A 136045-nucleotide genomic window follows, 5' to 3' on the forward strand; every position below is an offset into this window, starting at 1 on the left:
CCTGTGTGTTTGAAGTTCACGATCGACCCCAGGACCGATGTGATGGGGCCGAAGTACAGAGATAGCAGAGGTTCCACTCTTACCGGTCACTAATTAACTATGTTCCTCAAGTGTTTACTCTTGATACCTGTAGATGGGATGATGTAGACTGCATTGAATATTTTAGGTAAATTGATTTCTTTATTTTGAATAGAAACAGAACTGAATTGTATACTAAAACTTAAAACCTATAATATGAAAATTCATAAAGGCAGAAATAGGTTGCCTGATTCATCTCTTCCAACTCAACTTACTCAAAGAAGTAGCCTGAAGGTATGGATATTGGCCATATCTGAAGAAAGTCATATGTATCCTCCATTTCTGGCTTTCAAGTGGACAATGATTGAAGGATTTACTTAACGTCTTTGGTACTTCTTGAGTACAGCTACTAACTATCTTTAATGATACTGTGTTATGGCCGCTGTAATGATATAGTAAAAAGCTTAAATGGGATAAAAACCGCCTATTTAGGACAAAGCTAATTGAGTATCCCTGTGCTTTTAATAATACAACTGGGCTTTCAGGTAAGATTATCTGCTATTACTATCTTCTAGTTTATTAAGCTAATAGTTTAACATATTAGAGATAGGGATCTGGGGGTTTGTAGATAGTACCATGAGGTCATTTACTGTCCAGGCTACAATCAGCAAAGCTTCTACTCAGGTTTTAAAAAAGCACATAGTACTAAGTTCTAAAGTATCGTGACATGTGATGGACTATTGAGCAGCTTAGCTGGACTGTTTTTGGCCCTAGTAGAGGATTGGATTTTGTGAGAACACTTGGGTGTGGCTGACCAGCTACGGAAAATGATGGAATCAGGTGATAAGACACTGTATATATATGGTAATGCTGCTTATTTACCAGCATTTGGAATAATGGGTCCACCCTGCAGAGAGGGTATGATACCAGCTGAGGAAGCAGTTAATATTGTCATATCAAGATGTAAAATTGTAGTAAAATGAAGATTTGCACATATAGTTAACTACTAGTCCTTTTCTGCATTTAAACGTAGTTTGAAACTTCACCTTTCCCTTGTTGTTACCTATTATATGGTAGTGGTTTTGTTTACAAACTGTCATACTTGTCTCCATGGAAAAAATCAGACTTTAAAAAGTTTAAAATGGATCTACCATTAGTGGAAGAGTATTTGTATTTAAAGGACTAAGACAAGTTTGAGGAAACTTATATTGAAAACTAGGAAGAAGGAAAACCAGATTTCAACAAATCAAGAATAGTTGCAGTATTATACTGCACCTGTATAAGAGTCTTATAAAAATATAAAATTTCCTCCTACTTCTCCTCTATCCTATCCATTCATCTTGCAATAGAGATAACTTAATCCGTAACCTCCAATCCTACTTCTAAATCTCTTTAAACTAGTAGCTCCTCCTCTACTATTCACTCTTTATTTCCTCTTTGTGCTAGTAGACCATCAGCAATTTTATTCAACATTTTTGTTAATCCAATATTTTCTGCTGCAATCTCTTTATCTAAATGCTTTCCTCGATCTCTAATTCTCCTTCTCTTTTTCTTCAAACCTTCTACTCTTTTTTCTTTTACCTTCTTCTTAAATAGAATAACAGTTAAACCCTCGGGCTCCACCTCTTCGATATTGAAATCACCAGAACTGCTTATAATCGGTGCACTACTGGTGCCTGAATCTTGAAATGAAGCTAAAACTTTCTCGAAACTCCGCTTACTAGAAAGCATAGATATCATATTGTGGTGATAGTTTTCACTACAAACCTTTTCCATCTCAGCAAATTCTGAGCTTGCTATAGTCAATTTTGCTGATTAACAGTCATCACCATTCAAAAAAAAACAAAAAAATTTAGATATTAGTATCATGATTCATAAAAAATGTATTATAGCAAGTAGTTTAATCTAATATTACTTGAATACAAATACACATACCGAGTCTACTTGCTGCTTCCACTGTTCCATTAACTACTCATACTCGCCATCTTATTGAGCAGTTCTTGTTCCACGGGAATGGGATGCCATCGAAATCACATAGTCATCTAATATCTTCTGTGTCATTTGATATGGGTTTTTTACAGGCCTTCCAAGTTGCTGACTTGCGAGTCTGACCACCTTTTTCCAAAACTTCCTACATCTTCCAGGAACTGAATATTCTGGTGCATACAGGAGACAAAGAAGAATAACAGCAAACTTTTCATCTTTCGTTTAACGAACCCGCTTATCCTGATCTCAAATACCAGTTGGCTGAGTCTCAGAAAGATTGGGAGTGTTGGGTGGTACAAAGATACTTCCTGCATTCTGGCCTGTATTCTATGATATTGTAGGATGATGAGATGGTATCAACAAGCGATGATCTGATGTAAACAAACCACTTTAAGAAATTTTCTTAATCAAGAACATTTCTTAACTCTACTTTTGCTACTTGCTACACTACACTACACCCTCTTCTTATTAGTGTGGTCATAATCCCTGCCGTTGCCATGGAGATAGTAAAAGTGTCGTAATTAAGAAATAATAGCAGAACCTCCCTATTCCGGCGGTCCTTCTTATTCTGGCCTTTCTAGAGCAGTACTGTACTTGTACGAGTACGAGTAAGGTAAGTGCAGCGGTGGACTCCGGCTCTCGTTTCGTTTCCTTTCGTTTCCTTTCGTTCGTCCCACCATAGCACCTTGCAACGATATTGTGTATCATGGTTGGGGAATTCTTTAACCGGAGCATCTCAGACCTGAAAAGATGCACGAGCCCAAACCGCTGGGGCTCCTCAACGACAACTTTTTCAATACTCACCTTTCTATCCTTCGATAGACAATAAGCTGGAGATCTGGAGATAGAAAGGTGTTTTTGAAGATATCAACTTTTGAACGAGATACGGTAAAGTTATTGGAGGGTTAGGGTTAGGTGTACTCGTTCAGTACTTGGGACACAAATGTTGCATACAGTTATTTAGCCGATAAAATTGCGGGTTTATTCTGCCAAGAAACGAGAATTTATTGATAGTTGTCTGCCTGGAACACCAATTAACATGTATTACTAGGCAAAGTGAACGTCGTTACCCGAATAGCCCCTCTATGGTTTAAGGATTCCTCCACCATAACCTAAATTTACTTGTACTGTGCTAGTAATCGAGGCTGGTGTCCCTTCTCCACACCAAAGTAAAATAATATCACACCCACAGCAACTCACCGCAAGGCACGATATCAAACCTGGTGACACCAATGTCTCACCCTGCCAGTCTCGAGTACTGTAACTCCTCCTCCACCACTCCTTCTTGTAAGCACCGGTGTGCGTGCGTGGGAGAGAGAGGATGGGAACTTGATGTATTTCCTAGCTACGAACGTTGCTACTTAAGTAAATACATGAATGCCAAGCCGTGACGCCCACTGTGCTCTTCAACCCTAATGCCCGTGAGGTAACCCCAGTACCCCTTACTAACACTTCTGGCGGCTACACTGGGCTCCGGGAATGGGGACATAGTTGATCCCATCTTTTTTTCCGCCCTACCTACTCAAGTACTTACACCTACCTAGTTTAGCCAATCGTCGCACAGCACAATCACCGGTACTTGAATGCTGGCCGGCAGACCCGACTCGGATCGCAACTCTCGACCATTCGGAGGGGCAGGATAAGCTCGGACTGTTACTGGATGGTGACTTTTTTTTCTTTTTTCCCCTCCTCTCTTGGGAGGGGTCTACTTTCTATGATGGGTGGAGAGGAAGGAAAGGCTTGAGGTATCATGGATTGGATTGGGGTGGAGTTCACTGGACTGAATTGGACCATACGCTGTCACGCTGCGCATAATGGACCAGGTTTTGACGACATTTGGATTGGGAGGCATACTGCAATGCCTTACCGAGAAAAGAAAACGAAGGGAAGGGGAGGGAAGTATTGATATCGCTGTGATTGAGCGAGCAAGTCAATATGAACGAGGCTTTAAGATTTTACTTCTTTTTTTTTTCTTCTTTTCTTCTTTTTTCTGCCATCAAGCTTTATCACGAAAATACTCCCTTGCTTGCTTGCTTGCTCGCTATCATAACTACAATTTCCATCTATCGTCAACATCCCGGTGGACAAACAGGGCAGGTGGATCTCGTTCCTCGTTTCTTTTCTTTCTCTCGTTCTATACTCGCGTGTGGTAAGACGGCAGGTCCATTCCATAGAAATTTATTTAATAAGTCCCAGGGACCCGCGAGGAAGTAAGCAACAAGATCTTATCTACGGGCACGGTGGTAGGGAAGTTTTGAGATCCCAAACGGAAATAAAGGCCGGCGAGTCCATCATACTAAAAAAAATTCCATTCTGAATTGGGATAACTTGCTCTAGTCCCCGTCCTTTTTTCCCTCTCACTCTTACTCTGCTGTGCTTCTATCCTCCCCTTCACCTTCAGACTCGGTTTACAGAAGAGAGTGTGTGAGAGGGAGAGGGTGAAGAAGAGATCTGATTTAAACTCGATCTCCCAAAATGACTTGGATCGATCGGACAAACAGACGGGTGGCCGACAGTTCATTCGGTCGATACTTTCGACTAGAACATTCTGGTCACAGGAAGGAGCGAAAGGGCTCACGATTCTTTACGGAGATTCGTGCTGGTCTTGCTACGTGAGTGTCAATTAGCCAACCTACGATCAAACCGAAACTTTAAATTTGAGCACTCGGTTTTTGTCTTCGCCGCCGCATAGTTGCTGATGGTTCCCGAGTCTAGTTTCTTTGCAATGGCGTTCGTCTCTCTCCCACCCTGCGTTTTCCCGCTCGCTCACATGCTCTTCACCGGAATTTACCCCCCCTCTCACTAGACCTTGTTCTCCCTTGCTAACCCTGTTGTTCAATTGGTCATAGCTATATAATTGCTGTAAGAATTTTCTCCTCCCTTTCCTTTCCGCTCCCAAATTCGCAATTGAGCGGGCTCGGAACACTAGGCTAATATCACTTGGGCAAAAACACAGGTAAATGCGAATATCACATCGCAATCCGGCGGAACCTGTGTCTGCACACCAACGCAAGAGGACCCGGTATGCGACAAGAGCGAAGAATACATGCTATGCGTGGGCATTGTGCAACGAGATCTGGTAACCGCAACTGCCGCCATCGCCGCCCTGACATCCTTCTTCATGGGACTCGGAGCGAACATCCCCATCGCATGCGCGCCCGGTATGGGACTTAACGCCTACTTTGCATACCAAGTCGTTGGATACCATGGCTCGGGGCCGGTGCCCTACAGGCTCGCTGTGACGGCGGTCTTCGTGGAGGGGTTCATATTTGTTGCCCTATCGATATTGGGAATGCGGCAGTGGCTCGCCAGGGCCATCCCTGCTTCCATCAAACTCGCTACCGGTGCTGGTATCGGACTTTACCTTGCGCTTATCGGGTTGACCTATTCCGCTGGCATCGGCGCGATCACCGGCGCTGTGTCGACTCCGTTGGATTTGGCCGGGTGTAAGCCCGAGTTTAGGGATGAAGTTACTGGGGTTTGCGAAGGGTATAAGCTGAGGAATCCGACGCTTTGGATTGGCATCTTTTGCGGTGGGATTGTCACCGCTTTTTTGATGATGTATCGGTGGGTGTTGTGACCCTTTGGTGGTTGAGGTGGTGGTGATGTTGGGGTGGTGGTGGCGGTTGCTGATTGGCTTGTAGGGTCAAGGGTGCCATCATTGCCGGCATCGCCCTTGTGTCGATTATCTCGTGGCCAAGACCTACGGAAGTTACTTATTTCCCTTACAATTCTGAGGGAAATCAGAGGTTCGACTTTTTCAAAAATGTGGTTGCTTTCCACAAGGTATTCCATTATCCTCACCCTTGAGACCCTCTTTACTCACGAAGAATAGATCCAAAAGGTTCTTGTTGCGCAAGAATGGGACTTGTCCGGCGCCGGCGGTCAATTTGGCTTAGGTGAGTGACGTCCAACAAATGGAACATGTCTCACCAACTAATCTCTGGGAAAACTCCCAGCACTCGTAACCTTCCTCTACGTCGATATCCTCGACTGCACCGGAACCCTCTACTCAATGGCACGCTTCGCCGGCTTCATAGACGAGCGCACCCAAGGTACCTACCCTCCTCCCCGAACCCTAATACCGTCAAACTAATGCTCTCCGCTGGGCAAGACTTTGAGGGCTCAGCCATGGCCTACATCGTCGACGCCATGGGCATCTCCCTCGGCTCGCTCTTCGGATCCCCACCTGTGACCGCATACATAGAGTCCGGTGCCGGTATCTCCGAAGGCGGAATAACCGGGATAACAGCCATGGTGACGGGAGTCTGCTTCTTCATCTCCGTCTTTTTTGCCCCCATATTCGCCAGCATCCCTCCCTGGGCCACCGGCTCCACACTCATCATCGTGGGTAGCATGATGATGAAGGCGGCCGCAGACATAAACTGGTCCTACCCCGGCGACGGAATACCAGCGTTCGTAACAATCATGGTGATGCCGTTCACCTACTCCATCGCCTACGGCCTCATCGCCGGCATCATCACGTACATCATCCTCAATACGGGAGCCTGGTTCATCGAAATCGCGTCCGGCGGGCGCATCGTGCCCTACGGCAAGGAGCTCAAGGACCACTGGACCTGGCGCATACCCGGGGGCTTCTTCCCCGCGTGGGTTGTGCGCATCGCGCACGGCGATAGGAAGTTTTGGAAGAGAGAGGCGTATGATGGACAGAGTGGTGGTGCTAGTGGCGCTAGTACCCCGCAAGAGAAAGTCGGTAGGGAGCCAAGAGGTGCCGCAAGCGAAGACTTGGGAGTGGAGATGGGAAGTGCTGGCAGCCGGGTTGCAGTTGGGAAGGATGAGAAGTTTGTTAAGGATGGGTAAATTAACATCGAGGTGGGGAAGGGGCAGTTTCATAATATGATATAATGTGCATATGTTTCGGGTTTGGTTTGGCTTGGTTTGGGTTCTCTTTCTTTTTTTTTTTTCCCCTTGAATCGGAAGGTTTTGCTTCTAGGGCGGCTTTGTAACCCTTGGTGAATGGTTAGAAGGAGAATCGCTTCCGCTGTTCCGGATTTCGCACACTTCTATCTATAGCGCAAAAGACGAAGGTTTTAGTACGAGAACCTAACGATAAACAGGAAAGGCGATAAATCCTGACTGTGACCCGGCCGACAATCCCCTAAAGATGATACTATGTCACGATATTACCGACAGGGGATTTTCCAGGTTGTTTTGCCATTTATCCTCTGCACCGCCGGGGTTAGCAACGTTATCAAGTTACCGCTACGGTAGTCCAATCGCTGGAAAACCTGCTCTACTCGAGCACAGTTCGAAGGGATAAGACCCGTCAGTCTATACTCTTGCCGCGACACTGTATTACCCGACTAAACTAGAAACATCGCCAGAGCAACCAAACAAAGCACGCTCCAATATCACAGACGAGTGAGAGAACCTCTTCGGAAACCCTCCCCCCCCCCCCCTAAAAGCACCGTAAAAACTTTAACCCACAGAAACAGCGCCCTTCGGCAAAACCGCCACCAAAACCTACCTACAGCCACAGGCACGGAACACCGACACCCGTAGATAAATAAAATAACGGGGAATCGCGTCTACCGCAGTCCCTGCCGGCGACGGTTGCCTCCATTCCCGTCACCATAGAGCGTACCATTCAGAGTGTACGTTGAGTCCGGGGATAAATCCCCCCCTACCCTGCGATATCGTCGTTGTTCGGTGCAGGACCGTCACACAATCTCACCCGCCGTTGGGCCTTGGCTGACCTGGAGGATAATTTTTCTCTCTTTTGGGTCGGTTTGGTGCGGATGCGTAGATGGGTGGGCGTCGTCATATTGCGGGTGAAAAATGTTTGTATGATGGGGTAGATATCATAAGTGGTTTTGCGCGCTGCAGATGAGGGTGCTAGCTGTGTGCCCGGGGTTGGGTGCGATCATGAGATGTCACTGAGGTGGGATTCTCGTGGACGATTATCATATGAATTAAGCGGAGCGTGCTAGCGTTGAATATTTCCTATAATAATAATTATTATCAATTTTGTTTCCTTCCTTCCTTTTCCCCTTCCTCATTCTCTGACATTCCACAAGCAACTCAGCTGGAAGACCCGGCCCATGAACGCCATTATATTTCCCAAACCGCCATACATCCTCCTTCTAGCGTAAAAGAAAAGGTGTGTGTGGAGGGGGGGGGAGAATTGTAGGGTGCTCATTGAGTTTCTTCTCTCATGGAATATATATGCCCAAGTGCATATTAGAAACGACCGCGAGGACAATCAACCGGTAATTGAACAACACAGCACCCCCTGTTTGGCCCTCGTGTCTTCACATATCTTTGGAGATGGCTGTCAGAAAGTGAGATGGATCGAAGGTAATCTTATCGTTTTTGTTTTTTTCCGCTAGGTGGAATTGCCTGCTGCGTTCTTGTATCATAATGGCGCTGCATTTCCACTCGCATCACGAATATACGGTGGTAGGTCGATATGGAAGGAGGGTCCAGGAGCGGATCACTCTCTTCCAGTGTGAAGCTTCTCACTCTTTTCTCCGCCCGCTCGTACACGATTCGTTCGCGGAATCTCCCGAGAGGGCTCTACTCTCGCTCTCCAGCACAGCCCACGAGGAGTCCCCGGGCCAGATGCCCAAGGCGGATCGTTCGATGCTCAGCAGTTTACCAAGTACCAATATATAGTACGGTACTGGACTCCAATTCGCAGACCACGATCACCTTCGTGAATCCCGACATAGAAGGCAAGGGAGTCGAGTGATGGCCCGATGACAACCACGACCTCCCACACAGTTTATGATACCTTAGCCATGATGTCAGACCACCAGGAACGAGGACCTCAAGAAATAATCATACTCCTAAATCACTACCGTAACTTTCATCAACTCATCACACAGCATTGTGTCTTTCTCCTCCCCCCCCCCACCCCGTTCAACACGCCACTCACAACCGACTTGGGAAATACTATCGTACAGGTACTCGAGTACGAGTACAGTACTGTGTGAACATGGATCTCATAATCAAAATCAAAATCAAAAAAAAAAGTGTCAGGGATGAATTAACGCCTCCTTACATCAGCTAAAAGACTACCGTAAGCCCATCAAATTACCGCACTCTACTGTACACAAAAGTCCAACCGTTATTACGGTAGCAGTTGCCACATCGTTCGTTAGATGGGATGGAAGTTCATGTTCTCTTTTCGGGGACAAGCTGACCTGTATTATTCCGACGAAGTAGATTACCGAAAGGGGGAGGGGGAGGATTTTCCCTTACTTTCTTTCCTCCTCTTCATATTCCTTTTTCGCATGACCTCAGGGCTGTATCGCCCCTTTCCCGTGCTTGCGGCTCCTTGATAGGTTGTTGCGCGTGGAGTGTAATATCATACTCGTACTGTACGAGCACAATGCTTTCATCATAGGGGGTGAAGGAGAGGATCATGGAATACCGTATCGTATGCAGGTGGCGACGCCGCATCAGACGGAGGAGGAAAAAGAACCCGTGGATGGTATAAACTAATTTACCATCTACTTCTATATCCTCCTTTCCCATCCCCCTATTCTGGTTTCTACAAGTATCCTCATCGCTAAATATATAAGGGAACCCAGGCGATGCGGTGTATCCTCTCAGAAGCACAATCCCATTAGAAAAAAACCCCACAACCCGGTCAAATCCGAGTGACACCCCATGTTCCCTTCCTTCACCCCTTCCTCCCTACTTGCGTACCCTTACGGGACCGGCAACACTTCCATCACGGGGAATAGTCTCTCAACCTCCAAAAGCAGCACCATGAACCCTCTTACGTCCTCAAAAAGGGGGCGACCCCCATAATCCTGATGCAAGTAGCAATACCGGTAGACCACTAATAGCATCCTCCAATAGTCTATCAATGCGTTGTCCACTTTACCCCCCTTGTCGGTTCGAGTGAGTCTTTGTGAACACTGAACTGGCAGCCCCCCCTGCGTGTGTACGAGTAAGTACGAGGTACGAGTACACTTAGTGCCGATGAAGGAATACCGGTATCGTGCTCGAGTACCGGTATGGGCTAGCCTTAAGGTTAAGGGTGGCTTGAAACTCTTCAGGAACTGCGGTTGTGGCGTGGGTATTTTTGGTGAAACGGCTTGGCGAGGTACTGCTATTTGCAAGGTGCATCCAGGACGAGTAAGTACCCCTTGGGCTCTGTGGAGCGGGCAATTTGGAGCTGAAAAAGTAGGAATTGATTACCCGAGATCAGTCAATCGATCACCGTATTACTTGTACTTGCGGCTCAATTGTCACGTTAGAGTATGGCCCCCATAGAACACCGGGTGAAGGAGGTGAAGGAGCAATGGATGTGGATGGGGATTGTGCACTACCGACGGCTTACGGTTCTCATCGATGCCATGTGATTTCCCGGCTGCTTCTTGCAGGAGTATCTCCCGTTTCCCCAGCATGGATCCCGCCGCGTTTGAGGATGCATAGAACCGCGGTCGTAAAATTTGCAAGAGAACAGTGCGCATAGTTACCGGTATTATATTGAGTGTCTGAATGTCATAGCTTTTATGGTTCAAGAGAGAGAGAAAGGATATCGCACCCGCGCGCTGTTAGCACGTACAGTAGCTCGAGTGCCGGTACGCACAGTATGGGACACTTGTGGGGCTTCGAGCCTTCCGACGACTGGTTAGCTTGACTGACATCTCGAACACGTCGCAGACCTCTTTACTCGGGTAGAGGGGGGGAGGGGTGAAAATCTCGAATCGACCGAAGAAAAGGCCATAATCCGGGGGGAGAGTGCTGTAATGCGCAAATGAAGCTTTTTGGAAACCTTCGCTGTTCTTCTATTCCATTTCGTTTAAATAGATGGAACGGTTCTCGTGAGCGCGCGTTTCCCGATACTCTTTGAAAGACAAGGAAGGAGCCTGCAGCTTTTTAAGGCTAGATAGGGTAGGGCAGAGGTAGATATTCTTTTCTTGTCGATAAGGGGACGGGGGCGTCTCTCCGCACTCGCGCTGTCTCGGATCAAAAGCCTTTTAACGCTTGTAGGGTAGATGGCGAAATGGGAAGGTCTGGATTGACGCGATTGGCAGCCCGAGTCCAAGAATAACGGATTGACCTATGACAAGAACTGAGATGGATTGATCTTGTGCTCAGAGAGAGTTTTCCAGTTCACACCAGTGCAACATTGCTCTTCCCCCTGCCCCCTACAGCAGGAAGTGTGGCAAGTGTGATACTGGTACAAGCAAGTCAGTAGGCAGGTCAACAGGTGCGCGAGATCACAAGTGGTACCGGTATGGTAGTAGCCGTGTCTCTCCACGAAAATGTCACGAAATGTCACGAAGTAAGAGGGAAAGCGGATTTGGGCGCGATGGATCAACTTACAGGTGCTCGCCGGAATCGTGGGCAAGTTAGGTACTGTATTCGAGTAATAATAATTTCAGATACCGGTTATTCTCGCTTCTTTTTGCAGTATACCCACCCCGGAGTCCCCTTTTATCCCTTATCCTTCCTTGCCTGGCCTGGACCTGGTTTGGGATTAATGGGGGAGAAGGCGCAAACCGGTATATCATCCCTGATACCGTATTGTACTCGTACTAGTACTTGTACGGGTATGGGTATCATACGGCGTATGATGGTTAGGTACGAGTACTATACTCGTACAGCAGCTGTTTCTTGACTGCAACTTTGCTTTTGCTTGCTAAGAGAGCGTTGGAAAAAGCGCGAGCTCTGAGTGGGCCAATTGCTCCTAATGTCACTCACGCCTTTGTGGCGCTGGTCGAAAGAGGAAATGAGTTCGAGTGGGAGGGAACTCGGATTGGACTGGACAACGCATCGTCCTTTTGGTCCTTCGGTATGGCACACAAGTATGGTAGGTAGCTGCTGAGCGTTAATCATATGCCCAACCCAACTTTGGTTCATTGGACCGGGAGAGCTCAAGTTAGCTGCCACAGACCAGGCGCCTCAGAGGCTCGTAACTGTGCAGTCGCTGTACGAGTACTGGTATGTACAGTACGGGGGTATTATACGGCAGTAGCAGCTTGGTACTGCATGTACGAACATATTGTAGTACCACACGGAAGCTCTAGCCAGCCAAAGAGATTTTGAAGACTTCAAGTGTCAGGAGAGGGCAAAGTCTGGAGAGTTAAGAAAAGAAAAACTTGCATGATCAGGTCGAGGTTGGATATGATACTATAGATTTATGGTTGGCCATCAAGTTAGATCTCTCGATGTAGCTTTTAGATTACCGGTAGTACGTCAGACTTGCCCCTCACTGCGAGAGTTCGAAGTTTGAAAACACTCGTGTTTGCTTGAAGCTTTCATACAGTACCTGTATCTTCACACCTCCCCTCCCCTCCAGAATGGTAATAATAATAGATAATTTTGATATATGTATCAGACAGTGTACCGGTAACGAGTTGTATTTCGCGTTATATTTCGCGAGAGACGGGCTACTATATCACCAAACGGAGTCCTTTGTTACCAGTTGCCCGCTTCCTTCTCTGCCCATTTTTTCCTTCTCGTTCTGTGCGCAACAGGGTACAAAAACACCCCTCCCCCCCACCACCACACCCCTCCACTCCCCTCATTCCTCACCCCCCCCCAGATCTAACTTACAGGTTATCGTGAATCCTCCACCTCTTTCGCGCGCAATACCATCGACTATTCTCTCCCTCCCTCCCTCTCCCTCTCTCTAATCGGATTTCTCCCTTACCCTTCGGACGATTATACGTACCCCCTCACCCTAACCTCACGGAACTACAAATACTGCTACCTTATTGCATTAGGCACCTGCATTTCTTTATTCTTTGGGTTTGCCGCCGGCATATTATAATATTTGTGGTTTGTGTGCCCTTACTCCTTTGCTCGTCGCTCTTGCTCCTTCAAGTCTCCACTTTTTTTCTTTTTTCTCCTTCTTTCCGCGCTGTCACTTGACATTCAAGAGGTGGGAGAAGGAGGACGTACACGCACAAAAAAAAGAAAGAAAGAGAAGGAGAAATGGAGGGAAAAGTCATTAGTCTCGAATAGCAAACTTACCGAGAAATTTTTCTTGTCTGGGACAGAAAGTCGCCGGGTTGTACCATACCCCATTTCATTCCGCTTGCTGAGTCACGTACCATTCTCGCGTCACGTACCCAGCGCCTCAACCCCCTTTTAGCATCCTTATCGCCAGAATTCCTCGACTCAACGCCCTCAGTCACGCGTTTTCCACGCGATTCTAGATTCAGACACCCTTCGCCTTTGATTCTCTGAAATTTTTGGCGCGGAAAAGTCATGTTTTCGACGCGTTTGCCCCCGTTAAAGATCCACAGAGATGCGCTCGGACCCTCGTCAGAACCCGGCTCGGCATCGACCCCAACCTTCCCCCCCTCGTCAGCTTCCTCTAACCCCTTACAACTCACCAACGGCAACTTGCAGCCCATAATGTTCCGCCCTCCCATTGTCGGTCCTTCAACATCCCCTTCTAAAAAGAAGCTTCACTCCAGACAGAACCAGGCCCTCAATAATCCAAAGCACTCGAGTCGCATCCCCTTACCCAAGCGTGTTCTCCAGAATACCTTTGACAGGATATCGATGCCTCCACCGGAACCCGACGCGTTCCCCACTGATTCCCCATTGAAAAAACCTCCAATCTCTGTATTCAATACTTCGTTCGCCCCGATGCCTGCTGCCCAGATGAGAAAAACCCAGGCTGCCTTCTTCACCAGTTTCTCGTCCTCCAAGGCGAGTTTCGGAAAGGAGAACGTGTCGCCTGAACCTAGATCTTCCGACGACGACAATCATGGTGGGAAGCCATTGACGGGTCTGAAGGCGGCCCCCCGACGGGCCTTGATGGAGGCAGCACCTATTAAGGAGAAGAAAGTTCTGCGGGAGAAGAGCATTTCACAAAACGCGTCTTCTTCGCCAGAAAAAGATGTGCCACTTGCCTGGGAACCTCCAGTTATCGTGGATGATGGAAGAAAACCGCCATACAGCTACGCTACACTCATCGGCATGGCCATCCTTCGAGCTCCGTCGCAAAGATTAACTCTCGCCCAGATATATAAATGGATCGCGGACACATTCCTATACTACCGAACATCGAATAATGGCTGGCAGAATAGCATCAGACACAATCTATCGCTCAACAAGGCATTCGTCAAGCAGGAGCGTCCTAAGGATGACCCCGGAAAGGGAAATTATTGGGTTGTTGGAAGTGGCTTCGAGCATCAGTTTATGAAGAACAAAAATTCACGCAAGTCCGGATCACACTCAAAGAAGGGTTCGGCTGCGTCCAAGGCCTTGATGCTGGAAGAGATGGAAAATTTGTCACACCCCGAACCTATTATCGAGATACATGTTGAGCATGCCGATTCCACCGAGCACGCTGGTAGTACAGATACAATTGAGGACAAGGAAGCGGCATTGGAAGAATTATTGACGTTGTCGTCCGATGCAACTAGGAGTGCTAGTCCTGAGCCACGACAAATGCCAGACGATGACGACGATGTGTTTCGACCATCTTCTCCCCACGGCAATGCTACAACACGATCATCTCCACCACCCCCTATCATGTGCTCTTCACCACCCGTCACCCGCAGCCAAGTCCAGCCACATCGTGATTCAACCCCCCCGTCCATGTTCCCGTCTACAAGCCGGAAGCGGAAAGCACCTCCCATGGGAGATAGTGGCTACTTTTCATCACTTGAATCATCGGTTGTACGGCCAACCATTGAGGAAGATAGGCCTAGGATCAAGCGGGGCCGGGCTGAGGAGGACATCGCCCGAATCAGGCATTCTTCACACGAAAGCCCCATCCGTAGGAATACAATTGGAGGGGGAATGAGTTTCCTAACCTCATCACCCATTCGGAACTACGACAATAACCCAATGCTCCCACCTCTTACCCCGGCGACCATGCTTCGTCCACGTAACCCACCAATGTCGGTTAGTCCGGCAACCAGTCTCCGAATCCACCGCGACCGTGTTAGGCAGCTCGTGAAGTCCCCGTCCCGGGACATTGGCGTCCTGGAGGACAATCCCTGGGGTGCCGCCTTCGCAGAGCTCACGTCCGGCAGCTCCGGCATGGAGAACGACAGCAGCGCACCGGACGATATCGAGACCATCGTTTCGAGAGCGTGCTTCGGATCTCCCGACAAGCGAGCGGACAAGAGGCGGGAGGTGCGGAGGAGTTATGATGGCGGATTACGCTCTGCGGACCTCCTCGGCGAGGGCTTCCTCGAGCCCCCGGACGTCTTCGGCGTGGACGTTTTCGGCGTCATGAAGAGTGGCTATGAGAAGTTTACTACTGATGGGTTCGGATCACCGTCGACGCCTGGGAGACCGGACCTGGGGAGGAGTCATACTACGGACTTTTGATAACATTATAACCTTTCCCGGTTGAAAAGTAGTTGGTATGTGTTTACGACCGAAACGACGGAATGTCTTCTGTTTGCAGCGGGTATTTTTGGGGCAAAAAAAAAAAGTAACATGGAGCGATTTCTTTTGTGTCCTTTTTTTCACTTCTCTTAACTTTTTATTATCCTTATTACTATTCCCTCTTCCTATTATTTCCATCTATTTTATCTGCTCTTATTCTTCCCCATTCATTCTACCCCCATTTTATCCCATTTCATCTTATGACGACCCTGACGACGCCATGACCAACAACGGGAGGCTAAGATAAGGCATCATCATCATCACATATCCATTCAGGCGTGCGTCTTCCTATTCTTTTCCTTTCTTCCCTCTCCCCTTCCTCTCCCATTTCTCCCTAAGGAAGGGGGAAAGAGAGTCCTGTAATCTTTTTCTCTTTTCCATTTTCATTCTCGTTATCTCCTGTTTCGTGGTTTATCAAATCCCGGGGTTCTTCGGTCTGGTGGGGGTGTTTTTCTCTTTCTGCTTCTCCTATCAATCTGTCTTTGTCTACCTGTCTGTGTCTGCCTGTATTTCTTTGTTGGGTTTTGTGATACTCGTTCCAACAATTGTTCTGTCCATTTGTCTGTCTGGGTGGCCCTCTGTTTATACCATTACCATTGTTCTGTCCTTATTTCACAGGCGAATACCCCTTCACCCTCTTTCTCTCTTCCCACTTGTGATTACTGCAGCCTCTTAACTGAACCTGTAATTTTCCTGCCCGTCGTGCGCCTTCTATGTGATTTATTTATTCCATCTTTCTACCCATCTGCGGAAAGATCATGCATGGAGGTTTTTTTTTTGGTTGTTTTGTTTTCTTGTTTTTATTTTTATTTATTTATTTGGTTGGCTTGGACCGGAACGGTTGGTATGGGGGGGTATGGTACGGTATGGGAAAGTGCATAGCGGGATTCGTGGTTTTTATTTTATCCATTTACCAAAGGTTTGTGTAGTGTCGTATTTATTTATTTATTTATTCCATCCATCCATCTCTTGCATGAATCGGCGGTAGCGGTAGCGAGTGATCGTGTATAACCCTTATACCTACCTACCCGACTCACTCGGCACTATCTACTACACTCGAAATTAAAATAATAACCACCAGTATGATAAGTAAGTATAGTTTGCAACCCAGCTGCCTGCCTACCATTCATCACGAACGAACGAACTCTTTCACCACTCCATTCCAATTCCACCCATCCATTCCAATTCCAGCAAGTATCATAGCCGGGTTAGGAATTTCCCTTCGTTCACTCACTCACTCGCTCGCTCGCTCGTTCATTGCGCACGTATCGGTTGATTGGAGGGAATTGGGAATCATTATGCGGTTGTGTTTTTGTTTTATTCTGTTTGAAATTGTGGGGTGATTTTTTGGGACTTGAATTTGAATCGGAATTGGAATTGAAATTGGAATGGGGTAGGTGGGTAGGGTGGGATTTGGATTGTGCGTTTTTTTTTTTTTTTTTTTTTTTAGGTGGAATTCCCGAGAGTTATGCGCAGTATGTGCTTTCGGGTGAAAAGAAATGTTGGTTGGTATGGAGGTGTGAATGTGAATATATATATATCTTTTTTTTTTTTTTTTTTTTTTTGGAAGGGAGGGAAAAAAAAAAAAAATAGAAGATGGTTTTGAGATCATGATCATTTCGAGACCAGCAATGTACCCAGCCTATCCTATCTTATCCTAAGAAAGGGTTACAAAAAGAGATATATATATAAAGAAAAAGGCTATAATACACAATACATTCCCCCCGCCATCCCCTCTCTCTAATCCCCAGAGGCACACCCCCGACACCCACAACTGACACACTCCACCACCTGCTCCTTCCCCAACCTAGCCTTCGGCACGCGACAAATGCACGTAGCATTAAAGTTATTTTCCTTGGCCTGTATGCAGCGCAGACAGCACAACTTCTCGTACCCCTGTTTCTTCCACTTGGCGATGAGGTTCGCGTCGCCGTAGCCGTTCTTCAGCAGCCAGTTGTAGAGGTCCTTATTTATGGCCTCCTTGTCGTAGTAGAGGTCGTATATGTAGCGTGAGCGCTGGTGCGAGATCTGGAAGATGGCCCAGGTGCTCTCGTTTTTGCGTTTGCCCTCGTGGGGGGCGTTTTCCGCTGATTATGTTAGCTGAGGCGGTAGATGGGGAAGGGGGGAGGGGGTTTACCATCTTTCATTTTGTTGGCGAATTCTAGTAGGGTGTCTTCGATGTCGTCGAAACCCTCTGGGGGTGGTTTACGGTTTCGACTGGTGCGGATTGGGGGCATGATTCTTTGGTTCCGGGTATTTTTTATTTTTATTTTTAGAGTAGATGAAGGTGGGTAACTGTGTCGGTTGAGTGGGAGCTCAACGGAGGAAGAGGTGGTAGTGGTGGTGGTGGCGGCAAGTTGCCCGTTGATGTGTTGACAGCGAGGTGGTTGAGTTGCAGTGAGGTTGGATGGAGGAGGCGAGGCGTCGGAGTTTAGAGCCTCAAGCTCTTTTTTTTTTGCTTTTTGCCTGAGTAGTGAACCTTGCGGTTTACAGTGCAATATGACGCAGGTTCTTGGACCGGTATCGTACTATGATACCCGTACTATATTCGCAACGGGGATATTTGAAAGTTTACAGGGAGAGTTTGCTTTCTTCGTGTTCGAAACATGAAGATCTATAGCAGGAGAAGAAGAGAGGGAAAAAAAAAGAGGACAAAAGAGGAAAAGAAGCAATTTTTTCTTAACCGCGAAATATGACGGACTAAACAGCTAGAAACCCTAAGAGAGTCATAGACATCCTCTAAGGGCTGATAACCTTTTTGGCCCTCTCCCTTAGAGCCTTCACCAACTCATCAATGGCCTCCATATCATCCGCCCGATACTCGTGCCTCCCCTTCTCCAGTATCTCCTCCGGTAACAAGTCAACAGCGGCCTTCAACGACTCCTCTTCATTTCTAATCTGACTGCTAAGCGCATAAACCGCCTTGGTCCTAACCCTCTCCTCCGGATCTCTAAGCACTAGATCAACAATCTTTGCCACACCCCCATGCTTGAGCATGACGGCCTGAGACTTTGGGTTGTTCTGGACGGCGGTCCCGATGCACCAGGCCGCCATGAAGCGGAGCTGCTGCTCTGGTACCGATAACTGCGCGATCAAGGGAGGCCAGAGGTTGAGGTTCTCGAGATTGTTGGCGTTGTCCAAGTTCTCGACAAGCATTTCGAGGTTGTCGAAAGCGATTTCTTTATTTTCGAGGGTGACTTCGGGGTCCTGGATTGCTTCCAGCGCCTCGCGCATGAGGACGCTGTCGTCTTTGACATTTGCGCCGAAGAGTTGGGCTAAGAGCGCTGGGTCCTGGTTTTTATCATAGTTAGCGTATGAATTTTGTGAGGGTATGGGAAAAATCGGAAGTACCAGTTTGGCTCTTCTGTTTTCTGCGTTCGGGTCGTCGGAAGGAACCGAATTCTCGATTCCCCACGAAAGGAGCTTAGCCATGTCCGACATGGTGAAGGCGGTGTGGAGAAGTAGACTGGAGTGGTTCGAATATTGGGTATTTCAGGGTTTAGTGGGGTTGTTGAGTGGAAGGCGCTTGTGGATGAGGGTTGGGATATCAAGAAAAGCTGTTATCCCAGTCCAGTGACGACGCAAATTAAAAGCCACTAGAAGCCAGTGGACCTCCAAAGAATATTTTCGAAAGCGTATTTACGGTGTTTGAATTTGTAACGGGCTCTATATCCCAGTGGTACTATAGTGCTAAGTTCCTGGGCCTGGGTAGTTAGCAGCCCGAGCCACCCGAGTTTGTGTTTTCTTTGGTACGATAATATTATTATGATAACCCCGCCAGCTTGGTTGTTTCCCTCCCTTGCCCCCACCAGGACGATTCGGGAGAGCCAACTAAACCCTAACCCATGATCATATAATATCACTCGGATAGTACCCTTTTGGAGTGGGAGAAATCCAGAGTTGGCCGAGCATAAAGTATCGTATAAGATGGATTTGATTAACTCCATCCGCAGCCCTAGTGCCGGAGAAACGGAGTTAACCCATTATCATACATAATATTATTTGGTCGCTATCACCTTGCCTGCGCAGTGAAGGCGCTGACAGCGTAGGGAACGAAAAGGAAAAACGAATGGTTTGGCGCCAACTGATGCCCGTGCTTTAGGAGCCAAAGACGGGACAGTTCTGAGATCGGAGCGTACTAAAAGATATTGTGCCAGTGGGAAGCCAGTACTTATTACGGTGGATTCGAGGATGGATGTGAGTTTATCCTCCTCGGAAATGCGAGAATATCATGTTGGCTCTTCCTAGAAAGATCCATATTTTTGTGGAAGCGTGGCTGCCTAACCTTGCTCCAGAAAGTACTTGGGCAGGTGTCTTGAGTTTGTTTGTTTTTTTGTTTTTTTTGGCTTGAGGTGTGGTGGTTATGTGCGATGCTTGGAATTCCAGGTGCGTTGTACGATTCGGATCCGGTGACTTTCCCACATGCTGAGGCAGTAAACAAGTAATAAAAGGACCTTGTTGTGCGATAACACACTACTATATGCTGCAATGGAGTATATCATGTCCCGAGCTTTCCCAATTAGAAAGGGGCCTGCACCCTCGGGGCCAGCTGGAAAAGGAGCATAAGACCGGAACCCGTTTTCTCCTCAAGGGGCCAGTGCTGCAATGCTATCACAGTGATAGCTTTCTCCAGCGAGCTTAGGGTACATGTATCACATACTTTTTTTTCGCAACCCACTAGCTGCGCGGGCACTTTTACCTTTACCCTAGCACTCGCCTGTTGGGCCAACCAGGAGCTGTCGTGAGTAGGGATATGGGATCCTCGTGAGCTATTTCAAGGGGGGCGTTTCTCAGGCAAAACTTCACCGACGTGACAAAAGTGCCATTTGACAGGCTTTAGCTGCTAGATATAGAAATATTCCTGCAGAGAGTGATGATCGATCCCTGGTTCTAGAGGTATGCAGGGTGAAGTGTCTAGGTTTCTGTTTATAACATCCAGGATGAGCAGGATGGCGGCGAGTCAGTAGTGCCATGTGGAACCAGAGGGTGGGGATAGGCTGCTTGTCTGATAGGGAGGGGTATCATAAACAAGAAAAGCTCCCCGTTCAGGGGGCTGGGGTCGTGGATTTTGGGAGTTTGGAAGAGAAAGGCTGGTCTTGGATAGGGTCAGTTCCTGCGCTTGCCTCCGAATAAAGGTTTTTGTGATTTGGGGTGATCCTGCGTGAGGGAAAGTGTCGAAAGGGTCCAGGTCAGGACTTGGATGGACCCGGTGTCCTATAGCTTAAGGTGAGAACGGGTGGTCATGGTGGGGAAGGTAAGAAGGGTGAGTTTATCATCCTTGTTAACACTGTGGGCTGCTCACGAATCGCAAAAAGAGATCCCTTAATTACTGGTCTTGGAAGCCACAGAGTCTGTAAAAATTGTGTATCTGAGTTGCGGCTTGCGCGCGAGCGGGGTTTCAATGATGGTGTGAATAGGGGCGAAGAACTCACCCTTCTCACCTCGCGAAAAGCAAATCGCTGGTCTGCTTATTTGTAATACCCAATTCTGTTTAAGCTATGGCTGTCTAGTCAAACATTGCCCTCAAAGTTTTTCTCCCTGGCTTCCACGACACGACTATTTTAACCGTTTTTAGCGGGGTTGTTCCCTCCCCCTCTTTTTCCGTCAACGATTAACATACTGTTGCGGCCTATGATGATCATGCACTATCACTCGGTATATGTCATATTCTGAACCTCGTCATTCGGAGTACGTGTGCTTCGGGTTTAGAAGCCAAACGGCCACGATAAAGCGGAAGGAAGATAGACTTTGCAATGATCCTGGAGCTCTTGGCTTCTCGGGAGAAAAGGCAGTCGTCGTAACTCCACCCTCCGTTGCGAACCTCCAAACAAAGGAAATGGAGGCAGAACCCCTAACCCGCAGTAGGCCTCTTGATTGACATCACGGACTCCTGGTATAGTACGGTATCGGTAGGCGGCGTCCCGTCGGGTGACTACTTTACTGCCAAGTCTTTTCTATGACAGCTCCTTTCCTCTAAAAAACGTCTAGGTTTCGTTTTCAATGGTGCTGACGTTTGGTGTCTCTTAAGCTAAGAGAGTTTGCGCGATGCCTGGTTTAACCCGTGTGTTTACTGGGTGACCAAGAGATTACCGAGCCACCGGTATTGTAGTGAGCGGTAGATATGATATAAGTCGGGCCATCATCACTGAAACATTTATGTATACGACTCCCAAGGCTCCATGTGTGACAAAACAAATCTTATGTTGGTGCCTTCGTAAGCTATGGGAACCCCAAGCCTTCGTCTTCGTCTTCAACTGGAGATGGAGGGTAAAATTACTTATCGGGAGCAGCGTGATGGTAGCCGCGTAACGAGTGCTCTTGGAAGTTACGACACAGCTAAATAGGGGGCTTTTTGGCGGGTCCTTTGACCCATCTTATAGCCGTACCATTCCCAGCTCAACCAATGTATGATGTATGACCCAATGCCAAGAGAGTTGGAACCGTTGAGGCTGGAAGGGCCGTTATTATGTCTCTTGGTATTGAGACTTGAGGAGTGTACTACGCTGGTGGTGTCGGCCGGTGTCACCGAGCATCCTTTCACATTGAAAACCTTTTAGGTCAGGTCGACGGCACTGCATTCATACTGTACAGTACAGTACATCGCTGGCCTGGCGGAATGGCGGCGCTTCGGCCATAGGATTTAAAAATAGTGGAGGTGGCGGCGGATGCTGACCAGTCAGGGTTGCGCGTCAGCACTTGGACATGGCGGTCTTGAGCCTGAAGAAGAAATTTGTATGCCCTTTCCAGCGACTCTAATTCCCTAGTCGTTATGCCAAGACATTGGTGCCAAGGATATAGGGTCTTTTTTGGGACGACAGGGGTTGCGAGCGTCGTGGGCGGTGGGTTGTGTGTGTGGCCCTTCTCCTCCTCTTTCCTTTCTCCTTTCTCTTTCCCTCTTGTCAACACTTTCATCCATCTACAAAAGCCTTCCATCCGCCCGCTTCATCTTGGAGTAGGCAGACCCCCTGTTACTTTAAAGTCCTCCCTCGAGCTTATCACGTCTTACGAATTCCTTAGCCTTTTTTATCAACTAGACCTTTCTTAACAACCGCCATGGAAGGTCAGTAAATATTCCCCCGAAATGCTCCTTTTTCTCTCAACCTCCATACCCTGGAAACGCTTGCTTTTGCCAAAGGGCCATTATTGCTAACTAACTACCTTCCCGTTCTACAGACGAAGTTGCCGCCGTATGTTTGCTCCTTGTCTGACTCTTCCCAGGAAGCTTGAAGTGGGGTTGTTGCGTTGAGGTATGGGAATGTAGCTAACGTCACAATCTAAAACTCTCAGCTCGTTATTGACAATGGGTAAGCAATTCTTTATGACCGGTAAACTCAGCCACGGTTTTATACTGATAACTCTTGATAGATCTGGTATGTGTAAAGCCGGTTTCGCCGGAGATGATGCTCCCAGAGCCGTTTTTCGTAAGTACCTTTATCTAGATATCTTGATTTGGGGACCATTTAGTGCCCCGCTATTTATTGTCGGCTCGGGATTACTGACATGTTTATAGCCTCCATTGTTGGACGTCCTCGTCATCATGGGTATGGTTTTCCCAATTTCCGGGCTTCTTGTTTTGCTTTTTTTTTTTCTGGCCCCGATGCCCCGCGATCACGGGATATCCCCACCAAAAAATTTTTGCGCGAAAATTGGGGATAATTGCTGACAAGAATTTTTGTTATGTTTCAGCATCATGATTGGTATGGGTCAAAAGGACTCCTATGTTGGAGATGAGGCTCAGTCCAAGCGTGGTATCCTGACTCTAAGATATCCCATTGAGCACGGTGTCGTGACAAACTGGGACGACATGGAGAAGATCTGGCATCACACCTTCTACAACGAGTTGAGAGTGGCGCCAGAGGAGCACCCTGTCCTTTTGACCGAAGCTCCTATCAACCCCAAGTCCAATCGCGAGAAGATGACTCAGATTGTTTTCGAAACCTTTAATGCACCTGCCTTCTACGTCTCTATCCAGGCCGTGCTTTCCCTGTATGCTTCTGGTCGTACTACTGGTATCGTTTTGGATTCCGGTGATGGTGTCACCCATGTTGTCCCCATCTATGAAGGGTTTGCGCTCCCGCACGCCATCTCTCGTGTCGACATGGCTGGACGTGATCTTACCGACCACCTGATGAAGATTCTTGCTGAGCGTGGCTATACTTTCAACACCACTGCGGAACGTGAGATTGTTCGTGACATCAAGGAGAAGCTTTGCTATGTTGCTCTTGACTTTGAGCAGGAGATCCAGACTGCCTCTCAGTCGTCTAGCTTGGAGAAGTCTTACGAGCTTCCCGACGGACAGGTTATCACCATTGGTAACGAGCGGTTCCGTGCTCCTGAGGCCCTTTTCCAGCCTTCAGTTCTCGGTCTTGAGTCTGGTGGTATCCACGTGACCACCTTCAACTCCATCATGAAGTGTGACGTCGATGTGCGTAAGGATCTCTATGGAAATATTGTCATGTCTGGTGGTACTACTATGTACCCTGGTATTGCCGACCGTATGCAGAAGGAGATTACATCCCTTGCTCCTTCCTCAATGAAGGTCAAGATCATTGCTCCACCAGAGAGAAAATACTGTAGGTTTTTTATCATCATGTATTGAAGACTACCTGTCTAATTTTTAATAGCTGTCTGGATCGGAGGATCTATCCTTGCATCCCTCTCCACCTTCCAGCAAATGTGGATCTCAAAGCAAGAGTACGACGAGAGCGGACCTTCTATCGTCCACCGCAAGTATGTTCACAATGCTTTCCTCAAACCCTTATTGTAGACCGATACGCTGACACATTCTAGGTGCTTCTAAACAAAGAAATTTCGGACCGGTCGGTTACAAATTCAAGGTTGTTGGAAGGTCAATATCTTAATACAGTTGCCAAGGAGAATGGGTGGATGGTTTTCATTTTTTTTTTTCAACTATGGAGGCTTGTTTTAAGATGGGGGTAGCAAAATGGCGGGAGTAGTCGGGAGAAAAATCGAAAAGTTGCTATGCAAAGGCTTTTCAATTTTTTGTGCATTTTTTCGAGCGGACCGCGTCCGGTTTTTTTGTTTTGCTATGATGTGAATTGCTTGTTGTAACGGAATAAAGTGCGATGTCAGTGGTGCTGTACGGAAGCCGAGCGTTGTTGGGACATTCGTGGTGTCCATCTTATTTCCTGACCCTATTCCTTTCTTCTTTTTCTGATAGTGTTTGGCCGTGTTATTCCGTATTTACGATGTTCCGTAGTTTTAAATGTTTTCAAAACAAGGTACTTCCTATTACTGCTCCACCACTTTCTCCTCCAGGGTGTAATCCACGTGTATAAGAGGTGATTTAACGTGTGCAATATCTGAGCACTATTGGTTCGTTGGTCTCAGATCTCATGGTCCCCAGGTTCAATTGTGGTCTCTGTCCAATGTGGCGCTATCGCATGCTCAATGGTGGCTGAAGGCGCAGAGTGCGCATTTACAATATCGCATACTGGTAGAATACCAGCACGGCCTATTATCAAATCTGATGGAAACACATGGCCCCCGGTCCTGATCAAAGCTGGGATACCGGTATGGAATGATTGAGCGAGTGATGCCACATGACAGTCCCACGTGGAAATAGCAATGGCTGACATAATCCTATGATCTTACATGACCTACATCATCTCGTTGCCTGCATCTTCCCTCTTACCTTCCTCGTAACTATCCTTTGTCTCGAGAGTATCGCAATTACATGGTACCTCTGTCGCTATGATATCATTCATAGACTATCGTGAGTCTTCTTTTCCTCTCCTTGTTCAGCCTGCTTTTACTTTTCTGCAATTTTCTGACCTTTTTCTTAGCTTTCATTTGGCTGGAAGGTGCCACGGGTGCGGCCAAGGACGAATGTATGCCTCAGATCTCCCCCAACTTTTTTGATCTCTCTAACATAATGGCGAAACTGTAGTGAAGCTTATTTTTACCATTTTATTGTCCTACCCGTTCGCTGGCGTACTCAAACGGTTACCTGATGCGGAGCCTGCGAAGAAGAACCTGTTTATGATTGGGTATGGGGTTCCACTGACTAGGGTTGCCGAAGAGAGGGACAGTCACTAATAGGTGGTGGATTGGACGAATAGAGTTTCGTTGTTTTACATGGTTGGGGTTTTCAATTTATGGGGTGGACTGCGGACTCTTAGTGTTAGCGCGGGCGGAGCGTATGCTATTGCGAAATTTGTTCAAGGACCGTATATGCCATGGATCGCTTTCGTGTACTTGATGGCGCACATGCTCATTTCGCATATCGAGCGGGAATTGCACGGGATTCCCGGAGTTGTGGATGTTACTGGCGCGCAAATGGTCATGGTCATGAAGGTTGGTTGACCGGGACCTGGAGAATTTTGGAGGAGTGCATGGACTCACGGCATCGGTGTTCTAGTTAACGGCGTTCTGTTGGTCAGTGCATGATGGCCGATTGCCCGAGAAAGTATGAATTGTTTGTTTCTGCCAACGGCTCGCTCCGCTTAGAAATTGACCCTTGTGATTTTAGGATTTATCGGCCTTTCAGAAAGATCGAGCCCTTCCGGTGATGCCCAGTATCCTCGACTACATTGCATATGTGGTGAGTTTTGTCATTGAGCTGCTCTTTATCACTGGTATTAAATTTGCGGGTAGCTGTTTTTCCCGTCTTTGTTCGCCGGACCCGCATTCGATTTTGCGGAATATCAAAGGTGGATTGATTGCACCATGTTTGACGTTGTAAGTCCTGGCGCAACCAAGGGCAGCACAAAGCGGAAGAGAAAAATCCCAAAGAGCCATCGTCCGGCGATTTGGAAAGCTATTTGTGGGTTGGGCTGGATCGCTGCTTTTATGAAGTTTTCTAGCTGGTACAAGACCGGGTTTGTTCTCGACGACGGATTTTTGCGGTATTCGGTTCTGAGAAGGTAATTGTGCTTTCTTCCAAATTACGGTGAACCAGAAACTGATTACACCCGCAGGGTTTGGTATATATACGCTTTGGGTTTCACCGAACGTCTCAAATACTATGGCGTTTGGTCCCTGACTGAGGGCGCTTGCATACTCTCCGGTTTGGGGTACAATGGCCTCGATGAGAACAAGAGGCCTCGCTGGGACCGTTTGACAAATGTTGACCCTTGGGCACTCGAGACAGCGGAGAATACAAGGGCTTACCTTGAGTCCTGGAATATGAACACGAACAAATGGTTAAAGAACTATGTGTATCTGAGAGTGACACCAAGAGGAAAGAAACCGGGATTTAGAAGCTCTTTAGTTACCTTTGGGACATCAGGTACGAAGAGTTTCTAAGAATTCATCCGAGAGGCCGAGCTAATCTATACGCAGCCATTTGGCATGGCATCTCTCCTGGGTATTACCTCACCTTCTTGACGGCATCATTTGTCCAGACGGTCGCTAAATGTATGTGTTACTTGCCCTACTAATGGTAGGCTATTCGATTGATAACGGTCTCGCATGCAGATTTCCGGCGTCACATTAGACCCTTCTTCGTGGAACCGGACGGAAAGACACCCGGTAGGTATAAGAGGGCGTATGACATCTTCGGTCTTTTAGCGACACAAATTGGGTTTTCCTACATCGTCGCGCCATTTATCATCCTGGACTTTAAGAACTCCCTCATAGTCTGGGGCCGACTTAAGGTTAGTGAAATTGCGCTTATTCGTCCCATGAATTCTTATATGACGACGATCTTATTCTATTTTATAGTTCTTTGTTCATATTGGCATCCTCCTCTCCATGCTATTCTTCAATTCGTCCGGAAAGTCTTGGCTCAGTCAGAAGTTGAAGGCGAGGGTTGGAAGGGCTGCCAGTTCTGAAGGTTTGCACAAATCGCCAAGTGCTAGCGATTTCCGTGGAGGCGCACTCGGCCTTCTAGATCCTATGAAAGAGATTGAGGATATGCAACGAGAATTATTGGCGAAGGAGGAAGAGGTGATGAATAGGAGGAACTCAATGAACACCACGAGCAAGAATAAATAACCCCTAGCTAATCTTCCCTTAGTAGAGAAGGTATCATAGCTAAAGCTGGAGGTGTATCCGAGGTGCAGCGTTGACCCCCCTCTTTTTTTTTGCTCTCCCTACTGGGCGTTCATTCGCCTGCTAAATACTTTGTTGTAAATAAAAGGAAGTTGGAGTTGGGTTGACACATTCTGCATTCGATGACGGATCGTGTTTTTTTGGCGGGAATAGAGTAGAATTAGGATTGGGCATTAGTACTACATTTTTTGAGTATAATATGTATTGTATTCTGGGTGAGAGAAATTGCAGATATAGACTTGAGCACGATGTTCCGTTGTGTTACTAGTAAGTCGGGGCCGATTTCGTAAATTAGATCATTATCTCAGTTGGAGAGTCTGATATGATACCGGTAGTTTGCTGGAATTATCCAATAATTACATTAGAGACCAATTAGGTTTGGCTGGGGGACCCCGCATTCCTCTTTATCGATCAACTAACTTTATGCGTATAAGGTAATATTTCCCCGCCCAGGGTTCCGGGTGCTCGGGTAAGTTATCGAGCTTCCTAACTGCACGTGCTCTGTTTGAGTTACAACGAGCCCATGACTGGAGTAGGATATAATAAGATTTCTCTCTCCATCTCGTCTCAACGAACCACAAACAACCTCGCAAGAATTGAGAAACGAGGAAAACTGCCACCAATATGTCAAAAGAACTCAGCTACCCAAAGACACCAGCCAACAAAGTCAACAGGTACAGCAACAGAGGTATCATATCCCCTTCTTCATCCCCTGTATATCAAGAACCAACCGACAACCACTAACATCCCCCCCAATCAACCAAAAGCCCACTACGACACAACCACAATCCACAACATAATAAACACAACCCCAGTCCTGCACGTCTCCTTCCTAACCCCCAGCGACGCCAGCGACGCAAGCTCACCCCCGCATCCGACAATCCTACCAATGCTCGGCCAAATGGGCTCCTTCACGCACCCAAGCTCCGACGAGTCCGACGCACTGGACTGCTACCTGCACGGCTACACCTCCAGCCGACTGCAAAACCTCACCCGGAGCAGCAGCAGCAGCAACAGCGGTGGCATGCCCATCTGCGTAGCGGCCACAAAACTCGACGGGCTCGTCCTCTCGCTGACGCCGAATTCGCACTCGTGCAATTACCGCTCCGCCATCCTGCACGGCACGGCCACGATGGTGGAGGACGTGGAGGAGAAGATCTACGCCATGCGCCTCATCACCGAGGGCATGCTCCCGGGGCGCTGGCAGGGGACGCGCGTGCCGCCGGACGAGACGGAGTTGAGGAGTACGGGCGTGTTGAAGGTGGTTGTTAGCAGCGCTAGCGCCAAGGTCAGGAGTGGCGGCCCCAGCGATGAGAGCAAAGATGTGGAGAGAGCGGAGGTCACGGGGAGGGTGTGGACGGGCGTGGTTCCGGTCTGGGAGATGATGGGGTGTCCTGTCCCTGCTGGGGAGGGGGTTGGTGGACAGGCGCCTGGGTATGTTGCTGAGTACGTTGAGGGGAGGAATGGGAGGGAGAAGGGGTACGCAGAGGGGGCTGCTGCTGGGAGAGTGGATGGGGGTAGTTAGGGAGGGGGTGTTGGGTATGTGATTTTTTGAGGGCGGGGTTTTGGGAACTTGCTTGGGAGGGTTGTTTTGGTCTGCTTTATATCGGTCACCATGCTTGTGGGTTCGCTGCAAGTAATTAGATGCTCTAATTTTACAGGTATCATAGGTTGAAAGTGCAATTCCTATCGAGTGATTCTGTATGAACATGCAAGTTACGACTCCATTTTGCATCTACCGTGCGACGAGGGTGCTGGGTGGGATATAGTACGGCTCGGAGTTTACCCTTCCGGTATTTCAGAAGTGCTACTTGAAGAATATTATTATTATTATAGAGTGATCATCCCCCATCACTCCAATTCTAACTTGACGAGCAAAAAGAAAAGAAAAACAAGACAAAACAAAATAGGAGAAAATTAATCCAACGCCCCCCAATTTACCGATACTTCCCCGATCCTCACAAGTATACCACAATATTGAACTCTATCTACTCCAACCCCACCCTTCCAACCAAAACCAACACCCCACCCAACAGCAGGTTAGCACCCAAGTGCCAAACAACCCACACCATGGCAAACAAATACTTTGGCGAGAACACGGTCCAAATGAACAAGTGCGTCCTTAGCACCGTGCAAGCCAACATGACGGCGCCCGTCGCAGCGCAGCAAAAGAGACTAAGGCACATCAAATGCCTTGTCAACCCCGCGCCGTCCTCGCGCTTGCGCGCGGCGATGGTGATGGCGACTGTAGCGGCGGAGCTACAGTATATGGGGCCGATCCAGTTCGATACAAAAGTTAGGAAAGCTACGATCGCTATGGAGTAGCCAGATACGCCGTTGTAGGAGTTTGATAGGTCCACCGAGGAAATGGCGTTTGCGCCGCCGTAGGCGAAGAAAGCGAAGTGGGAGAGGATTAGTGTTGAGAGGGTTAGGTCTGTGGAGGTTAGGGAGGAGGAGGAGGAGAGCAGGCGAATTGTTAGGGTTAGTAGGTAGAGGAGCGGGATGTTTAGGAGTTTGGTTTGTGTGGCTAGGAAGATTGGGAGGAGGGTTAGAAGGATTGTTGAAATTGTGTGGGTTACTGGAGGGGGAGTTATGTTAGTGGCTGTTTGGTATAATGGGGGAGGGGAGGGGAAGGGGGGCTACCATTTGGACCCTTCTTTCGGGTTTCGAAGAGGATTGTGTAGAGGATTATTGTGCCAAGAGATATGAAGGTTGTTCGAGCGAGGCTTATTAGTGACAAATCTAGTTCTTCAGTATACAACACTAAAGGTTTTAGCCAGTCCGCTATCAAGTCCGGCGTGTCCTGCGCCGCGAAGCAAAGCTTAAACGTGAGTGCTGCGCCGATGGTTGAGAATCCAAATATGAACCCAGCGGCTCGGCCAGGGATATTTCGGAACGTGTTCTTGACGATACGGCCGAACATATCGGTATACGTGAACAGCACAAGGAACCAGAGCAAATTCACTTTCTCCGACAGGAAGTCCTTGGTAATATCTGATGCCCCAGCATGTTTCTGCCCCGTTTGATTCCAGCGACGGGCAACCCTGAGCATCGGAATTATGAGGAATATGCGGAATGCATCGCTGTTGCTAGTTCGCTGGCTATTCACCTTTTGTAAGCTTTGGCCATTGTCCAGGGAGAGCGTGGGTACATACACTTTCAAGAACAAAAGGAAGAGCCACCCCGATGCTACCCAGTACCAGAAGTTGTGCTCTTCTTCAACGTAGCTACTGGCAAACATCATGACGACGTAGGTCGCCGTCGTTGCGAAAAACATCACGTTGGCGAGCCGGGACCTCTCCAGGATTGGGACAAGGCCGATTAACGAACATAGGAGCCCGAGCAAGACGAATGCTATACCTGTGGCCATCAGAGTGAGGTCGTAATCGCTCGAAGCTGATGAGAGGACGTCTTGACATTTGGCAGAGAACTTCCGGCGCATGAGCACATGCACCTGTATGAGAGATAGAGCATTATCGTACCTTCAGGAGTGAGACCAAAGCAACTTCTGGATTTTCTTTCCCTTCGGTGAAATACCGGGAGGAAACGGATTCGTTCCAGAGACAAGCCAATCCATCTACATCGTCTCTAACGTCTATGCAATCAATAGGGCCGACATTTCGGCTGTCAAAGTCTGTGTGGGCAGCCTTGACAATGGTAAGCAATTGCTTAGCATTTGCCAATGCTAGCGATATCCTATCCTCCACTTTAGTCATGTCAGTCTTTTCTTCGATCACACCGACTAGCGGGGAAAGCACTGGGATAGATTGGAAGTGTCATGAATACTTGTATTGCTGATCCAGAACTTTTATCGTGCCCCAATACTTTCCCACTAACCTGGGCATCCCCGGGGCGCCTAACGTACCATTCCACATGTGCAGAAGAGAAGGTATCAACACCCCCAAATTATTTCTCGGGACCGGGAATCCCAATAGGCCTGCCAATGAGGGAACAAAATCATTCTGCTCTACGGTTGTATAGTAATCGAACCCCTCCCTAAATTCAGCCGGGCATTTCATCCCGCTGAAGCTCTTCTTGAACTTTGGTGACATGAAAACTAGAGCTGGCGACGTTTCACCGAGCCCAGAGCCACCATGATTGCCCGCATCGTTCATTCCATGATCACCAGCCAACACGAACAGGGCGTTCTTCAAGTGCTCCCTTTCCTCAATAGCGGTGAATATCCTCCTAACTATTCCATCCATCTCTTGTTGCTTGGGGATCATATTCGGGCTTTCGGGCCCCGCTTTGTGTCCAATGTGGTCCACCCCAAGATAATGCATAATCATACCCTCCCAGTCATCCCTCTGTAGCTCATTATCGATGTGCCTCGTAACGTTGTTGTCTACTTCGGTGAAGTCTGACACGAAGAAGCTAGACGTGGGATCCGACCTGGTGAACATACCGGGGAAGAGCTTGGCCCAAGTGTCATCGCCGTACATGACCAACTTGCCCCCACGATTCACAATCTGCGCTAACCAGTTGTCCTGAGACGCCAGGGTAACGGCGGATTCAGACTCAGCAAAGTTGAGTATTACGTCCAAGAAACCAGGGACTGAGCCGGTAGTGAGCCCCTTCACGCGAGGCATAGTGATAGTCGGTGAAGTAGCGTGTGCCGTAAATGGAATTGCGGAGCCGGAAGATATCAGACTAGCCAAGCGTTACCTCCCATATCCCATGAAAGCTTAAGCAAACTTAACCTCCCGAGAGCGCGCCATACCTCTGCGTAAACCCAAAGCCCGACTCCTCCGAAAAGACAAAGTCACTGATAGTGAGACACTTTAGCTCTGGTCTCGGGATGGTGAAGCTTGGTTTAAGGCAGTATACCTCCTCAGCGCATCAACAACCATGAAAACCACCCTGTCGAACATCTTCGGCGCGCTGCTAACCCCGCCATCGAATTCCGCGAGTCCTGGCAGGAAGGGCTTATAGGGGAAGAACCCCTTCGCAAACAGTAGTAACCCAGCGGGAAGTAGTAGGTTTGTGACCACCAGAAGTAGCCATGACATCGAGGCTTTCATGGCCAGTTATTCCGTCGTAATTTTCTCGCGTTAGGCGTCTGCCAGTGCTCTAGCAGTGGGGAGGCTGACTTGAGGGTTGAACCCATTCGAGTACAAAGAAGGGAATTTGTGAACACTTGGCGCGTTAGGGTTGTTCCTGGAACGCCAAGTGTAAAGGAAAAGGGGGGTAATGTTGGATTACCATATTTGGACTGGTCTGGTTGGAGGCTCAATATTGGGAGGATTTTCCTCTGAGCATTTCTGTACTTGTATGATAAACACCAGACATCCCCGCCGCCGCTGCTGCACCAAAGATAAAACCACCTTCAACATTTACAGGATCATCGCTGCGCGAGCCGCTAATACAAGCCTCCTCGAGGATTCGCAACCCAAGAGATCTGGAATGGACTCCAAAGCTAAAGATATCTTGGATGGAATGGAGGAGGACGGCAACGAACTTACCACCCCGGATGAGGGACTAAGTGATATCCGTATCATGACTGTAAGACACCCCGGGGTTCCTGAACTCTTGTGGCGTGACTAAAGCCTTGAATCTCAGCTCCCAGGAGAAGAGGAGGGTTCCGCTTCATTTGAGATTCTCGGTGAAGACCATACACTCGGGAATGCGCTACGATACATAATTATGAAAAAGTATGTCAGAAACCTTCAACCTTTGAGCCGTCCTGGGATGGGTGTTAGCTCACGAACTGAATAGCCCCGAAGTCGAGTTCTGCGGATACTCAATCCCACATCCTTCCGAGGAAAAGATGAATATCCGTATACAAATCTATCGTACGCCCTGTCCTTGGAATCATATCGCGAAATATCTGTTGACCATCTACTGCAGCTGAGTATTGGGAACACACAAAACCTTACGATGCGTTGATGAAGGGATTGGACGACCTTGCTGACCTCTGCGACCATATTACGCACGCGTTCAAAGAGGCCAGAGATAACTTTGTAGAACCTGGGGACAACAGTGAACAAAGATGACGGAGGAGTGTCCATTTGGGCAACCAAAAGTCTCTTGTATAATTTCACGGCGCACTGGTTTAATGTACTTTTTCTTATATGTATCTTCATGTTATATTTCTATTGTAAAAGATATACATTAGCGGACGAAGCGGGGAAGCAAATCAAAGCACCCACAATACCCGCCCGGCATTGGCCATATAAAAGGTGTGTGGTTAATTGCGCCCCTGCCAAATATGTTAGCACCGCCATCAGTAAAATCCAACCGGATGCATACCTCCAAGAAGTTATTCATAAAGTTCGAAGATAACCTGGTCCTTGGGTCTTCTTCTGTCCTGAAGTACCTAACCACCCCACCATATATCGTCAGCATGTACAACCCCCGCATCGCACGGCGCACGAGCGGTGCAGCTCACTTCATAATGTGCGGGATCTGCTTCCAGTAATTCATCGTCTCCTGCAATTCCATGTTGCTCTTCGTGATGAGCACATCCACCACCGGCAACTGCTGCACATAGCGATGCCGCTCAAACTCCTGTCGAATCTTCGCACGGATAGCCGAGGCCGGAAGGTGGAGCAGGTACTGCTTTACGATCTCTGGGGCCTAGTCCGGGGTCAGCCAGGCCAATGTTGGCTATGGAGGGAGGTAGTAGTACAGCTCGCTGCCAGCTCCGATAAGATTTTATTACTCGAGAGCGGGCATCCGGCCAGCCGGTCGCTGCGGCGGGGAAGTTTCAGTTAGTTCAATTGGGATCGAGGGCACTGCGGGGGTGGGTGGAGAAAAAAAAACTGACAGACGCGGGTAGTCTTTGCGAGATTGGTGGGGTTGATAACCATCTTGAGTGGAGGGGATAGCGTTCTTAGTGGGTCGATGATGCCAGATGTGAGAAGTTGAAGATGAGGCGTCGAAGCGGGAGTTTGAGTCCAGAGCACACCACTCGAGCGAACCACTCTCCGCAGCTTGGCAACCCTTCAACTCAACTCGGACCCTTATCACAAATGGTTGAGTATGATATGATATGATACGAGCTCGACGGAACAACTGTGGCCTGCTTCGTTTTTTGCTCTACCAATCACTAGATTTTTTGTCTCTCCAATTCAACTCCTCTGCGATCACTGAGAAGTCTATTTGAAAGGGCCCTGATTGAATGTAACATCTATCATACAAAGGAAGGAATATACAAAAGAAAGACCCCGACGCACCCTCCGATGATACGAAACTGAATCTCGAAAATTGAGTGTGTAAATTCTCCATCCCCTTCAAAGTCCTCCAGCATCTCCATAACCCCGGGACTTGATTCAACTCAGCAAGCCCAGAGAACTTAAGACGAGAGCTGTATGATATCCAACCCATTATACGCCAACAAGGGACACAGACTCCCATCCCCACGATACATTCTGTACAAAGACCTCTTCCTACCAATAAAACAAGTAATGGTGCCCTCACTCCGGTAAAACCTAGTTTAAGCATTCAGCAATATGCTTGTACTGTACACACTCTGCTTTAGCTCCTGGCAAGCACTTTTTTTTTTTTTTTAAATTTCGCCCGGAATCCTCACTACCCCCAGAGCAACCTACCCCAACAGACCCCTCCTAATTATATTTACTGCTGATTGGCCCTTCCACTCCCGGTAATCGCAATTGAGAGATAAGACAGCATGCGAGCTTGCTAGTACAGGGTGTCTACACTCATGAACCAATTTCACCACCGGTCCCTACCAATATCATCCATGGTTTCTAGAAAATATGATACCCGTGCCAGTACTGTACGGGTACAGTACAGTACTCTTGTATCTCACAGCATGTAGGTCTTGCCAACCCCTCGATCCCCACAATATAGCAAAGTAGAATCTACCAAGAAATCCCCAGCTGACACTTGCAGCATGACTCGGCCTCATTCCCATGTAGAACCCAATCCCCAACACCATCAAGCCAATAACCTAGTCATATCTCGATACGGCACCTTCCATGGGATTTTCAAACGGCAATAACCGCAAGGAACTCTTCATTCGCTCCCATGTTTGTGGAGCTAGCGTTATCATAGCTGTTCGATATGTTCCCGACCCGGCATGCGCATTCTAGTCATTGATAGGTACGGTACTACAGTACCAGTATTGGTCATGTCACCCCCGGTAACCCGTATCTGGTATGCCATACCGGCCGAGACTCGATCTCCCATGCCTGACAGGTAATGTGCTCGTCGTATATACTCGTACCGGTATTCAGGGCGGTCAAGGTTTCGTGATTGGTGAGATGATAGTATACTCCTTCAAGCAAAGCTATACCGTAGGCAGTGATTGCCTTCAACGCGAAAGGAAAGTGCCAGTGGTTTCCTTGATAAGGAAATAACTTACGCTATCCTATCGGAAAAGGGCCCTTTCATCCGTCAATAGCCATGCTAAGCCTGCCCTAGAATGACTGCTTGAGCTTTGCGATTTGCTGAGGAGCACCCCGGACAATGAGTACGGTACTCGAGTACTTTGGGCACGAGTACCGTACCCGAGTCCAGCACTGAGGAAACCTGGCTCTCTAGGGCACTATTGGAAAGTGCTTGTATGATATCATGCTGTATGCAAAATTTAATGATAGACAACTTGCCCTTTTTTTTTGCTTCTCCCTTCCTCTCTACCCCAGCCAGATTAGATGGGCTGGCTATCAGATCACCGGATCATCGGATCATCGGATCACCCTTTTTTTTTTTTTTTGATAAGTTGTATGATTCCTATGATACGGTGCATAATTGTACGAGTACGGGTAACGGTATTGAAACTTCCAAACGAAACCTCTCTACCTCTCAATACCCCCCACCATGATAGCTAAAATCAACTTTCTAAGGCTCACTCGTTCAGCAGTACATCCGCGTGCCTACTCAACCAAGATAGAGCCGGTCCCACTGGCCTATCACCTCCACCCAGCGCCTGTCCCCTCGACCGCCAAGAACGATTCCCCATTGATAGTGATGCATGGGCTTTTCGGCTCGAAGCAGAATAACCACAGCATCAGTAAGTAAGGAAGAACCCCACGCCATCACTTACTGCTACCGCTACTACTACTAGCAGAATGCAAAAAGCTAATCCTCCATAGGGCGTTAGCAAGAGACTTAAACAGACCAGTTTACACACTCGTAACACACCCGAATCGATTGCAGGAATAGCAAGCAAGCAAGTTCTAACGTACTGGAAAAAACAAAAAAATAGGACCTCAGAAACCACGGCGAAAGTCCACACACCCCACAGCACAACTACGAAGCCATGGCAGGGGATGTAGAACACTTCCTGAAGGAAAATAAACTAGGCCCTAAAACCGCTCTGATCGGCCACTCAATGTCTCCCCTTCCCCTCCCAAAACCCAACCCCAAACCCACACTAACACCCCGGTAGGGGCGCCAAAACCGCCATGACCATAGCCCTCCGCAAGCCCTCCATAATCTCCTCCATAATCGCCGTCGACAACGCGCCCATCGAGGCGGCCCTTCACTCCTCCTTTGGCGGGTACGTGCGCGCGATGCGCAAAATCGAGGACTCCCACCTCGCGGAGGCGAAAGCGGCAGACGCCATCCTTGCGGAAGTGGAGCCCGATATCGCCATCCGCCAGTTCTTGCTGCGCAACCTCGTGCGTGGCGACGGTGGTCGTCTCAGCTTCCGCATCCCGGTGAGGACGCTGGCAAGGGAGCTGGATAACATGGCCACCTTCGCCTACCATCCCGATGAGGTCCGGTTCGAGAAGAGGGCGCTCTTCGTGCGCGGGACGCGGAGCCCGTATATCCCCGACGAGGCAATCCCCGTCATTGGGAGGTTTTTCCCCCTGTTCAGGTTGAAGGATATCGATGCGGGGCATTGGGGTGAGTGAGAATTGGTTTTGCGGGGCACGCATGAATGGGGGCAACAACGCTAACAATTTGTAGTGATATCCGAGAAGCCGAATGAGTTCAAGGAAGGTATGTGTCTTTTTCTCCCCGGAAATGATTGGCCTGCGGGATTTCTAGGACTAAAGTGGCGGAATCTAGCTGTCATTGAATTCTTGAACGAAGAGGAATAGCAATAACCCCCCCCCCAAAAAAAAAAAAAAGTTCCCAGGCTTGGCCCATAGTATACGGCCACGAGTCGCCGATGGTGTAAGTTATAGATCGTCGAAGGCACAATAGACCAAATTAATAAAGAAAGCGGATATCCCCAACTTCCCCGTGCAAGATATCATCATACTAACCACAGTGAACGAGAGATCTATAAAAGCAGGGTATACTAGTACAGGAAACGAGTGTCGTAAGATCATAATCATCCCGCCATCATCAATCGGGGAAAAAGGCAAAAGAAGATGAAGGGAAAAAAGTGGTCAAGAAAAGTGTAGAAAGAACAGACACATCATGGGGAAAAGCTTGTGATAAAGAAAAAAAAGGAGCCCAATACAGCAAATACCAATCGACCCAACTCCCAAGCACCTCTAGAATTCCAACCAAACAACCAATCTCCTCCCCCCCCACCAGCCTAACAACACCCAGATTTCGGTGGCGGCTCCCTCTGATTAAACGAAACCACAGGCGGAGACAACGCGGTCGTGCCCCTCTTGGCGCCCGCGCCACCATTCACCAACACTGGCGTCTCCACAATCCTGGTGACAGTGTCGACGAACGGCTCCTTGACGTTCTCCCGCGTCTTGGAGGAGACCTCGTAGAAGCTAGCGCTGTAACGGTCCGCCAGCGCGCGCCCTTCTTCGGTCCTGACAATGCGCGAGGAGGTGGACTTGTCGAGCTTGCTGCCAACGAGGCACTTGACGGCGTCCGGGGGGGCGTACTTTTCCACCTCCTTGAACCAGTAGTCCATTGTTGTGAAGGTTTCGCGGTTGGAGATGTCGTAGACCAGGAGCACGCCTTGAGCGTTGCGGTAGTAGGAGCTTGTTAGGGTCCGGAAGCGCTCTGTTCGGGTAGTGTTAGCTGTTGGGTGTGTGTGGGAGATGCAGGAGGAGGGGAAGAGACCTTGACCAGCCGTGTCAAAGAGGAAGACTCGGTGGAGCTTTCCCTTTACGGAGAGTTTCTTGACCTACATTGCATATCGTATCACCGCGTTAGTCACCCGCCTGTCCGCGTTCGGAGCGGGGGGAGGGGATGGACGAGAGATGGATGGTGTAGAAGGAGGGAGGGAGGAAAGGAGGAACCTTAAAGTCAACCCCAATTGTCGCCGTCGCGTTATCCGTATCGAAGATATCCTCGACATATCGTAATAGCAGCGCCGTCTTGCCGGAGCTGGAGGGGCCTATAAGGAGTCTGCATTGCATCGCACCCAATCACTCCCCCTCATTAACATCCTCCCATTCCATCCATTGCACAATACCGATAGGTGGGGAAGGGAGGAAGGAAGGAAGGAAAGAGGGAGATGTATCATACAGCTTAATCGTCGGATCAGCCATAACTGACTCCTCAACCCAACCCTTCGACTAGCGATGACGACAAGAAAAGAAAGGGAAAAAAATATTATCTGATCTCGCAAGAGCAAGAAACCTTTCCCTCTTTCCAAGCCACGGATGGTAGGTAATATTCCCGTATGTCTGTCTATCTTGTGTATGGTTCGACCGTCCGTTGGATGTGTTGGCTGTGGTTGTTAGACAGAACAGGTCAGAGCTCGATCGAGGCTCAAGTGACAATGTCGTGGTCGTAACCGCACCGTCCGTGAAAACTGGGAGAGGTGTACTGTACTGTACAGTAATGTGCGTGGAATGTGTGTGCGTGCGCGTGTGTGTGTGCAGCAGGCAAGAGGGGGGGGGGAGAAGGAAGGAAGGAAGGCAGGAGGGGAAATGACGAAGCAAAGGGCCGACGTCAGAACTGCGAATTACGGTTCGGTAGGAGTTGGCAACTCGGGTATTGTTTTGACCCAACCTTCAACCGCCAATGTGAGTAGGTAAGGTAAATTTAGGTACAATACTATTCGTGGGAGAGAGAGCAAACGGATTGGAGTGATGAAGGGAGGGGCGAAAGGTATGGCGGAAAAAAAAAACAATTATCGATATGGTACAAGTGTTGCGGTACCGCGGGGTAGGGCATGAATTATACACAGCGGGTCATACTTGTAGAGTTTTACAATAATATTATCGTTGGGGAGGAAGGAAGAGCTTGTTGGGGTGAGATGGTGACCGAACGAATGAGGTAGTTTGGCTGGGCAGCTGACCGACCGAAATCAATCCAGCACATATCGTACTGTACGAGCACAAGTACGAGTACTAGTACAGTAGTCATTATCTACTCTGGCATAGTCTAGGCGTGACTGACAGACAATTCAATGAGCGACTACCCACGGGCTACGCTCCTCCTCCATCAAGTATGATACATACAGCCTGGACTGTTCCCCAAGGTTGGGGTACCATACTCGTAGACTTCTCGCTTCGGGGAGGTATGATACTGCGGTTCATGGGCTTGCATAGGTATGGATACGGTAATCCGCCCCATCAAGCCTATGTCAGAGGGCGATAAGTTACTGGAGAAACATGGGGCCAAAACATAAGTTCAATAACATCTCAGTAAATTAATAACATAGCGGCGGCCTCCCGTAGACCCTGCAGCTGTCAAAACAAATTGATGGGGCAGCAACTAAATTTAATGGCTGAAGAAGGCGAAGGAGGGGGTTCTCTGACGTCTTAGTAAGCAAAAGCGGCAAGGAAATATCATATCCAATGCAGAGAAATCTAGGGAAGGGGAGTACTGTACGTACAGCCCGAGTACAGTACAGTATCATGAACTATGAAAAAGTTTCCAGCGCAAAAGCAATAACCCTCTTCCCATCCCCGGGGAAACACCGGAAATGCTAACTACATATCGGTATATCGGCAGAATGATACTTCAATGTGCACACCAGTTTATTTGGTCCTTCCACTCTCAAATGCTAGACTACCGCAAAACCTTGCCAAACTCGCTATGCAGCCAAGAATGATTCTGCGCTAAGGCATGCACATGCAGCCAAGAATATGCTAGTGGCCTGCCATGCATATAAGGATTTTTATCAGAAATGGCCGAGTAAGAACGATGAGGGCAAAGGCAAATGAGGAAATAGATTATGAGTATTTCTATTCATCTCCGGTAATGAAATCTACAAGAGGGTTCTCATCATCGGCCTCATCAATCAGATCTTCCATCTCTCCGGTCTCCTCTCCAGCAATATCTGAGCCCAGTCTCCAGTCTCCGATAGCCAATTCCTCAGCTGTAAAGCCTTTCACATGAAGTTGTGAGTCTTGTGAGCCATCAATAGGAAGAGCAAGACCAACATTCCGGAATGAATCTTGGATAATCTTTTTGCCTGAATCCTTTCCTGTAAACTCAGCCCATGCCCATCCCACACACCAAGTGGTTGATACCCTCCAGTCTCCTACAGACCACTTCTCCAAGCCATTCTGTTCTTGTGTGATGATTTCTTGCTCGGTGAAGTCATGCAAGATGTCCTTAAAGAGGTGGTTTACTGATATGTCGAGTGGCTGAACAAGGCCAGTGCAGCCTGGAGGAATGAGAGTCAGTGTTATGTTGTGTGACTTTAATTGCTGTAGAATTGCTGGTGTTTTATGAAATTCTGCAACATCAATTGTGAATAGAGAAGGCCGTCCTTCTAGAACAGGTACTAGGTAGTCATTGATGTAGGCTGAAAAGAGACTCTCGTTATTATAGGCAGTAGGATTGAATTGGACAGTTACTCTGGGATCATATTTTGTTTTCTCTCTGCCTAATCGCTGACCTTTCCCGTGAAATATGAGGACAGGAGCAATTCGGTCAATTCCATCTGCAAAAATATACAGGATTAAACTAGCCTGGCGCTTATCCCATCCTGACTGTATTTCCTTTACCCATACAGTTTTCTCCCCAGTTGAATTATAGGTTCGGCCAGACAGGTATTCAAAAGGGAGAGGTGTTTCGTCCAGATTGCAAATATTGCTCAAAAGAAATCTTCCATAGGGGTTAGAAGATAGGATGAGATCAAGATAGGGATTGGGATCTGGTTATGAGTTTCTTCGATTGAATCGAATCCAATTGAGGATGATAGAACGATATTCCTCGGGCACCTTTTGAGCTTTTCGAGTTACAAAGCGCAGACTAATCGCATGAAGTTCCGAAACCAGCCATTTGAAAAGCTGAAAATTCTGTTCCGCTCTGTCGTGCCACCTGTAGTGGTCCTAGAAACGGCTGAAAGAACTTCTTTCCCATAGACTGAGTGGAATAATTGTGTTGAGGTCCTTCTAAACCACCTACGGCGTACAGCTCCTCCTGCTCCTCTCTCTTCTAAAAACCTCTGATGCAATACTGCTGTCACAAATGTGGCTTAGCGAGGAAAGGGTTTTCACGTGACACATGGTTATGAGTCACAGGTATGTTATTGTTTCACGCATATGACCTATTCAGGTTATATGATTTGTTATGTGTAGGATTTGTAATGCTTTCGCACATGGCTCAAGTATGAGTCATGGGACATGCGCCTGACGAGTATGCCTTACGAGCGTGCCTTACGGGTAAGCCTTGCACATATGATTTATGTTTCGCACATGACCTCATTATGATGTCATGGGTTTCGTGCATATGACTCAGTCGAGTCATATAACTTGTTTATTGCGTTATGATTGGTTTATGAGTTTTGCACATGACCTTGCTATGAGGTCATGGGTTTTGAGCATGTGATCACTTTGGTCATATGACTAGTTTGTTATGATTTAGTTTCGCACATGTGACCACTTTAGGTCACATGACTAAAGGCAGGAAGAACACTATATAAGGAGGCCGATGTGGCAGAGGAAGATAGGTTCTTCACACTTTGTTCTAAGTACTTTTCCTACTTATTAGTTTAACGAATATAAAACACTTTTACGATCTTTATCTTTATTGCAACGTTATCGTTACGCCAAGGAAGACACTTTACGAAGAAGAGTTAGAGAAAGCTTACGATAGGTGTTCCCGGTAGAAGACAAGGGTCTTGTACTATCGGTAATGTAGGTAGAGGCCTAGAGCTATCGTAAGATAAAGGAAGAAGAAGACAGGAAGAGAAGTATCGTTCCCCGTCGCCAAGCATTAACTATCCAGAGAGGGATCGTTACAGCTGCCTCCATCTCCAGCCATCGGCAGGAAACAGCATTTTTCACACTCCTTTCTCCTTTTGAAGAGTGTAAAATCTTTTCTCTCTTCCGAAGCCAGCCACTAATTGTTGATTGTGGGATTTGAAAGAGGGCAGCGGCATCATCCTGAGTAGGAGCTTTTGATGATTGGATACTAGAACCCTCAGAGCTGGATTGGGCTTCAGTACTAGGTACGTCACGCTCCTGAAGGTAGCTAAGAACTTGAAGCTTTTTTGCCCGGGAATAGGATCGGCAAGGTCGGAGAATCTGGCTCGGTATTGGTACTTTGCGTTCAGCCAGTGATTTTGGCTTAGGGCCTCGACGCGGGGTGATTAAATTGGCTGATTGTGGTTCGAGTGGCATTTCTGGAGTTGTATTTTGATTCTTCTTCTTTCATTCAGTACAAAAATAACAGAGAGATTTGCAGGAGAGCTAGCTAATAGTATTGGTATCAGTACTGATATCAAACTCACGATGTGTTGTTCTCCTTTGCAGGGATAGTTTACGCTAATGCATGTCTGATCCCTAGCTTTACACGCAGAGAAATCTTGGCTGCATACCGAGTTTGGCGAGTTTTTGCGGTATTGCTTTCCGTCCTTTTTGCCATAAGGGCTTTCCTCTCTGTCTCTCCATAAACCCGCCCAATTCGAAAGAGCGCATTCCAACCCCCTCCGATCATTCTTCAATCCCGCCTCACTCGCAAGGAGATTTAGGTAGCACTGCGCATTCCCGTTCGTACCACACAATTCGAGCCTGATCCTATACAAACAAGTACGAGAGCCATCACACCCGCTTGGACTACCGATAGCAGGAAGTCGCCGCTATAGGCATTTCGTTGCAATATGGAAAGCTTAAATGCCTGAACCTCCGATCTCGAGGGGCATAGCAGAGTAACTTATTATCCGCGCACCGGCGTAGTACCGTGTCGGAGTACTGTACAGATACAGTACCGGTATACCTCCGCAGCACGACATGACCTCCACCAGACACACATCGGAAGAGAGCCTCCCATCAACAACTACAACAGCCCATCGGTAGCCAGTCCATCCGATACCCCCAATACCATTAAAACGAGAGATCATGCAAACAGCTCCAAATACCATATTACAGTACTAAAAAAAAAAAAAAAAAAAAAAAAAAGGGTCCAGACCTCCCCATCAGACCCACCGGTATCATAGGTCAGACCCCAAATCCAATGCACCCCTCACAAAATATCATACCGGTACCGGCACGAATAACATAGCACACATCACCGCAAGATCACGATCCGCAATTGCGCAACAGCAGCCCCTAACTTGACGCCTCCCTCTCCCGTTTACCGTAACCGTACGTGTGCTACGGTATCACACGGGTACCACATATCATAATAAAATTACTGATATATGATGTGTACTGTACCATATAACCGCCCGCTCAGAACTTTTGATGGATGGACGAGCGGGGAGGGCAAAAGAAAGGAAGGAATGGAGGAGCTCTGGGTGAAGGAGGCGGGGGGACGGCGATGATAATGGCCAGTCATAATTACTCGTCGTGGAACCCATCGATAGGAAATTGTATCTATGAGAGAGGAGAAAAAGAGGGCTTGTTTATAATATCATATCGTACTCGGACGTTGTCCATAGGAAATAGGAAAGGCCAATACGGCACTATAGTACTCGTACCCCCTCCCGCATCATGCAAAGGTTAGTTACGGTAGCCCGGTTAGTTGAGCAGAAAAGAAAAAAAAAAAAACGCCCCCAAATTGGTATCAGAGGTCCAAGAACCCGTAGTTATGATATTATGTCGATGATACAAGTATATGCACCAGGCACCGCCCGGACAACAATCTCGCTGGGATAAAAACTGTATGATAACTCCTTGCAATTCACAACTTTCACCCCTTCGTCGGGTGTGCTGTACAGTACAAGCACGGTGCAAACCTATGATATCATACCCAAACTTATCCCACCCAAGATCCCTTCCGGTCACCACCCGAGTTTACAGTATCACGAATCGAGAAGTCTCTCTCTCTCGCTCAACTTATTACAATCACAACTGAACCGCACTATGAAAATCCGAGCCTCGCAATAAATTTATCATACAAAGTATCATACCATATCACAAACAAACGGGAGCACCGCCGCCCAAACATGACCGCCTAAGGCTATGCCCTCCATCCAGCCCGGCCCGGCCTCACGTGGACTGCCCATCCTACCGTGCTATGATGCGTTAGGCGTCTGCGCCGTGGCTTTTCACGCCTCACCTCACCTCACCGTATTGTACGTACGAGTACGTACAGTGAGTGCAGCACAAGACCAGACTACTCGTAGAGCGTACCGTACCAAGAGAGAGATATGGAAATGTAATGTGAGCCACGGATGTGAATGGATGGGTGACGGGCAGACAGGCAGACGATTTAAGCTCCGAGTTTAAACTTCATATTTTCTGCAGGGTGAAAAGGCCCAACAAAAGGAATTAAGGCGACGGCAGGACCGGGAAAAGCAAGAAAGTGCCATGAGGCTCTCTACATACGAATGCAGTAGAGCAGGGCGCTCGGAAAGGCCTCCATGGCCTAGCCGTTGAAAGTGCTCGAGTAGACGATAGTATATTCTGTCCGTGGATCGAGTGTGGTAAAAAAGAGACACCGTGACACATACCTGCTCCGTGAAGCCGAGATATTTCTATACATATATATGGGAACAACTGACAGGGTACAACGTGAGTCACCATCACCATCATCACCACCACCATCATCACCACAAGTTCGTGCTACAAGGAAAGCGTATGGCTCAAATATGATTGTATCCCGTACACCGTGCAAAAGAACTAAACCCACACCCTCCCTTGAATTGAATTGAACCCCAATCCGTCCAGTAAGAATTTGGCCCCAGAGCGAAAGAAAGACTAAACAAGGAAAAGGAATCTGGAATTTCAAAAGTTCGCTGTTTGTGCCCGAAATTTTGATTTTTTTTGTGAATTTTTTTTAAGTTGACCGCTTTTTGTTCTGCATATTTTCACCCCACCTTCACCCCTTTACACAGACTCCAAAACGGTCTCCTTGAACTCACGCTCCACCTTCTGACCAGACTCATCCGCTGTCGACTCCCCGTGCAGATTCAGCAAGGCACCGAGATCGAATTTGGGCGACTTCAAGAGCTTGACTTTACGGATGTGAACCTGCAGAAAGTATTATTAGCATTTATGTGTATATATAGAAGCGGGTATCTGCTGCGGGTGCAGGATGTGACATGTACGAACATTCTGGAGTGGATAGATTCCGGTTGTCGCTTTCTCAATCTCACGCCCAATAACTTCCGGGATGAGCTTCTGGGTCAGCTGCGACAAAGTGCAGCTCGCGGCCTCACGCTGAATAATCTCAACCATCTTCTTGCGGATAGCACGGATCTGTGAAGTCTGGGCATATGTGGTCTTCTTGATCTGGTTTTGTCGCTTCTTGGTGAAACCAATAGCGAACAGGCGGAGAAGGTAGTCGTCGGTGGTCTTGACCGTGATGTTGGCCTCAATCAATGTTTGCCACTTGCGGACGAGCGAGCGAAGCTTGTCGGAAGTGAAGTCGAGACCGTGGAAGTTGGTTAGACAACTCTTTCCCTGGACTTCATCCACCCGGAGCTTGACCTTGCGGAAAGCGTGCTCCTCATCCTTCTGGAGATCGGCAAGAGAAACCTCGAAAATTCGGCCCTTGAGTGCGTCGTTGGCGTTCTTGAGACCGGTGGTACGGTTCACAAGGGTCTTTCCGACACTGCATATCCATGCCATCTAGTTAGCGGAAAGTCCTCATCCTCATCCCGCAAATGGGATTCGTGCAATAGCAAGCCGGGCATGAAAAGCCGAGGGCGCGGGGGGGTGTATCTCACTCTCTGATAGCGAAGGTCGAAGGTGCCTAAAAATGATGAACATTAGAGGAAAGGCCTTCCTATATAAGATACATGGGGTAGCTCACCTTAACGCTGTACCAATCCTTGCGGGTGAAGGGATCCTGGGCCTTCTTCTTAAGACCCTTCTTTCCTTTGGAAAGTCTCTTGTTCTTGCCAACAGCCATAGTGTATTATTTCAATCGTTCACTGGAGCCCAGTCAGCTCAAGCCTGAAGCGTCCACCACTAACAATAATCCCGTATGTGGATAGAATTGAAGATAGACTTCATTCTCAATCCAAAAGACCACAACGTAAAAACCGATAACTCCAACCAGGAAAAGGGAGAGAAAAAATAAGTGCGAGAATTAAAACCCACCTGTCGTCACGTAGCTTATCAGGGACTCCTTCGAGCGGGAGAGTTGGCGTGGATGTCGTGAACGGTGTTGATGGTGTTGTCTGGAAATCCAACCATTGGGCGCAAAGGTTGTGGGACTTTTTTTCTGTTTGTGTGTGTAAAGATCCCGGCCGTCACAGGGCTGTAACCCTCAACCACGAATGTTGTTTTCACAGCCACACAACCTGACTAAAATATTACTTGTAGGCAGATTGGACCACAAGCCACACACAATCCAACCCGTGCTCTAAACTGCACACCCATGATGACAACAGCACACCACCATCTATCATACCTCCCCGATTCTTGCTTCATCATTCACGTTTCACAGCAGCAAGCCCGCCCACCCAGCCATCTATCTCTCGTTCCACATTTCCCGTTGGGAGAGAAAGTCAGACATACGGCAAGCAGCTACAAGTACGGTACGGTACTCGAGCAACGGCAGTCACGCCACCACCACCATCTCCATCAGCAAGTCTCTGGCTGGAATACCGTACTGTACCCTACCGCAGCGCAAATGGGGTTATGAAAATAATAATATGAATAATAATAACACTAATGAGAACAATTCCTCCACCATCAGTTCAGAAGATATTCCTGCTTTAACAAGGTTAATAAAACACTCGAGCATGTAGAAACAAGTACTTGTACGATAACATCCGAGCGAAGAAACCACCCCCCCACCCGGGGACCAAAGAAATAATTCCAGGAACAAGAAACACGAGCAGTTAGATCTGCGGCTCTGCGGAAGCGGCTCCCATTTTTACTCGAGTACGGTATCATACTCGTATTTCATTTTTTTGACTTTTTCAGTTCCTTTCTCTCCCTCCCTCGGATCATTCCGAGACCCTTGGCAATTCAGGAGTCGAGAAAACCAAAACAGGCCAATACGGAATGCCTTATCTGAGATACCTACACCCACGGTACAGTACAAATACCGTAACCCACCGATCGGGAGTGTGAGCATCAGTCCGTCAAACTCTGGCCCATTCGTCGAGGTTGCTATCATATGCGTGTAACACCCCCCTCGACCAATCTACGCTATATCTTGATGAAAGGGAAGAAAAGAAAAGAAAAAAGTTTGTCGAATTCTCTCTCGTCCGTGGTTAAGAGAGAATCCCGTTTTTCCATTTTGCAGAATCCTTCATCCCTGGTTCTGACGTAGATACGGTATCTCTTTCCCACTCGAACTCTCGTCCAAGTTACAGTGCTCGCGGGAATTCCTAACAGCACATTTCTGCAATGCCAGTAACTGCGGGAGTTTGTTTTTTTCCATTTGCCCCGCTCCCCCCCTCCCGGATGGATGGCTTACTTGGATTCAATACAAGGCCCTGAAAAGTGGTCCAATAATCCACTGGCGGGAGTTACAGTAATGTACCGGTAAAGGCGAGACGTGGAAGAAAGAGAGAAAGAAAGAGGAAAAGGAAAAGAAAAAAACCTCAATCCAATCAACCTTCATTTCTAGGAAGGGGTAAGAAAGAAAAAAAAAGCCCTCTCGAAGTGAAAATGTGACTGGGTATCTTCCTTATATGCTGTGAAAAGGAGGTGGATGGGAACAAGGTACCGGGATAGTAGGTGGAGGAGAAGGAGGAGGGGTACGGTAGGAGAGCAAATGGATAGAGGACGTGCTATGAGGTATTGCAGTACCGGTAATGGTGTGAGACGAGTTGATATCAGCAATTCTGCTCCACCCGGTAGGTACCGTGTGTGTAACAACCCTCTCATGACGTTGAAGTTGGTCCTAAGAATTACGATATCAACCGGAATCGTGCAGTACAGCACAGTACATTTCTTCTGCTTCTACGATACTTCATGCCTATCCCCCCCCCCTCCCCCGTCCACCTATGCACTGCAGAGCGCACAGTACCAATGAATGGTAGCAGCTCGAGTCCTATACCTATATGTAAGCTAGGGGGTGAAAGGAAGAGTTCCAATCTCACCAACATATCGGTACTCTGCTATTTTTCCCTTATTTCACCCTTCACCCCCCCCTCCTACCTCTCTCTGCTCCACTATTCATGACCGGGGCAGGTTCTACATTGCCGGTTACTGCACAGCACTCGAGTATAGTACCAAGGCCAGAGCTCAGGTACGGTAGATTACTTTACATGAAGTCGACATAATCTCCCACCCGACAGGGTGTCCATGCATCCATAGCCCATGGCCACCGGCCGGTAATGCATGCGCCGTAAGAGTAAAATATTTTCGCGAGGGGAAAAGGAAGAAAAAGAGAAAATTATCGTAAACACAGCGAATGAGAAAGTGCCATGAAGGAAGGAAGAAGATACCACTTTCAACCCTTTGCAGCATTTCGTCTCATACCGGTGCTGCCCTAGTACTAGACATGCCATAATTCCCGACCAACATAATGGGCAGCTGGAACGCTTGTTAAGGGAGTGAGAGGAGAACTACAGTACAGCGTATGATACATGGCAGTAAACTCAGTATCTATTTCGCAAGTGTCGACACAACGCTGCGGCTTCTTCCTCTTCCTCTTCCTTTTGCAGTATTGAGATGTCGACTTATCTGCCATGCCGTTCGTCCAGTACCGGTACGGTACAGCAAGGTACAGCAGAGTACCTTCGACGAGTCGGGCGTGATTAGGAATGACGGGAATACTCGGACTTTTAAGAAGGAAAGACAAGAAAGAAATAATGGAGTGGAGAGTGCAGGCAAAATACCATACCGGTAGACTGCCCTTTCGTGGCATTTGATATTCTCGTTCGAACCGGGTGATTATCCCATTCCGTCACACCACCATCGCTGCACCACCGCCACCGCTAATTAGAGTACTTGCTGCAGACGCACACAAGTCGCCAAAGTATCATCCATAAATGAACTGTGGAAGCGGACGAGACGAGACGACCGAAGCACGGTAAGCACGTAGATGCGGTGGGAAAACAAAGCCCAAGACTCAATGACTCCGAGGGAGGAATGAGTGGTATGACTGTTGGGGGATTTTATTCCCTCACTCATTCTTGCTTGATTCTGGGTATCAATCATTAACTTTTGTTCGTGTTTTTCCTATTATTGTTATTAACTTATCATTATTTTGGGGGAAGCACGTATCGCACGTACGTCGTTCAGGGATCGCTGCATACTCAATAGCGGTAGGTGGGTGCATATATTCGGGAGGAAGGTAGCATAGCAACACCGGGAAGAAAGAAAGAATGGTAGTTGAAGATGCGGCGAGTGTTACAATTCGACATATCATAGGACGCCCGCTTTGCTCCTGGTTTTCGGGAGTGGAAGCATTACTGAGGCCAATTAACTTTGGCCCCCCTCAACTGTACTCGAGTATGCGTGATAGCAGATGGACGAACGGATGGATGGATGGAAGGGGGGTAAGTTACCGGTACCGGTAATGCTAAACGATTGAAATAATCGTCGTGCAATTTGTAAAAAGTGTACCATCATCATCGTGTCCCATCCACCTATCGGATCAAGAAAGGCGGGGGGTGAACATTGGATTTCCTAGATAAGTAAAAGACCTACCTCACCCATCGCCCCAGAGTATGAGCAACTCGGAGCACCACCAAAACCACCGCAACCCGAACATAAACACAAACACAAGAAAGAAAGAAACAATACCGATACTGGTAGCAATAGCACCGGGAATACTACCCACTTTCCCCATCCTATCCCGCCCCGCCCCGCGAAAAAGAAAAAAAAAATACCACCATCCTCCTCCTCCCACAAATCTATCTAAGCGGGGTACGGGGCAGTACGAGTACGGTACAGGGAACCACGATACGGCTTGCCAAAGTACCTGCAAGTACTAGCCACAGTAATAGATTGACGTGATACTGCATGGAAGCGAGACCACGAGTGAGAAGAAGAAAGTCGGTTTTTCCTGTCTGGTTAACTTACTTACTGCAGTGAGTGGGGTTGCCATTATATAGTGGTAGGGTTGGGTGCGAGCAGCTTTGGGCAAATAAAGAAGGGGGGAGGGGGGGTAATTAATTGCTTTGCAGCTCACACCCCACCTGCCTGCCCTCTCGCTTCTTGTATCGAATGGGGGGGGGGGTTCTACCGGTTGGGAGGGGGAGGGGGGGAATGGCGGGGGCGGCGATGTGGTAGTGGTGGCGGTGGGCAGTGGGACTGGTATCAACTGTCTACTCGGGTAGGTGTTGTTCTTCTGGAAACTCAACGTCGTTGAGGGATTGACATGGGAGACTTGTACCTAGACGGCATCCCTACAAAGCACAGTACTAGTATAGCATTAACTTATATTCGTTCCTACTGTACTCGAGTAGGCTAGATAGATAGCTTACCGGTGCTTTCATTTACAAGCAAACTACAGTACTATACTCCCACTCGAGTACATCAATTCGCAAGGCACGTGTAACTATCATTCCACCAGTACAGCCACTCTACAGTAGACTGCTGTACCTCCACAGAACAAACCATCACCCACCCACCTATCATAAACAAAACCATTACATCAAACGCTTCACCTCAAACCACCCCGAATAAACCAGCCAACCCAGCCCTGCGACCCAGGTGCGGCGCCCAGAAAAAACATCCATTTATACTCATGAGCTGTAAACCCACCACCACCACCACCATCATCACCATCACCACCAATCAGCTAAACAAAAAAAAAAGTTACCACCCAACTTCCAACAACTTCCACTTCGTCCCCCCCCCTCATACAAGTAATCCCCGTAGAACATCATTTATTTATTCATTCATCCACGACAACCCAACCCACACCACTGGAAGCATTCCCTACGAGTTACGGTACTCGTACTACCATAGTCTAAACCCGCTCGGCCTTCACACCACTTGCATTACCAAAAGAAAAAGAAAAGGAAAAAGAAAAAAAAGAAAAAAAGAAAAAAGAGAGAGACCCCACCATCCATCCATTACCGCACACCCGTTAAATTCCCACGAATCAAATCACCAGCGCAAAAAAGAGGAGAATGCAGCGACGGTTTACGAGTTAGTTAGAAAAGGAAAGAGAATAAAAAAGCAAACCGGAGACTACTGAGAACTAGGCGATCATATTAACCAATTAGGATATCTGCGAAGGAAAAAAAAAAAAAACATAAGGAGGACGGGGCTTATCCTTCTCTCCTTTCTTGCTACCTTCCTTCCTTCCTTCCTTATCATTATCACCATCGAGTACGATAGCGCAATCGCAAATTAAGTGTAGGAACGGGATTACAAGGAGGAAGGAGAGCGAAAGTGCGAGAGTGCTGTGTTAGCGGCGGGGGCGGGGCGGTGGTGATGGTGGTGGGATTTCATAGGGTGGATATCATGTCAAAGTTCAAGGTTCTCTCTCTCCCATCCCTCCCTCCCTCCCTTTCATCTATCCCGCAGTTAGACCTCCCGCTCCATGCGGAAGGAAGGAGGGAGGGTATGATAAAAAGGCCTGTATTGTTGTTGTGGTGGTCCTGATTAACCAATATAAATGATATCATATAGGTTGCAGATGACCGGTTGCTAACTTATGGGTTTTGGGAGGAGAGGGAGGGAAAGAAGGCGGACAGGTTGAATGCATAGATGGATGCGTCGTTATCATATCGTGGAAGGCCAGGGTGGGAGGGGGGGGGCTAGGGCTGGACCAAAACCGGGATTCATACAAATTAGGAAAAAACTCAAACTATCATACCAACACGATAATGGTTAAGTTAGTAGTCCTACAAGTATCATGCCTAGGAGATTTCGTCCTATCATACAGTTTGAGGGTTGACCTCAAACAATTGTTCCATACGGTAATAGAAACACCCTCTACTTGAGTATGCACTGCATCAGTTGAGTTGCTAAACAACCATGCCCATTGTCAAGGCGTGAAGAATCGTGGTACAGTACCGGTAGTTTCGTAGTGACGGCACCAGTGCATGGAGTGCTGATCGTAATACTATATTATAAAATAATAAAAATAAAATAAATATATAATAAAAACAGGGCAAAAAATGGTAAATTAAAGACAAGAAGATATTATAATTTTGATACAAGAATTTAAGGTTAGCTCGGTTGTCATGTTTGTTTTTATTCTTGTTCTTTTGCAAATATCCTTTTTCCCTGCGCTTTGCTTTCCATTCATTCATTCATTCAGATTGGTGGAAGGAGGGAAGGAAGAGAGGAATGAGGGAAGAAAAGAAAAGTTATGATGCATCCAGCAAAGAGCAAAGAGATATTTGTTGACAAGAAGAAAAAAAACAAAAAGGCATCTTGTTAGCCGCAATCGACCGTAGAGTGATTATCCCACCAGCCAGGTTCCTCCCATCCCACCGGAGAAGAAGAGAAGGGAATGATGGAAAAAGAAAAACTATGTAGAAAATAGAAGTAAAAATGCCAAAATTCGCGCCGTCCCATTGTTTTCATGTCAGGCGCCCGAGATGTAGTATATGCCGATAAGACGCGCCCCCCCATAAAAAAGAGTTAACACCAAAATACATGAAGATTTGTTGATGGAATGGAGGCAAAAAGGATTTGTTGAGGTTAAGTGAAGAAGAACCACCTGACTTGTCCAAGTCGCCACTATTGTGAACCTATTCGTACTTTCAAACTAAACCAAAACCAAGGAAAGAAATATTTTCGGATAGAAGAGTAAGGAATGAAAGAACTCCCTACCGCTTTCCCCCTTAGTGGCAGTGCTTTTGGTAGAACAAGAGAGTGGAAATAAAGGAAAGGAAGTCAAAACTTTAATAAAGAATAAACAAGAAAGTGTAATGAGTAGTAGAACAATGCTCCAAAAAAAAAAGGGAATGTGCCTGTAGATAGAGAAAAGAGGGAAATAGAAGCAAACAATGAGCCCGCGCGCCGTATGAAAGTTAACAGAAAAAAACCGATAATATGCACAGCCGGTTATGTGGATTTTTTTGTGGATTTTATGAATTTTTTTTTTTCTTTCTTCCTTTCGATTAGTTTCCGTCCCCTGCTCACAACTGAATGTTGAAAAACTGTTGATGCGCCGTTACCGAAAATAAACGACCGATTTTGTACAATTCGCCGAGGATCCGCCAATTGCCATGACCATCTTCCGGATCCTCCAGTTGGAGCGATCCTAGTCACCGTTTGTGGGGTGGAGGAGGAGACCCCGCCTCGTCCTCAGATTTGTAGTCTCCGAATTCCTCGAATACTGGGAAGCTAATGTAACCACCTATTGTAAAGAAGAATTAGCCAGAAGGAACGGATTAAATAAAGGGGGGATAACTTGTTCGCGTCGCTGCAATTTTTGCTGGGGTAGAGCGAGCGAGCGAGCAAGCATGTGAATTGGGGAGCGAGTGACGTACCGTCGGGGCTCTCAGGCAAACCCTTCTGCATCGAGCCGAACGGGAAATGGCAACCATCCCCGGGGGGCGTCGATAGTGGTGTCGACGAGGCAGAGCTCGAATTCGACATTGCCATTCTTGGAGATGATGGTGTAGTTCCTGTCTGCGGTTGAGGAGCTGCAACTTTTGCGAGTAATGTTGTCGCTGTCTGTGAAGGCGAAGTGCACCGATGCCTCTCACTCTGCACGGTCGATGACCCAGTTACGCCGCTGACCGAAGGAGGGGTTACCGAAGGAGGAGTGAGTGGGGAACGCCTCGAGCGTGAAGATTCGCGAGGATCTGGTAGTGAAAGGAGCATTCTTGCTGCTTTGGATGGGTAGGAAGCGAGTTTGCTGTAAGGGCTCGTTGAACGAGAAGTGTTGTCGTCCGAGGAACGTCTTCTCTTGTTTGAAGCCAGTGTGCGGATAGCTTCGAGTTATAATGGAACCGGATAGTCGGAAGGCTGGATAGGGCTTTTCGTGTATCGATATCGAGCTCGCTCTGGCTCTATTTTATCTTAGACAGGATTTTATAAAGGGTTGGTGGGAGCGGTCTAAGTTTTTGGCGATGAGAAACACGGACGGCCCCGAAGATCGTCTGAATGTATGGTATTTGTTGCGCAGAAGCTGGATGGAGAGCTGCTGATATGGAGATGGGTGGAAGATGCTGAGGGATTTTATTGAAATCCAGAAAGGCGAGAGTGTGATGGATGGGGAATATTTTGTGGGACAAGAGTAGAGTTGGGTGGTGGGTGAAGTGAGTATTAATATTTTTGTGGCCGAGCAAGAAAGTAGCGGAAGCGGCGTACGGGGGCGTGTCAGCGCTGGGTTAGAAAGAAAGGGTCAACAGGTTTGTTTAATCTAGGGAGAGAAGATGACGGAGACGAGATGGTCAATTTTCTTTGGAGGGGGGGTCTGGTCTGGTGTGGGCGGTGGGAAGCAGATACCGGTATGGTAGCTAAATATTGTAGTGGTGGGTTGACACGAAAAGCTGGTAAAGGGAGAGAGAGAGCTTGGTTGCTTGACGCTGTTTGGCCGCTTTTGCTTGCTTTGCCAGCTTGCTTTGACCTTGCTTGTGCTTTGCTTCTCGAGATACCGGTACTCGCTTCACCTGCTTAAGCGGCGCGGAGAAGGAATAGCGAAAAAAGGCAGGATATGGGAAGTAGCGGCAGGAAATCTATGTTCCTCTTGTAACCTTTCTCTATCTATGTATCATGTACGGTAGGAGGCACGAGGACTCTTCTTTTTTTTTTCTTTCTTCCCTTTCAGTCTGCTTCGTCAGGACAGGTCAATATCCAAGACCAAACGACGATGATGAGTGGGTAGATGGCGGCTGTTCTTGCGAGCTGGCTGTGAGAATGAGAAGGGAAAGAAAAGAAAAAGTGAGAGAGAGACGAGTACACTCAGACAAATAGAGAAAACTAATTGGCTGAACGATTAAAAAAAGGTATAAACGGACAGGCAGGATAGAGGAACAAGATTGACGCAGGGCAGAGCAGTAAGAAGCCCCAGGGTGAAATGAAGAGACACACTGCTTGGTGATACTATGGGTGCGGAGACACAGGAAGGGACACAAAAGTCAAAGTGTGTGTGTGTGTGGACAGGCCACTGTAAAACGGTGCGGAAACAGCGGAGCAAGAGTACTTGAGTATTTCTCTCTCTCTTTTTATTTGAAGTGGAAGTACCGGTACTTGTACACGAGAAGCTGGATCTTGCCATCTTTCTCCTCTTTTCTTTTTTCATATCCTGCTACTCTTCATGCCTCAGAAGGGATTGAGGAAAAGAAAAAAGGAAGAAGAAAAAAAAAGCACCATGTGCATCGTGTCGAACAGAGCGAACGAGGGCCGGTTCGTCGTTCGTCGATTTTGGCAGTCTTCCAATCCGGCCTGCTATGCTTGCTCTCCCCCAATGCTGGTCGGTTACTGGCTTGCTGTAGTCTTTGCTGGTGTTGCCGACCTGTTCCTTCCTGCCCCTCGCCCTCTGTGGAGAAAGAGCCCCGAGGGGCGGAGGGGAAAGAGGATCGGATTGGCGTGCCCCGACCTGTTCGCTTCAGGAATAGCTCGTTCACCCCTTGACCCTCTCTGGGGCAAATCCTTGGTAGTCCACGAGTAGTTCTGAGTGAAAAAAAAAAATCTTTCCCTTCCCCCAATTCATTTCCTGATGCCCACCATCTCGAGTTGAGGATACCGACTCGAGAAACTCAGGAGATAGACTATCGGATCGCATCACCTCTTGGAAACGAAGGGAAGGGAAAGAAAAAACAAATAACGAAGGCTCAAAATTCAAAATAATCACTCATGAATGGATCAATAGGAATTAACCCAAGTCAATTGCAATCCCTTGATCCACGCTAAATGAATGAAGGATAACGGTTGAACGCGGCTCGATACCACCAGCACATGGAGGGGTGTTCATGCTGAGATGATCATATACTCGAGCAGTCTAGAGGGTACTCGTAGTCTACTGTGGGAGGAAGAGAGATGGATGCGAAGAGCATTCGAGCACTGTAACCCCTTGCCACTGGCCGGCCACCTTTGCTCTGTCCTTGTACCTGTACGGTGCTCGAGTACGAGTATCGGTATCCCTAGCACCCCCTTGACCCGAGGAGGAGTATCTTTATTTTAAAAATTCATACCTGACCATTATTTCATTGTGTTACTCCCTTTTCGATCTCGACTCGCCCACAGAAGGGAAGTGGGGACGAGACCGACGCCCTAGCCAAGAGCGAGGCCCAGACCGTACTGTATGTAAGTTAAACGCTCCGAGATAGGAACAAGACAAGGAATAACTTAAAAAAAGAAACACCTCTTTCTATCCCCCCCCCATAAGACAAATAACACAGCCCGTACCTTCCTGGCCCTCCTGTGCCATAAAGGTGGTAGAAATGTTTTTCCAGGCCTCATGATGATTGACGCCGTCCACCGGTGGCCCGACGGGCAGCATAAATCTACTGTAGCCCACTTCACACACACCAGACATATAAACGAATAATGAGGAGTACGGTGCCCGGTACGTACGAGTACTTTGTTCAAACTTGTATACTTGAGTACTCATCATACTAGTACCAGTGCCCATACTCGAGTACCCTCAAGTCGAGAGGAAGGAAAAGGAAAAGCGGGGCCAAAACGGTTACTCTGCGGCTTTCTACTTTGTTCAGCCGCCTGACGTTTCCTCTTGTAAAAAATAAAAAAAAAGATGCAACCTTCCCCCCCTCTCCCTCTCCATGCAACCCTTTTCTTTCTAGTTGTCTGCATGTTTTGCTGTTCGTTCCGCGTGCTTGGTCCGTCGAAAGCTCGAACAAAGCGAATGGTGAAGGAGGAAGGGGGCAAGAGCACGAGGGGTGAGTTTGTTTATTCACCTTAACTAAACCATACCAGGTATAGTACCCCTCATTTTCCTTCCTCTTCCCTACAGAAGGGAAATCTAATTCCCAAACTGTCAATTGCTATTGTGAGAAAAGGAAAGAAAGGTTACTTGCACTCGTAGGGAGATGAAGTGGTCCACGAGTACGAGTACCGGTACAACGCATCTGTCATGCAACGAAAGTATCTATCCTGTTTGTTCCTGTCATCCATCGCACAGCATCTTTTGGCGGACCAATTGAGATTGAACAAACCTCTCGTAATAGCCCGCGGGTTGAGGAGAGGAGAGAGAGAAAGCGTTAACTTTTCATTTGTTCGTGTCAATCCCTTTTCCATCCATCCATTCCATTGCAGTTCATCCAGTTCACTGATAATTTTTAATTTCTGACCCGTCCATCTTCGCGCCACCAACCCATCCACCCATCAACCCCCCCTGGCAGAACGAAAGACCGACGCACAAGTCTCCAGAGTTCAAAAAGTCCAAAGAAGTTTGTGGAGGGGAAGGTCTTGAGAAAAGTGTGTGTGAGAAGTACTCGTAGTTCCGACATGGTTGCGCTTACTCGAGTACAGTACAAAATGGCAAAAGGAGGGAAAAATAATTACTTTCCTACCTTGATACCGGTATTCACTCACTCACGGACAATAAAACACTAAGCCAGGCTAGCTATACTGGTACTAGTACTTTAACTCGACAACTACCAACTGGTACGGGGAAGACTCGCTGTGACACTGCCTCACGGAGGTCACAACGTTCTTAGCACCCCCCAACCCTCCAGCGAACCGCTGGAAGGGGGGCCGGGAACCAGCCCCATGCCCAACGTAGCACAAAACCGTCTTGTCCCTCCAGCTCCGCTTTGGCGGGTGGGAAGGGAAGGGGAGGAGCGGTGGTCACACGTGGATCTGGCGGAAGGAGGGGAAAGGGGGACAACCTTTTGACAGCAAAAGACCGTTCACACCAGAAACGATATTCGAGTATTAGTCTATGGAACCAACTTTTCCTTCAGGTAGGTACAAATAACATCTACCAGAGAGTACCCAGCCAGCATGATAGCCCAGGGAAACAGATACAACGTCAGCATGGCAGGTAGGTACGATAGGCCCGACAATCAAGAGAGGGGAAGTATGATACGGAGAAAGCGTTGACTCCAGCCCTTCCTTCCTTCCTCCCTTCCCTTCCCATATATAATCCAATCAATATAAAAATCAACTCACTCATACTCGAGTATAGTATCAGCCTTAACTTATTCGGACAGCATGCGAAGGGAGGGGAAGAACCCCCTATAACCCTGCTGGGATGAGGTGAGCCCCACGTCAGGTACGGTTCGAAGTATGCTTTGCGCGGTGTTGGATTCCATTCATCACCCGGTCAAACAGGGGGTTATTGCAAAAATATCCAGGGGCGCACGGTACAATATATTATATACTTGTGTAGTGGGGGGATGAATATGATACTACAAGTACTCCCGAACATGACTCAACCGAACAGTACCCGCGTACTCTATGCACACACTCGATAAATATATGACTTTTTTTGATGAACATTTCCGTCTTGATTGACCGATTTACTGATTGATTATTGCTTCAATACCGCAGACCAAGGTGAAGTGAAGTAAACCCTTTGCTTTATTTCCACCCGAGTTTCTTATACTCTAACCAGCCAACCAGCCAACAAGATAAGACAGACAAAAGACAAGTATCATGCACCCCCACCCACCCCTACCATTCAAACAGACACTACACCACCATAAATTTACACATCATAACCCATGCAGTGGCCGTAACTTGTACTGTACCACGGTACTCCACATACCGGCAGGCAATTCACAACAACCATAAACTGCCACACGCCGGGGAAGAAACGGACGTCGTGATGACGTTATGTAATACCGATTCCGGCAAGTATATACCAGCTTTCTTTTCTTTCTCTCACGGGCACCGTAGACCACGGCTTGATGATGATGTTCAAGTCGAGCAGGTATTGAACATTCCAATCGCCGGAGGAGGAAGGAAGGAAGGAAGGAAGGAAACAAGGGACGAACGGCAAACTCCCTTCGTTTAAGTTGGCTATTATGGACTACCGAACGGTGCCGTAGTGTTCTATCTCTCTATGATACCTTGCCGTATCGTGCCGGCACGCTACGGATAACTCGTGATTTCTAGGGGTCTCTAAAAAAAGAAGGGGAAGGGAAAAATAAAAATAAAAATAAAAAAACGAATGATGATACAAGTACTGTACTGTATACCGACTGGATAAAAACATCGTAACATTATCATAACTCGCGGTGCAGGTTTTGGAACTTGCGATACGGCGGTAGGAATTGCTGAGCGGCGCGGTGAGTACAATACATGTGCTATAATGCAACCGTCTTACTCGTAGAATGTCCTTCGGAAGGGAGGCCAATGATTTTTTTCATTTCAAGATCCACTTTCATCAGGCTAAGTTAAGAGTTACTGTGTTATTATTATTATTATTATTATTGTTATTATTATTATGATATTACCGGTATTGTTCCAAGCCAAGTTACAAAGCGGTGAGTTTGTGATTCAAAGTGGCACGATCGCAATTACTTTTGATCCTGTTTTTGTTTTTTTACAGTAGACAAAAAATCTTTCACTGAATTGCGGAATCAGGAAAGAGTAACCTCTCATTCATGGACTGGCGATGCTAATCATGCTAATCATGCTAATCGAACTGAGAAGGTATCCAACAGTGACCAAGAAAAGCGCGCAACATACCGGTACTCGAGCACAGCGTGCGCCCAAGATGCCTTCGTCACAACCGCAACAGCAGCAGCAAGACCATCATAATAATGATAAAAAGAAAAAAGGAACGTGAGAACGGGACCTTTCCCCAACCTACCGCGGAAAAACACCTACGTATCGACATATTCCATCAAAATCGAGAATACCATGAGCCGTGAACCGAGATGCGGGAGAAGAATAAATCGAATTTGGAGCGGGAGGGACTTTATGCAAATGCGGAAACCGAAGTGAAAAAACAATGGGGAAAAACAATGGGGGAGAGGGGGGATCTGGAGTACCAGGTTACAGCAAGATCCGCCTTACATACGACGTCACACCGGGAATTAAGAAACCACGGGGATTTGGCGGGGCATGCGCTCCAGAGAAAAATTGAAAGAAACTGGGAGCCCTTTTGAACAGTCAGCCGGTGCCAGCAAAAGGTACTTGGGAATCCCAAGATCGTGGAAATGCTTAGGGATCGGAGGGGAAAAAACCCCTACCCGCTATGTACTCCAAGAGGGCCACATATGTATGTAAGCCTTCCTAGTGATCCACGTCGTCTGTTGTGAGTACTGTTAGTAAACGGCCTCTTGACCTTTATGAAGAGAATTCCTTCTCATTTGTTACTTACCCCACGCACGTCCTTGGACTGCGCTGAGCTCCTCCATTGTCATAACCTTACCAGTGGTAAAGTACCTACATCAGTCCGTCAGCTTCTGCTTTTGAAAATAGTCACGCGAGCTGCGTTGAGGAACGTGGTATTTGGGGAAATGTGCTTCGGCTCACTCACCCAGCATGAATTTTCGCATCGATCTCGACCCTCGAGTCCTCCGGAATCATCTCATCCGGAATCGGTATCCTCTCATGAATAGGAATTCCCTGACCTACAATTGCATCGTACTTCATGCTACAGCGGAAATCGGTCAGACCTCGAACGGCGCACGGCCGCTAACAACAGGAATGCGGGGGCAAGCGACGGGCAGTATCAGGCCAAAACTTACTTGGACATGGAAAGCATTCTGTCGATCTTCGTAATACCTAGCCAATGGAGTACCTGGCAATGGAATCGGTCAGATTTAACACATTCGGGTGGAAAAAACGATCGTGCGATGGGAGACAGGAGAAGGGGTGGAGGGTCTGGACAACTTACATCGGGCATGAGGGCTTGGAACCTCATATCCTGGGTGAAGATCAATTAGTACAAGAGTGCAGTCGGGCGACCCGCTTCTCTTCACAATGGCCATTGGAGTACCTTTACGCCGGCAATGTTCTGTCAAGTTTGTTAGCTAAGGTCAAGCCGGGGACGCAAAAAACGCATGAGAAACGCGCACCTCAGTCCTGATTAGTAGCGGATTTGTTAGCGTTGGCCACCACGAGAGGCAAAAGAACACACAGATGGATCTGGAACGTGTCGGGAAACAATAACTCACCTCTTGAAGTATTCGCTGGCTCGGTCGATTCCGCGTTTGCCTATGTTGCACCTGTGAGCTTAACTGCCGCTTCCCTCGGAAGAGCGGGCTCAAAAGCGATGTCACTTACGAGCGTTGTACACGAGGTACTATTGGAGGCACGTTAGCGGAAACGACTAGCTGTCGTGCTTGGATCTCGATTCTCATACCTTGGTAACCTCTCCAAGGGCTCTACCTTCCTTTCTGAAGTAGACCACAACACCACTGCCGCCTTTCTGCGCTTCCTTTACTGCTTCTTCGATCCCGAAGATGAGGTAAGGGCGACAAGTGCAGATATCGGAGCCGAACACATCCGATCCATTACACTCATCATGGACACGAAGGGCCAGCTTAACGTTGGGGTCGGACATCTTGGCGGGGTCACCGAAGCAGTAAACAGTCAGACCACCAATTGGAGGTAGGAAGAGCTTGATGTCGTTGCGGGTGATAAGTTCTGGGAAGGAGCCACCGGTGTTCTCAAAGAGAGAACGACGGAGAGTGCCCTCATCTGATCACGAAGAAAGTCAATGCTGTTAGCCGACGATAAATTTACAACCGGAAGTTGAGAAACGTTTGACACGGAAACAAGCTCCACCAACATATACTGCATTCAGCGTGACCCCAGCGGATGTTCGTCCCGAAAATGTCAAGTTTAAGACCGGCGAGGCCAAACAAGACGAACGGGAGAATGAAGGGCACGGTAGCGGTAGGACATGGGATAACAATTGTTCAACATACCAATTCCAAATCTCTCTGCTACACCAGGAAGATACCAGACGGGCTCGACGGCAAATTTAGTAACAGCTAGTTCACCACACTCGTTCAAGCAGATCCTTCCGTCAACCTTGAGACGACCAGCCTTTACGCTACTTTCGAGTTCGGGAAGTTTCATGTGAGCTTTTGTGATGGCAATAGTGGGACGAATCTCGACATTCTCCTTGTTTATGTAATCATTGTACAACCAAGGGGACAAATGACCCAAGGGATCCATGGCAACGATCTTCTTGGGGTCGGACCATTGAGGGAAGGGGCCAATGGTTGCGGCAGGCTCAGTGTTAGTGAAATCGGGCTTGTGATCAACCTTGAGGTCTTGAATTGCGACGGCAAGAGCGTGGTAGATACTATAGGAACCACCATGGGCGCCAATTGCTATTTGGGCAGAAGGTTAGAGAATTGGCATGGGGTAACACAGAATATAAAAAGGGCCCGCGTGACCAGAAGCAGAGGTAGTCGGTGGAAACAATAGAGAATAAACGAGCATATAAAGATTGGGTGAGGGAAAGGGAGAAAATTGAGATCATAGACCAGAATAAAAAGTTTCAAGACCTCTTGAGAGCAATCTCTCTCCCATATAGCAAAGCAAGACGGTAAAGGACTCACCATTTCTACGCCTGACAGTAGAAGCACCTCTCGAAACAACAACCGGCCCACGCTTAGTAGTATCCTTCTCCCCCCAATTCATAATAATGGGATCGATTCCGCTCTGTCCGGGATAGGTAGTAAGGATGATCCTAGAGGTAACGTTCGGCTTTCTCGCAACGGTCGGGATAACATCATTAGTGGGGGAAGCGGGAGGTTCCGTAGCCTCGGCGGCGGCTCCTCCAGTAGCAGTGGTGGCAGCAGCAGTAGTAGTGGTGATGATGGTGGCGGGCTTCTCTCTATCCTCCCCTTCTTTAACGGCGGCGGCGGCGTCATCCTTGAGCTTCTTGACGTCGGCGAGGGCGTTGACGCGGCCGTTGATAGCGTCCACGGATGCTGCGAGGATCTTGTTGTCCTGCTGGAGCTGTGTTACGGCGGATAGGATCTGGTTTAGGAGTGAATCCGCCATATTTTTATTTTTTTTGGGACGTTTTGTTGTTGCAATGTGTGTGGTCGTGGTCGTGTGCAGAGGTGGTGGTGGTGGTGGGGTAGGGAGATAGAGTTGGGTATAATTGACTGGTTGATTCTTTGATATATGGAGGGGAGGGTAGCTTTGCTGCCGGAGGTGTTGTATATAATAGGCCAAAGTAGGGATATGGGTGGAGGGGGTGAGGGTTATAGGGGTGAAGGGTGCCTGATTATCTCACTAGAGATAAAGAAGATGGGTGGAAGAAGGGGGGGGAAGGAGGAAGGAGGAGGAGGGAGGGAGAGGGAGAGAGAGAGAAGAGTTCAGTTCCTGCGTGTATGATAGCTTAAACATCTACTCTTGCACGGATGAACAAAGGAAGGGCGGGTCAAGTCCTGTGTATTTCCCGCCTACCGTGCCATATGATACTTACACACACAGTGCTCGCACTGCTAACTTCCCGCTCTTCAATCCGGTCACGAGCAGATGTGTTGTCTGGATTGCTTTGCTTGACCGATGGACAAGATCTTCCCTCTTTTTGGGAGGGGTGTCTAGCATAAAGCCGTACCGGTACAATACCGGCATTTTGCAGTAGGTACTCCCAGATACCTATCATATCCAACTTTCGCTGTGACGCCTGAAGCTATAGTTCCTGCTCCCGGTGTATGGTGCCTAACCTGCCCACTGCATCAATTTGATACCGCAAGAAGCTTATCGGCGAACCACAGTAACACACCTTCACTATTTGCTACACTAAGTTAGCCCAAGCGATCACGTGAGCCTCAACCCCTGTCCCTCACTTTATGATTCTATTTTTCCTCCTTTCTGGGAGTACCAGTACAGTATCCTTATGCGTGTTAAAAGTGTTGGTCCTTTTCTCTCCTCTTTGCCACTTTTCATGTAACCGTGACAACCATAGAGGTCTAAGCCACATCACATCACGTTTTCCCTTCCGATTGGATAGGTTTAGGCGGCAGTTTGTTGCCTCGAAACCCTCACCACCACCTGTCACCACCTCCACCACCACCACCAAGGTGAAGGACCCTTCTCTTCCACACACACAACTTCACTCTTCCATAACACCTCACCGACAACCATCACCATCAACGACGACAACAACCACATCACAACCAACAGCCCCAATTTTCACAAGTAACCAACATGGTACCCCATCCTTCGCCCCATTCATCCCACACAAGCTAACCATCCCCATCAACAACAGGGCAAACGCAAGAAGTCGTCCCGCAAGCCTACGGGCCCAAAAAAAGTATGTCACCCTACGCCATGCATAACTAACCCCCCGCCCCCTCCTACTAATGAGATGACGACCCCCAGAATGAACCCCTCGCGACCACTTTTTCGTGCCTTTTCTGCAATCACGAAAAATCCGTTACCTGCGTGCTCGACAAAAAGGCCGGCGTTGGCAGCTTGTCTTGCAAAGTCTGCGGACAGAGGTTCCAGGCGAACATTAACTGTATGTCACCATTTCTTACCTCTCTTCCTTTCTACCTACTCCTTGCGGTTTGGTTTGGTTTGGTTTGGTACATGCACCCCTCGGCATCCTCGGCGTTGTCTCGCGGTGCGGCCGCCATCGCCGGGGATGGATAACGGATGGACGCCGGCACTTCCCAGATCTCGGAGAGAACAGATAAACATTAACGTATTGGGATTGGGCGGGATAGATTTGTCAGCTGCGATAGACGTGTATAGCGAATGGGTTGACGCCTGCGATGAAATTGCGAATCCGAAGGAGAAGGCTCCCGGACGAGTTAGTGGCAGCAGTGGAACTGTGGGAAGAAGCGGCGGAGGGGGGGGAGATGGAGGGGCCGGGAGCAAGACCCAGCACAATCGCGATAAGTTTGATGACCTAGATGATGACGACGACGATGACATTGGTGGTGGGTATGGCGGGAGGGCTCAGGCGATCGTTGATGATGATGAGGAGGACTTTTAGAAGGTGCTACGGCACTATAGCCACAGGATCACTTGCGGAATGATGAATGAATGGATGGGATTTGAGTGGGTCCACGATGAGGTTGCTGTTATACTAGCCTTTCCTCTCCGTCTTTTTCTTTTCTTTTTTCTACTCTTTCTTTTCTTTTGCGAACGCGCTGGGCTGCACTCTTGATTTCTTGTATAAAAAAGGGTTGGGTTTCTGTTTCATTTTACTTTTTTTTTTTTTGCTCTTACTTTTCTTTATTGGTTCTATTACTAGTTGGTAATTGGATGGATGAGTGGATGGATATTTTTTCTTCTTCCCCCTCTATATTCCGAGGCACGTGTGACAATTGGACCACTGATGATGTGGAGGACTGGTTTTTCATACTACGAACAAGTTCCGATTACTTACAATCGGTTTTGCACAAACTTCCCTCCTTCAATTGACCAACCAGACGGTGGGCCTATGCATGGGCCTAAACAAAGGCCAACCCAACATTACATTTTCAACGCCAGAGACGATAAGGACAGAGCGAAACGTCTAAATGCAATAGAATCTATCACCGAAATCTCCCAATCCCGGAATGATATAACTGATCCCACCAGTTTGTTAGCATACTAGTATAGTCCAGATATATGTCAATGAGGGGGGGGATAAAAGGAACACACTTCTTCTCATCAAGCCCCTGATCCACAAACGCTGTCACGATCCTTAGTAAAGGGAACCTCTCGGCAAAGCTCCTGATACCTTCAGGACTAGCAATCAAGTTGAGGAACAAAATCCTCTCCTCAGGCACACCCCTAGAGATGAGCACCTCGACAGCCATAGTCGCCGACCCGCCAGTAGCAAACATGGGATCGAGCAGAAGACAGTACCTCTGGGCGATGTCCTCGGGCAGCTTGTCGTAGAAGAGGCGCGGCTTACTGGTCTCCTCGTCACGCTGGATGAGTATCTTCCCGATACGCACAGAGCGGCAGCAATCGCGGAGCCCCTGCTCCATGGCCTCGCCAGCCCGCATGATCGACACGCCACAGATCTTGCCTTCGAATTTCACGCCGGAGTAGGTGTGACCGATCGGCGTGGTGACGGAGGAGGAGATCACGGGGAGGTGATTCAAGCCTTCTTCCACTAGCAGGCGGATTATTCTATTGGAGTAGAAAATGAAGTCCCCACGTACGGTGGACTTGTCGCGGATCATCCTGTTTTTGGTGGAAGTTTCTGGGTTAGCTTGGGTTTAGCTTGACTAGAAGGGGGGCGGGTATGGGCATCGTATGAATGAATGAATGAAAGGTGGAGGTGGGGGGTACGTTAAGAGAGCGATCAATTGCGGGGTCTGCGGGAGGATATGGACATTGCTATGTTTGATAGGCTTCGAGACACTAGAATTGCAGGAATTAGCTAACTGTCTACTTGTTGCAAACATTCATCCCGCCTAGCCTAATAGGTAGGTGATGAGAGGGGGTGGGGAGGATAGTATCATACGTAGCATGCGGCTTCTCCTCCTCCTCCTTATACTTTGGCCCAATGGGTGCAGCAGGGGCTTCGGGTACAGTCGACGACATCTTGCTTTATTTATTTTGTCTGTCTCTTTGTCTTCACCCTTTCCTTGTTCTTCCTTTCCCTAGCAAACTAGCCGAGTCGCAAATATCGGTAGGGGGAAGGCGATGGAGAAAGGGGGGGGGGGAGATGAAGAAGGAGGAGGAGAGAGAAGAAGAGGTACCAGTATTATGATACTTCACCTTATGCGAGCAGCAGCTAAGGAAGGAAGGGGAAGTGGGGCTGTTTTCCCCGCAACCATTTTGGTTTAAGCTATCGTAGATAAGAGTGCCCTTCAGGGTCCTGGTCTCACTTACTTAACCTTAAACGTCCGAGGCACGTGTGGCGCCCCCTTACATCTATCAGCTATTGGCACAGTCAGCTGAAGTGAGAGGGGAAGAGAGAGAGACAAGTCACACGTATTATTGGTGTGCTGGAATGCCAGTGGCGCCGCAAGGGTACCATACACCCCGCCACGGGCGGCAAGGGAGAACACCCATCTCTTGGTAGTAAGTATCATACGATTGGGAAAGTATTGATCGATTGGGGAGTTCTTGTGCATTTACCAAGATGGAGTAAAGTACAGTAATGTACTCGTACTAGTACAAGTTACACTACCATAGTCTACTCAAGTACTTGTACAGTCGTGTCCGTAAAGTCTTCATACCCCGGCGCGGCAATGGTGTTGTCCTCCATCCCCACAACAACCACCTCTACCATGACCCCCCCACATACCCGAAGAGCTAGAGAAGATCAAAATAAGGAAATTTATGCCCTGTATAAACATACTGATATGGGGTATAATAAAATTTCTAAGGTTATGGGTATCTCTAAGGCAACTGTTCAATCAGTAGTCAAAAGAGCTGAATCAAGAGATGGAAATACCCATGATGCCTCCAGATTTGGAAGACCAACAACAATTACCCCTCAAAAAAGAAAGATAATGGAGTCCATTATCAATGCCGAGCCTCATTTAGCGTTATGCGACATTACCAAAAAAAGCAAATATTGGTCTGGAAAAGACATCTGTGGATAAGATCATATCAGAAGCTGGTTTTAAGCTTCTGATACCTAGAAAAAAACCTTTTTGGAGGAAAGGACAGAAGGAGAAGAGAAAGGAGTTTGCTAGGAGAAGGAGGAATTGGAGGGGTGCATGGAATTGGGTTGTTTTTGTGGATGAAGCCACCATTATCTATGATCCAAATCCTACTGGCAGGAAGGTCAGAGTTAGACCTGGTGAAGAGCTGGAAGAAAAAAACTTGAAGCCTAGCTTTAAGTCTGGGAGGACTAGTATTGGAGTCTATGCTGCAATCATGAAGGGTGGCAGGACTGAGTTAATTCTTGTGAGGAAGAGGGAGGAGGAAGAAAGGACCAGCAAAAGAGACAGACTTGGCCTCAATTCCCACCAATATGCAACTGAAATCCACCAGCCATACCTCATCCCTTTTATAGAAGGTCTGGATAGACCTTCTGACAACATCTACCTAGCAGCAGTCAATGCCTCCTGGCATGGTAGTGAGGAAAACAGAAAATTGCAGTCAGACTGTGGTTATTAAAAATTGCCTTGGCCACCCAACTCACCAGATCTCAATCCTATTGAGAACACTTGAACTCTGCTCAAAAGAGCCCTCAGAAATCGATTCTCCAGGTTGGATAGGAGGCCTCACAGTACTGCTGAATTATTTCAGGCAGCAAAGGAGGAATGAGATTTAATTTCCCAAGAGAAGTTGGATGGGTGGATAGATAGGATGCCTGAGAGAATACAGGCTGTACTAGATACAGATGGTGGTCATACAAAGTGGTAATAATATTTTCTTAAGGCTTATTAGTTCTATTCATATACTTTTCTTAATTGAGTTGTTTGAATTTTTTTTCAATTTTCCATGGAGAGGTGTTGTGGTTGTGTGGTTGTGCTGCCGGGGTATGAAGACTTTATGGACACGACTGTACTCGTACTACCGGTATTTGCGCTGTCTAGGACCCATGCTCAGTCGTGGGGACTTGGGTCTACTCTGAGAGCTATGAGTGACAAACTACGATATTGTGCCTAACTTATGAATTTGTATGGAGGGAAGGGGGGGGATCAGCCCGGTCACAGAATCCTCTCACACATACCTACCCTGTTGGTCCAAAAACTCCCAATATCCTGCGGCGCTGTAGAGTGCCAGTATCTTACAGTACCGGTACCGGTACTGCATTTCTATCTATATCTACTAAACCCAAGGCACAGTATGCACTTGTACTTACTTCACTTACCCGTATTGTAGGAGCCAAACGAACCCCCTCTTTCCTCACCTTTACCCTACCCTTCCCACAATTCCAATTGCCACGCAGTAAACACCGCCATCGACATCTAGAGTAACAGTAACACACACCTGTTCCTCCAGCGCGCATGGGGGATATGGCATTTTTCGATTGCCTAAGGCCTAGTCTAGATCGTGCGCCCGAAAGTACGAGCATGATATGACAGTTCCGCAGGTGGGGGTGAAGATGAAAGGAAGGGTCCAGGCCCCCCTCTTCATTCATTCAATGGATATATCACAATGTCGCCAAACAAACATGTCAGAATAGGATGGGTTAAATCTGCCATAACTTGTGATACGATACGGCACGACCGCATCGATTCCAAATCTCCGGAGATATAGTGAGTAAGTTAAGTACAAGGGAAGAATCTGATAAAAAAAATAAAAAAAATAAAAAAGTCCAAGCTTGAGTATCCATCACAATATAACTATAGTTGTAACGTGTTCACAAGGTGCTAATCACGTTATCGGTAATGATACGGTAGTTGGCAGGTAGCCTGCTCTTCTAGAGAGGAGGCGAGAGCTGAGAACTAAAGGAGGCTTCGAGGGTGTACTGAGGAACAAAGAAGTAAACGTTCAACCAAGTATATTGAAATACTGTCTGTCAAAGTCTGCCTTTTCTATCGTAGAAACAGGCGGTCTTTAAATACACAAATCTGTTCATGTCTAGCATGAATGAAACTAATCAAAGGTATCAAGCGATACACTTTGGTAAAACTTCATAAGTATCAAAGCGATACTTAAAACAAAACATAAAACAAAACCAAGTATTAAACGATACTTAAAACAAACCAAGTATCAAACGATACTTAAAACAAACCAAGTATCAAACGATACTTAAAACAAACCAAGTATCAAAGTGATACTTGAAACAAAACATAAAACAAAACCAAGTATCAAATGATACTTAAAACAAACCAAGTATCAAACGATACTTAAAACAAACCAAGTATCAAACGATACTTAAAACAAACCAATAACTGAGTACCCGTACCAGTTACATTCCCCAAAACAAAACAACTGTTTAAACAAACAAAACCTAATAATCATCAAAAGCGGATTCCGAGAAACTCATGGCTTCAGTTTCCGCAAGAAATTCCTCATCATAAGTATCACACCAGGGATAAGAGGAAACTCTAAGGAAACACTTAGACTCGAAGAAATCTAAATCACAGTAGTCACGAATACCAGATTCGTGCTGTACATCAACCCAAGCATGATCGCAATCAGGACAGTAGTCAATCCAGAGGATTTCGAAGTAGTCTTCAAGTTGGATAACATCGTGGTTCAACAACAGTCCAACAATCTGTTGTCGCTGCCTCACATTGAGCTCCACATAGTTTGACATCGTTATGGTATTCGGATGGTGATTGGTAACTAGATAAAGTTGTCAAGGGCCTGCTCCATAGTTTGATTCTCCTCATCACTGCTTTCGAATTCCGACTGAAAGTATGGTGCCCAAAATCTATCTCTAGCTTCGAGTTCTGCGTGCCATCGCTCAGTTTCTGGCATTGTAGGTGTCCAGCACATGGTGATATAATTGATTGTTGGGGGGAGGGATTCGTTTAGCATGTTGTCTTTCCACCATCAGTTCACCATATCCATAGCATGCTCTAGTCCTTCCAGTGGTTCCCAACTGTTTTCGCTCATTGGATATCCTTTCCATTTGACTAGGAACTGATCATTTCCATGCCAAATGCGGTGGTCTCTGATTTCTTCAACTTCCCATTCATCCTTCTTATCGAGGATGATAGGTGCAGGCCGAAAGTGGGTACTTCCAGGAAACTTGGAGTCGTCATTTGGATGGAATCGCTTGACAGCTGAGGCGTGAAAGACTGCAGTATTGCGGTGGTACATGCGTCCATCCATCTGGACAGTGTAGTTCTCTGTATGCTCGTCAAAGGATATGACTTTGAAGGGTCCGTGCCATCGGGGTTGGAGTTTCTTACTGCGCCCGACATTGGTAATGAACATGTTACCGTGAACCATGAGCATATCTCCTGGTGAGATGGGGACATGTTTGTGTCGTCGTTTCTGGGCAGTAGTGGTGCTTCGGAATTGGGCAGCCTTAACAGCTTGGAAGGCATCGTTCCGAATTGCTTGGTGGCGGTTTAGATGGTCATCAGAGGCAGGGACTGAGGGGTTCTTAAATAGTGTTGTAGTTAGGAGGGGGTATTGACGGCCAAAGACTGCCTTGTATGGTGACATCCGCAAGGTATCTGAAAATCCGGCGTTGATATATGCAGCGAGCTCAACAAGGGCTGGTTCCCAATTGTTTTGTTGTTTATTGATCATATTCCTAATTCCGGTCTTAACCTCGTGGATTTTTCGTTCTGCTTGGCCATTAGTCTCATGGCGTCCTGGGGCAGCCATAATGTGGTTTATTCCGAGGGAGGTCAAGGTTTGCTTCCAGAATCTGGCGGTAAAGCGGGGATCAGCATCACTGACAATAGATAAGGGGTACCCGTGGGGGGTAAACAGGTATCATTGTAGGTTATTCCAGGTGTCTTTGGAGGAGTCGGTAACCTTCATTAGTATTAACCAGGTGTATTCAGAGAATCGATCCACAGCTACCAAGACGGTGTCATATCCGGCGGACTTGTTGAATGGTCCTGCGAAATTGATGGCATAGGATTCAAATATTTCACATAGTAGTTGGAGGGTCTGAGCTTTCCCTTCAGGAAGTTGTGTTCGCTCCTTATTTGTCTGACAGAGTTCGCATTGCCTGACAAAATCACGGAAGTCCTTTCGCATTTCAGGCCAGTAAACATATTCTGAGGCATATTGGAGGTTGCGATCCGCACTATGGTGTCCTTTGTTGTGGATTTCGGTAATAACATATTCTCTAATAGTCATTCCATTGAACATATGGCCTTTTGGTATGTATAAGCAGTGTTCACCATAACGGGTGCTGGTATAGACCATTTCATTGGATATGTTGTAGGGGGTGAGGTCTCCATATCTAGAGCTATCCATGGCTTTGAAGTAAATCGGGTCATGGCGGTATCCTGCTATCATTTGGCTTTGGAAAGAGGAGGTTAATTCTTCTGTAGTTGATCTAACATCTCGTTCATCCTCGATTAGGGATCCTCTTATTGGTTCGATAGGGGCTTCCTCTTCCTCAAAGGCTTCGTAGAGTTGACGCCGAGGCTCGGGAATAGTAGGGGGTATGACCGAGATAATGGTTTCATTGTTGTATACTCGTAAGGGTCCACCATATAGTGGTCGTGAATCGTTTATGGGAGGAGAGGATGGCGGGGCTGACTGTGGGGGGTGTAAATAGGATATTGCATCCACGTAGGCTGCTGCTTGTTCGAGTTCTTCAAGACCTTGGTACCGTGTTGGTGCAGGATTAAGGATATGAGGAGATTGGGTTGACTCCTTTTCATCGATCATCTCTTCTTCTTCCTCTGCGGTGTCGAAGCTGGTGTCTTTGGAATCATCAGCAGGCATATAGTACGGTCGCTGGTATCTGTTTCCGAACTTAATTTCAGTCTGGTGAAAAGGGCAGGTGTCGTGGTAACAGTGGGACCAGTGGAGTCTGCTTTGTTCAAGATCGTGAGGAGGTGTGCTGCGGAGCGTGCAATTGTCTTTCCATTCTTGATCAATGTCCTTTCCTCGTTCTGTTCCGGCAGCACTGTACATGGTGTAAGAGAAAGAATTGGAGGGAGTGGCAGAGCTGGCGGCAGCCATCGATGGTTCTTGTTCATAGGAGGTGTCGTCAGGGCTGTCCTCGCTTTGTCTTGTGTGGTCGTGAACAAGGGGAGGGTTTGCGAGGTCTTGATTCTCATATAGGCGGGAAAGAGCATCAGCTAAATAGTTCCTTCTTCCAGGGGTGTAGATAATTTTTGCATCGTATTTGCTGATTTCACCTATCCATCTTGTTCTTCTTCTTCCAGGTATCCTTTGTGTTTTAAGATTAGTGAGAGGTTGGTGGTCGGTGACAATAGTGAATCTATTACCCATAAGGATGTGGTTGAAAGCGGCGAGAGCATCAATCACAGCAAGGGCTTCCTTGTCTGTTGTTCTATAGTTCATCTGTGAGTTAGTGAACTTCCTGCTGTGTAATGCCGCCGGCCTTGCCGTTTCATGGGAGGCCCCTTGCCCAACCCATGCTCCAACTCCAACATCAGATGCATCCATTATCAGCCATATCGGTTCTGGTTTACTATAGTCGATAGGTTGAATAACGTTGGCGTTTTTAATCAAATCCTTGATGTTGGTAAAGGCTTGGTCATGAGTGTGGGTCCAGACAAATTCTGCATTGCCGGCAAGGTCTGTGAGCGGCGCTGTCACAGTGGCGTGGTGTGGGAGGAACTGGGAAATGTAGTTGACTAGTCCTAGGAATTGCATGAGTTCCTTTTGATTCCGGGGTGTTGACCATTCCGTTAAACAGGCTATTTTTCCTGGGGCTGCGTGTATTCCTTCATCATCTATAACATGTCCTAAGATATCGAGTTTATCGGCAAACAGAATTGATTTGTTTCTGCTAGCGTAGAATTTAGCTTCCCTTAGTTTGGTACAAACCAGTCCTATATAGTAGGCATGTTCTATTTCGGTGTTCGAGAAGATGAGAATATCATCAATGTATACCCAAACAAAATGGTGGAGGTATTCGCTTAGGAGGTTTTCCATAATTCGCATAAAGGTGGCGGGCGCATTCTAATATGACCGGAAGAGCGGATTCATCAGAGCAGACCGGCTAATGAAACTTCTGAAGGGTGTTTTGAAACTGTTGTAGCGTTCGCTTTCTGGATCTAACCTTGTTTGGAAGTAGGTATCGCTTAGGTCAATCTTACTTCGGAATCTAGCCCGTCCAACTGCATTTAGGATCTGGGTTTGGTTTGGGATAGAGGAGCTATCCATAACCGTGTTATCGTTCCGTAGCTTGAGATCAATCAAGGGGCGGATTCTTTTGCCATCTGCTTTGGGTTGAACAAACATAGGAGCGGCACCTGGGGCTTCTGCTCGGTAGATGACTCCTCTTCTTTGTTGTTGGTTGATTCAATCACAAAGTGGGCTTTTGTATGCATCAGGAATAGAGTAGGTGGGTTGGTTCTTGAGATTGGAGGGGTCTCGGAGGCGGATGTGGTGGTTCACCTTTCTCATAGGCGGTAGTTCTTCGGGTATTTGATTAGGGAAAACATCAGAGTATTCATCCAATAGATTTTGGGTAGTTGCTTCACAGACTGCGGCTCGGTACTCTCCGCTTGTTGGTGTGCATGAGACTCTGACCTTCTGATCTGGGAAATCGATGGTTGATTCCCCACACCTGATTATAGCTTTGTGGCGGTTCATGAATGGCATGCCTATTAGGGCATCGTATTTGGCTAAATTTCCAATCAGCATTTCCTGGGGGGGTAGTATAACAGAACCAAGTCGAATGGTCGCACTACAGGTTTTATGGCTTGTAGATCGTGATCCTTTTACTGCCATATTGACTGGTATGGGTTGGTTGAGCTCTCGGGTTGGGAGTCCATGGACAGAGACAAAGGCATTACTGATCATATCTCTTCCGATTGCGCCAGTGTCGAATAGGACTCGAGCCCTTTTGCCATTGATCAGGATAGTACCTTCCAGAGCGGTGTGTGCTTTGAATGTAGCCGGAGGTCGAACACTGTTGCATTCCACATCGATATATCTGATATGGATCTCTTCATATTCACTGGATTGGGCGTTATTGCTTTCAACATTGTTGGCCGACGCCTCTTGCTTAATTGCCTTTCCTTTTCCTTTCTTCGTAGGACAGTTCTTTGCCATGTGTCCTGTTTTTCCACATTCAAAACATTCTCCTTTTTGCCTTCTCGATTCCTTGGAGGATTTTGTTTTCTTCTTGAAAACCCGTGGGGCATCGTCTTCAGAGTTGCTGGAGGCTTTGTGTCGTGGCTGGCTGTTCCTGCTAGAGGATGTTTGTGTTTTGTAGGCCTTGGTCTCATGGAGAATGGCGTCCTTTCGTTCTGCTCCTGCAATTATTACTGCAATATCATCACCCTCTTCCTCGAGTGGTTCCACTTCTCGCCGGAGGGTAGGGTGCATGGTGTCGTAGAATCGTCGCTTCAGGATGTATTTGGAGATACTTCCTCTCTCCATCCGGTCCTTATACATCATTAGGTCTGTAGCCACATTGGTGATTCGCTTGACATGCGTTCCGTTAACTCGCTGGAGCTGGTTGAATTTGTTATATAGGAGGTCGTTGGTTATAGAGGATTGGAATCGTCCTTTCAGGTAATCGATAACTGTAGTTCCTCTTAATCTTACATTCCCACCGAAATCCTTATAGCATTGGTGGTATGCGTCGGTTGCCTTTCCTTCACGGAATGATCCAATGATAAGTCCGGTTGTAGGGTCTTCCACATCTTTTCCTTGTAAGAGTAGGAAGTGTGAGAGTTCTGTTGCCCATCGGTCAAAGGCTTCAGGTTTAAGGTCATTTCCTTCTCCTGTGAACTTCGCTGGGAGGTGGAGTTTAAACTTAGGGGGTTCAAATGCTGCGGGTACCTCCTCTTCTTCAGGCCTTGCCCGAGATTTCCCTCCTCCAGAAGGCCCTCCTCCTGAGCTAGCCATATCTGATTCGCTACTAGATTCGGGGTCGTTTAGAGGTTCAAAGGAAGGCTTCTTTGCTGGGGTAGAAGGGAATTCTCCTGGAGGTTGTGTATCTTCCGTATTTGTTGGATCGCCCGGCTCTTTAGCAGAGCGCCGGGGTTGTTTCTTTCTTGTAAGGTCTTGCCGTGGGATTTGCTTCCCACTCCTGGTCGTCAAAGACTCTATCTTGGGTTTGAGATGAAGCCGAATATGCTGTGATTCTGCCGCTTCTCTCCACTAGCGTTCTGAGGTGGATATCGATAGGTTGATCAGGCCTAAATCGGGGGACAGGTTCTTAACCACTTGCTGAGGTTAAAAAAATGTAACGCGTTCGCAAGGTGCTAATCACGTTATCGGTAATGATACGATAGTTGGCAAGTAGCCTGCTCTTCCAGAGAGGAGGCGAGAGCTGAGAACTAAAGGAGGCTTCGAGAGTGTACTGAGGAACAAAGAAGTAACCGTTCAACCAAGTATATTGAAATACTGTCTGTCGAAGTCTTCCTTTTCTATCGTAGAAACAGGCGGTCTTTAAATACACAAATCTGTTCATGTCTAGCATGAATGAAACTAATCAAAGGTATCAAACGATACACTTTGGTAAAACTTCTTAAGTATCAAAGCGATATTTAAAACAAAACATAAAACAAAACCAAGTATCAAACGATACTTAAAACAAACCAAGTATCAAACGATACTTAAAACAAACCAAGTATCAAACGATACTTAAAACAAACCAATAACCGAGTACCCGTACCGGTTACAATAGTACTAGTAAGGGTATTCAATGTTAGAGCGATGATCCTTTAGTAACAAGTTAAGACCAGAAGGTGCATTAGCTTACAGAAGGTGATGGTCCAATAATATTATAGGAAATATAGTATCATAATTGAAGGCCCGAAAATTTATTGTAAGGAGGTAGGGGAAGGAAAAGAATAGAAAAGGTTTAGCGTACAATTTGGAGAAAAGTTTTCACACACTAAGATCTCAATCTCAAAGCAACCAAGCAGACGCAACAACAACAAGGATGATTCTTGCCAAAATGCCACGCGATTATTCCTACAATACCATTTGGACAAAAGATGAGACCGAGATTTTGATGCAATGGTTGGAGGATCCGGAAAACTTGCGAAAGATTAAAAAGAGTTCCGGAATCACAAAGAAAGCAATTGTCAGTGAGATTGCCACTCATATTCCTATGAAAGAAGCAGTTAAAGTCGGATATAAGTATGACAACCTCATGAAAGCCTATCGAGCGGCAGCCAAATTAAATAACCAGAGTGGATGGGGACTATCTGAAAGAGACTTAGATGAGGGTAGAAAGAGTTTACGAGGTTGTATAATATTCTATTTTTATATTTAAAATACATGATATTGTTATACTAAAGATAACAGGTAAACTACTTTCACAATGCCCCTATTTCTTTCGGTTAGAGAACATATTGGGTGACCGACCCAACGTGCGGCGCCAGTCACCTATGATTTGGGTATTAGTACTACGGATACAGCATCAACAATTGAGCAACTAGTTGCGGCAATGAACAACAACAATCCAGAAGTTGGAGAGGACGCTGGACTATCAACACTGGATCCAAGTGAGTTTGGAGAAGAAGGACTTGGAGGAGCAGGAGAGAATGTGAGTGGGGAGGGTATGAGTAGGGAAAGGGAAGGAGGAGTAGATGAGAGAAGGGAGGTAGAAGAGGGACAGGCATTAGTACTTGAGGAGGGACCTTTCAGATTGGAAGTGGGTGGGCGTTATCACAACAATCCGCTTAGGGAAAGTCAAGGGAGTGAGCAACCGAACACAGGAATTGAGGAAGAGGTGATTCTTGTTAGCGAGCGATCAGAAGGACAAGGGGTACAAAGAGTAGACTCACCAACTCCAGCCCGGAGTTCAGCAATTTGCGGAACAAAACAGCATCGATTTCCTGAAATGATGATTGGAGATGGTGACGAGGATGGGACATCGAAGGGTGGACAACGAAAGAAAAAAAAGGACGGATCGAATGCACTTGTGGAAGCGGTTGGAATACTTGCATCGGCAAAGGCTGAAGGCGAGGAAAAAAAGTTTGAATTTTTAAACCGACACCTCGTTTAACAAGGAGAGCTACGACAAAGAGAGATAGAGTTGGAAAGAGAGAAGCTTGAACTGGAACGGGAACGAGCTAAAGCAGAACAGCGCCAAACCGACCTGTTGATTCTACAACTCCAATCAACAATGGGTATAAGGACTGCCGGAAATAGGGAGAATCAGGAGGCATTGGAAAGGGAGAGAATGACTTATGAATAGGGTTTCTGGTTTTTTGTAACAGCTCCACTTCAAATTGTTATTTGTATATTTTTCTTGGATTATTGAATTTTTTAAAACATTTAAATGTCGTACCTTCCCATAAACTACATACTATTTACAAAGTATTCACGCATTCTGTTTCTGTTAGGCGGAGACAACCTGATAGACTTCAGAGTTGTCTAGGCTGATCGAGATTCGTTTTTATAGACGGAGATTGTCTAGGAAGGCTCGGACTTTACTCGTTTCGTTTATGACTACTAAGAGCGAAGTAAAGTAGGGTAAAGTAAAGTAAAATCATAAGAACAATATTATATTATTAAGGTCTCTTCTCCGTTGCTTGATGATGTCTAAAGCTTGGGAGGCACTTCAATATTTATATTCCGCATCTGAGTGTTTGCGGACTACATCTAACTAACATACAACTATGTACCTTTTTCCAATATAACTCGCAACGTCGGGTTTTCTTCCAAGGTGCGAACACCTGGAGACCCTGAAAATCATCACACCCTCTTTGATAATTATAATATGACTATTTGGAAGTCATGCTGTTTCCAATAGTAATTATCCGATGGTGAGAGTCTTTTTAGACAAATGGCCCAATTCTCAAGTCGAACTGTGTTGGCTCCAATCGTCTCCCTTGTCGACGAAATGATCTGTTTCGTCTGCGGGTTGCATCTGCGAAGATAGTTGTTATTACCGACTTTCTAGGTCATCTAACTTCAACTCTTCATAACTCCATACCCAACCGATAGATCTTTTCCAGAGGACTTCCTACTTACCTGCAGGAAGCCTTTCCATAGGGTTGGTAGATAATCTCTCAGTCGGTAACCCTTGGTTGCCGTGGGTAATAGGATTCTGGTTACTGTCACCGGTTTGGGAGTCACCCCCTCGGTTGCAGTATGTACCGGAACCTAGTTGTAACACTCCTCGAACTCCATTGGGTTCGATGGTAGTATTCTCAGGAGTTCCAGACTCTTCTGGTTATTGTAGGGTCGATGTGAATGTATTGGTCTTTCATTAAGATCCTTTACTATTCATCATCATCTCTTTGCGCGAAAACGTCCCGTTACTTGCGGCCTCTGCCAAAGATATCTCGTTCTTGAAGCCTAGTAACCTTCTGGGTAGTTGACGGATTCACTCCATTATACTTCCCAGACCTAGCCAAAGGTCCCCTCTTATATATCCTGCGAACAGGATCCGGTCGGATGGACGGCGGTGATGTATACAGTGTTATTTTAACACCTTCGATTCTGTGGTGTAATACTCACAGGACGCAACTTAGATTGATATGTATGATGACGCGCAGGCCCCGTAAGGGGGCCGGAGGGGGGTGTTGGAGACCTGAGATTTCGATTTCGGGAGAGGTTACCCTACCTAGGGTGGTTCCTAGGTATCGGATCTCGGTATTCCTAACAGTTTCTCCAATTTGTGCCAGCCTGACGTTCTCCTTCAACACCTAATATCTCATCTGCCCCCCACTCCCCAGTATTATCCACCTCATAATCTTCCCTTTCCTCTGGAATAGGCCACCATTGCTCATCAGTTTCCATATCAGAAAGGAAATTATGTAATACTATACAAGCCATTATCCATGCTATCACCCTTACATGATCATTAGAATTTGATATTCTAATAGGTATCTCCCGTAAAGAAGTCCACCTATTCTTTAAAATACCAAAAGCATGCTCAATTTTAACTCGTGCCTCCGCTACCCGTAGGTTGAAATCCTTATAGCCACCTGCTACTTGACTTGCAAGTGGCTCTTTAAAAGGAGTCATGCATCGACGGGTAACTCGATATGCCTTATCTGCTAATACTTACTCATCTGGTCGTGAGAAAAACAAATTTGGTCTCTTAAAAAATGAAGTTTCACAAAAAACAGTAGCATCACCAACAGAAGCAGGAAATCCACTTGAAACAAAAGTAAATTTACACTTACCATCACAAATACCTTGTATATTAAGTGCGTACTATTTTTTTCGGTTGAAATAAGTTTCCCTGTGATATGATGGCCCATATCGTAGTACCATATCAGTACCATCAAGGAAGCCCACACATCCCGGAAATCCACTCTCTTGTTCAATCTCTATTCTCATATTTCTGAAATCATGGCTTTCAGGCTTCTGCCACTTCACAATTCGCGGGAGTAGTCGAACCAATACAGAAATGCTTCGAGCGCAGTACAACCTTGTTGTACCTTCACCAATTCTCAATTGAGCTGCACCACCAACAGTCGATATTCCATTGAAGCCTAGGAAGTACAAGGTGGTCACTAACTGAATCGAAGCTGGGGCTTGTGGATTTGGAGAGTTATTATTGAAAATCGGGTCATTGTGGATGAGCATCACTAGTTGGTTGAAGGAATTGCGTTTCATCCGAAAAAATGCCATAAATCTATCTTCTGACATCGTAAAGATCTAATGTAAATTAATTTAATTTTCTCTAGTTAAAATCTATTTCAAATTTGATTGGTTACATACATGATGGTTGAACATGAACTCATTCCGAGGTATAGGATCTCGTGGCATGAGATACCTAATCACCAGCACTCCCATCCCGAGCAGCTCAATAACCTCCATTATATCCTCCGCTAAACCATCCTCGCTATCTCCAAGTACTTTTTCCAACATATCTTGACTCTTGAAATTTGTTGTAATGGGATTATCTAGGAGAGAAGAGAAAAGTTGAAGGTCTTTTGTGGATTCTTGCCTGGTTTGTTGTCGGTTATAGGGTAGGGGTTTGAAGCACTTAAAAAATAGTGACAGATCATCACTTGTATTGAATATTGTCTGAACAATGTTATTTGATAACCATATATCATGAAGTTGTTGGGTGATTTGTGCTTTTTCAGAAGTGCACGGCATTTTTTTTTTGAGGGAGTTGTTGTTTAAGTTCACTTTAAGTTGCTTTTCTTCACATTTTCTCTTTTTTTTTAAACTCTGCTCACATAAGCTGTGAGTATTGAGTTGCGACTAGATACCTATGTTACCTGTTACCGACCTCTTGACGTCTGTATCTACTTGGAAAAAAAGTATGGTATGGTAAAGTAAAGTAGTGGTAAGTTAACTGTTTATGGATGTGCCAAGCTTACATGAAACCGGAGAGTAGGCTAATTTTTTTTCCCTTTTTCAACTTTGAATACCCTTAGTACGGTACATACCGATAGGCGGATAGATAGATGGAACCATCACCATCGGACCCATCGAAAGAAATTTTAAAATGTCATAAAGTTAACGAACTGCTCGAGTATGTACTGTACTAGTACAGTTATGTATTCACCCGTTTTCCGGGCGAGCACAAAAAAGTCCATCATGCACCTTAGACTACCCATCCATCCCAAGAACAAATCCCGCTCACACAAACGAGAAACGACCATGGAGAGAAATAGAACCCTTCCGCCCACCCACCAGACCAAACAAAACAAAAAAAAAAAAAAAAGATGAAACTAAAAATGGCAATCAGCTCTACAACCACAACACACAGCCCAAATGTAAACCCCACCCACCACCGCACTCCGCATCTCCGCTTTTCCCATCCCATCCATCCATCCATCCATTCCAAAAAACCCAATCTGCAATTACCGCAAGTTGTTATGCTCGAGTAAGAAAGAAGAAAAAGAAAAAGAAAAAGAAAAAAAAGTCCCGAAAAACCCAATCCACCGGTCCAACCCAATACGGTAGTCACTTTCACACACAAAAACTCACTCGCACTGATGAGTTCCGATCGTGGGCGATCGGAATCGCGCTGGACGCGGGCGGATTCGAAAACCCCGCCCTTCTTCCTTTCCTCCCTCCCTTGTGATTGGGAGGAAACTTCACGTGTTTTGCTTATGGTAGACTACTTGTATCACGAATGAATGAGCGATCGGGAGGTGGAGTATAGATTTGAAAATTTGGAGGACAGACCGATGGCTTTGAACCGAGCGCAAGCATGAAATACATATCATACCGGTACTTGTACGGGTCACACAGTGCGTAGGATAAGATATTAGGGGAGGGTTAGCATGGCCGGATGGGTATCCAGCTATGATGGCTGGGAAGACATGCAGCCGCCATCTCCGCGAGGGTAGCGCATCATCGCGGATACGCTATTTCTGCGATCCGTTATCGGATGATTGGTATTACCCACCCGCGATTCTCTGTGCGATGGCTCTGATGAGGGCTGTTTGGGGTGTACTGTACTTTGTACTACGGGTACTATGATAGTAACTTGAGGGGCGCGGTGCACTACCGGTATTGTCCCGCGGATTGGGCTTGTCGTGGTCGCGTGCTATCTTCAGTATATAATTTATTTACCCTTGTATCGCCGACCCGGCTATCAGGTTTTCATAGACACACATGCATGCGGTGAAATCGATTCGTGATAAGGAGGCGATTGGGGCATAGGGGTGAATATATAGGACATTCTGAACAAGATCATGTTCAGACTGCGAGTTTGTCGGTGGGTTCAAGCGTTCCCATCAGATGGATAGCTGTATGTCAATTGCCACATGAACCACGTTGCACACGACACTACGAGTATCAGCGGTCTGCCCGTTTATCCCTTTCACTTCACTCTTCACCGTAAAATCGTTTGATTGGAACAAGTTAGAATTCGAAAAGAAAGCGAAATACACCTATAACTACCCAAACACCGCCCTGTGATGGCTAGTATGCCATTATCGCAATAGCCCTTAATGGCTTTACAAGTCGTCACCTTCAACCAGACCACCCATGCGGCCAACAATCTCTTGGCGATACTATCGTGTGCAGCGGAGGAAAACGATGAACTTCGATGATATTGATCTGAGCAAAAATGACGCCTATCTCAACTATCACTACATCGGTGGGAGACAAATCTAAATAGAAAACGCAAAGGAAACTCTCCTCGTCACCCCATGTGTCTCTCCCTTTCCGCAACTCTCCGCCGAAACAAAGCATGTAACTATTCTCTGAAACCCCCCCCACAAGGAAACAACTAGCTAACCATTTCTGTCAACCAGAAACCTCCACACCACCTGATGCTTTCCATCTATCAATCTCTCACTTTCCTTCTCTCATTTCCTTCCACATGCTTCTGCGCGTCCTTCCGAACAACATCTATTAATGTTTTCGGTGATCTTCCATCACATGCGCCAGCACTTATCCTTCCACCTGGCTTCAATCATCAACACAATCTGGAACCATGAGAGTCTGTCTGCATTAGGCAGGCTTTGCATGCGTTGCAAACCGAGAATGTAGAGGTTGAACATATCAGGATTGGTGGACTGGAGAGTGCGGATCTCCTGGGGAGAGGCATAGCGGGTCCATTGGCTCTCTCACGGGCACTGATAATGTTAAAGTAGTTGGCGGCCACTGAGAATTGTGTTTGTGCTAGTAAAGTCTGGCAATGGGAGGTAGGTAGGAGGATGTGGAGGGCAGATTTTTCTCAGGGGGACAGCCTGATGAAATAATTCGGAGGTATTTGTATAGTTCTTGGACATAAGTCGGGTAAAGTACTACAGAAAACACACCGAAATTAGCGAAATTTAACCCCAACTAAATCCTCACTGATTCAAGAACCCCAATACCAATTATTACGGAAATGTAGCTGTGAGTAGCCAGTAACCTGGTAATTTAATTCATGCCTTTTTGGCTGCAATTGATTGTGAATTGGCCATTCCACAAGAAAGCGAAGCTCAGGCAGGGTGCCTAAATATTTGTGCCAAGCCTCGAAAATTGTATGGGGACCCATAGAAAAATGCACTTGTTTTGAAAATTCTCATTTTCATAGCCTGACTAACAATGCAAGACACATCTGATCCTGCTGAAATTGAGGTATTGTGAAGTCCATACCAGGGCCTGTCACCTGAAACTGATATAGAATCAATTGAAGTCGACATGGTGTTATTGCATTGTTGCAAAGACGGCCACTTTTGGTGTGAAGAGGGCAAGTGACGATCACTTTTGTTACGGTATGTAGACGGAATTGGCGGAGGACGGGGGGGAGGATGAAAGGATGGCGAACAAGGCGGGGTCCGTCCTTGCACATCGTGACGGACGGATATAATCCACTCTCAATCCAGTCTCAGGGCTGAATTCGTGCAGTTCCGCAGGCAGTCCGCATTGCGTGTTCGGTCCTGTGTTTGTGTATCAGTATTAGGTGTCTGTATGATACCTGCGTTAAGAGGTAAAAAAAAGCAAGTCAGATATGGATGGATTGGGTAAAAATAAACTCCTATTGCTTACTCCTGCGAGCGAACAGATATCATACCCATTTCCCTGATTGCATTACCCAGGGACAGAACCACCCACATATAAAGTCTTCAACTCCGGGAAAAAAAAAACCCCGATATACCGGTATTGCCATACACGGTTGTTCCCTGGGGAAGAGAAAAAATTTGTAGAGGGCAGGAATGTGTAAAGGCTTGGCCCTGCCAGTGTACTAGTATTCTCTTTGTGGAAAGTGAGATAGAAATAAAAAAAAATAAAAAAAAAGGAACCCATGTAGCCTACTCTGCCTGCATGCTGCAACACGCGAGAAAAAGTATTCCCCGTAAACCGACATCCAACACACTCATAAGGCTGGATCACGAGATCGCTTAATTGGAGGGAACGGTCTCTTTCGAGGACCGTGCCGAGGTGATGGTGAACGCCGACAGTACATTGGTACACCGCAGTTCTGCTCATGATACGATACCGGTCGGTGTGATGGAGGGGGGGGTGGGGGTGGAGTCAGCACGGTTGATTTCTGCCGATTTCTGCTGAACTTGTCGTTAAAAACGGGCTCTTTTTCCCTCACGCTGCCCTTGGTCAATGATTACATTACACCTCAATACACTAGCTGTCGTGCTGTAAGTATTTTGGAAAATCATTGACGATCACTCGGGCCTAGCAGCAATATCGGGCGGTAAGTGCGTCGTCACGTGTAGGCCAGAAATCTCAGCCTTACCAGACTGGATCAGAGGTGCACCCAGTTCAACGGGAGGTTTGTGCACTTTTACTGGTATCGTACATCCATGTACTGTACGAGTACTGTACCCTACTCGTACAGTGCCGTACGCCCGTTTTTTATTTTCCTTTGGCGAGAGGGCTTGTGAACAGTGTCTGAGATGCTTGCGCAGGGTGTGTGGGAAAATATCACTTTTTTTTACAAAAACGGTAATTCGTCTTGAGATACCGGGTTCTGGTTTCTGGCACCCAGTTGAATACCGGTATTGGCAATCTCCCTGGATATTGATTGGGGGAAGGCTACCGTGCAACAAAATGAAATTCTATGGAGTTTCTAGGAGAGCTGGGGATAGAGAAGCATTCAGTCGCGAGGGAAGGGGAAGCGTCCTTCGGGCGCCAGGTTTCTAGTGGATCTGCCAGAATTGTAAGGTACGCAAAAAGGGCCTTACACGCACCAAAGTACTATCATACAACTCGAAATACTTGCACAAACGCTTTTCGTCCCCGGGGCTGAGTGCTTTTAACGCAAATTTCTACAATTTCTCAATGATCTCAACCTCATAGGTCAAGATTCACCAGGATGAGGCCCCCGCAGTGGTGAGCATTGGTGGGCCATCGGTAGCACTGCCTCGAGTCAATTTAGCAAACCACCCACCAACGGCGCCCCTCCCATCCCTCAGCTTATCGATACGTCGCCTTATGGTGGGACTCATGGACTTAGCTGCGGAGCTCGAGAAGGTGCGGAGCGCATGTAACTTGGAACGAATGGGGCTTATGGGGGTATCTCGCCTTGTGCCGCTCCGTACTCGAGTAGCGGGTTGGCGGTGGTGAGGGTTCGCGATGCTCGAAGCAACTTAGCCTCTTGCTTAGGGCTGCCGCTGCCGGTATACCTTGCATGGGAGGGGAGGGAGTGGTTCCCAGACAATTTGTTCGAGTTGATCGAAGTCTAGCCGGTGAAGCGGAGTTTAAGCTGATAAGGGGAACACTTTCTTGACCTCTACTCCAGTCTAATTCATTGATAGTCTAGACTCTAGTTTAGTTCAGTACGCACTGTGTCACTGAAGCAGAGGAGTAGATTCCAAATAGCGGCTGTTGCTATGGGCTGTGAATGGAATTTTATTTGCCCGTTGCTATCCGAGGCGGAAAATCTTCAGCTCGAGAATCCAGATTCTTGCAGACTCCGGATCTGCATTGTTAACTAGGCTGGTACGATAATACATGCAGTACGGCTTGCGGCTATTTAATGACCCCGATACTTTACACTAGAGGTACCGATGCCGGTACAAGGTACCCCGTTCTCAAATTATGAGGCAGGGCTAGCTCTTTCACAGCCTACCACCTTATCGGGTTGCGTTGTGGAGTTTCCGAAAATTATGATGGACGAGAGTTGACGAGCTCCTCTGCAGATCATCAAAACTTGAATTTTTGCGTCAGAAGCAGGGGCCCAGATCCTCGCCTTGGGTCCCAATCACCGCCTCGGACGTGACCGGCTGGCGGGTCGACGGCCTTGGAAACACTAACCTAACGCTCTTGGGCTTCTTACTCGAGTAGAGATATCCTATTCCGTTTCCCGTAAGTTATCGCAGTGTGGGGCAAGAAACGCTCTGGACACTGGCCGTTTTTCCTATCATACATACCCCACCACCTTCCCCCTTGGGTCCAAAGGAAAGCTGCCCACCAAAAACGTGTCTCAAGGCTCCGGTAATCCTGGCAACCGCCCCACACTCCAAGGGGCAAAACTTTCCGGATTTCTGCTCTTCAGACCACTTATGGTATACCGAAGCCCTACTTGTAGATCATCCACTTGATTGATTGTGCGAGCAACCCGCTTAGGGGAGCTTCCAGCCCCACAGAACCGATAACCGATAACATGATAGCATTCCCAAGCAATAGAGAGCAAATGGGTACAGTTTAGTCAAGATCTCAATCGTGGCTACACTACTCGAGACTACTCGAGTAGTCTACTGCTGCTCGAGTACAGCTACGTGCAGAAAGTTCTGACACCCCGGCTGGTACTGTAACACAAAAGGGCTATAGTAGATGTATTATTATGAACTCATACTTAGGTAACCAAATCATACAGTTAACAAGTCAGTGAAAGGGTATCATCATCCCTGATCAGTATTCTTCTATTGATTATCCACTCTCTTGAAAATCAAATCTTTTCTGAAAATCAGCAAATGGCACCTTCACATACATCGAGTATATCCAAACATGACAAGCGGCAGGAAGTGATTTCTCTGAGAAGTCTGGGCTGGTGTCATGAACGTGGCTTGGCATGGAAAAGGTTTTCACGTGATACATGATTATGAGTCACAGGTATGTTGTTGTTTTGCGCATATAACTCATTCGGGTTATATGATTTGTTATGTGTGGGATTTGTGATGCTTTCGAACATGGCTCAAGTATGAGTCATGGGACGTGCGCTTGGCGAGTATGCCTTGCGAGTGTGCCTTGCGGGTAAGCCTTGCGAATATGATTTATGTTTCGCACATGACCTCATTATGAGGTCATGGGTTTCGTGCATATGACTCAGTCGAGTCATATGACTTGGTTATTGCGTGATGATTGGTTTATGAGTTTTGTACATGACCTCGCTATGAGGTCATGGGTTTTGAGCATGTGATCACTTTAGTCACATGACTAGTTTGTTATGATTTGGTTTCGTACATGTGACCACTTTAGGTCACATGACTACGAGCAGGAAGAATACTATATAAGGAGGCTGAGGCGGTCGAGGAAGATAGGTTCTTCACACTTTGTTCTAAGTACTTTTCCTACTTATTACTTTAACAAATATAAAACATCTTTACAATCTTTATCTTTATTGCACCGTTATTGTTACGCCAAGAAAAGTCCTTCACGAAGATGAGTTAGAGAAAGCTTACGATAGGCGTTTCCGATAGAAGACAAAGGTCTTGTACTATCAGTAATGTAGTGTAACGATCCCCTTTCAGATAGTTAGTTCTTGGTGACGGGGAATGATACTTATCTTTTCTTTCTCTTTCTTTCTTTGTCTTACGATAGCTCTAGGCCTCTGCCTATGTTACCGATAGTACAAGACCTTTGTCTTCTATCGGAAACACCTATCGTAAGCTTTCTCTAACTCGTCTTCGTGACGAGTACTTCTTGGCGTAAGGATAACATTGCAATAAGGATAAAGATCGTAAAGGTTTTTTATATTCGTTAAAGTAATAAGTAGGAAAAGTACTTAGAACAAAGCGTGAAGAACCTATCTTCCTCGGCTGCATCGGCCTCCTTATATAGTGTTCTTCCCGCCTTTAGTCATGTGACCTAAAGTGGTCACATGTGCGAAACCAAATCATAACAAACTAGTCATATGACCAAAGTGATCACATGCTCAAAACCCATGACCTTATAGCGAGGTCATGTGCAAAAATCATAAACCAATCATAACGCAATAAACAAGTCATATGACTCGACTGAGTCATATGCACGAAACCCATGACATCATAATGAGGTCATGTGCGAAACATAAATCATATGCGCAAGGCTTGCCCGTAAGGCATACTCGTAAGGCATACTCGTCAGGCGCATGTCCCATGACTCATACTCGAGCCATGTGCGAAAGCATCACAAATCCCACACATAACTAATCATACAACCCGAATAGGTTATATGCGTGAAACAATAACATACCTGTGACTCATAACCATGTGTCACGTGAAAACCCTTTCCTCACTAAGCCACGTTCGTGACATTAGCTCCCCTCCTCCTAAGCCTGAGTCCTATCAGGCTTTTTCTCCCAGTTTCAATAGTTCCCGTCCTGCCGAGCACATGGTCCTTCTCAGCTTGTGGAACTTTTCATCTGCCGTCCTCCATCTGACCCTTACCGATTCCAGAGTCAGATTCGCCATCTTGATCGTTTGCCGCTGGTTGTCGTTCAGCTGTCTAAGCTCCGCGATCGTTTTGTCGTTTGCCGAAATTGTGGCCTCGGCTTGGCCCTGTTGTTGTCGGAGTCCCCGGATCTGCCTGTGTAGGCTCCTGACATCCGGTTCCGTGTCTGCCAAGGAGTTTTGGGCCCCTCCCTCCTTAGACCACATCCTCACGGCCCATGCCTTTCTGGCATCGTCTCCTTCCAACTCTTTTCGGCTTCCATCTTTCTGTGGGTAAAGTCTCGCAGATATTTTTTGTGCCCTGTGCATCCTGCACCCATTTCTGAAGCATTGTTACCAATGCTTTAGAACGTGGTCTGGGCGTGGGCCATGCTTCTGACATTCCCTCAGGAACCATCCTGAGCCTTCTTTGTCGCCAAAGTGTGTTTGGCAACCGTCATCGTAGCATGCCGTCCATGACATGGCGTTATGCTGTGCTTGTTTTTCCCTTTCCTTGAGTTCTTCGTCGGTTGGCCCCATGAATGAGTATTCGGGGCTGGTGGGTGTGGTTTGGCGGGGGCTATCGCCCCAGCCCTCATGTTGCTGCAATGGCGTGGGAGTCTTTCCCTCGCTTTTGTCTTGGTTGAACGTGATCGTCACCTGGGCTGGGCTTGCCTGGGTATCGCTGGTGGAAGGTTGAGATGGCATCTTGTGCGTTTTCGTAGTTGTGTGCGAAGTACCAAGTTTTATCATGTTTAGGAGAATATTCTGTCCACTTGGCTCGGTATTGGAGGTGACCGTGGAAGAAGCGGGAGTCGACTATTTCGTCGAGCTCGTATTCAGGTTCACCGTCGTGTTCGATTGGAGGGGGAGGAATAAGTATTTGTGAGGGAAATTTATTGTTGTTGTGTAATTCGAGGAGTGAGATGTGGAATGTATTATGTATTTGCATTGAGGGGGGAAGGTCGAGTTTATAAGCTCGGCTGCCCACTTTTTCCAATATCCTCAAGGGTCTAATTTTCTTGTAGTCCAGTTTCTTTGATGGTCGTGTTGTATGGATATTGCGTGGTATTAGCCATACCATGTTTCCTGGTTGTATGGTTGGATCCGGTCTTCGGTGCTTATCGTATTGTTCTTTTTGCCGTTGTTGGGCTTGACTCATTTCGTATTGTAAGGTTTCGTGTAGTTTTCCCATATCCGCTTTCTCCGGTATCACATCATTAATCGTATGATATGCGGTCTGACATTGTGGATGTTGTCCGTAATTCGCGAAGAAGGGTGTCGTGCCAATTGTTTCTTGCTTTCCATTGTTGTATGCGAATTCGGCCATCGATAACAGCTTGTACCAATCATCTTGCTGATAGTTGACATAGGCCCTTAAGTATTGTTCGAGTATTGCATTTACCCGTTCCGTTTGTCCATCTGTTTGTGGGTGGAACGCTGTGCTCATTCTGCTTTGTATTCCCATTTCTCCGGTTACTTTCTTCCATAGTCCTGATGTGAATAGTGTTCCTCGATCGGTAATGATATTCTTTGGGAGGCCGTGAAGTCGAAAGACCTCTCGGAAGAATGTTTATATAAAATCCCTCGTATTGATGTCTTTTCTAACCGGAATGAAATGACTCATTTTGGTCAGGCGATCCACCACGACCAAGATGCTATCGCAATTTTCCGATGTTGGTAGGTCCGTGATGAAATCCATAGTAATTGTTTCCCATGGTTGTTTGGGGACTTCGTTTGATTTTAGTAATCCATATAGTGCCTGTTTAGCCGTTTTCGTTCTTTGGCATATGTCGCAGTTTTTGACATATCGTTTGACATCTTCGCGCAGTCCTGGCCAATAGAATGATCTCGTGATGAATTCTGTGGTTTTAGCCGTTCCTCCATGTCCTGCCGTTCGGATATTATGGTGTTGTCGTATGATGTCTGTCCTTATCTCCTCTTCTTCTGGGATCCATTGTTTTCCATCGTACCACATATTTCCGTCCTTCCATTGGCATAACCCCAGTGCAATTCCTTTCATCACCTTTTTTCCTTCTTCCAAGGCTTCTCTTATTGCCTGGATTGTTTTGTCTTTCTCGTTTGCGTCCTCAATTCCTCTTTCCTCCTTTGATGTGAGTTAGATAACCTCCATGGCCTCGAAGTACGTTTTTGGTAATAGTGTCCGTGTTTTTTGTTTGATCCTTTCATCTTCTTTCGTTTGTGGTTTGTCGCTTGCAATCATTGTGAGAGCATCTGGCTTTCCGCTCTCTTTTCCTGGTCGGCATTTGATTTTGAAGTTGTATTTGCTAAGGTGCTCCATCCATCTTATCTGACGGTCGTTCAATTCTTTTGTGGTCATGAATGGGACCAGGTTCTTGTAGTCAGTTAGAACTCGGACTGGATGGTCGTTGTTTGAAACGTATCTCCTCCATTCTTTTAATGCTTGAACTATCGCTAATAGTTCTTTGTTTGCAACATCGTAGTTGCACTCTGCAGGGGTCATTGTCTTGGATTAGTAAGACACTGGCCTCCATTTTCCATCATCGCACTGTTGCGATAGTATGCCTGAGCATACATATTTTGAGGCATCCGTTTCGATCATTGTCTTTCAGTTTGGGTCGAAATGAACCAGTATGGGTGCTGATGCTAGATGCGTTCGTATTGAATCATATGCTTTTTGTTCGTTTTCTCTCCATTCCCATTTCTTGTCTTTCTTCGTAAGGTTATAGAGTGGTTTTGCAAATCTGCTAAATCCCTCTATGAACCTTCGATAAAAGTTGCAGAATCCCATAAAGCACTGAACATCTGTTTTGTTGTTTGGTTTGGCCCAGTCCCAAATGGCTGCTGTTTTAACTGGGTTGACCTTGACCCCACTTCGATTGATGATAAATCCAAGGTATTCTGTTTCTTCCTTATGGAATTCGCATTTTGTTGGTTTGATCTTCATTCCTGATCCTTGTATTGCCGCCATGATGTTGCTGATATCTGTTTGGTGTTGTTGTATGTTTTCCGAATATATGAGTACATCGTCCAGGTATACGATGCAACATATGTCGAGGTACTTATTAAGTACCCTGTTGATCCATCTCTGGAATGAAGCCGGTGCGTTGGTTAGCCCGAAAGGCATAACCAAGTATTCAAACATTCCGTATCTGGAGGCGAATGTAGTCTTCCATTCGTCTCCTGCCTTGATGCGTATATTGTGGTATGTGTCTTTGATGTCGAGTTTGGTGAAATATTTTGCTGATCGTAGTCTGTCCTGTGCTTCCCCAATCAAGGGTAGTGGATATCGGTCTTTCTTGGTAAACGAATTGAGGGCCCTGTAGTTCACACAGAGTCTCATTTTTCCGTCTTTCTTTTTGACGAATAGTATTGGAGATCCTCCTGACGCGAACAAGTCTCGGATCCATCCTCTCTTTAGGTTTTGTTCGATATACTTCCTAAGTTCTTCGAGCTCTGCTTCCCCTAGGGGGTATAACTTCTTATAGGAAATTTCTTTTGTTTTTCCAGTTTTTTTGTCTTTGTCCAACTGAATTTCGTGGTCGATTCCTGGTCTTCAAGGTGGTAGCTCCGGAGCTTCCTCTTCTTGGAATAGATTTGTGAATTGGTGATATTCTTTTGGAACCAATTCTCTCCATCCCTTTTTGCTTTGGTATTTCTTGCCCTGGATTGCTAGTTCTGTGCTGATGTTGATTTTTGCTAGAACTGCTTTCTCGTCTTTGTATGTCCATTTGAGAATTCCTGTTGTATCTCCTCTTCGATAATATCGTCCAAAGGCTTGTACTGTGATCTCTTTGATCTCAATTCTTTTTGTTGTATTGAGCTGGTTTTGGTCCGTACTTCCAAATCCCTTGTTTCCTCTTATGGTTTCTTCCAGTTGATCTACTTCATGCAGATCCTCTTTGTTGATTTTTTCGATTATCAACTTTGCGATTCGATCGCCTTTCTGGACTTTGTAGTCCTCTTGAGCTAGGTTGGCCAGGACCACTTTGATTTCACCTGTATAGTCGACGTCGATCACTCCTGCCATGGTCATGAGTCGGTGTTTGACTGCTAGACCACTGCAGGGTGCTATTCGTCCATAGGTGCCATCTGGGAGTCCAATGGCTATTCCCGTTGCTATCATTGCCTACCCGTTGGCTGGTATCTTGATTCCTTTGTTGGCATATAGGTCGTGTCCTGCTGCCCCTTTGGAACCCTTGGTAGGCACTTTTACCTCTTAGTCCAGTCTTTGTATCCGGACCCTTTTGTCTTGCCTCATCTCGGCAAACTTTGCATGCAAAGTTTCTTCTTCCGCTTCTCGTATTGGTGTGGAGTAGACTACAGGTGAACTGTTAAGACATTGTGTCGCACATAGTTCACCTGTAAACGTCCTCTTGTTCTCGTTCCAATCGATTGTTGGATTATGCTTCCGTAACTATGGCATCCCTAGGACTATCTCATGGTTCTTTAGATCTGCCACTTGAAAGGTTGCCGTTTCCCTATGGCTGTCAATGTCCATAGGTACTGTCGCCGTATGGGTTATAGGACCCATAGCGCTTGGCTTTCCATCTGCTCGGTAGACTTGTCTTGCTTTCTTCGCTTGTTTGGTGTAGAGGCTGTATTTGTCGCATATTTCTTTGTCGATGAAGTCTTCAGTGGCCCCCGAGTTGAGCATTGCATATATTGTTGTTTCTTCTCTTTCTCTGTTGTATATTTTCGTTTTGATCATCACATGATCTCCATCTCCTTCTCCTCTTTGCGTGTGTAGTGCCGTGTAGTAGTTTGCTAATTTGATGGGTTTTCCAGGTCCACATCTTGGGTCTCCCAGACCACCGTTTACTGGGGACCCTCTTCGTTTTCTGCCGGTGAATCCCCTGCTATCATTTCGTGGATGTTGCTTCTTTTCTGATTTTGGAAACGATTATTTCCAGTAGCTCTGTTTCCCTGGTATCCGTTGTCCAGTCAGCTTCTGCATTCTCGTATCCGATGTCCTGCTTTTCCACACCTTAGGCATAGTTTCCCATTCACTCTTCTGGCGTATTCTTCCTTAGACAGATTCAGAGCAGGCCCTGCTCTTGATTTGTCCAATTCCATTGGTTCGCCTGGTGGTAATGCTCAACTTTCTCCTCGAGGTGCTTGCGGTTTGAAGGTCTCGTCCACATTCCTGGATGATTGGACCACCCTATGTGCTATAGTATTTCCCGAGTTGCTCCGAACCATGTTTAATTTGCTTTCTTTGTCAATTGCCCATCTTGCAAATTGTTCGGCTGTCGTATAGCGCAGGTCAGAGATTCCCCATGCCTCTCGGAGTCTCTCACTGCAGTTTCTCAGGAGGATGATGTAGAGAGTCGCGTCATCAAACTTGGCCTCGTATTCCAACAGTCGACATTCGTTCCAGAATGCTGAGAACGTTTGTTTTCCTTGTTGGAGTTTTTCTAGCTTTCGTCTTGCTGTTTCTTTGGCGTTGGGGTCTCCAAATTGTTCAAAGAGTGTCGCCTTGAACTCTTCGTATGTGACCCATTCCCAGTCACGAATGTGACTTAGTAAGGAAAGGGTTTTCACGTGACATATGGTTATGAGTCACAGGTATGTTATTGTTTCACGCATATAACCTATTCAGGTTGTATGATTAGTTATGTGTGGGATTTGTGATGCTTTCACACCTGGCTCAAGTATGAGTCCTGGGACATGCGCCTGACGAGTATGCCTTAAGAGTATGCCTTACGGGCAAGCCTTACGCATATGATTTATGTTTCGCACATGACCTCATTATGATGTCATGGGTTTCGTGCATATGACTCAGTCGAGTCATATGACTTGTTTATTGCGTTATGATTGGTTTATGAGTTTTGTACATGACCTCACAATAAGGTCATGGGTTTTGAGCATGTGATCACTTTAGTCACATGACTAGTTTGTTTTGATTTGGTTTCGCACATGTGACCACTTTAGGTCACATGATTAAAGGCGGGAAGAACACTATATAAGGAGGCCGATGCAGCCGAGAAAGATAGGTTCTTTACGCTTTGTTCTAAGTACTTTTCCTACATATTACTTTAACGAATATAAAACACCTTTACGATCTTTATCCTTATTGCAACCTTATCATTACACCAAGAAGCACTCGTTACGGAGACGGGTTAGAGAAAGCTTACGATAGGTGTTTCCGATAGAAGACAAAGGTCTTGTACTATCGGTAATATAGGCAGAGGCCTAGACCTATCGTAAGACAAGGAAAGAAAGAGAAAGAAGAGGTAAGTATCGTTCCCCATCGCTAAGAACTAACTATCTGAAAAGGGATCGTTACATTCCCTCTGTTTCCTTCCATCTTGGAAGGGCATGATCCATTGTCCCGCGAGTCCTCTGAGTAGAGATTCAACATATGGAATCTTAATTTCATCATGGTGATCTCCGTATCCCTTAACTGCAAAGTATCCCTCGGATTGTGCTAAGAATATTCGTAGCTTATCTTCGGCTCCTTCGTATGTGTCGGGCTCCTTTGCTTTTGGTCGTTGGACATTTCCTTGCCCTGTATTTCGCGTGGCTGCAAGAAATGCCTGAAACTGATTTTCAGTTATTCCAAGTATGCTGGTTCCTGGTGCCGGAGCGGCTGGGGCTGGTGGCCCAGGTACTGCGGATCCCGACATTCTCTCGGGTCGTGGCGTTCCAGCAGGAGAGATATCGACTGGTGATCCTTTCTCTGGGGTTACTGGGCTTGCTGCTCTCGAGGGTTCTGCTGAGACGTGATCTAGGGCGTCGCTGAATCCTCCTAGGTTAAGATTTTTTATCGTCGATGTCAATATCTCCTTCCCGATCTGGGTTGAAGGATGCCATCTTGTATCGTTTGGCATCGCACTAGGTGACGCTTTGTAATGTAACGATCCCCTTTCAGATAGTTAGTTCTTAGCGACGGGGAACGATACTTATCTTTTCTTTCTCTTTCTTTCTTTGTCTTACGATAGCTCTAGGCCTCTGCCTATGTTACCGATAGTACAAGACCTTTGTCTTCTATCTGAAACACCTATCGTAAGCTTTCTCTAACTCATCTTCGTAACGAGTACTTCTTGGCATAAGGATAACGTTGCAATAAGGATATAGATCGTAAAGGTTTTTTATATTCGTTAAAGTAATAAATAGGAAAAGTACTTAGAACAAAGCGTGAAGAACCTATCTTCCTCGGCTGCATCCGCCTCCTTATATAGTGTTCTTCCCGCCTTTAGTCATGTGACCTAAAGTGGTCACATGTGCGAAACCAAATCATAACAAACTAGTCATATGACCAAAGTGATAACATGCTCAAAACCCATGACCTTATAGCGAGGTCATGTGCAAAACTCATAAACCAATCATAACGCAATAAACAAGTCATATGACTCGACTGAGTCATATGCACGAAACCCATGACATCATAATGAGGTCATGTGCGAAACATAAATCATATGCGCAAGGCTTGCCAGTAAGGCATACTCGTAAGGCATACTCGTCAGGCCCATGTCCCATGACTCATACTCGAGCCATGTGCGAAAGCATCACAAATCCCACACATAACTAATCATACAACCCGAATAGGTTATATGAGTGAAACAATAACATACCTGTGACTCATAACTATGTGTCACGTGAAAACCCTTTCCTCACTAAGTCACGTTCGTGACACCTCGTAACAAGGTTATGTACAAAAACTCATAAACCAATCATAACGCAATAAACAAGTCATATGACTCGACTGAGTCATATGCTCAAAACCCATGACCTCATAATGAGGTCATGTGCGAAACATAAATCATATGCGCAAGGCTTACCCGCAAGGCACACTCGCAAGGCATATTCGCCAGGCGCACATCCCATGACTCATACTTGAGCCATGTGTAAAATCATCACAAATCCCACACATAACAAATCATATAACCCGAATGGGTCATATGCGTAAACCAATAATATACCTGTAACTCCTAACTATGTGTCACATGCAAACCTTTTCCATGCCAAGCTACGTTTGTGACAACAGGGAAGGAGATATCAACATCGACGATCAAAACCTTAACATAGGAGGATTCAGCGACGCCTTAGATCATGTCTCAGCAGAACCCTCGAGAGCAGCAAGCCCAGTAATTCCAGAGAAAGCATCACCAGTCGATAGCTCTCCTGCAGGAACTCCACAACCCGAGAGAATGTCGGGATCCGCAGTACCTGGGCCACCGGCCCTAGCCGCTCCGGCACCAGGAACTAGCATACTTGGAATGACTGAAAATCAGTTTCAGGCATTTCTCGCAGCCACACGAAATACAGGGCAAGGAAATGTCCAAAGACCGAAAGCAAAGAATCTCGACACATACGAAGGAGCTGAAGACAAGCTACGAATATTGTTAGTGCAATGTGAAGGATATTTTGCTGTCAAGGGATATGGAGATCACCGTGACGAGATCAAGATTCCATATGTGGAATCTCTACTCAGGGGACTTGCGGGACAATGGATCATGCCTTTCCAAGATGGAAGGAAGCAAAGGGAATGGGTCACATACGAAGAGTTCAAGGCGACACTCTTCCAACAATTCGGAGATCCCAACGCCAAAGAAACAGCAAGACGAAAGCTAGAAAAACTCCAACAAGGAAAACAAACATTCTCGGCATACTGGAATGAATGCCGACCATTGGAATACGAGGTCGAGTTTGATGATGCAACTCTTTACATCATCCTCCGGAGAAACTGCAGCGAGAGACTCTGAGAGGTATGGTGAATCTCCGACCAGCGCTATACGATAGCTGAACGATATGCAAGATGGGCAATCAATAAAGAAAGCAAATTAAACATGGTTCGAAGCAACTCGGAAAACACTATAGCTCACAGGGTAGTCCAATCATCCAGGAATGTGGACGGGACCTTCAAACCTGTTAGGCGGAGACAACCTGATAGACTTCAGAGTTGTCTAGGCCAATTGAGATTCGTTTTTATAGACGGAGATTGTCGAGGAAGGCTCGGACTTCACTCGTTTCGTTTATGACTACTAAGAGCGAAGTAAAGTAGGGTAAAGTAAAGTAAAATTGTAGGAACAATATTATATTGTTAAGGTCTCTTCTCCGTTGCTTGATGACGTCTAAAGCTTAGGAGGTACTTCGATATTTATATTCCGCGTCTGAGTGTTCGCGGACTACATCTAACTAACATACAACCATGTACCTTTTTCCAATATAACTCGCAACGTCGGGTTTTCTTCCAAGGTGCGAACACCTGGAGACCCTGAAAATCATCACACCCTCTTTGATAATTATAATATGACTATTTGGAAGTCATGCTGTTTCCAATAGTAATTATCCGATGGTGAGAGTCTTTTTAGACAAATGGCCCAATTCTCAAGTCGAACTGTGTTGGCTCCAATCGTCTCCCTTGTCGACGAAATGATCTGTTTCGTCTGCGGGTTGCATCTGCGAAGATAGTTGTTATTACCGACTTTCTAGGTCATCTAACTTCAACTCTTCATAACTCCATACCCAACCGATAGGTCTTTTCCGGAGGACTTCCTACTTGCCTGCAGGAAGCCTTTCCATAGGATTGGTAGATAATCCCTCAGTCGGTAACCCTTGGTTGCCGTGGGTAATAGGATTCTGATTACTGTTACCAGTTTGGGAGTCACCCCTTCGGTTGCAGTATGTACCGGAACCTAGTTGTAACACTCCTCGAACTTCATTGGGTTCGATGGTAGTATTCGCAGGAGTTCAAGACTCTTCTGGTTATCGTAGGGTAGATGTGAATGTATTGGTCTTTCATTAAGATCCTTTACTATTCATCATCATCTTTTTGCGCGAAAACGTCCCGTTACTTACGGCCCATGCCGAAGATATCTCGTTCTTGAAGCCTAGTAACCTTCTGGGTAGTTGACGGATTCACTCCGTTATACTTCCCAGACCTAGCCGAAGGTCCCCTCTTATATATCCTGCGAACAGGATCTGGTCAGACGGACGGCGGCGACGTATACGGTATTATTTTAACACCTTCGATTCTGTGGTATAATACTCACAGGACGCAACTTAGATCGATATGTATGATGACGCGCGGGCCCCGTAAGTGGGCCGGAGGGCGGTGTTGGAGACCTGAGATTTCGATTTCGGGAGAGGTTACCCTAGCTAGGGTGGTTCCTAGGTATTGGATCTCGGTATTCCTAACATGAGCTCCCTCCTCTTAAGGCTTCGTCCCGAATGCCTTTTTTTGGTACATTCAAAAAATTAAAAAATTTAATTAACGCAACTAATTATTAAACCTTAAACATTAATTCTTTTAGGACCCGATAAGAGTAGGGTAAAAAACCTCCCGCGTTTGCTTGGCCACGGCAGTACAACCTTTTTCTCATCGTCCTTCCTCTGCCCGCCGTGGCATTTCCGGGTTATCGCGGTGAAATTCATCCACCATTTCTCTTGCGTTATCCATGCCCGTGGCAGGTTCCCAGGTGTTCTCATCTTCAGAACATCCTTACCATTTAACGAAGTACCATAGTTCACGTACCTCCTGGTAGCGACTACGTACTCTTTTTCGGTAAGAGCGTATTTCGCTTCTTACTATTTTTTCTATCTCCCATTGTAAGTCACCCTCAATGTCCTCGGTTTCTCTGGGAGGTTGTTGTCAGTTGGCACGTACCGACTCCCTGTAAGGTTCTAACAGAGATACATGGAACACTCGGTGGATGTTCCATCGATCCGAAATGTTGAGTTTGCAGGCACGGTTTCCCCGTTTCTCCAAGATCACGAATGGTCCATATAGTTTTGGACTCAGTTTCTTCGACTTCCGATGCGTGCGAATGTTTTTTGCATTTAACATTACTTTGTCACCGATTTTGAAGTCAGGTTGTTGTTTGGCCTTTCTGTCATAGTATTTGGCCATAGCTTCTCATGTCTGTTGAAGTGATTGCCTTGCTTGTTCGTGGATCGTTCTTATCCAGTTCGCATAGAGTGTGGCTCCTGGATTATGCGCCTCGCGTTCCTTCATCTATTCGGTTTGTGGGTGGAAACCATAGTTTACGTAGAAAGGGGTTAGTCCATGTGCATTGGTTGCCGAGTTATTATAAGCATGTTCGGCTAACGGTAGGAGCTGGTACCAGTCATCCTGATCATAGTTGACGAAACTTCGCAAGTAACCTTCCAGCACTTGATTGGTTCGCTCAGTTCGTCCATCTGTTTGGGGATGATATGCTGTAGACATCCTTCTTTTTATACTTAGTGTTTTGCACAAGGATTCCCAAAATTCTCCAGCGAACTTGGAATCCATATCCGAGACAATTTCTGTTGGTGAGCCATGTAGCTTCCATATTTCTTTTGTAAAGGCTGTAGCCACGTCCTTTGCAGTAGCTGTTCCTTCTAATCCGATGAAGTGGGCCATTTTTGTAAACCAGTCGACCACTACCATAATTTGGGTACAGCCTTGACTTTGTGGTAATTATGTAATGAAGTCAACTGATATTGATGCCCATGCTGCATATGGTACTGATAGTGGTTGTAGTAGACAGTATTTCGCATGTCGTGGGGATTTGTTGTGTTGACAATCATCGCACGACCGTACGTAATCGTTTACCCAATTTGCCAATCCCTTCCAATAGAAGTCCCTCATAATTATCTCTAGGGTTTTTTCTTGTCCGAAGTGTCCTGCTATCTTAGCATCGTGACATCCTTCAGCTATTGTCGTATAAATGTCTTGGTTATTTGGTACAAATAGTCTTTGTTTGTAGTAGAGCAATCCATCGGATAGGGTCCAATCTTTTGGAAAAGGTTTGTCATTGTCTCGTAGTTTTTCTAACTCATTTCTTCTCTTAAGCCAATCTCTATCTTCCGTGATAGCTTTTTGGATCTGTTCCAAGAATTCCGGATTGAATTGTTTGAGTTCCTTATAGGCTAGTATAGAGCTAGTCATGAGGGTTCGTTCAGGTATTTCGGCTGTGCCATACCAGTGTATATTCTGTTCCGCTGAGGCATGTAACTGGCTGACTACTGGCTCCAATTCCTGGATCGTAATAGCCCTTGTTGCGATGTCCGTACTGCCGAATCCCGACGCACCCCTTTCGGTATCTTCTAGATTGTCTATTTCCATCATATCTGCAGTATTAATTTTTTCTATGACTAGCTGGGCAATTCGGTCGCCAGCTTTAATGTGACAGTCTGCGTCTTGATGATTGAATAGTAATACTTTGAGTTCGCCGGTATAATCCGCGTCGATTACTCCAGCACCTGTAGAAATACCGCTTTTGACTGCTAGTCTACTTCTAGGAGCAATTCTTCCGTAGGTTCCGGTTGGGATTCCGATAGCGATTCCAGTTGCCACAACTAATTGTCCTTGTGCTGGAATTATATCCTCCTCCATCGCGTAGAGATCATGTCCCGCTGCCATCCGTGAACCCTTGGTTGGTAGCCTTGCTCTTGTATCTAACCGTTTTACTCGAATCACGGAGTTCGAGTTATTCCAGTTTGCTGTTTCCTGTATATCACCTGTGCTTATATCAATCGGTGAGCCACCTGCTATTAAGCATATTTGAATTTCCCTTTTTGTAGTTCTTGTTACGGAACTGATTTGGAAATGTTCGGGTTTTAATATCATCTGTTCGCGATGTGCAGCTCCCCCCTCAGAACGGTACTCCGGCCGTCTGCTGAGTGCATCAGGTTTACCTCCCTTTGTGCCTGGATGGTAGACAATCCTGAAGTTGTAGTCTACCAACTTCTGCGCCCAACGGATTTGGCGTCCGCTCCAGACCTTCGAGGTAAGGAAATATTGCAAGTTTTGGTGATCGGTATAAACCGTTATGGGTTTTTCGGTTCCAACAAGGTATTGACGCCATTCTTTGAATGCTTCTAGTATTGCCAACAGTTTCTTATCATGGATCTCGTAATTTCGCTCTGCGGAATTTAGTTTGCGGGAGTGAAAAGCCACTGGATGCAGTCTTTTTTCCACAAACTGGAAAAGGATGCAACCTAAAGCGAAATCACTGGCATCCGTTTCCACCACCGTTTCTCTTTCTGGAAAAAAATGGTGTAAAATTGGGGCCGAAGTAAACCTTCTCTTAAGCTCCTGAAAGGCCTTTTCTTGTTCCGGACCCCACTGGAACTTCTTAGGGTCACCTTTCAATGTTTCTGTAATTGGAGCACAAATCTTTGAGAAGTTTTCTATAAATCGTCGGTAGAAGTTTGCAAATCTTTGGAATATTTGAACTTCCTTGACCGACGTAGGTGACCTCCAGTTTAACACTGAATCCACCTTTCGGGTACTCATAGATACCCCATCGACAGCTACCATGTAGCCTAAGAATTCCACCTCTTTAACATGGAAAAAGGATTTCTTGATTGAAATCCCGTGTTGAAAATCTGTTAGTCTTTGTAACACTTTGGTTACTAGCTCAATATGTTCCTTCTCGTTTTTTGAATAGATGAGAATATCGTCCAAATAACATACGACCCCTTGGTCTAGGAATTCCCGGAGGACTTCATTCATCATGTCCTGAAATGTAGCTGGAGCATTGGCTAATCCAAACGGCATGACCTTATATTCATAGTGTCCATAACGCGATCGGAAAGCTGTTTTCCATTCATCCCCTTTTTTAATTCGGATGAGGTTGTAGCCATCTTTTAAATCGATTTTTGAAAAGATACTAGCTCCTGCTACCCTATCACGTAATTCCAACATTAACGGTAGTGGATACTTGTTTAAGATAGTTATCTTATTTAAGTTTCGGTAGTCCACTACCAGTCGTAATCTTCCATCTGCTTTTGGTGTAAACAGGATTGGAGCACCGAAAGGTGATTGACTTTTCATGATCTTTCCTTCCCGTAACATTTGGTCAAGGTACTCTCGTAACAACTTAAGTTGTTTGTCAGACAGAGGATAAATGGGTCCCCAAGAGGGTTTTGCTTCTTCGACTAATTTAATTTCATGGTCGAAGGTTCTCCTAGGTGCTAACTTTGCCGCAGTTTGGGGGAGAAATAGCTTTTTAAATTTCCAGTAGTGTTTTGGGACAGAATCGAAGTTGATTTCGTTAGGATCCTCTATAGTTCCAATTCTTCCTACTTGGATCGTATTTTCATCCCAGGCTACTGTCTCATTGTATTTGAACATATCTGCAATTCCTTCTTCTTCTTCTTCCACCCAGTTCTTGCATTTGGAGTTTTTGAATTCCCACTTTGCAGGTTCTCCAATGTTGGATAAGGGGTGTTCTGAATGCCACTATCCGAAAGGGATTATCATCCCGTAATCGCCTGCTGCTGCGATTTCGCACACAACTTCAGACATATGTTTATTGCGACCTATTTCAAGCCAAATAGGGTGCATATAAAATTTTCCTCCGGACGGAGTTGCTACTCCATCAAAGCCTTGAATATTGACCGGATTCGGTCTCTCTGTGAACGGGATTCGTAATTCCTTTACGAGTTCTTTGTTGATCAGGAATACGTTGGATCCTGAATCAAGTAGTATTCTTATTTGGTAGTGCTGACGTTTTGGGTTTATAATGTAAATAAAAGCATGTCCCTCAGGACAGTTATATCTTGTAGGTTTTGGTGCACTAAAAGCGCGTTTCTTTGGATGAGGTGTCGAACCGTCGTTTTGTCGTTTCGACATGTCTGAGGTGTGATAACCACTAGGGTGTTTGTTACCGCGCCTGCGCAGTTTCGACTATTTAGGTCTCCTCAGACAAACTTTGTTTCCCTTTGGTATATTGGGCTGCCCACTACTAGCAGTCTTTACCTCCTGCCGAGGGGTTCCCATACCTTCCACTTTATACTTCCTGTGGAACCAATCTACGGGGTCTCTGCCATCGTCCAGATATCATGGAAACAAAGGCCGGGTGCGTAGGGCTGGTCAGCTGTCTCTTTGATAACCTTCCCGGGCTTATTCTCCACCCTCGCCTAACCGTAGACAGTGTCCTCATTTTATCGAGTTCCGTTTGGTACCAGCGCGGCACCTAAGAAGCAGTAACTAAAGGTAAGGTCTAGAGCTCTTGTACCTATTTCTCGTATAGATCGAAGATGTGCTTCGCTCATCCTCTAGATCCTTCATCTTAGCCCTACTGTCGCTCCCTTCGGAACCCTTGGTGCTGTCTGTTTCCTGTCTAGGCTTTGGTCCTTATCGGAGACCTTTCAGTATCTAGGTCACGTGCCTGACTACCCTAACGTTCATGCATTAGGTTATTAGACTAAGCTTGTGTCACTCTCTTGGGAAGCATAGAGGCGCCGCCAATGCGTACATTGCTCTTTATTAATCCCCTTGTCCTTGCGGCAAGAAGGACGCGTGTACTCCCACTCAGATCATGATCGCAAGGTCGTTTTCTTCGCTTCGACGTCCCCTTAATTTGCCATTGATTTCGATTCCTAGAGAGTATGTCTCTTCTAGACTACCCGAACACCGTAGTTGTCGGTACCAATGAGATGACTTAAGTCATCTCTTCGTCATCGCCGAGTTCCCAGAGTTTATTACCTCTTGGAACTTGGGCGGTGGAAATCTTTCTGGGACGGTTGACTGTTGCCACCCTTCTAGGCCTTAGTGTCTTGAATGGTCGGTCATCTGCCCTTGTTCTAGATACCTGAATTTGTCCCCAGCAGGTTTTGAAGTCGTGATTTTTCTTACTGCAACGAGTACACCACATGATTGCCATCCCGCTTTCTTTCATCGATAGTTGACTGAGGGATTCCTTCATGGACAGTTTTGAAGTTTGTGTGTGTTAACTTCGTAGTTCCAGCAGATTTCTTTACTGGTTTATTGGTTTCTGGTCCCCGTTTTCTTTTCTTGGATGGACCACCTCCTTTTATGAAGGGTTTCTCCCTTTTTGTTTGAATTTTGTCCGCAGGTTTCTTATCTGAAGACGTCCTTACGGGTTTTGATTTGTCCCGGTCTAGGTGGTCCCGTTCCTGTTGTTCCTCCTCATCCCTTCCTGCTTCCCGGACTGCTTTTTCCCATTCGGTATTGGTATCAAATTTGTTTAAGCAGAGTCACCACCTAACCTTGGAGGGCAATTTCCTATCACATGCCATTCGCCAGGCTGGTCCCGTTAATCGGGCGTGGAGATTAAGATTATGCATTTTCCCCATGAAGGTCTGAATATCGTTTTTGTACTCCACAGATTCCATATCCCATATGGCCTTTCGTCCTTCTTCGAGAGGGGCGTATCGACTAGTGAATTCATGCTCAAAGCGAGTCCAGGAAGATAGTTCCGGTTCTTGTTCTTCTCCTCGGAGACCATCCATTGTGCGTCGGTACCATACAGCTATTGGGCTGACCTGATCCCCTTTTGTCCTTCCCAAGGCGTAAATGATGCGTTCTTGACCATCATCCCAGATTCTTGGGTTTCGTTCGAAGTAGTCTACACATTGGGTCAACCAATGGTAAATACATTGACTGGCCTTTGCTTCAAAAAATGGGGGCGGGTCTGCCGGTCGTTTAACTGTTTGAGCCAATGCTTCTGCAAGTACATCAGCTGTTCCACGCTGTTCGGGGGTTAATCCCCATTTGAATCTGGATGGCCCTCCTCCACATTTTCCTTTGTTTCCATCGTCATCTCCATCATCACTTCCATCATCCAGGTCGCCACCCAGTATTAGAAAGGTTGGAGGTTCTCCTTCTCTTTGTTTCCCCTTGTCTCGAGAAGGGATTTCTTCAGGTTCCCCTCGTTCTGCAGTCTCTTCCCATTCCTCTGGGACTGATTCCAACAAAGCGTACCGACCACCTGGTTGTCCGCTATCTAGTGCCTTAAGCTTGTTAAGAACTAGTGATAGGGTATCGGATATGTGGGTTTGGTCCTTTTGGATGGTACGGGTAAAGTCACTATACCGTTCTGAGTCCCTATCTTGCCTTGCAGCCAAATTGGATATCAGGGTTCGCATTGCGGTATTTTGCTGGGTCTGTTGTGCTCTGAACTCTTGGAAGGCACGTTCCAGGGTGAGGTCTTGTTCTAGAGCCTCTCGCTGCAGTTGGATGGTTACTCCTTCGTGATGTTCTTGCCGTACATCTTGTGCAGCCAACTTGGCGGCAATTTCCCTATTGATCCTTTCTTGGATTTCTCGAATATTTGCCTCTACCATTGTACACTGACGTAACATAATAGCAATGTCATTGTCATGTATATCTTGTCCTTCCAACAATCGTTGCTGGACAGCTATCAGTCCTCATGCAATGGTTTGAGAATCTGCTGATAGCGTGTCAAATGCAATATTGGCAGTATCAATACTGGTTGATATGTCTTGTCGGATTTGACCTATGACAATTCCTACCCTAGCGGCAAGTCTTGCGAGATCTGCTGCATGGGTATTTGGACGTGGTGTGGTAGATCGTGAAGCAGGAGAAGGGGCTCTTGAGGATGGAGGGACACTGTGAGCCCTGCCCTCTTGTCCTCCAATAGGTTTCCGAAGAGCGGGAGGAAGTAAGGAAGAATGGCTGAAACTTGTAGAGTGATCATCTCCTGAGGTATCCATTGGTTCTCCTGGGAGGATCTGCTTAGGAGGTTGAGCCATCTCTCTTGCTCGTTTGCGAGCTTCTTTTTCTCGTAGGCGGGCTATGAAGCCCGCGTTTTGGGACGTTTCCGTTTAAGTAGAATATGCGGCGGGACACTTGGTGTCCTGGCCGCGTCGTGCGGTAGGAGGAGATAGATTTTAATGAGAGTTCGGATGAGTGTCGAGTCTCCACGCTAGAGGTATAGTAGCAGAGAATCTGCTGCTAAGAGAACTTTCCTCGCTGGTATCCCAGTCAAGGAAGGGTTTCCAACTAAATTCTGGTCCATACCAGGTTTCGTATATTTTTTGGAATTGTTGCTTCGTAGGAACTAGGTTAGGGTCGGTATACCACGAAGGAGCTTCTTGTAACAGAAATGGCACTTCTGAAAGCTCGAACTGGCTAGAAAACACTTGACCAATAGATGGTAAGTGAATCTTAGTCGGTGGTTCGAAAATTGAATTGGTTCGGGATAGTTCTCCAATGGTATCTAGGCCGACCGTAGTATTAAGTACTTCACTGAAAGTGTGAATCGAACACATGCAAGTGGTAACCGATTAGAGAGCCTTGGTAACAAGGAGATCTAACAATAAACTGTTAGGCGGAGACAACCTGATAGACTTCAGAGTTGTCTAAGCCGATTGAGATTCGTTTTTATAGACGGAGATTGTCTAGGAAGGCTCGGACTTCACTCGTTTCGTTTATGACTACTAAGAGCGAAGTAAAGTAGGGTAAAGTAAAGTAACATTGTAGGAACAATATTATATTGTTAAGGTCTCTTCTCCGTTGCTTGATGATGTCTAAAGCTTGGGAGGCACTGCGATATTTATATTCCACGTCTGAATATTCGCGGACTACATCTAACTAACATACAACCATGTACCTTTTTCTAATATAACTCGCAACGTCGGGTTTTCTTCCAAGGTGCGAACACCTGGAGACCCTGAAAATCATCACACCCTCTTTGATAATTATAATATGACTATTTGGAAGTCATGCTGTTTCCAATAGTAATTATCCGATGGTGAGAGTCTTTTTAGACAAATGGCCCAATTCTCAAGTCGAACTGTGTTGGCTCCAATCGTCTCCCTTGTTGACGAAATGATCTGTTTCGTCTGCGGGTTGCATCTGCGAAGATAGTTGTTATTACCGACTTTCTAGGTCATCTAACTTCAACTCTTCATAACTCCATACCCAACCGATAGGTCTTTTCCGGAGGACTTCCTACTTGCCTGCAGGAAGCCTTTCCATAGGATTGGTAGATAATCCCTCGGTCGGTAACCCTTGGTTGCCGTGGGTAATAGGATTCTGGTTACTGTTACCGGTTTGGGAGTCACCCCTTCGGTTGTAGTATGTACCGGAACCTAGTTGTAACACTCCTCGAACTTCATTGGGTTCGATGGTAGTATTCTCAGGAGTTCAAGACTCTTCTGGTTATCGTATGGTCGATGTGAATGTATTGGTCTTTCATTAAGATCCTTCACTATTCATCATCATCTTTTTGCGCGAAAACGTCCCGTTACTTACGGCCTATACCGAAGATATCTCGTTCTTGAAGCCTGTTAACTTTCTGGGTAGTTGACGGATTCACTCTGTTATACTTCCCAGACCTAGCAGAAGGTCCCCTCTTATATATCCTGCGAACAGGATCCGGACGGACGGACGGCGGCGACGTATACGGTATTATTTTAACACCTTCGATTCTGTTGTATAATACACGTCACAGGACGCAACTTAGATTGATATGTATGATGACGGGCGGGCCCCATAAGGGGGCCGGAGGGGGGTCTTGGAGACCTGAGATTTCGATTTCGGGAGAGGTTACCCTACCTAGGGTGGTTCCTAGGTATCGGATCTCGGTATTCCTAACAAAACCACAAGTAACTCGAGGAGAAAGTCGAGCATTACCACCAGGCGAGCCAATGGAGTTAGACAAATCAAGAGCAGGACCTGCTCTGAACCTGTCTAAGGAAGAATACTCCAGAAGAATGAACGGGAAACTCTGCCTGAGGTGCAGAAAAGCAGGACATCGGATACGAGAATGCAGAAGCCGACCCGACAATGGATACCAAGGAAACAGAGCTGCGGGAAATAATCGTTTCCAAAATCAAAAAAGGAGCAACATCCGCGAAATAATAGCAGAGGATTCACCGGCGGAAAATGATGAGGGTCCCCAGTAAATGGTGGTCTGGGAGACCCAAGAGGTGGACCTGAAAAAACCATCAAGGTAGCGAACTACTACACAGCACAACACACCCAAAGAGGAGAAGAAGATAGAGATCATGTGATGATCAAAGCGAAGATATACAACGAAGAAAATAAACAAACAACAATATATGCAATGCTCGATTCTGGAGTCACCAAAGACTTCATCGACAAAGAAATATGCGACAAATACGGCCTCCACACCAAACAAGCGAAGAAAGCGAGACAAGTCTACTTAGCAGATGGAAAGCCAAACGCTATGGGTCCTATAGCCCATACGGCGACAGTACCTATGGATATTGACAGCCATAGGGAAATGGCAACCTTTCAAGTAGCAGATCTAAAAAACCGTGAGATAGTCCTAGGGATGCCATGGTTACGAAAGCATAATCCGATGATCAATTGGAACGAGAACAAGATAACCTTTACAAGTGAACTATGAGTGACACGATGTCTCAACAGTTCGCCTGTGGTCTACTCAACACAGATACAAGAAGCGGAAGAAGAAACTTTGCATGCAAAGTTCGCCGAGATGCGGCAAGATAAGAGAGTCCAGATACAAAGGCTAGACCAAGGGGCAAGAGTGCCTACCAAGGATTCCAAAGGGGCAGCAGGATACGACCTATATGCCAACGGAGGAATCGAGATACCTGCCAACGGGCAGGCAACGATAGCGACAGGAATAGCCATTGGACTTCCAGAAGGCACCTATGGACAAATAGCACCCCGCAGTGGTCTAGCAGTCAAACATCAGCTCATGACCATGGCAGGGGTAATCGACATCGACTATACAGGTGAAATCAAAGTGGTCCTGGCCAACCTAGCTCAAAAGGACTACTAAGTCCAGAAAGGCGATCGAATCGCAGAGTTGATAATCGAAAAAATCAACAAAGAAGATCTGCATGAAGTAGATCAACTGGAAGAAACTACAAGAGGAAGTAAGGGATTTGGAAGTACGGACCAAAACTAGCTCGATACAATAAAAAGAATTGAGATCAAAGAGATCACAGTACAAGCCTTTGGACGGTACTATCGAAGAGGAGATACAACAGGAATTCTCAAATGGACATACGAAGACGAAAAAGCAGTTCTAGCAAAAATCAACATTAGCACAGAGCTAGCAATCCAGGACAAGAAATACCAAAGCAAAAAGGGATGGAAAGAATTGGTTCCAAAAGAATATCACCAATTCACAAATCTATTCCAAGAAGAGGAAGCTACGGAGCTACCACCTTGAAGATCAGGAAACGATCACGAAATTCAGCTGGACAAGGATGAAAAAACGGGAAAGACAAAAGAGATTCCCTACAAGAAGTTATACCCACTAGGAGAAGCAGAGCTCGAAGAACTTAGGAAGTACATCGAGCAAAACTTAAAGTGAGGATGGATCAGGGACTCTTTCGCGTCAGGAGGATCCCCAATACTATTCGTCAAAAAGAAAGACAGAAAAATGAGACTCTGCGTAGACTACAAAGCCCTCAATTCGGTTACCAAGAAAGACCGATATCCACTACCCTTGATTGGACAAGCACTGGACAGACTGCAGTCAGCAAAATACTTCACCAAACTCGACATCAAGGACGCATACCACAATATACGCATCAAGGCAGGAGACGAATGGAAGACTACATTCGCCTCAAGATACGGAATGTTCGAATACTTGGTTATGCCCTTCGGGCTAACCAATGCACTGGCTTCATTCCAGAGATGGATCAACAGGGTACTTAATAAGTACCTCGACATATGTTGCATCGTATACTTGGACGATGTACTCATATACTCGGAAAACATACAACAACACCAAAAAGATATCAGTAACATCATGGCGGCAATACAAGGATCAGGAATGAAGATCAAACCAACAAAATGCGAATTCTATAAGGAAGAAACAGAATACCTCGGATTTATTATCAATCGAAGTGGGGTCAAGGTCGACCCTGTCAAAACAGCAGCCATATGGGATTGGGCCAAACCAAGCAACAAGACAGATGTCCAATGCTTTATAGGATTCTGCAACTTTTATCGCAGGTTCATAGAGGAATTTAGCAGGCTTGCAAAACCACTCTATAACCTAACAAAGAAAAACAAGAAATGGGAATGGGGAGAAACCGAACAAAAAGCATATGATGCAATACAGACACATCTAATATCGGCACCCATACTGGTTCATTTCAACCCAAATCGAAGGACAATGATCGAAACGGATGCCTCAAAGTATGTATGCTCGGGCATACTATCGCAACAATGCGATGATGGAAAATGGAGGCCAGTATCTTACCGATCCAAGACAATGACCCCCGCAAAGTGCAACTACGATGTTGCAAACAAAGAACTATTAGCGATAGTTTAAGCATTAAAAGAATGGAGGAGATACGTTTTGAACAATGACCATCCAGTCCGAGTTCTAACCGACCACAAGAACCTGGTCCTGTTCATGACTACGAAAGAACTGAATGACCGCCAGATAAGATGGATGGAACACCTCAGCAAATACAACTTCAAAATCGAATACCGACCAGGCAAAGAGAGTGGAAAGCCAGATGCTCTCACAAGGATTGTAAGCGACAAACCACAAATGAAAGAAGACGAAAGAATCAAACAAAAAACACGAACACTATTACCAAAAACCTACTTCGAGGCAATGGAGGTTATCCAATTCACATCAACGGAGGAAAGAGGAATTAAGAACACAAACGAGAAAGACAGAACGATTCAGGTAATTAGAGAAGCCTTAAAGGAAGGAAAAAAGGAGATGAAAGGAATTGCTCTGGGTTTATGCCAATGGAAGGACGAAAATATGTAGTATGATGGAAAAGAATGGATCCCTGAAGAAGAGGGGATAAGTACAAACATCATACGACAACACCATGATATCTGAATGGCAGGACACGGAGGAACGGCTAAAACCATAGAATTCATCATGAGGTTATTTTATTGGCCAGGACTGCGCGAAGATGTCAAATGATATGTCAAAAACTGCGACATATGCCAAAGGACGAAAACGGCTAAACACGTACCATATGGGTTACTAAAATCAAACGAAGTTCCCGAACAACCATGGGAAACAATTACTATGGATTTCATCACGGACTTACCGGCATCGGAAAATTGCGATAGCATCCTGGTTGTGGTAGATCGTCTGACCAAAATGAGTCATTTCATTCTGGTTAGAAAAGATATCAACACAACGGATTTTATACAAACATTCTTCAGAGAGGTCTTTCGACTTCACAGCCTCCCGAAGAATATCATTACCGATCGAGGAATACTATTCACATCAGGACTATGAAAGAAAGTAACCAGAGAAATGGGAATACAAAACAGAATGAGCACAGCATTCCACCCACAAACGGATGGACAAACGGAATGGGTAAATGCGATACTTGAACAATATTTAAGGGCTTACATCAATTATCAACAAGATGATTGGTACAAGCTGCTATCTATGGCCGAATTCGCATACAACAATGGAAAGCAAGAAACAATTGGCACGATACCCTTCTTCGCAAATTATGGACAACATCCACACAGTCAGACCACATATCATACGATTAATGATGTGATACTGGACAAAACCGATATGGGAAAACTACACGAAACATTATAATACGAAATGAGTCAAGCACAAGAATGATAGAAGGAACAATATGATAAGCACTGAAGACTAGATCCGAATATACAACCAGGAGATATGGTATGGCTAATACCACGCAATGTCTATACAACGTGACTATTAAAGAAATTGGACTACAAGAAAATAGGACCATTCCAGATACTGGAAAAAGTGGGCAGTCAAGCTTATAAACTTGACCTTCCCCCCTCAATGCGAATACCCAACACATTCCACATCTCACTCCTCGAATTATACAACGACAATAAGTTTCCTTCACAAACACTTATTCCTCCCCCTCCGATCGAACTCAATGGAGAACCAGAATACGAGCTCGACGAAATAGTCGATTCCCGCTTCTTCCACAGTCACCTCCAATACTGAGCCAAGTAGACAGGATATTCTCCCGAACACGATAAAACTTAGTACTTTGCACACAACTTCGAAAATGCACAAGATGCCATCTTAAGGTTCCACCAGCGATACCCAGGCAAGCCCGGCCCAGGTGACGATTACATTCAACCAAGACAAAGGCGAGGGAAAGACTCCCGTGCCGTTGTAACAACACGAAGGCTGGGGCGATAACCGCCGCCAAACTATACCCACTAGCCCTGACTACTCATTCATGAGGCCAACTGACAAAGAACTTAAGGAGAGGGAACATCAAGCACAGCATAATGCCATGTCATGGATGGTATACTACGATGACAGTTGCCAAACACACTTTGGCGTCAAAGAAGGCTCGGGATGGTTCCCGAGGGAATGTCAAAAGCGTGGTACATGCCCGGACCACATTCTGAAGCATTGGCAACAATGCTTCAGAAATGGGTGCAGGATGCACAGGGTACAAAAAATATCTGCGGGATTCTACCCGCAGAAGGATGGAAGCAGGAAAGAGTTGAAAGGGGAGGATTCCAGAAAGGCATGGGCTACGAGGACACGGTCCAGGGAGGGAGGGGCCCAAAACTCCTCAGTAGACATGGAACCAGACATTAGGAGCCTACATAGGCAGATACAGGGACTCCAAGAATAACTTGGCCAAGCCGAGGCCACAATTTCGGCAAACGACAAAACGATCGCAGAGCTAAGACAGCTGAAAGATAATCAGCGGTACACGATCGAGATGGTGAATCTGACCCTAGAATCAGTAAGGGTCAGATGGAAGACGGTGGATGAAAAGTTCTACAAGCTGAGAAGGACCATGCGCTCGGCAGGACGGGAACTAATAAAACTGGGAGAAAAAGCCTGATGGGACTCAGGCTTATGAGGAGGGGAGCTAATGTCATGAATGTAGCTTGGCATCGAAAAGGTTTTTATGTGATACATGATTATGAGTCACAGGTATGTTGTTGTTTTGCGCATATAACTCATTCGGGTTATATGATTTGTTATGTGTGGGATTTGTCATGCTTTCGTACATGGCTCAAGTATGAGTCATGGGACGTGCGCTTAGCGAGTATGCCTTGCAAGTGTGCCTTGCAGGTAAGCCTTGCGCATATGATTTATGTTTCGCACATGACCTCATTATGAGGTCATGGGTTTCGCGCATATGACTCAGTCAAGTCATATGACTTGGTTATTGCGTGATGATTGGTTTATGAGTTTTGTACATGACCTTGCTATGAGGTCATGGGTTTTGAGCATGTGATCACTTTAGTCACATGACTAGTTTGTTATGATTTGGTTTCGCACATGTGACCACTTTAGGTCACATGACTACAAGCGGGAAGAATACTATATAAGGAGGCTGAGGCGGCTGAGGAAGATAGGTTCTTCACACTTTGTTCTAAGTACTTTTCCTACTTATTACTTTAACGAATATCAAACATCTTTACGATCTTTATCTTTATTGCACCGTTATTGTTACGCCAAGAAAAGTCCTTCACAAATACGAGTTAGAGAAAGCTTACGATAGGTGTTTCCGATAGAAGACAAAGGTCTTGTACTATGAGTAACGTAGGCAGAGGCCTAGAGCTATCGTAAGACAAAGAAAGAAGAAGACAGAAAGAAAAGTATCGTTCCCCGTCGCCAAGAACTAACTATCCAGAGAGGGATCGTTACAGCCGGGGGTATAAGTAAACAGCTGAGAAAACAAAAATTCCTGTCTCTACTATTCACAATATTGTTAAATAATTTCAAACCCGGGGCTCTTCAGATGACGCATCTCACTCTAGTAGACAAAAATTACAGAAGAAATAGCGGAAACAATTGATTCCCTAGTTGAGGCAAATTCATAGGCATCTTGAGAAGAGCTTACGAAGAAGCTTCAAGAGCTTGATATTCAAGTTAGTTGTACAACCTTGAACAAGACCGTGAAAGAACATGGTTTCAATCTAGGAATGCCTTGCAAAAAGCTCTTCCTCGATAGTTTCAAAAAGATTCGACGCAAACACTGATGTCTACGGAAGATTGAATGAGATTTGTATTAGTGGAAGAGAATGGTTTGGTTAGATGAGTCTAAGGTTGAGTTTGAGGGTTATCGCCATAATCGAAGGGTACGAGTCAAGCCTGGACAAGAGTTACTCGATCAAAACCTTGTACCTACCTTTTGATCTGGAAGATTTGGAGTTGGATGCTGGGCCACATTTACCTATGGAAGTCGAACACCTCTAATTTGCCTTCGACAGTATCAACCTAAAGAATGAACCTCCGATCGTGACAGACTCGGTATTAACGGTCATCAATATGCAACCGAGGTCAATGAGCCATACCTGATCCCTTATCTCCTTTCGCTTGACAACGAGATAGAGGACTATTTCGTTGTTCTGTATAATGCGGGATATCACTTTAGTGATCTCAACAGGACTATTTACCCAGAATATGGGGTTCAAATCCTACTCCTTCCAACCTCTTCCCCGACTTTAATCCAATCGAAAATGTTTGGAGTATTCTCAAAGCCCGGCTTTGACACCAATTTACAACTATTTAAAATGGACCTAGTAATGAAGATGAATTGTGGACTACGATGGCAGCAGAGTGGGAGGAGATTGATCAAAATGTGTTAAATAAATTAGGAGTATGGGAAATAAGATACAGGCAGTTATTGCAAATGATGGAGGGCATACAAAGTGGTAGTTTGAAGGATAATGAAGCTGCTTCTTGAAGTACCTGTACATGATAATACATCTACTATAGCCCTTTTGTGTTACAGTACCAGCCGGGGTGTCAGAACTTTCTGCACGTAGCTGTACTGTCTCTAGGTGCAAGTATGGTATCATACCGTACCGTGCCCTTTGATCGATGTCCCCTAGGGGTGCTAGAAGTGCTCGAATACAAGAGAAGTGCGGCAGGACGTGGCAACCACCCGTCCTAGTAAGCTGTTTGTATTTTACGGTATCCCCCTCCCTTTGTCTCAATTGAACACTGAATTTTGGAATTTCTTCTAAAGCTAAAGTTACCTCTCTCCTAGATAGGGGGTCAATATTCTAGCACATGTTTCTTGTATTCGAGCACGAGTGCCTAGTCTGCTGGGGCTGTGTGTGTCGCAAACAACATCATGTTTAGAATACTTACCTAGCCCTAGTAGCCATGGACGGTGCTGTACCGGTAGGTTCCATGTGGCTCGGTGGCCTCAATCATGCGCCGCACTTCGGGTCCACTTCAACCCACCTTCCGCAAAGCGCCCCTCCCGGCGGATAGAGGAGTACTTCGTGGGCGGGTGGGTGTGGTAAGTGCTAGTAGACTGCGTTCTACATTTTATTGTACTTTTTTCCGGTTTCGTTTGGTACTGTGCCAGCCTCATACCGGGCTCGCACAAATATTATAACTGTATCGTACGAGTACAGTATAGTATCATACTCGAGTGCGAGTTACAGCCCTGAATACCAGCCTAGAATTCTCCCTCTCACACACCCCTTTTTCCAAATGCTCCAGACAAGGCCGCCGCACGAGAAACCGGATCACGGTATCATGGATGCACATTCCCGTGTCCGCCATTTACGGGCCTTGTTTCTGCTGCCGATCAATTGGTTTTACCAGTATCTTGTTTGGATTTTCGTGTCGTGCTGCTTGAACGCAATGAGTTGTTAAAAAGCCGCTTTCCACAGGATATGGGACTGCTATCGTGCCAGTTTCACCGGGAGGGGCTGTTCCATGCTGAAGTTGGTGCAATATTTCTTGCTTTGTTTCACGATCGCTGGATAGACTGTATCCAGGCTGCTATGATACAACGCTTTGCTTGTGGTGGCGATAGCCCTTGCTTTCAGCTAGGATAAAGGTGTGGTGATCCTTTGGTGCCGCTCTTGAGCTCGGATACTCGAGTACTGACTGGGTAGAGATTGCTTGGATATAGTCTAGTGGGAAGGCAGGCTGGTGATAAGAAGCTGGGTCTTTCAATATATTTTACGGAAGTAAGGGAAGGGATTTACAGTACATCGCCTCTTCAAACTTTTTGAAATGGCCGCCGTTGCTAACCTATTCCGCCAATTATCTCGATGCATGAAACTTGAAAACAGCCAGTTCACCCAGGACATGCGGTGATTGGTTATGCGGGGAGACTTAACTTTTCGATGGAATCCCGGAAGAATAAATTACTGGATATTATGTAGTAATTCCTACAGTAACTCATTATGTCGTTCCCTACTACGAAATTACCCCTTAGAGTCACGTAAGCCAACCCCGTCAATCAATTCAGCGGTGGGTACCGGGCAATGCGGGCCCTCCGGAGGTATCAACGAACTCCCCGTGCCTGAATCTGCTCTCCCCATCTCTGGAAATATATCCTCTAGTGAACAAGATCCGAGGGAGAGAACTCCCCACCCCCCTTCCCTCTCTCCCTATACTCCCCTCTCCCAGGTAAAACCACCTTTACAACAGCTAATCCCTCTGAGCATATCTCGTCCAGACATCTTTCCACCATCTCCACCACCCAAACTCCCGTACCTCTCCGTAGTAAATCCACCAGCCCAACACTACGATACATTATTCATCGCAATTTCCCCATCCACCCAAAACCCACCAACCGAGTGACTCTTCATGAAGAGTCCCCTTACATGACATGATAGTCTAACTCGAGCGCAGGACCCCCCCACCATCACCAAAGCTGCGCAAAATCCACAGACGCACGCACCATACATGCGTCGAAAGTTATAAATCATACAGAAACACTTTATCACCCCTTCACCAACCCCGCTTGTCGATCGTTAGCCACCCAACGACCCGAAGAAAAGTCAGACCTGGCTTTCTAGTTATGAGGTAAACACCCTACTTAACTTGCTGCGCTGTATGTGCCCTGCACGCTCACTCGTTGGAAGAGTTTGTTCTGGCGGTTTGCGTTAGCGCTGGCGGGACGGTGTATTCTTCACTGCCGTATGTATCATATGCGCAACCTGCGGATTGGAAGGAGGGAAAGGACTTCCTGGAACGGTGGGGTTTGTTAGGATTCATGTTTTGCTGGGTGCTGGTGTGATATGATATGATATGAGTGAGGCGGTGTGACTTGGGTTTGGTGGCGGTTTGGAAAGATTGTGCAAGTTTGGTTGGTGCGGTGTTGTCATAACTTGTATAACTTTGTCGCAGCACAGTAGAGTATGAGTATAGTGCAGTACCGTACTGCCCCCCTCTAGACCTGGAGGGATTGGGTGAACATCGTATTATAATACTGTAACATGCAGGTAGATTTCGTCATAGAGGGTCAATCGATAAGTAAGTGGTTCATGTTTCACGTGTGCCTTCTTTAAACTGTGTTATGATATCATTATAGGACATTTACTCCAGGTTGAGCGCCTCATCAGCTTATCGGACAGTACATTGAGATGGAGCGTTGAAAGATCTGATTCTGCCAAGGGAGTGTAGTGTAGATTGACGGTACCATGGGACACACAAATTAGGGTGGATTGCAGGCAATAGCTCTTCTGAATATACAGAGCCCTCTCAACACGACATCAGAGGTGTCTCTCCTGGTATGATATCATATCATACGAGAGTTGCGGCTCTTGGAGCAACTCCAGTTAATCCCACGGGGCTTGTCAAGAAACCTCTTTCAACCCCCCCCCCCTCTTAATAGACCTGTATCCCACAATCCCCCCCAAACATCTCCGTAGACGTTCCCAACCTGACCCCGATTATATGATACCCCACGGTAATAATGTAGCTCAATATCGGTATGATGCTGCAAAGCTCAAACGGTTGAACAGTGCATGACATTGCCGGAAATTAAGTGGTGCGGGAACGACAAGGATAGCACGCCACGCTAGATCCAGTACGGTAGGCGAATCAACTCCCCTAACCATCGATAAAGCAAGCCACCCCACCTGCCACCACCACCACCGAACCATCCAACCGTCGAACCGTCCGAAACATCCCAAAACCCTCAACCCGACCAGCCAACACAACCCAAACATGGGCGGAAGCAATCTAGAAGTATTCAAGGTTTACCAAACCCCATTCACGCTTCCTCGGCAAAATGGCGACTGACAAACAATTACTATCCGCCTTCTAGTTCGGAATGTGCGTATTGACTACCCACCATACCATACCGGAGAAAACAAGACGGGGCAACAACTGACAGACGGCCGCGAATCTAGGTACATCATGTTCCCAATCGCAATCATGTACTACTTCGGCACAAACCTCGATAATCGCTTCTCCGTGCCAGGATTCTGGCCGAAGCCGGAGGAAACGCACAAGATCCCCTTCGAGAGGGACGAGATAAAGGCGGAATTGGAAAGGTTAAGGCGGAAGCGGTTGGAGAAGCGCGCTAGGCGGCTGGAGGGGGAGCGGCACGAATAAGGGAGGAAGGAAAGTGGCGGGGTGTTCGATGGGGATCTGGGGTTTTTCTGGGCAGATTGGGCACTTTGTCTTTTCCCTCTTTTCCTTTTTTTTTCTATTCCCGGTGTTTGCTGGAAAATTCTCTGTTGATAGTATAGTCCAAGTGTGTTTATACGTTCGCATGAGAGAGGACGAAGTTGTGCTGCGGGAGATGGGCGGGGAACGGGTTTCCCGGGGGTGGATGGATGGCCCTTGAATTTTCTGTGGCTGCCGTCCCGTAAGATGGGTCACTGACGAACACCTTTTAAAATTCCTCCTAAAACACACCTCACCTTATCACCCCCGCTTCTCCCCGACAAACTGACAAAACAATTGGGCTAAAATGGAGACAACTTCTGTGAAATCCAAGGCCAAAGGTGCGAACCCCTCCTATCATATATCGGAAAATTATTTTACAGCATCGGTTCTGACAACCTATTATCATAGAATTATACCCTAGCGATTATCCGGAATTAACGGCCACTACTGCGAGAAATAGACCTCCCCGTAGTCCCTTCCCTCCATACCCCGGGCGTCTCAAGCTCTCGGACCTTTCTGAGATTTCAGAGCTCTCCCGGTTCTCCTGGCGCTCCAAGCCCTCTACTACTAAGATCTCTGGCGCCGGCACGACCGAGGTACCTTTTGGAATCCCCGAATCCCCGAATTTGCCGCCCACTCCTTCTCGCTGTACATCCGCGGATGACGGCTTAGATCTCGGTTTGTCCTGGGCCGAAATGCCAGAACTTCTCGGCATCAATATCGCCGAGGGGGAGGGAAAGGAGGGTGGTGAGTATGAAAAGGAGGAGTACTGGGAGACCGCCACCTCACCCCATGAGCTCTCCTCCTCTCCCACACTCGCACCAACACCCACGCACGGAGGGAAACTTCGCCAGCTCCCTAGATCCTCCGAAGCGCCCGCTCCACTCACTTCCAGTCTCGCACCCCCAACCCCCGCTGCTAGGAGAATCATTCAGGGAAAAGGCAGCCCCTTGGAATCCAATACCAAAGATACCTACATCTACTACCATGAGATCGGCGCGATAATTTCCAGAGATCCTGTCAACGAGGATGATAGCCAAGAGGAAATCATCCTCCTCGTGGAGGTGAGAGCGGGTTTCGTAGCGAAGACCAATACAGCGAATACCATAGTGATATGTAAATCCCACACTGAGGCTAATCGGCTGGGGCGTTCGTTTGACAATGATAAGTGGATTGCTTTAGTCCACCCGAGGGTGGGGAAGATTTGGCTGTTCAGGATTCCGCATGTGAGACTCTTGATCGGCGGGAGAAGGCCCGCAGCCAAATGTGGGATATGTGAGGGGGTTATTCCTGAGGGGAAGGTTGCGCATGGGTGTGTTTACACTCGTGAAACTGTGATAGATGGCGGTGATACCGAACCCGTCCTGGGCAAAGTCAAGAAAGTGAGGTTTGCGCAAGTAGTGGGGGTGAGTGAGGGTAGGTAATTCTTGACTTGTTTTGGGGACTTTGTATTTCGCTACGTCGCTTGCTCGTGGCGGTCCTAGTCCTGGATGAGAATTTGGCTGACATCGGGTCTTTGGATTTTTAGCGTCTTAAGGGGTTTTTCATATCTTATCCAGTTGATTGGGTTGATTGCGATATCTTGTTTAGGACGCTGGCGTGAAAATACCCATAATTATTTATTCTCATTCATGTCATTTCGTTCTCAAAAAAAATTTTGAGCTCCGAGCTTAGCATTAGTAATGTCCTTTTGGATGGTAGCCTTGAATTAATTTACATGTTTATTTGTTGGACTGGTTAGAGATACTTCAAGCAAAGTATAGTGATGGCATGAGATGATATATCGTCTCACTTTAGACTATTTGTATATACACCGCTTACGTCGCTCATTTCTTCCAGGGCACCTAGCTCGCGCATTCAAATTAGTATACCCAAATATAAAAAAATATTGAGGTGTTGCCCACTTATTAGCTTTATCAAAGCTTCTGAAGCCTTCTCATCGTTAACTGAAACAAGCGTCGCTTCGTTCGGCACCCATCTAATTGAGCTTTTCAGGATCTCCACACCGGATAACTGGCTCTCGAGCCCGTCGGCCACAGCAACACTCTTGGCAGGGTCTGTCGTGACTTCCACTTCAGTCTTGGATCCCTTATTCTCAGGCTCGATCTCGTTGATATCCCCCATCCCATCAATCTCGAGAATGGACTCTAACAGAGTGTCGTAAGAATTATCCCCGGCGGAAAGACGTATTATCCCTTTGCGGGTGAATAGGTACGACGTGGGTGTTACCGTGGCACCATTTTTGCGCAGAATGACTTTGATGTCTGCTAGGCAGCCGAGCTTGTTGTCGGTTTGGCATTCACTATTCGTGTTTGTCATTCTCGTAGTTAATTGATAAACAGACAGACAGGTACTAGGTTATAAATCGTGGGCAGAACAAACATTATCATAGCAACAGACCCCGGTCCGATGCATTCGATCTGAACCGATTCTAGAGTTGCACCGGATGCAGAAACACCTTGACCACGCTTCACGGATGCTTCCATTTTGTCCTTTGACATTCCGGCTATTGTTTTGTTAGAGGCTTTTTACCTCTATCCTAGAGGTGTTTGTGTAGGTTCGAGGGATTTCTCATACCCTTCTTTGCAGCGACTAAAGCTGCTGATAGGCGAAGGTTATCGGGACCTGGACCACCACCTAATTGAGAGGTTAGTGTAAGCAAATTGTGTGGGTAATAATGCGATGAGTGTATGGTTGGTAGTACTCTTCATAGCGACGCATATTTCTTGACAGAGCCTTGAGAATTCAGCGCTTTTATTCGCATCATTTTTGCCCTTGTCATGCCTGATCTTGGTCCATCTATTATGGCCGGACTGGAGGGAAGAAGATGTAGAGAAAAAGACTGTGCATGTGCGAGTATGAACGTGTGACTGAAGAGTACTTAGGCCAATGGGGCACAGAGACCCCAGTTTACGCCGGAGTATCAAACGAGATATGTTTTGCATTGTTGGGGTGTCAATAGTTTGAGCAAAACCGAGATGTGTATTGGCGGTGGTCGTGAGGTGGTGATTTTCGGAATAGATTTGGGACATCATACTGAGACATACCGTACGGTATCTTTTGCTATCATAGGACCTGCCCCTGCAGTCAGGGAGTTTAAGCTTACATAATCATTCCATAAAATACCCGTCTAGAACCAAGTGGTTCTCGAAGGTGTGTCTACATGTATCTCTCTCCCTGTCCCCAACCAAGCCACCTTACCCTGAACAATTACAATCCGGCCATCATCGCAGAATTTCAATCAAATACTCCCCTCCGCTCCCATCGACAGTCTGTTCATTGAACACCCACCAGCCCCAATGGCCGACGATTCCTCTGCAATCGAGGCCGTCCAGCTGGACACGGCCAAGCTAAAAACCATGACGGAAGAAGCGCAGCAGCAACTATATGTCATGTCCTTCCTGAACAACCTCGAGAAGCTGGTCAATCGGTTGGATGAGGACGGAGCTTCTGCCTATCAGCTCTATGTGAAGAAGGAGCTCTTCAAGATTATTACTTTGCCAGCGCCAGCACCTACTCGATTGGTCCGGAATATATCTGGACGGTGCTTTGCGGGAATTTTTGGTAAAGGGGATCGCAAGCTGCTTTTTGAAACGATCAATGAGTTAGCGGGCCTTATAAATGCGGGGAAGTCGGATAAAGACTTGAGGATTCGATAGTAAGCGCCCAGCGCTCCCTTTTTTTTTCGGAAGGAAAGGAGAGACTACGGGATAGGATTCTGATTGTGCGTTTTGGGGGTTCAGTGCGGCTGTCCATTGCGTGGGAGAGGTTTACAGAGCTGCTGGAGATAGTGTATGTGGGCTCGACAACATTTTGGGAATGTTTGACTGACTATAGTAGGCTATGGCGTTGTCAACTTTGACCTGTACCTCGCTACTTAAGCTACTTAAACCTGCTCAGAATGTTAGTGGAATCTTAAAGGAGCTGCGATTATTGGGGCTAATAAAATTGTTAGCACTGTGGATTGAGAAGTTCCATATTTCGAGCTCTGGGAAAGGTTTTCAGCATGGTCAGGGATATGGCAGACGAGGCGGTAGCCCGCGACGTCTGGAAGCAGGCAAGAAATGCTGCAACAAACGAGAAATCAGCCCTTGTTCAAGCTAGCGCATTACAGGTAGCGTCAAACTGATAAGCCGGGATATTCTTATACTAGTTTGCTGACCCCAATCATAATAATAGTGCATGGAAGAGCTTTTGCAAGCTACCCAGCTCTTTAACAACCACCAAGAGTACGATAAATTGCAAAGTGCCGCAACGAAGGCTCTAGATTCTACCTCAGCATCGGCCCGGCGAGCCGCTGCGTCATGTTGGTCACTGGCACTCGTGTTAGCCTACTCTACCGAAGCTCCAGAGCTTGCGAAAATTGCAAAGAGGCCCAAAAAGATGAAGAGGGTATCGACCGCTGTTGGGGACGATGAGGGGTTGGGCGTAGACAGGCCTAGCTCACCGGCTCCAAGCAGCAAAAAAGCTATTGTGAGACTAACACTTACCTTGGAAGAGGTTCTACGGCAACTTTCGATGCACTACACCAAACCCTCCACATCTCCAAGAACTAGGGCAGGGATTGCATTATGTTACTCGGGAGTTCTGGCGAGACTTGGATCATCGGTGGTCGAAAATAACTATGGGATTATTTCGAGTCACTTACTCAATGACCTACTCTCCCACCATGCAATTACTGCCAATAGGTTCCGGTTATTGACCACCCGGAAGTATGTGCGAATCCTGTTGGAAGATGTAATTGGTCGCAGGCTACTCGGGGAAACTGGACAACTCAATGCGATCAAGATACTTGTTAATGACACCATAAAGAATTATCCTCAGGTCATCAGAGAAAAGCCCGAGCCCAGCAAACACGCTCTAGTCGGAGCTTTGCATGCCTTGGCATCTCCAATGCAGTCGTTAGGATCCGCCATAGCAAGCGTGCAGGACACCACACGCGACGGACTTCTCCAGGTCTTACAACATCCAAGCTACTCCGTCCAAGTTGCGACGAGTTGGTGTCTGAGAGTTTTTGTTATTGCTGCTCCTTCCCAACTCCTTCCTATAATTACTATTTGTATGAACAATGTGAATCGGGAGCTCTCACAGATGACCGCAAGGCGACCTACAACCACAGAGATACTTCGTAGATGTACCGGGTATGCAAATGGCCTTGCAGCAGCCATCAGTGCCGCACCACTCCAACCTCTCTATGCCTCGGTGGATGTTACCTCCAGGATACTAACCCTTGCTACATCGTTGCTAAAAACAAGCGGAGATTACGACCTCCGTATCTCGGGCACTCAGATACAAGTTGCATGGATCCTAATTGGGGGGCTGATGGCACTTGGGCCTAATTTTGTGAAGATCCATCTTTCACAGCTTTTGTTGCTCTGGAAGAATGCGCTGCCGAAGCCTCTAGCCAAGGACTCCTCGGTAGAGCGATCCCTTTTGGAGTTGTCTTTCCTAGCTCATGTTCGCGAGTGCGCCCTTGGCTCAATCCTATCCTTCCTTGAATTCAACTCTAGGCTTTTGACAGCAGATGTTTCCAAGAGGATCGCTGCTATGCTTCAAAACTCGACCTTATTTCTTAACACATTACCGGCCAAAAAAACCACGGATGATGTCACCCAGCGTCTTTCGCCTTCCCTGCAACTAATCGACCTTGACCTTATGGTCCGCCGCCGCGTTCTCCAGTGTTACGCGAAACTTGTGAAGCTCTCTCATGGGGAAGCTCTCCAAGCAAACTTGCTCACAATCGCTGTGAGTTTCTTTGCCGACCCTGATAAGTACACTCCATCATCACTCAGTACGGCTATTGCTTCTAGCGCTGGTAATTTCGAGTCACTATGGGATATTGGAGACAACTACGCATATGGTGTCTGCGGGTTTGTAAAAGGATTTGATGTTGAGTCATTTGCATTCGAAGCCCAGGGTACCAGACCAACTATTGCCCATTGGATGACAAGAAGCAGTCCAGAAGCGAGGATCAACGAAACAGTAAGTCGTTTCGTTCTTTGCTTGCGGGATTTTGAATGTTTCATTAAGGATGTATTGTTAATTTCATATTTTGGACGGGAAAGCTACATACACCTGTTATTGGATCTATTGAGCACGATTCTGTTTCCTTATACATTACAAACGATTCGAGTGCCAGGAGTGAACCTACTCCTGCCCCGCCGGCTACTGCTGTAGTTAATTCAGCGATTGACCTTTTCACTATCCTCCTTCCGATCCAGCCCCCAAAGGTCCAGGAGAGTATTTTGGAACAGATAGCTACTTTTCTAGCGTCAGGCAGTCTTCAGCGCGATCCGGGAAGAAAGGCTGCCATGGTAATCAACGTTGCGGTCGCCCTCCTAGGAACTCTTAAAGTGACAATAAGTGAAGAAGTTCCGTCGGCGAGTTTAAGCACTGCGAGTGTTCTCAAGATCATGCAAGAATTGCTGCAGGTGAGACCAACTTTTTGCTTTGGTGATGTTGCGTGAATTGACTGGTTCTAGGGATTTGTTATACATCCTGACCCATATGTACGAAACGTTGCGTACGAGGCACTTGGGCGTTTATGCAGCATCGGCGGAAATAGCTTTACCGGTAATATGATAAACTGGTGTGTTGGGACGATAGTCAATAACCGGGATCCCAATGCCAGAGCTGGCTGTGCCGTGGCCCTTGGATGCATCCACTCGTATGTCGGGGGAATGGCTGCTGGGTTCCATCTCAAAACCATCATTGGGATCTTGATGTCTCTTAGCAATGATCCTCACCCGACAGTGCACTTTTGGGCACTAGACGGACTTGCCAGGACCATTGATTCGGCAGGTCTTACATTTTCCGGGTTTGTAACAAGTACCCTGGGGATGCTTTCCCAACTCTACGTAGCAGAGACCCATAATGAGGAGGCGGCGACAGCCGTAACATCGAATTTGGAATTGGAACTTCCCACATTAAGCATCATTGTCCGGTGTATCGATTCTTTAATTGGAGTCCTTGGGCCCGACTTGCAGGATATGAGCAAGGCGAGGGAGTTAATTTTAACCAATGTTGGCCAATTCCTGAAGGAACCAGACTATACAGCCCAGTTAGAGGCTTTGCGATGTCTAGAACATTTATCACTTTTTGCAGCCAGCCATGTGGATACAGCGGGCTACGTCAAACGGCTGCAGAAAGAGTTGGGCTCAGAGTATGTGGAATTAAGAGATGTAGCCATCGATGGCCTTTATCAACTCATGAAAGGAGACGCTGAGCGGATTATCGACACGGCAGATCCCGGACTGGAAGATCAACTTTGGATCGCTCTGGACGAGGCACCAGAGCATGAGGGTATTCGGAACATAATTAACAACTGGCTCAACCAAACTGGCATTGAGGATGCTGGGAAATGGGTCGGTCGTTGCCAGGTGGTGATGTCAAAGCTAGTAGAGCGGAAGGATGGCATTGCCGGAAAACTAGAGCACGAGAAGCCCACCAATTCGGGCGCTGCGGACTTGAACGATGATGAGGTAGCCTCGCTCGCTGTCGCACCTTCTGGAGAAAAAGAAAACTCGCAACCTACCGGGCAAGAATCGTTAAGATGGCAAGTTAGGACATTCGCGATGAACAGTCTTTTCGAATTACTAGGCTTGGCTGCGAAAGAGATGCAGAGAGATTCCGAGACTCCGGTGGAGGAGAGCCTTGCGCAAAAGATTGCGGACATCATCCGGATGGCATTCTCCGCCAGTACATCGAATGTAGTACAGCTTCGTTTAGCTGGTTTGAGGATCGTGGATCAGGTTCTTAAGATGTTTGGTTATACTCCAGACCCTGAACTCCCAGAGGCTACATTACTAGAGCAATACCAAGCACAAATTGGATCTGCTCTTACCCCGGCATTTGCGGTTGACTCTAGTCCCGAGCTCGCAAGTGAGGCAGTGAATGTCTGCGCAGGGTTTATCTCAACTGGCATCGTTAAGGATGTTGACAGGATGGGGAGGATTTTAAGGCTGCTAACATCAGCATTAGAGAACTTTTCAAGTAAGTCTATCAGTATCTCTCGCACACCATCCTAGTTCTTTAGCTAACCGACATAGGTGATTCCGAGATTGCATCAATTGGAGACCTAAAAGGGCTCAGTTCCAATGCTCAGGTCATGGTCAAGATGGCCGTCCTCCGGGCCTGGGCTGAGCTGCAGGTTGCAAGCAAAGAGCAATTGTATCTTGCTGACGTTGTTAAGCCACATATTGCTACACTGGCACCATTATGGCTATCCTCACTTCGGGAGTTCGCAAGGCTACGCTTTGAGCCCGACATCTCAACGAACTCTACAGGCGCTACAACTCTCGGCGGCTCCATTGATACCATTTACTCAGCGCTAAACCGGGAAGCACTGCTACAAGTACGTCAACCCAACTTTGGATTTCAATAGTGCCGTGTGTATTGATGTTGATCGAGTGATACTACAGTTCTACCAGGATTCCTGGCTCAAATTGGTCGACGCAATTGCCAGCCTGATTGAACAGGACAGTCGATTTGTCTTTGACGCCCTGGATGGTAAAGCCTCCTCTGGAGATGTCAATGGTAGCGGCGTCGCGCACGATATCAACTACCGCGATGAGCCCGTTGCATTCTTCTTTGTACTGTTTGGAATTGCTTTCGAGGCTCTTGTCGGCAGGCCAGGAGTCGATAGCCTTGCCACTAAGGAGCAGACACTCGAGATACTGTTAGCGCTGAAAAAGATTCTACACCCGTCTGTCTGCGGTCATGCTATTTATCAGGGAGTGATCTTCTCCGAGACGATGGACCTGTTTGATCGATTAGTCCTTACTGAAGGTCTGGCTGTGCAGTCTGCCATCGTTGATATTGCGAAGAGCCTATGCGTCGAGCATCCTACCGCTAGGTCAAAATCTGGCGCCCAGGGAGAGAATCTGACAGAAGACATCGACCAACTTTTCGAGTTGACGAGACTGATGGTCCTAGTCCTTGCGCGCTTACTACCGAATGTGGTTGACAAGAAGACAGTGGGTATGAATACGAATGGATTCTTTTTTTCTACCGAATGGGCTGTGCTGACCTCGAGTTATCTAGTCCGTCACCAACTCTCGGAAGAGGCTGCCAACCTCGTCCGAGTTTCTTTGGATGCCTTGGTATATGCCGCAGAAGTATTTCCTGCAGTCATACGAATGGATCTCTATGCTTCGATTCTCCACATCTTCACTGGTGGGTCGTAGCGCCTTCCCGTTTTGGTCGTAGGTACTAACACTTGGCTCTAGGCATCTTCAGTACCGGTGTCTGTCAGACGGAGGTGGTGCCGCGATCCCTGCCGATATTCAAGCGGTTCATCCGAATAATCACGAATTCTAGCGGGGGTAATGACAACGAGATGGTTGTCATGCAGGTTAGGAGTTGTCTGAGCAGCATATTACAAATTCTCGATAACGCAAAGTATTCCCTCCTCATCCTTCTTTCTACAAACAGCTCTGATTAGTTTTGATAGGATACGAGGCAGTTCTGCACTCCCTTGCCTCAAGAATTGCTTGATGGCCTCGGCGATAGTGATTACCGCCGGAGTTAATATATTGCCCCCGAACGACGAGCAGGTCCCAATCCTATGCGATAGAATAATAGATGCATTGTCAGACCCAGAAGTAAACCTCCACCCGATTAGAAATATCCTAGCCACAATTCTAACACCACTCTCCACAGACGTCCAAAATGGCCGTCCAATGCAGCCGCTCAATCCTCATGATCACACCAAAGACCGCCTGCGACCAGGAAATAGTCCGTTACATGATCCCGCGACTAATCACCTTTGTTACAACCACCAAAAGCGACCCTGAGGAAGACTCGGATCAGACAAAATCCCTCGTCTGCCACATCCTCACGTCCTTCGTCTCCACGCTCTTCGGCGACCAAACCCAGGTCGCCATGGCGCTCCTAATACCTACATTGCTAGCCCACGCTTCGTCGAATCCAGGCTCGTACCCCGAGACGGCAAAGAGGTTGCTGGAGTTGGTCGCCATTAACCAATTGGCGTTCAAGAGCGTTGTTGCGAATATGGGTGCTGAGCAGAGGGGTTTCATGGAGGAGATTTTAAGGTCGAACGCTAGGTCCGTTGCTGAGAGTACCCAGCAGCAGTCCAGTGCGCCGACCATTACTTTGAAGATGAACTTTGGTTAGTTGGGCTCCGCTGTATTATTATTGTGGCTTGGTTGGATGGAGGGTTGTAATTAGATATTAGCCATACATTAATTTAGCTATTGTGATGACCGCACCAGTACGCTCGCACATCGAATGCCGTGAAGGTAAGTGGAAGCAAACCTCCTCTTCAAGAAGAAAAGTATTTATACGAATGTTACAAGAATATACGGTACATGTCGGAGCAGCCCATAGCGTTCCAAAACCCAGTTGTTATCCCCCCTTACTAATGTACAAACGCCAGTCTAGAATAATAATAAAATATGAAACGTTATGTAAAATTTCCCCTCACTCCCTCAAACGAGATTCCATACCCACGTCCAAAGAAATTATCCTAGCTCGCTGCGTTTCCACTGCAATCGCTTTCGCCCCTTCTTTCTTCTTCTTCTCAATGTGTGAGAGGAGGCGGATGCAGCCTGTTGGTGTCATCTAGAAGATCCCCCGCAAACGTTAGTTTCAAGATTGACAGATCCATGATATTGCAGGAGAGGTAACGTACGCCCTCAACACGTCTCGCCTGTCCGATAGACTCCGGCCGGACTCGCTTTAGAACGACTCTTTCTTCGTATGAAAGGCCCAGGACTCTATTTTTGTGAGACCTAGTCAGTCAAGATTTCCCAGGGCATGCACAGAAATTCATCGGGGAAAACCCACCGATCATAGTCGATATCAGCCGGCAGCTTCAACCCTTCGTCCTTCTCAAACATCTTGACAGCGTTGGCCTGTCTCGTGACGTAAGGCTCATACACCCCCTCGATGCCGACCCTAGTACGGATCCTCTCCGGCCAGCGATCCAGGCCCCCCACGACACCCATCTCCGCCAGTTTGCCTATCGTCATGTTTGAAAGTCTGAGTAGGTGGAAAGCATTCCTGCGCGCCGAGTCCTCTCTGACCACCAAGCCTCGCTTCCGCCACTCGGAGCTGCTCTGAGTGATGTTAGACAGTGCGGAGCGGAAGTCCTCCATCAAGGAAAACTCTGTTTGGAAGTGTGCCCATCGCGCGTCGCCGACTACGCCATGGTCGCGGCCGGCTTGGGTGAGGCGGAGATCGGCGTTGTCGGCGCGGGAGCTCATGCGGAATTCGCTGCGGGAAGTGAACATTCGGTAGGGTTCTGATACCCCCTTTGTGATCAGGTCATCGATCATGATGCCGATGTAAGCGTCGCTTCTAGAAATGGTCATTTGGGGCTTTCCCTGTGAGGAGAGGCCGGCGTTGATCCCTGCGACGACGCCCTGGGCAGCGGCTTCCTCATAACCGGTTGTTCCATTGATTTGTCCGGCTAGGAAAAGGCCTTTGACAATCTTGGTCTCGAGTGTTGCCCGGAGGGAGCGTGGGTCGATGTAGTCATATTCTACACCGTATCCGGGCTGTAGCATTTTGGCTTCTTCGAGGCCTGGGATGGTCTTCAGGAGGCGTTCCTGGACTTCTGCAGGAACGGTCATGGAGATGCCGTTTGGGTATACGACGTGGTCGTCTATGCCTTCGGGTTCTAGCCAGATCATGTGATTTTGCCTTTTCTCGAAGCGGATGATTTTGCTTTCTAATGACGGACAGTAGCGTGGGCCTTTGATCGTCTCGCGGATGTGGATTGATTCGTGGAAATGCTGTCGTAGCAGATTGTGGCTCTCCGGGGTGGTATGGGTGCTGTGACACTGCAGCTGCTGCTCGATTTGAACCTTCTCGTTCATGTATGAAAACGGTATTGGTGGGTCATCTCCAAGTTGCGGAAGAAGGCTCTTGTAATCTATTGTCCGACCGTCGATCCTCGGGGGCGTTCCGGTCTTCAGACGACCCAATTTGAAGCCAGCTTCTCTCAAAGACTTGCTCAGTCCAAAAGTCGCCGCCTCCCCCATCCTTCCAGACGGGAAAACGGTCAATCCAATGTGAATCTCCCCACCCAGAAATGTCCCAGTAGTAATCACAACATTCCTAGCCTTAATCACCTCCCCACTCTCCAGCCTTACCCCCGTGATCTTCCCATAATGCCCCTCCATACCAATCATTTGCCCTTCCGGCACCCGGTCTACAACCACATCCGCAACACTACCCTGTAGAATTGACAAGTTCGGATATGACATCAATTCCTCCTGCATGTACTTCTTGTACAGTTTCCGGTCAATTTGTGCACGGGGGCCCCACACCGCGGGGCCTTTACTCCTGTTCAGCACCCGGAACTGAATACCGGCTTTATCGGTTATCCGGCCACAGACTCCGTCCAGAGCATCCACCTCACGGATCATAATGCCCTTACCGATACCGCCGAATGAAGGATTGCACGAGCATGTTCCGATAGTGTCGATCTTCTGGGTTACTAGGGCAGTTTTTGCGCCCACTAGAAAACCGGGGTTTAACAATGAATCCTTACTACAGCTTGCGATCGCAGGACCGGTTGGGAGGGGGGGAGGATTGGAGCATACCTCTTGCCGCAGCAGCGCAAGCCTCCGATCCAGCATGTCCTCCGCCAATTACTACGACGTCGAATTCTTGGTTCAGACTATCCTCGGGCAAACACAACTCGTCAGCCAGACACCTCCGACAATAGGGGCAATTTGGCGAGAGCCCCGCACCTCCGGTCCCCGGATACCGTCGCAAAACCTCTAGACCGGAGACAGACACGTGCTAGGGACTTGAGCCCCCGCCGTTGGAGTAATAATCGTGCGTGTAGGAGGTAATGCATCTGGTGGGGGATATGGCCGAAGAAGGAGGTTGGATCAGTGTTAGACTTTTTCAATTTAGAGATTCGAAATTTGTCCTTGGCCTGTTAGAGCCGCAGATGAGAGTGCCAAGACCTACAGGCCGATGAAAGTCGAGTGAGGGGAAATGATCGGCGTCCACCAGAAGAAACGGCCGAACGTTTGCCATGATAGGAGAAGAAGTCCCAATACCAGACAAGCGGTCCAAGCCATGGTGTCACGCGATGGGACACGAGATTCAGTGGTTATCCCCATTTTGTCCAAGACGGACGTCCGCCCATACTGGTGGAATATGGATTTTTCACCTCCCAACCCTTATAGCTTATCAATTTATATCCGAAGATCTGTATGATGACCCATGATGCCGTAACAGTCAAATGGCGATCCGCGATTCCGAGAGTCACCAATAATAAATATCTCTTGGAAATCAAGCTTCCTCCAGTCCGGTCACATCAGAACCATTTTACCAGGAGCCCAGCCAGAGCACCCCCCCCCCACCACTACCACCGCCCAGCAATCCGTCGCATTATACTTATGGACAAGTGGTGGTAGGGGGGGGCAATAAAGCATCTAGCGGAGGCAGAATTGGCGAGGTATATTAGCTATGATACCTGGCTCGGGTTCAGTTTAGTCAATATCATGTAAGGACGCTGGCATGATACGTGTCTGATGGGTTCTAACACCCGGTACTAGAAGTTTCCTACTGCTAGGGGGGGAACTAGAAACCTGTTCTCGGACCGAGTATAACGTATATTTCGAGATAACTCTTCCCGAGCTCTGGTTTAAGCTTGGGGGGAGGGGGCGGGCGGGTAAATGGTAAAATACCAAATATGCGGATGTCTCAGATGAAAGTACAGTACAAAACTCCTTGCCCCCCTATCTCTTGCTCTCTCTCTTTCTCTCTCTCTTCCCCGTACCATACAGTATTCGGTGCGACGACATAATACATATACAGCTCCCGACAAGAGATTTGTCCCAAAACAAGCTCGTACGCCAACACCCACATCTCAACCCCCGATGAGCGCTACAAATACCCCCCACGGAGCGCCATCCTATGAGGGCTCACCGCCCAGTTACGAGTCCTCCTTCACCTCTCCCTCTCCCTCCTCCCCCTCCTCATCGACCCAACCCGTCGTCACTCGACCCCCCCGTTCAAGCGAGGAGCCACCCCCCGCCTACGGCAGGCGAGGGAACACAAAACCGATCCCCTACCGCGCCTACAACCTCCTAGCGCACGTGGAAGGCCGTTCCATAAACGGCACCCCGCCATCAAGGGTCACGGAGATCGAGAATCCAGAACTCGCAAACCAGATCAGGGAGAGGCGGATACCGAAGGTCTACCTGAAGGGCGCCGTTAGCGAGGAGAAGGCCGAGAAGCTGCGCCGGAAGAATGAGGAGATTCGCGCAGCGAGGGAGAGGGATTCTAGGAGTGGGGGCTTGTGGGGAAAGATCAAGAACGCTATCAGGAGTGAGCAGGAGGTTAACATTATATACCTGACGGCGGAGGAGGTTGCTATGAGGAACATGAGGAGGGATAGGCAGAGGAGTTTGTAACGTGCGGAATTTGAAGGGGGGGGTAAGTCGGGAGGAGGGTGCGACGTCGTCTATATGGAGGGAGGTGCTACTTAATTTTTTCTTTCGGGTTTAATGTTATGTTTACGGATCATGCAATGATAACACTACTCGTACCAATCTTAGACTAGGGATCGAGGCTAACGGGCGTGTTTGCTTGATGTGTACAAGTACCTCTCCCCAAGGAACATCTGAGCACTATTATACATTGGGCTTAGATCCTGTGATCCAAAGGGAGCTTCGCAACCCCGCACCACACATTTCTAACCTATGAATTAGAAGGCAGCTCGAAACTCATCCAGTCTATTTCCCTAATCAGTCTAGCGAAGGTCGACACCCCAGGATGAACTTCAACTGCATAGGCCTCTAAAGAAACCACCAATCCCCACACAATATTTTTTTTCTCACACCATTTACAAATCACTCACAATCACTCGTTCATGAAACATGATTCGATTTCACCTGCATTTTTTTGTGTTTAATTTGAAAGGTAAGATAGGTGGTCACCGAAAAAGAAGAAAAACTACACAAGAGATCTCCGGGAACGGTGGTGGAAATATAAAGCAATTACTCCTATTATGATACCAGGTTAGGAGAACAAAGAGTTGAAGTGAAAACCCCAACGAAATCGCCACACCCGGTATCCATACTACTGAAAAAATAAAAACGGTAAAAAACCGATGGGTATGATACCCGGAAAAGCAGAAACAAAAGCACAACCCCCCCCCGGAAAAAAAAAAAAAAAAAAAAAAAAAATCATGCTCCAAGGTACCTATACCTCAACCCTTCCAAAGACCCAGTATCCACAGCTCTCAAAGCCTTCCTGGTGAACTGCGTGAACACCCAGAGTACTTACACACACACACACCCAGGGAAGAGGGGGGGGGAAAGTCAGCAGCAATAGCGAGACCCAAACCCAGGGTGGAAACATGAAAAGGAAGAACTCACCGAGAGGAACAAGCCCCATATTCTCGTACGCGTCCAAGTAAAGCGTGACCTCCACGCCCGCGGGCGGGGCGTAATGCTTCAAGAGCGTGATCCCCGCGATCGCGAGGGAGAGGAACAAGTTCAGACCGATGGCGCGGGGAACCCAGCCCGGTTCGGGCGCGAGTTCCCTACCGCTACCGGACCTGCGCGTGGTAGGGACGCACAGCGCGGACGTTGTCACGGATACTATGCTGAGGAGGTCGGACCAGTTCGGCCCGGCCCCCAGGCGGAAAAAGAACATGGGGAGTTGGACGATTTCGAGGAGGAAGATTAGTTTCTAAGGGGGTGGGGGGTTTAGTTCTACATATATAAATGTGTAGGGGGGGGGGGACAAACGGTAAAGAAATCATTCTTGCCAGAATCTTCGTACTTTAACTGATTGATTAATCTATCTTGTTCTACTCGAGGTTTTTTCATTTTTTTTATTAGCCTTTTTTTTCTCCCCTTCCCAATGGAGGTTATGAGGGGAAGTTGATATATATATACCCTCTTCATCCATATAAACCACCTCGTCCGGGTCATTCTCCAACTGACCTTGGAACGTCATGCGCCTGCGGATACTGATACGATCGAGACCGGGAAAGTTCAGGTGGTTCGCTAAGGATGCGGCGCTGCCTGACATCTTGTTTTACTCGCTTCTGAAAGGTATAGGAGTTCTACTGTAAATTTTGAACTGGGGTTTTTTTTTTTTCACCCTTTCTTTGTTGATCAAGTAACCGTGAGGATGGATAGATGGATAGCTCGAGTGAACGTTTGGGTAGATAGAACTATGGTGTAGTTTAGACTATCGTGGGGGTGTTTTGCTTTGTTGCGCAGGGGTTAAATAAATAAGCGATCGATGAAAGGATTCTTATTCGAAGTATCATACCTTTGTGGCTGTAACCCTAAGCCCTTACTTGAGTAAGTACGATTAATGATATTATTCTCCTAATGGTTAACACGAGCATCAATCGTCAGTACTGTACCACTATGGGAAATGAAATCTTGACCACTCTTACGACTAAAAGTAAATTACCGGTGGCTATAGTAACGTAAGCTGGCGGGACATCAAGGCGGACCCGAAAAAGCTACCGTATTCAAGTATGATAGGATCCGATCTATAGGTCTAATCCTCAGTCTACATCATAACTCCAATCAGTTTCGGATCCTGCCAATATCCGCATATCCATTGAATGCGGTATAATACTAAGCCCCCCCCTTCACTCCAAAAAAGTGCTATACGAGCACCTCTGAGCAAACCCTTCAGAAGGGTAACATTACTAAATCTCTATACTAACTTGTCGTTGGAGATTTACTAAATATCCCCCCTTAAGAGTGTGATTGCACAATCCGCGCTACGTTAAACCAAAATATACTCAAAAACAAAACAAAGTTCCCCCCCCTTCCCATATAATCCCATTCTATTCAATAATGCCCAATTCCGGTTCAATTCGGCTCACTGTACTGGTGTCTATCCACCTGCACAGGCAACATCCCGGAAACAAAGAACTTGCCTACAAAACTCCTTCATAACCACATGTATCATACGCAAACCAGAAATCGCCGCTAAAAGCCGGAGGGAAGGGATAGTCGAGTGGTTGTGATGTGTGACCTGGGCATTGTGCTTCGCTTTGAAGTGATCTTTCTCAGGTGTAGCCCGAGTAGGGTTCGAATCCTGCTCTTTCTATCAACTCTCTCTTCTCTCCCCTCCCAAACATCCATCCATTCATCCATCATTAATCGCTCGGATCCCAATGCACCCATCATAATCGTGATGAACGATCGTCACTATTTTCCCTTCTTTGTTTCATTCCTCCGCTCCGCCGAAGCAAATAAAAGCATCAGATATCGAATCCGCATCAAAGCATACCGGTAGACCGATGTTGTCCCGTGATCATCATCATATTCGCCCATCATACCCGAAACATTACCATATTGTAATCAATCCAGTCTAGCCATGATACGTG

At 46.9% G+C, this 136045-nt stretch overlaps 27 protein-coding genes; 15 read left to right on the top strand and 12 right to left on the bottom strand.

Annotated features, from left to right (window-relative positions):
• Nucleotides 1–4226: 4226 nt before the first annotated feature.
• GSTUM_00006156001 (uncharacterized protein) lies at nt 4227–5972 on the top strand (the record flags this gene model as incomplete). XM_002838286.2 has 5 exons in its annotated part: nt 4227–4616; nt 4934–4960; nt 5041–5571; nt 5649–5753; nt 5909–5972. Exons 1-5 carry the CDS (start codon nt 4480–4482, stop codon nt 5970–5972), a joined length of 864 nt encoding a protein of 287 aa, XP_002838332.1. The 5' UTR covers nt 4227–4479.
• Nucleotides 5972–6938, top strand: GSTUM_00006157001 (uncharacterized protein). XM_002838287.2 has 2 exons: nt 5972–6059; nt 6119–6938. Exons 1-2 carry the CDS (start codon nt 6020–6022, stop codon nt 6823–6825), a joined length of 747 nt encoding a protein of 248 aa, XP_002838333.1. The 5' UTR covers nt 5972–6019; the 3' UTR covers nt 6826–6938.
• A 6072-nt stretch (nt 6939–13010) lies between these two features.
• Nucleotides 13011–16306, top strand: GSTUM_00006159001 (uncharacterized protein). XM_002838288.2 has 1 exon: nt 13011–16306. The coding sequence occupies exon 1, from the start codon at nt 13201–13203 to the stop codon at nt 15283–15285; it is 2085 nt and encodes a 694-aa protein (XP_002838334.1). The 5' UTR covers nt 13011–13200; the 3' UTR covers nt 15286–16306.
• A 638-nt stretch (nt 16307–16944) lies between these two features.
• On the bottom strand, nt 16945–17717 carry GSTUM_00006160001 (uncharacterized protein). XM_002838289.2 has 2 exons: nt 17483–17717; nt 16945–17432 (listed from the first exon to the last, which is right to left on the bottom strand). The coding sequence occupies exons 1-2, from the start codon at nt 17580–17582 to the stop codon at nt 17086–17088; spliced, it is 447 nt and encodes a 148-aa protein (XP_002838335.1). The 5' UTR covers nt 17583–17717; the 3' UTR covers nt 16945–17085.
• A 29-nt stretch (nt 17718–17746) lies between these two features.
• On the bottom strand, nt 17747–19091 carry GSTUM_00006161001 (uncharacterized protein). XM_002838290.2 has 2 exons: nt 18697–19091; nt 17747–18636 (listed from the first exon to the last, which is right to left on the bottom strand). The coding sequence occupies exons 1-2, from the start codon at nt 18784–18786 to the stop codon at nt 18085–18087; spliced, it is 642 nt and encodes a 213-aa protein (XP_002838336.1). The 5' UTR covers nt 18787–19091; the 3' UTR covers nt 17747–18084.
• Nucleotides 19092–22238: 3147 nt separating this feature from the next.
• On the top strand, nt 22239–23149 carry GSTUM_00006162001 (uncharacterized protein). XM_002838291.2 has 7 exons: nt 22239–22405; nt 22519–22532; nt 22633–22649; nt 22711–22766; nt 22856–22886; nt 23032–23048; nt 23078–23149. The coding sequence occupies exons 1-7, from the start codon at nt 22399–22401 to the stop codon at nt 23119–23121; spliced, it is 186 nt and encodes a 61-aa protein (XP_002838337.1). The 5' UTR covers nt 22239–22398; the 3' UTR covers nt 23122–23149.
• GSTUM_00006163001 (uncharacterized protein) lies at nt 23150–24426 on the top strand (the record flags this gene model as incomplete). XM_002838292.2 has 4 exons in its annotated part: nt 23150–23884; nt 23911–23918; nt 23970–24075; nt 24136–24426. 4 exons carry the CDS (start codon nt 23150–23152, stop codon nt 24283–24285), a joined length of 999 nt encoding a protein of 332 aa, XP_002838338.1. The 3' UTR covers nt 24286–24426.
• Nucleotides 24427–24431: 5 nt separating this feature from the next.
• GSTUM_00006164001 (uncharacterized protein) lies at nt 24432–24660 on the top strand (the record flags this gene model as incomplete). XM_002838293.2 has 1 exon in its annotated part: nt 24432–24660. One exon carries the CDS (start codon nt 24432–24434, stop codon nt 24642–24644), a length of 213 nt encoding a protein of 70 aa, XP_002838339.1. The 3' UTR covers nt 24645–24660.
• Nucleotides 24661–25059: 399 nt separating this feature from the next.
• On the top strand, nt 25060–27609 carry GSTUM_00006165001 (uncharacterized protein; the record flags this gene model as incomplete). XM_002838294.2 has 11 exons in its annotated part: nt 25060–25081; nt 25152–25196; nt 25256–25355; nt 25428–25662; nt 25727–25774; nt 25838–25909; nt 25963–26231; nt 26286–26596; nt 26650–26724; nt 26785–26963; nt 27031–27609. The coding sequence occupies 11 exons, from the start codon at nt 25060–25062 to the stop codon at nt 27301–27303; spliced, it is 1629 nt and encodes a 542-aa protein (XP_002838340.1). The 3' UTR covers nt 27304–27609.
• A 293-nt stretch (nt 27610–27902) lies between these two features.
• On the top strand, nt 27903–29037 carry GSTUM_00006166001 (uncharacterized protein). XM_002838295.2 has 2 exons: nt 27903–28048; nt 28128–29037. The coding sequence occupies exons 1-2, from the start codon at nt 27985–27987 to the stop codon at nt 28883–28885; spliced, it is 822 nt and encodes a 273-aa protein (XP_002838341.1). The 5' UTR covers nt 27903–27984; the 3' UTR covers nt 28886–29037.
• Nucleotides 29038–29348: 311 nt separating this feature from the next.
• GSTUM_00006167001 (uncharacterized protein) lies at nt 29349–32381 on the bottom strand (the record flags this gene model as incomplete). Its single annotated transcript, XM_002838296.1, has 7 exons — nt 29349–29938; nt 30004–30449; nt 30516–30790; nt 30843–31066; nt 31226–32010; nt 32081–32125; nt 32188–32381. The coding sequence occupies 7 exons, from the start codon at nt 32379–32381 to the stop codon at nt 29349–29351; spliced, it is 2559 nt and encodes an 852-aa protein (XP_002838342.1).
• A 475-nt stretch (nt 32382–32856) lies between these two features.
• GSTUM_00006168001 (uncharacterized protein) lies at nt 32857–33353 on the top strand (the record flags this gene model as incomplete). The annotated part of the gene is made up of 4 exons (XM_002838297.1): nt 32857–32877; nt 32938–33011; nt 33076–33152; nt 33208–33353. The coding sequence occupies 4 exons, from the start codon at nt 32857–32859 to the stop codon at nt 33351–33353; spliced, it is 318 nt and encodes a 105-aa protein (XP_002838343.1).
• A 68-nt stretch (nt 33354–33421) lies between these two features.
• GSTUM_00006169001 (uncharacterized protein) lies at nt 33422–34169 on the bottom strand (the record flags this gene model as incomplete). XM_002838298.2 has 5 exons in its annotated part: nt 33422–33559; nt 33610–33676; nt 33749–33936; nt 33989–34050; nt 34127–34169. 5 exons carry the CDS (start codon nt 34167–34169, stop codon nt 33548–33550), a joined length of 372 nt encoding a protein of 123 aa, XP_002838344.1. The 3' UTR covers nt 33422–33547.
• A 2122-nt stretch (nt 34170–36291) lies between these two features.
• Nucleotides 36292–37506, top strand: GSTUM_00006171001 (uncharacterized protein; the record flags this gene model as incomplete). XM_002838299.2 has 6 exons in its annotated part: nt 36292–36338; nt 36417–36456; nt 36530–36657; nt 36713–37173; nt 37237–37269; nt 37339–37506. The coding sequence occupies 6 exons, from the start codon at nt 36292–36294 to the stop codon at nt 37368–37370; spliced, it is 741 nt and encodes a 246-aa protein (XP_002838345.1). The 3' UTR covers nt 37371–37506.
• A 50-nt stretch (nt 37507–37556) lies between these two features.
• GSTUM_00006172001 (uncharacterized protein) lies at nt 37557–39339 on the bottom strand. XM_002838300.2 has 5 exons: nt 38713–39339; nt 38484–38592; nt 38305–38368; nt 38198–38244; nt 37557–38134 (listed from the first exon to the last, which is right to left on the bottom strand). Exons 1-5 carry the CDS (start codon nt 38733–38735, stop codon nt 37817–37819), a joined length of 561 nt encoding a protein of 186 aa, XP_002838346.1. The 5' UTR covers nt 38736–39339; the 3' UTR covers nt 37557–37816.
• A 5643-nt stretch (nt 39340–44982) lies between these two features.
• GSTUM_00006173001 (40S ribosomal protein S1) lies at nt 44983–46446 on the bottom strand (the record flags this gene model as incomplete). XM_002838301.2 has 4 exons in its annotated part: nt 44983–45563; nt 45645–46146; nt 46262–46287; nt 46348–46446. 4 exons carry the CDS (start codon nt 46444–46446, stop codon nt 45420–45422), a joined length of 771 nt encoding a protein of 256 aa, XP_002838347.1. The 3' UTR covers nt 44983–45419.
• An 11-nt stretch (nt 46447–46457) lies between these two features.
• Nucleotides 46458–46973, bottom strand: GSTUM_00006174001 (uncharacterized protein; the record flags this gene model as incomplete). Its single annotated transcript, XM_002838302.1, has 3 exons — nt 46458–46468; nt 46638–46797; nt 46857–46973. The coding sequence occupies 3 exons, from the start codon at nt 46971–46973 to the stop codon at nt 46458–46460; spliced, it is 288 nt and encodes a 95-aa protein (XP_002838348.1).
• Nucleotides 46974–52510: 5537 nt separating this feature from the next.
• On the bottom strand, nt 52511–55528 carry GSTUM_00006175001 (uncharacterized protein). XM_002838303.2 has 2 exons: nt 53900–55528; nt 52511–53766 (listed from the first exon to the last, which is right to left on the bottom strand). The coding sequence occupies exons 1-2, from the start codon at nt 54234–54236 to the stop codon at nt 53675–53677; spliced, it is 429 nt and encodes a 142-aa protein (XP_002838349.1). The 5' UTR covers nt 54237–55528; the 3' UTR covers nt 52511–53674.
• A 4377-nt stretch (nt 55529–59905) lies between these two features.
• Nucleotides 59906–63544, bottom strand: GSTUM_00006178001 (uncharacterized protein). XM_002838304.2 has 15 exons: nt 62849–63544; nt 62207–62617; nt 61720–61976; nt 61639–61660; nt 61560–61578; nt 61447–61490; nt 61273–61290; nt 61171–61200; nt 61022–61074; nt 60905–60927; nt 60811–60848; nt 60703–60716; nt 60652–60674; nt 60521–60580; nt 59906–60429 (listed from the first exon to the last, which is right to left on the bottom strand). The coding sequence occupies exons 1-15, from the start codon at nt 63294–63296 to the stop codon at nt 60324–60326; spliced, it is 1566 nt and encodes a 521-aa protein (XP_002838350.1). The 5' UTR covers nt 63297–63544; the 3' UTR covers nt 59906–60323.
• Nucleotides 63545–64096: 552 nt separating this feature from the next.
• On the top strand, nt 64097–65586 carry GSTUM_00006179001 (uncharacterized protein; the record flags this gene model as incomplete). XM_002838305.2 has 5 exons in its annotated part: nt 64097–64300; nt 64431–64457; nt 64516–64560; nt 64629–64767; nt 64976–65586. 5 exons carry the CDS (start codon nt 64097–64099, stop codon nt 65245–65247), a joined length of 687 nt encoding a protein of 228 aa, XP_002838351.1. The 3' UTR covers nt 65248–65586.
• Nucleotides 65587–65593: 7 nt separating this feature from the next.
• Nucleotides 65594–67032, bottom strand: GSTUM_00006180001 (uncharacterized protein). XM_002838306.2 has 4 exons: nt 66715–67032; nt 66540–66611; nt 65901–66431; nt 65594–65824 (listed from the first exon to the last, which is right to left on the bottom strand). The coding sequence occupies exons 1-4, from the start codon at nt 66792–66794 to the stop codon at nt 65773–65775; spliced, it is 735 nt and encodes a 244-aa protein (XP_002838352.1). The 5' UTR covers nt 66795–67032; the 3' UTR covers nt 65594–65772.
• Nucleotides 67033–117965: 50933 nt separating this feature from the next.
• On the top strand, nt 117966–118860 carry GSTUM_00006186001 (uncharacterized protein). XM_002838307.2 has 3 exons: nt 117966–118069; nt 118148–118278; nt 118418–118860. Exons 1-3 carry the CDS (start codon nt 118047–118049, stop codon nt 118636–118638), a joined length of 375 nt encoding a protein of 124 aa, XP_002838353.1. The 5' UTR covers nt 117966–118046; the 3' UTR covers nt 118639–118860.
• A 139-nt stretch (nt 118861–118999) lies between these two features.
• GSTUM_00006187001 (uncharacterized protein) lies at nt 119000–120428 on the top strand (the record flags this gene model as incomplete). XM_002838308.2 has 3 exons in its annotated part: nt 119000–119033; nt 119104–120111; nt 120224–120428. The coding sequence occupies 3 exons, from the start codon at nt 119000–119002 to the stop codon at nt 120229–120231; spliced, it is 1050 nt and encodes a 349-aa protein (XP_002838354.1). The 3' UTR covers nt 120232–120428.
• Nucleotides 120429–120453: 25 nt separating this feature from the next.
• GSTUM_00006188001 (uncharacterized protein) lies at nt 120454–121727 on the bottom strand (the record flags this gene model as incomplete). XM_002838309.2 has 5 exons in its annotated part: nt 120454–120539; nt 120600–120997; nt 121078–121201; nt 121273–121332; nt 121400–121727. The coding sequence occupies 5 exons, from the start codon at nt 121725–121727 to the stop codon at nt 120484–120486; spliced, it is 966 nt and encodes a 321-aa protein (XP_002838355.1). The 3' UTR covers nt 120454–120483.
• Nucleotides 121728–121994: 267 nt separating this feature from the next.
• On the top strand, nt 121995–128922 carry GSTUM_00006189001 (uncharacterized protein; the record flags this gene model as incomplete). XM_002838310.2 has 13 exons in its annotated part: nt 121995–122353; nt 122439–122487; nt 122536–122598; nt 122651–122809; nt 122875–124677; nt 124761–125126; nt 125178–126687; nt 126744–127048; nt 127116–127674; nt 127738–127869; nt 127923–128094; nt 128138–128297; nt 128356–128922. 13 exons carry the CDS (start codon nt 121995–121997, stop codon nt 128827–128829), a joined length of 6111 nt encoding a protein of 2036 aa, XP_002838356.1. The 3' UTR covers nt 128830–128922.
• Nucleotides 128923–129235: 313 nt separating this feature from the next.
• Nucleotides 129236–131524, bottom strand: GSTUM_00006190001 (uncharacterized protein; the record flags this gene model as incomplete). Its single annotated transcript, XM_002838311.1, has 4 exons — nt 129236–129431; nt 129502–131179; nt 131265–131341; nt 131415–131524. 4 exons carry the CDS (start codon nt 131522–131524, stop codon nt 129236–129238), a joined length of 2061 nt encoding a protein of 686 aa, XP_002838357.1.
• A 12-nt stretch (nt 131525–131536) lies between these two features.
• GSTUM_00006191001 (uncharacterized protein) lies at nt 131537–131650 on the top strand (the record flags this gene model as incomplete). Its single annotated transcript, XM_002838312.1, has 1 exon — nt 131537–131650. The coding sequence occupies one exon, from the start codon at nt 131537–131539 to the stop codon at nt 131648–131650; it is 114 nt and encodes a 37-aa protein (XP_002838358.1).
• Between the last annotated feature and the right edge of the window lie 4395 nt (nt 131651–136045).

Source organism: Tuber melanosporum (assembly GCF_000151645.1).
Source record: "Tuber melanosporum whole genome shotgun sequence assembly, scaffold_24, strain Mel28".
Taxonomy (NCBI): domain Eukaryota; kingdom Fungi; phylum Ascomycota; class Pezizomycetes; order Pezizales; family Tuberaceae; genus Tuber; species Tuber melanosporum.

Coding starts and splice junctions, on each gene's coding strand:
- GSTUM_00006161001 (XM_002838290.2), bottom strand. CDS start 18,786: ATGTCGGACATGGCTAAGCTCCTTTCGTGGGGAATCGAGAATTCGGTT. Junction 18,637..18,696: donor AAAACAGAAGAGCCAAACTG/GTACTTCCGATT, acceptor GATAAAAACCAG/GACCCAGCGCTCTTAGCCCA.
- GSTUM_00006162001 (XM_002838291.2), top strand. Junction 22,767..22,855: donor TGCTCCCAGAGCCGTTTTTC/GTAAGTACCTTT, acceptor ACATGTTTATAG/CCTCCATTGTTGGACGTCCT.
- GSTUM_00006178001 (XM_002838304.2), bottom strand. CDS start 63,296: ATGGCGGATTCACTCCTAAACCAGATCCTATCCGCCGTAACACAGCTC. Junction 61,661..61,719: donor TCTTCGGGATCGAAGAAGCA/GTAAAGGAAGCG, acceptor AAAGGAAGGTAG/AGCCCTTGGAGAGGTTACCA. Junction 60,430..60,520: donor CCTCTTGGAGTACATAGCGG/GTAGGGGTTTTT, acceptor ACTGTTCAAAAG/GGCTCCCAGTTTCTTTCAAT.
- GSTUM_00006157001 (XM_002838287.2), top strand. CDS start 6,020: ATGGCACGCTTCGCCGGCTTCATAGACGAGCGCACCCAAG. Junction 6,060..6,118: donor CATAGACGAGCGCACCCAAG/GTACCTACCCTC, acceptor CCGCTGGGCAAG/ACTTTGAGGGCTCAGCCATG.
- GSTUM_00006160001 (XM_002838289.2), bottom strand. CDS start 17,582: ATGCCCCCAATCCGCACCAGTCGAAACCGTAAACCACCCCCAGAGGGT. Junction 17,433..17,482: donor CGCCAACAAAATGAAAGATG/GTAAACCCCCTC, acceptor TAACATAATCAG/CGGAAAACGCCCCCCACGAG.
- GSTUM_00006175001 (XM_002838303.2), bottom strand. CDS start 54,236: ATGCTCCTTTCACTACCAGATCCTCGCGAATCTTCACGCTCGAGGCGT. Junction 53,767..53,899: donor TTTGCCTGAGAGCCCCGACG/GTACGTCACTCG, acceptor TCTTTACAATAG/GTGGTTACATTAGCTTCCCA.
- GSTUM_00006166001 (XM_002838295.2), top strand. CDS start 27,985: ATGTCAAAAGAACTCAGCTACCCAAAGACACCAGCCAACAAAGTCAAC. Junction 28,049..28,127: donor CAACAGGTACAGCAACAGAG/GTATCATATCCC, acceptor ATCAACCAAAAG/CCCACTACGACACAACCACA.
- GSTUM_00006186001 (XM_002838307.2), top strand. CDS start 118,047: ATGACATTGCCGGAAATTAAGTG. Junction 118,070..118,147: donor ACATTGCCGGAAATTAAGTG/GTGCGGGAACGA, acceptor CCATCGATAAAG/CAAGCCACCCCACCTGCCAC. Junction 118,279..118,417: donor GCAATCTAGAAGTATTCAAG/GTTTACCAAACC, acceptor AACAACTGACAG/ACGGCCGCGAATCTAGGTAC.
- GSTUM_00006180001 (XM_002838306.2), bottom strand. CDS start 66,794: ATGTCGTCGACTGTACCCGAAGCCCCTGCTGCACCCATTGGGCCAAAG. Junction 66,612..66,714: donor GAGGAGAAGCCGCATGCTAC/GTATGATACTAT, acceptor CTGCAATTCTAG/TGTCTCGAAGCCTATCAAAC. Junction 66,432..66,539: donor CAATTGATCGCTCTCTTAAC/GTACCCCCCACC, acceptor CACCAAAAACAG/GATGATCCGCGACAAGTCCA.
- GSTUM_00006172001 (XM_002838300.2), bottom strand. CDS start 38,735: ATGGCTGATCCGACGATTAAGCT. Junction 38,245..38,304: donor CTTTGACACGGCTGGTCAAG/GTCTCTTCCCCT, acceptor CTACCCGAACAG/AGCGCTTCCGGACCCTAACA. Junction 38,135..38,197: donor ACTACCGCAACGCTCAAGGC/GTGCTCCTGGTC, acceptor TACTGGTTCAAG/GAGGTGGAAAAGTACGCCCC.
- GSTUM_00006159001 (XM_002838288.2), top strand. CDS start 13,201: ATGTTTTCGACGCGTTTGCCCCCGTTAAAGATCCACAGAGATGCGCTC.